This window comes from Hyalella azteca, unplaced genomic scaffold (assembly GCF_000764305.2).
Source record: "Hyalella azteca isolate HAZT.00-mixed unplaced genomic scaffold, Hazt_2.0.2 contig1382, whole genome shotgun sequence".
Taxonomy (NCBI): domain Eukaryota; kingdom Metazoa; phylum Arthropoda; class Malacostraca; order Amphipoda; family Hyalellidae; genus Hyalella; species Hyalella azteca.
Genome location: NW_025931701.1, coordinates 305,460 through 449,638, shown reverse-complemented (window position 1 = coordinate 449,638; position 144,179 = coordinate 305,460). Strand labels below are relative to the sequence as shown.

Here is a 144,179-nt window from a genome sequence, read left to right as displayed (position 1 = left end):
CCCACCCAAAAAAAGTAGCAAAGAATGTGAAAAAATCTGTTGTTATTGAATTACAAACGACGTTAATGACTATTTCATTGAATTAATTTTTAAAAACTGAATCGTATTACGATTCTTTGAAATCTTCTAGCCAGCCATTTCTTCAAATACAATAGCAGTGGTTCAAATACAGCGACTATAGCCACCAGCATGAGCAGGTGCAGTGACATGTGCGGGCAACAAACGTGTGTAAATGTGTGATAATGCACATTTTTACCGCTCTGTAAGGGCAAAATCATAGTTAAAGGATCTCCCTTTCTATGTGTAATAAATAAATTTCTCAGGACTCGAAATTTAAGTCTTCATTCATTGCACACTCATATCTAAGACATTGCATAAGCGTTTTTTCCAACTGCCTAGCTGGAGCAAGTTAGCTCTTTGAGGATATTTTTCGGGTGGAATTTGACTGAATTCCGGTTCAGTGCTATTTTTATTTTTTCATAGTCAAGACAATAGAAAGCTCCATGCACCGAATATCAATAACAGAGCCTCTAGTATCAGTTAAATTAATTTTAAAATACAGTTCAATCATAAAAGTTATTTCGTAATTTTTCGCTGTGATAACCATAAATTAATTTTTTTGTTCCTTTCAAAATAGAAGTGAACTCGTGAGTTTATTTACGATCTAAGAAAGAGGAGCGCGCATAGAGCAGCTGCGCTATCAGCGGCCGCCAGCGGCTCAGCTACTGAACAATTCGAGTCTTGATGTCGGAATCTGAACTGCCTAACCGGCCAGCTTTTTAGTGGACACCTTATCAGTACGTCTCTTACTCAATGGAATGCTAATCGAGCATTTTTTTAAACAAGCGTTTGGTTTTAAAGAATCCCTTTATTTTTTCTAACATGGTACTTCACAATAGATGAGATAAGCGAGCTAATTTAAAGAATTTTTATGTTCATTATCTCTATGGCTGACGCCGTGTGATAGAACCGCAGGAACGCGAGGGATTCGCATTTGGCAAGGAAGACAAATTACTCGCATTAAAACGACTCAAATTCTTCTCGATACTCACTAAATGGATGAGACAAATTGCCTGGATAGTTGTGCTAAAAATTCGAGTGCCACAACCTCCTGACAAATGACGCGACAAATTGGGCACCCAAAATTATGGCATTGCCCGGGATTCCAACACATTGCAAGCATTCAGGCAAATAGATTGGTCATTAAATTTGTGTCGCTTCTTGGCAGTAAGAAAAATTGGACCATTTCTCGTGTATGATGAGTGTGATTTGACGTGCTTGTCACTGAAATGAGAGGTACTCATGGGTGAACGATACGTAATATGACACGCGCAGGATAGACTGGTTCAGTAATTTTAGACACATGATAAATTTGAGAGGATGATTTGCCCTTCATCTCGTCAATTTTTCTGTCATAGTAAACAATCATTATACTTCTAGCAATTGTGGCTACAAACCCGATTTTAAAGTTAGATGAAAAATTTTATGACGTACGATGCAGTTTAAAGTTAATAAATTTACTGTAAGGCTTTCTTGGAAAATTTGTTTTGATTTATTAAGAGCATCATTCAATTAATTTGTCTGAATAGTTCAATTGCAAAAATTACCCAAAGGTGTATGAAACTGCTGTGTATTTTTAGACTGGCTTGTCTTTAAAACCAGGCATAGAAGAATGTTTTCTTCGTCCAAACTTCTATAATGTCTAATCGGAGGATATATTTCAGTCTATCAAAATTAAGGCTGCAAATATTTGCGTCTTTCGTTATAATTCAGTCGAGGGAAGCTGCATGTTTGTGCCGTTTTACTGCAAGAATAATAAGCAAATCATTAATAAGAGTAAATCAAATTTATTTGACTCCTTAAAATCAAAATGGAATGAGCTTGATCGAGTGTTTAGTATCAATTTGAGCAGCATTCGAGCAAAGAAGCTTCTGTATATGCTAATTGAAAAAACAAATCTGATGCAAACCACTTTTTCATGTAACATTCAACTCCCATTGACTCTCGTTTTGAAATTTGAAGAAACTATTTTACAACTTTTACAGTAAATGTATAAATGTCAATTGAGAAATCATGTTTCTATTTTTGGTCCAACACTCTCTAATATTTCAATGACTAAATTACGATTTTCTCACTGAAGATAACGTTTCAGGTCCAGGTAACATCGCGACATGATGAGTATCGTGGGCACGAGCCCGAACAGCCTTTATATATTTGCTGTGCAAGGCTGCAAACACACCCGCACATACAAACTGTTGACAAATATTTATCAGATTACTGGTGACGAAGCTCTGTTGCAGCGATGTTTGTTTTTTAACATTATGAACTTCATAAGCTAATCGCTAACTATACTCCTTCATGTATGAATGTTCAATTTTTAATTAAATTTTTATAAATTGCCAGTTTACATTTTCATGTTCCAAACAGCAATATGCCCATGATCGAATATATTGAATTATATTGTAGCGCTTAAAAATTATGATGAAAAGTGTGACTGCAATATCTCAGAACAATATTTATATCTACTTGAACGAGACAAGTTTGACGTTCGATTGGATAAACTGCAGGCAAGGAAATGGTGCCAATTTTGTACATACTCGTATTTGAATTTTACTTCATCAAGGAATCATTGTTTCAGAAATGGCAAACGTAATGTTTCTGCTTTCTTGTTTTGCAGCGTAATGAATAGATTCCCTGCATGCATGTTGTATCCATGGAGTTTCTCAACGCATATTTCTCGATGCTGCGTTGCATAACATGAATTTCGTATAGACTGCATTGACCTAATGACCATGCAGTAATGCTGGCACTAATTTCCATGGATGAAATGAATGCATCTTTCTGAAAGCAAAATTGTATTTTTCTGAAGATTGTTGACATTCAAATTCATGCATACTGATCGCACTCAGTGTATTTCTAAATAATAGAGTCGGCTGTATTTTAAAGCGCGATTAGAGTGACTACGACGACGGCGTTGGCTGAATCCGGGTCCAGGAGCGCCGAGCATCTCGATCGTTCCGAGTTTTATCGTATAGTCTCCTCCAGTAGTGGCTGCTGCTATCCCTCAGCATTATAATGCCCTATAAATCAGCACACAGGGATAATCCCAAGCCAAGTGCCCACGATAAGACGACGTTCTCTCTTGATTTACTCCTTCTTTCTGTCTTAGATAAACTTTTTACCCTACTTATGCCATAGAAGTCTCTAGTAGCTACATACTGTAGATTCTGGCCGCTATCTCTTCTCCTTCTCGGGGTTCGCTGCCCTAAACTCAGTATAATTACGGGACGATCATCAAAATCTAAGCAGTAGAATTAAAATTCATCTGTGCTCTTTCATTTAAGCCTATGACCTCTAAGATATGTGGACTATTATTTCACAGTGGGAAAGCTATAATGCCGAATATACACGATACCTCATGTATATCAGCCAAACTCACGAGTTTCCTAAGTTAGCTCACCAATTTGTCAGTGCATGTGTTTGGGGTCAAACAGTCCGGGTAATTATTAACACTCTCTCGCTTATCGAAACATGACCTTAACTGAACAACGAACAGTTTCAAAACAAGTTTTTGACCGCTTGCTAGTCAACGACTGTTTACTTTTTTTATGCCATATAATAAAATAAACACTTCGTTGCCCAATGAGCTTTTTCAACGTAAAAGTGATACTTGTGATAAAACTCCAATTTACATTCGTAATCTTTGTGCAAGACTTGTTCTTCACCAGTAACATATAGAATAGTTGTGTTTATACAAGCCCTGTTACAGGCATCAGAACTAACAGCATAATGTGCAGATCTACGCCAGGGAATGGATGGCAGTGCCCTAAAGTTGACCGAGCTGGCTAAGAGATCTCGTTAGCTATGTCGGTGCCGTCACCGACTCTTATCTGTAGCGTGTCTCCTAAATATCAATAGCAGGGCGAAAAACCAGCGCGACAAGTATTAAGTAGGGGCGCTAATGAATTGGCGAGATGTAATGGGCGCTACTGGACCGTGCTCGCTTTTTCGAGACTGACTTGTTCACCTCAGGTTGTCCTCGGTGTTAGTAACTTTCGTATCTGGCGCTGCGACTTATGAGTCACAATTCGCGAAATTCATTTCGTAGTAGCCGCCTCTGATGTGAACCGCATTAGTGTTGAACTGTTGATCATAAAACGTGTATTAGAGATAACTTATTAAAGACGAGAAATAATAGCATGAAGCCCTATAATAAATTTGCGAATGTTTTCTGAAAAGTCGTAGTGAACAGTAAAATAAGGATGTAAATGTTCAAGTGGAAGCTGGAACCTACTCAATTTTTAGTTCGAAACTAAGTTCACTCGAAACTATGTGAAATTTTATTATTATATGCTTGACTCAGCTAAAGAATTAAGGGGGAGGTTCACCCTAAAATTTTCGGATTTGGCATTTTCGGTTTTTAGTATCATCTTACAGCTGACGTTCTGCCCTATCCAACGGTGCCATTGCGATCCCTGTACGTGAATTTTTACTTACATGACGGCTCTTTAAAGGGGGGCAGGGGTGGAGTTCCTTCACTAAATAGATGGGAGGTAATTCACTCGCTAAGACTACAAATATAGGTGTCAAGGCTCAGTCACCCTGTTCGCTTCGTACGGAGAGGTGTACTGCAAGTCGCTACTAGCATCCTTGAGTGGATTTAAGCTACAGAAGCCTGTAGTTTGGTCTCTATGCTACATTGGGTGACTATTTCAAGGCGCTCGGAACTTTGTCGCGCTGTCCTAAAAAGTTCAACTTTTTGTCACGGAAAACCAATCTCCTCCTGGAGTTTTGACGCTACAGCAATGAGACATATACCATTCTATTCGTAAAGACCATACCTATCGAGTAACGAAGCCCTTTTTAGATTTGTGCATAGTTTGGATTCAAAATGGGGGAAGGGGTGGGGAAAATGAGAAAAATGAAAAAAAAAATTAAATGCGTAAAAAACTAAGGTAAAAATCAAAAAGCAGGCTTCGTTACTCGATTGGTATGGTCTTCACAAATAGAATGGTATATATCTCATTGCTGTAGCTTTAAAACCCTAGGAGCAGATTGACTTCTACAGTACCCCCATTTTTGTCCTTTTACTATGAATTTCACGTTTTCTATCAATTTTTCCGAAAAAATTAATCGAACAAAAATGTCTTAGAATTCTGTTTTACATATGTGTACCAAGTTTCTGAGTGATCCGTCCGTAAACAAAAATGTTTTTTCCGGAGGGTGAACCTCCCCCTTAATGAGTTACCTGAGCTTGAATTGCTTCTACATTCACTGCCCGAACTGTACTTGGCCATGGATGTTCATGTTCGGTTACCTATCTGATCTCAGCCTCCTTATTTTGTATATGCTATAACTACTTAACAGATCTGGGGCCATACTTTCAAAACTCGCCAAGTCAACGTAAGTACTTACGCTCTATTTTCTTGCCGATGATTGATGGATTTTGCTTGAAAGGCCGTCAATGATTGGCTGATGAACTTACGATCTCTTAACTTTTTTTGAAAGTATAAGCCCAGGCATACTATAGTATAGGACCCAGGGGCCATACTTTCAAAACTCGCTAAATGAACGTAAGTACTTACGCTCTATTTTCTTGTCTATGATTGGTGAATTTAGTTTGAAAGGCCGTCAATGATTGGCTGATGAACTTACGATCTCTTAACTTTTTTTGAAAGTATGGGCCCAGGCCTCGACGTCGTGTGTAGTGATATGACAGCTCTGACTTCTAATTTTCACACCATACACAATGCACACAACAGTCGACAACATGCCTCGGCTGAGTGTCTTGTGATGTGACATTTGTGACTGCTAATTTTCATACCATGCACAATAAACGTAACACTTGCCTCATGCCCCAGGTTCGCGTGTTGTGATGTGACAGCTGTGACTTTTAATACTGACATCATGCACAATGCACTCGGCCACATGCCTCGGCTTCGTGTGGTGTGACTAGTGTGACTTTAAATGCGATCAAACACTTCTTGTCAAAACACTGCCAAATGACTCAATCTAATATGGTGTTACGACTGCTGTGATTTATTCCTTACAGATAATACATTTTAACGCTCATGCACATGACTCAGCTTCGTATCTTTTGGTGTGACAGCCATGGCTAAATCTTAACTGCCGGAGTCACTGCTGCAGTTTCTAAATTAGTGAATAATTCCGTCCTCATATGTTGCGACTGCTGCAGTACATATTTCTATAGAAGATCTTCAACATCTTCTAAATTTATGCAAGGAATGACGTTTGAATTTGTTAATGTGCCTCTGAATACCCGTGAGACAAAGAAAGTGAGTAATCCCTTTTGGAAAGAACTATAGTACTGCCTAAATTACGGTCTTGATTGAAAGAATGTCACAGGCAAGGGACGGACGCTCAAGCGTCATGCAATTTGTTACGTTTTCTAGTCGTCTGACTTCAAAGTCCAAGCTAGCTAAGGAGGAAGATAGGCAGAGACGAGACTATAAGTTTGGGGAACTGTATTTGGTGGAATCTGGTATTCAACTGAGGCACAAAGGCTTGCTTGCCTTATATGACCTACTATTGACACTATAGTAGTTCTACTTGAATTTGATCCTAATACGTAAACACGTAAAGCCTGCATTAAGCAGGCTTTGGAGTGAGTTAAACTCTGAATATCAGTAATGTAAAAGTTTATACCAATTATAGCAGATAAACCGAACTGATCGAACTGCAGGTTTTTTCTATTACCATCATATCATTGGGATCTTTCCATTAATAATTGAAGCAAGTTTTCAGTGACCTCAGACAATTAAACAATGATCGTAAATAAAGAAATGCATAAAAATTATAAATTAAAACTATAATAATGAACGAAATTCTAATACAAAAGTATAAACCGTGTCTTCCTAGCCCTTGTATATTCAACCCCGATCTAGTCTTAGGTTCGGAGTTTTTCTCTGTTCTGTATCACGAAACAATTAATGACCGCTATGGAACAATGAAGTTATATCGGTGGTTACACGAGTGACAAATGACAAATTATACGAGTCTTATTGCAATCCATTACAATATTTCTAGAAATGTTCAATGTTGTCTTTCTTAACAAATTTCGAAGCATGGAGCCGTAATTTATCAATTAATTGTTAATACAATTGTACCGCCGTGTTGTTACCGGCACAGCGGTACCTTAAACTTGTCTCGTGTCTAAGCTTACTTGCGGGATAGACACCAAGCGGCGGACATTTGGCATTTTTCTGATCTACTTGCCGCCAGTACTGTCCCCTTGTACAAGCACCTTTAGCCATCGTTCCACCAATATAATAATTTTCGTCACTGATAATCAAGGCCATTACTTGACTTTCTATAGCTTTTGTCAACGTTTTACATGAAGTTTTTCTTATTTATTTTGGCACGGAATACCTGCAGCTATACTAACTCACGGCCGGATAGGAGATCTACTTTACAGTTCATATTGAACACGCGCCACTGCCGTTATTTTTGGTTTTCTTGATTTGTACGCGAGCTTTAATGCAAAGGCATTTGTGTGAAGTTCTAAAAAGTTAAAACGTTTGATGTGTAACAAGTAGAAATACCTATAGCTAAGTCACATCAAAGCAGTGCATCGCTAAAATTCTTGGATTTTAATTTTAAAATTTTTTTGCATCATTCAGTTTTGTCCAAACTGCCAGTTTAGAGGATGTGGTTTATTTTTCTTTGAATCACACTAATTATTAATTTTTCAACTCACGTAAGCTATGGAGAAACGAAGAAAATCTGAGATATGGCTAAAATCTACACCTTTTCATAAGACAATTAATTCTAAAAAAAAAGGTGATTAAAGGTCCATGAATCTCGTCTGTCCAGGAGATGTGCATTTAAAACTTCAAAGCTAGCCCTGGGCTACCGTTTCCCTATTGACATAAATAGCTCACTCAAACTGGACTAATCCTCTCTAATTAAAGTAAAGTTGTCAATGGATAATTTGTGTACATTCGAGTCCGAAATCAGAAACTCATTTAAGATTGATTTTACCACATGTTTATTATTTTATTCTTTACAAGCATCAACATTGGGCAATGGTCACGGTAGGGTTTTTAGGTATATAAAGACAAATTTCTATTATTCGTCTGTCAGGTTGATACTAAAAATTGTGAAGATGACTTTATTTTAGGAAGTGAAGCAGCATTGAGTTGTTAATGATCAAACTTTCTTTTCGGATTGCGATGCTTTACATTCTTCAATGTACCAACCATAATCTGAATATAATGAATTGTAAAAGTGGCAGCGTTAATTTGAAATTTTTCTAATCTTCGCAGGTCCTGAAGTCTGAAGAAATTTTTTATCTTCCTCTATTTCGAAATTCCCTCAGTTTCAAAGTGTCGCGTAGATTGGAAACCAATTTTAAATTACCGCGTCTATCGATAAAATGTATTATTTTCAGGTGATGGTATATTGAAAGATATCGAGTTTATGATATCCGAAAAGGAACTTTGATCCTAACCAAATAATTTATACTTCAATGAAACTTTAGCTCAGGACTTTGAAGTTTCAAGTCCTGTATAGTACAAATCCTGTATAGTCAAGTCATCCATGTATAAACTTTTCATTTTAGTACGATTTTCGTTTTGAAAAGCTGTAGGTCTCAGCTATCTCAGATATTTTTCATGTCAATATTTCAATAGTATTTTTGTGTAAAAATACAATAATTCTACAGTTGCTGTGATTAAAGAGTAAAATACATATATCACATCGAATAAACTAGCAGTTTGAAGAATACTGAATTATTCAGAGTTTCGATACCCACTATAATTTATGTGATGTATTGATTTAATTTTCCTTATATGTAGGTGGTTTTTAAATGTCCTATCAAACATTTCAACTCCATTGTACTTCACAAATACCTTCGTATTAAAGCAAATCAAGAAAATCAAATATAAGAGATGTGGCGCGTGCTCAATAAACTATAAAGTTGATATTTGATGTAGCTGTGCAAATTAGTTTCCTTCTTTTAATATCTCCTGTATAAGCTCGATCCCATTCGATGTCTTTTGAGAACCGGCTTCAGCTGAGTTCCTTTTTATCAGTCGCTGCCACTTTACTCCGTAGGTTCATTTATTGTTGAAAGTTAGTTGGAAGAGCCTGAAGTACGAAGACCAAAGAAGCGAGCAATTAGTCGTGTTGGTATGGAGGACTTGTTAGGTGCGATAGCAAAGCGATATATGTTTTGCTTTCTACAAGGCTTATCGTCGCGGCGGCCGCCATCCTGGCTCTGGTATATACCTCTTGTCTTCTGCAATCCATGTTCAGGGAGAATCTTAGTAGGCGATTAGGTGGCCACTTGTTGCACTATCAGTCTGCTACCGATAAGCAGGCTAAGATTTTCGATCGGGTTATATCCTTGCGGTGCCCGACGCTTGCTCTACGGTAGTCTGATTTACAAGCCAAGAAGAGCGTAAAAGAAAAGTATTTTTTAACATTTGAAATAATAAGTATTTAAATACAAATGCATCAAATGACTTAAGAATACAGATATATCCGTAGAAATAAGAATACCGCTGCCCATTGCTTTTATTTATATTCATAAGAAAGACAATATTTTGTATCAACATATACCGTCTTCCTCTTAAATTTATATGAAAAAAAATTCCACCTTATTTGCTCACTTTACTTTGTAATTCATTGCAAATAGCCTTTTGTTTCTTGTTGAATTTCATCTATGAAATTACTGTAGATCAATTTATTCTGGCGATTCAACATTAGTTATGTTTGGCGACAGAGATAAATGATTGTGCTGTTGTTAAGAGACAAATGATCATAAATATTAAACAGGCCACACTGATTACACCCATGCATTGCAGCGAGGTATGCTAATGATATATTGTAGCTTCTACATAAATCATTAAGCCGGTTCAAGCGCCACGAATGAGCTCTAAATGTCAGAGTGTGCATAATCTCTTATAGGATTCAATGCTACTGGAATTCGGTTCAGTTACTTTTACAGTAGACTTCGTTGAAGTGAATAAATATCATCTGTTGCGCAGCAGCAATAAAAATACAATTGATGAGATTTTTCCTAATTTGCACCGAAGGCGCTAAAGTTTTGTCGTGAAATTATTTTTAGCCAGTGGGATAATCAAAGTATTACATTATAGTTCAAAGTCAACATATATATTAACTTTACCGTAAAATCTCTTTAGTGAAACAATTCACTCGTTGCAAATTTCACTCATTTCACTTGACTTATATAGATCTAATTGACATTAGATCAATTAGTCTTAAATATAGATCAATTTAAATTTTTAAAACAATATTTGAGACTTCACAATGTTGAATGAAATTTTTATGATTGTGATTTTTTTAAGCCAACTGGAGTATGATTTTATTAAACTATTTGTCACCCTAGCCAACTGAGGGATGATGTTATTCAACTTATTGTCACCCTAGCCAACTGAGGGATGATGTTTTTCAACTTATTGTCACCCCAGCCAACTGAGGGATGATGTTATTTAACTTACTTTTCACTCCACCGATTTGCCAGAAATTCCTTATATCTGTTCATTTCTTAATAACCCTAACATGAAAATCTTTCCTGCTTCATGAATAAAATTAGGAAATAAAACAGAAAATTCTATTTACATAACATAACATAACATAGTGCTGTCGGCGCTGAAGTGTAGGCCTGATGTGGCCTGTCGCCCGGATCTTTTCCTGATGTTGACCGGATCTTTTCATGACTGACGATAGTTTGAAGTAACTACTAGACTTCCACTGGGTTACTAGACCGGTGACTAGACCACCGGTAGCTACTAGACCGGGAAAACAATTGAGAAAGTTCTTCACTAGTAAAGCATTGCTTGAAATTAAGAACCTATAGAGTGATTAATGTGTTAACCTTATGAGATTTCGACATGTATATTATGTATGTATTAAATATTTTTGGAAATATATTGCTTCCTGCGCAGCCCGAACACCATGCCTATATATACATCCTAGTAAGAAATATTAAATCGCAGAAAATGTAACTTCTCTTCATTTATTAAAATTTTCCACCTTACATGAAAACACTGAAATTAACATTGTTAAACTGAATGCCCAATCTTATTTTTTTTTATTTGCCCGAACACAAGTTTGAGTTTTCAGGCAAGCCTCACTTTGAGGTTCTGCTCGAACAAAAATAAACTCGATGCATGGAAGCAAGCTTGTCTGTGCAGGATTCTTTATGCGCTATCAGTTTTATTGGCCTGATAGCTAAGCTAATTTTTCTGTCCTGCTAATTACATGTGTGGCGATCAAAGTTCTCTCATACACGCCTTTTTAGCCTCTAGATTCATTTGATAGAATTTAAGTGTCTCTTTTGTCTTGTGTTTTGCTGAACGTCAAGTTTGATGGCCCTCGCAATCTGAGCATTATCAGTGATGTACCAGCTATTTTATCCCTAATTTGTCACCGCCATTGTTTCAGACCACAATTTCTCGTCATCGCAATCAAGATAAGGCCGAGCGTCTTGAAGGCGTTGTGGTCGTACACGTACAGGGCTTCTTGCATCGTCGCCTTCATAATGAAATTAAAACAAATCTCGGATCCAGTACTTTCCGGCCAAAATGTTCTTTTGTGCATGCAGTGAGAAATTCGTGTAAGATTAAACATGTTTCTTTGTACATGCAGTGAGAACTTCGTGTAAGATTGAACATGTTTTTTATTTAATTTCAACTCATAGACAATCTAGCTGTTGATTTGTAGATGTTAGTGCCTCAGTTATGTTGATTTTGCTCGGAATGACCATCTTGGCCCGGTGTATCTCATGGGGCGTTTCTTGGCGTTGCGTTTTTAGGTTAATCAGCTAAAAGCTGCATGTGTCTTATTCATTAAGTCCTTATCTTACAAGCCTTATAGAAGAACTCACCGAACATCACTACTCTCTCACCGGCTACTATCGATGCGATCATTAAAACTGAAGTGAACTTGCTGACGGTTTTATATGGATGAATGACCATAAATTTCTTCTGAAGTTTAACAAAAAATCTCGGCACATCCATGCTCTGGAGATGAGTGCATTGTCATGGTATCAGAGTTTTAGTGGAAGTTAGATGGTTAAAAGCGCTACTGGTCTTCCATTGCTGGTGCCGGCAGCACTCACAGGCCTGCGCGTCACCATAGCGTCGCCGGACCTCAGCCGAGACGCTTAAACTTTTGTTGCAGTCTTGTGGCGTTAGAGTCGCTCATGAGCCAATGTTGTTACCGTACCTGAGCTGACTAGTGCTTTGTGGTCAGTTAGAAACTCTTCCCTCTGACAACTACAAGTTATACTGTTCTTTAACCTCCGTGGCTCATTCGGATTTATTTTTCCTGGTGAAAATGTAGTCATAGTTTTGCTACAACTTTTTATATTATCGTAACCTGTAATTCTAACTTATATCGTAAATATTATAACACTTTCAGATATTTTCCCCGATGCAAGGTGCTTTCGATGAAGATGTCACGGACTCAATGACACTCAATATTCAATGACACCCAATGACGCGGTCTAACGTTCCTATGGCAGAAATCTTTTCCTCATCTTAAATTTCTTTATTGCTCGTTATGATTAGTTTTTCAATCCTTAATTAAACCCAAAAGTTTTATTTGATGTTATTTATCTGAAGAAAGTCATTCACCATCGAAGTCTTGACGTGTTCATCAAGTGTATATAATAACACATTTTACTGCAGTCCAGCCAAGGAATTTTCCAAGTAAGTATTCGTTACAAAGAAATTCCAGTTTCTATTTTAATTAATTGTTTCATCGTTAAAATAATTTGTCCCACTCACAATAGAATTTTCACTGTCCATTTGTCTGGTGTTTGCTTACAAATTACTGACGATACTCGCTTGAACTCCTCTTTTCTAACCACAAACGCGTTTTTAATTTTGGAAAAATTATTTCAATTTCTTTTTATGATAAAAACTAGAAACATCTTTTATTATTATTTTTGCGTAAGAATAGTCCATTGTCTACACATCGATTATTTCCTTGTCATACTTCCAATTTCGTCATTATTTTCAATGACGATTGAAGTTCCCATTAGGCCTTCAGTTTCTGAGTTATTTTGTTAGCATTTCCCTTCCAACCAAATCATTATACAGCAAAACGATTTTTATACATATACATATAATTTAATAATATATAATATTAATAAAGCATAAAATAGTTCATTTTGCCCTCATCTAAAACATCACTTGTTAGTCACTCAATAAGAAACTGGAGCAGAAAATTCCTTTTAATTAGAGAATATGATTAAATAGATTATTTTCAGTACCCATGTCGCTCGTGATCGGCAATTATTTTGAGCGCGCAAACTAGAAAGTCATCGGAATTGTGCGTGAATATTGGAATATGTTTTAATTTAGTGTTAGAATGAAATTCAATATCTTACTTTCTAAACTGGTCGTTCAAATCCACGTCAATTTTAGCTTTCAAAATCTGCAAAGTAGAGAAAACAGAAACCGTCCCCATTAAACCATCCCCACCTCGCTCTCTCATCACAACCGTGCTCTCATCACCGTTCTGCATCGCAGCCGCACTCCCACCACACTCCTACATCGCTGCCATAATATTGAACGATCCCATATCGTTGCTGTACTTCCCCTGAATACCCAAATCGCAGCAATTCTAACACGCTCATACATCGCTACCTACTGCCAGCACGCTCTTACATCGCAGCCGTACTCCCACCACACTCCCACATCGCAGCCGTACTAGAAAATTGCCCAGCGTATTTTAGTTCGTGTCTCTGCACTCCGCCAAGAGCAAGTAAATGAACTGGCATGCGCTACTGTATGTCCAGGCTCGCGTCGCAGGTCGCGATAAGCTGATTGATTTATACGTCGCTAGTGCTGCATTTAAGTAGTTTTTATCAATGGACAGGAATGCACCTCCCTGTTTGCAAGCGACTGGGTGTCCCTGTCGCTATTGCATGACCTACACCATTCAACTGTCGATGATCTGTGGTCGCCGGTTGGTTTTCAATCTTCAACATTAATCTTTCGAATCTGCCTTGTCGCGAAAATTTCGAAAATTTCACGTGTACACACTTTTTCCCTCATGAACTGAGTAACGGCTTGCGTCTCTTTTAACGCTCTCGGGACATACCAAGTTGCGTGATGCATTTATACTATTTTTCCTTTTACTGAATTTGGAAGCGCAATTTTGATACTTCACGTGCAAATGTGAGCCAGTTTCTTGGAATTTCTTCAAAGGCCTTTACTCGAAACTAAAGGCGAAACATCATAATAATGCAACGACAGCGTGAAAATTTCACCTCAGAATATTGTAGCAGAGTTCAACTAAATTTTTATTCATTTGATATATCCAAAAATCAATTTTTTAATATTTAATTCACTGGTACTGAAGGGATGATTTGCTTCCATTTGATGTGTTGTCACAAGAATGTGTGGACAAATATTTTTAAGCCTCATCTGATTGTAAGTTAACGCGTCCACCAACACATTGCCCATCGTCAGCATCAATTTGGAAATGTTTTTAGTTTTATAGCCTCACTGGCGGCCAACTGAGGCTCTTACGAACTAAGTTGCGTGCCCTCCAATTTGTCCTGCAATGCTAGCGAATAGTTGAGAAGTAATTTCAGCGGCTAATAACACTTAATCACCTACTGACTGGAATCTAATTACAGTGCCACTATCACATACTCCTTGTCTATTATAATGCTGTAGTTCCAGCTAACTGCCTCTCAAGTCGATGCTTGAGGTAATAGCAGCCGAGGACTGCTGCCAAACTCTACTACTCATGCAACATGGCACTCTACCATTTACTGGTCATTAAGGCTTTCTTATGTGTTTGTGACGACAGCTATTGCTTTTAATTCACACCTGCTCTTCTAAAGTATTCAACTTAAGTCCATAAGAGTGCCGCTACGATTATACTTTTGATCACGTTTGCTTCCAGTGTAAATTCGTCAAATCAAAAAAAATCTTATTAACGCACTACCTTCTTTGATAATTATACAATAAACTTTTTATTCAATTATCTCTACTTCATTTTCTCGACTGCATTTTCTACTGCATCTATATATACGTGCCACATGTCTCCTTTGTTTTTTGGCGGTCTGAAAGGATGTTTCAAAGGTATTAGCGTTGCCTTGGATTTTCAGTGTTTCTCTTTGTGTTTCTTCTTTGAACTATTCTTGAATTTGAGAGTAAGCATGAATTTGCCGGAAAATATTATTTATGATCTCTTCTTCCTGTCCCATTCCGATTTCAGAGTTCAATATGTTTTTCTCCAGTAGAGGGATATTGGAATCTCAAAGGGCGACCTATAGAAGAAAGCAGTATCATCAATGTTTTTTGATTAACTGCTGGCCTGTGATAAAAATGAATGTGATTCTTTTCAAATGATTGACTTCATTCGTTTTAACAAACCTAGCTGATAGCAATATTTTAATGAAAATTTGCGGTTCTCTGATTTTTTACTTGCTTGAAGTTTTTCAGTGAAAATTAATTAAACCTATTTTAATAACAGCTAATTAGAACCCTAACTGGTTATTCTGTAATTTTCCGTTAGGTTAACAGATATGGTGATCGATTCAAACTCATAGCTGTATTGTGATTTCTGTGGAGGTACGTAAAATATCCCTAGTTAACAAGAGGCACTACTTTTGTATAATGTCTATTTTTAACCCTATGTAATTGATCAAAGTTTAACCCTCTCCTCTAATTTGCTGTTTCAAAACGTAACTTATGCAGAATCAGCGCAACAGATAGTATGCATCGGTATCCTGAATCTTAGGCTTAAAACTATCCTAAAGCTATCCTTTAGGTTAAACATATAATTCAAATGTTTTAATCTGCTGCTTCTCTTAATTGAACGAGGTTGGCGTGCTCTCTCGCCCCCGGCTTTATACTCTAAAGCAAATTTGTCCTCACTAAACGTTGAGCCGTTTGCAATCGTCTGAACGTAACGAGCTTCAATTCAATCACACATTGACATTGAGTGTCCAACACTGACTCATACGTTATTTATCTGAGTCTGTGATCGAGGCATATTGCTTACAATAGCCAACAAGCATAATTTGCAATCCTCTTTAATAATTTAACCATAATTCAGTTCAACGATTGAAACGATTCAAGTCCGGCCGTAATGAGCGCCTATATACGCACGTTTTTACCTATATAGAAATTGACTAGACTGAATTAAAGTTCAGAAAGTATTCAGAGTGAAAACCTTTTCTTCATCATAAGCATTTGGTGCCTAATGTGCCTATTGCATAGAAATTACACAATTTTTAGCAACATCGACGTATGAAAATGAATGTTTCTAGAAAAAATCTGCTGAGGCGAGCCCAGCTGCCGAGGGATCTTCCATATTCACGCATCTAAACATTTACTGACGCGTAAAAATTCTGCAATCATTGAAGGTTCACGCATCTAAACATTTACTGACGCGTAAAATATCTGCAATCATTGAAGGTGCGGCAAATGCTTGAACATAATTATTTCACAATTTAGTACCCATTTAATGAGTGATTTCGATTCTTCTAAATCAATGCTATAGCTGGTAAGTGCCTGCACGCAGCAACCGTTTGCCGTAAGCTGAAGAACATCTTCTGCGTCCACGTCTGAGCGTGCAGCGCGGCAAAAAACAAGCGCTTTGATTATGGGCGTCCACTCGGTATTTTGATGGCAATTTCATGAGGATCGAGTAAATTAGACGAAGATTTGATCGCTGAAGTTAGGAATGCAGAATGTTCCGTGCGACTGCCAATAATTGCAGTTCATTAGCAGGGCATCTCAATGTTTATTGTGGCCCAGTAAGCCCATCTCGCTCTTGAGTACTTACAACTGCCCCGTACATCAGCTCGAATCTCATCTCTCCTCTTAAAAGCCAAACAATGAGAATTGATTGAAGAAAAAAGTACTTATTAAACTCTGAAGAATAAAAAATTTGCATCAACGTACGTATATCAACCTTAACTCGCAGTTTGAGTGGAGTTAATTTTGTTCAAGACCGCACCTAAATTGCAGTAGGCCATGATCATTAAAATCTGTGACCTTGTCTTTTTTCCAAACATTACTTGAATCAGAAATCTTACCACTAGCTTACTTGTTGGCTGAATTAACGGATGTTATATAGCGGTTTGTACGAAATAAAGTGGTTCCTGGATTTTGGTAATAAGCTGCCGTTTGGTACGCCTGCGTTCTTGTTCTTCTCTAAGCTTAGCGTTATTGAGTGTCATTGAACATTTAAACAATGCCACCACTCGTTATGTGACACGCAATCACTAGCATTTGAACACAGAAGGGGAATCGCTCGGTATTGCAACAATAAGAACCTTATTGCAAACGGCTTATATACCAAAGAATGGCCTTGGCATCGACGTCATCAATGTTTGTTTTCACAATCATGCGCTCCTGATAACAATTAATTTAAAATAAGTTCTTGTTGTATTTCATTGGTTTTACTTTGAATCACTTTGTTTTACTTTGCTTTGATTAACAGTTGGATCCCGGCCTGGATAATTCGAAACAATGGTAGTAACTTGCCGTAAAGTATTTGTTCCAGCGACGTAAATTTTTCGTCATTCCAATATCGATGGTGAGATAATTTATGTTAGATGCAGCCATCAAAGTAATGCTGCCAAACAGCAAGCCCCACGCTTACATTGCAGCTGTCGATAATAAGTATACTGGCAAGTCAGCCGGGCTTTGCCCGCGTTAGAACTCAGCTAGAACCTTTTTTTCCTAGCAACAAATTCTCAATGAAATATGGTTCCCTAGGTTCCCCTGGAAACAACTGTTAGAAATAAGGTTATAATATAAGCTATTTGGGAATCCCGTCATCATGAGCCGGTCACAACGAATCACGTCATACCGAATTCCGTTGCCTATTTTTAAACTATACATAGAACGTACATTAAAGACAGTCCCATTTCAACCCCCATTTTTTATGATTGAATTATTATTTATATTTTTCATTATATTTTTACGATTGAATTATTATTTATATTTTTATTATCTTTTTTACGATTTAATGAAATATTTATTATATATTACACGATTGAAGTCGATTTCTACTCCCCAAATTAAGAATATTTTTCACTTTTAATTCAGTCCCCCTTTCCCAATTTTATGATTACTTTCCTTTCAACCACTAGAATAAAAACTGCTGGACTATAGCGTTACCTCTCCACGGCCGGTGTTGTAGTGCGCACTCTAATGACCACTATAGTTTACGTTATCAGGCTTCCAACTAATAAACTCCTTCAAGCAGGTATGGATTATTACTCAAGTGGCTTCCAAGTCTCTTAAACACTGCCACGTTCATTAGGAGACTTTGAGCGCACAAGTTTGTTTTTTATGGGTCAATAATGAATGGGCTATTTGCTTATACTACAGAAATTTGCGTAAGTTCCATTTTGATCAATTAAAGTTTAGGTTAGTAGGAGACTCGATATTTCTTTAGCTATATATAATTCAAGTGTGGAATGGTTCTTTATTCATCTGTGTATCTTGTTATTAATGCTTTCCTTCACTGCAATCTCTTGATTATTTGCATTAATAAAACGCATTTTTCTAAATATTTATGCCTGTAAATGCTGTAATGACATTATAGCATGTTGCATCTTTAATTAGGGCCGGCAAAGGATGTGCCAAGTGTATATATGAACAGCTTTAAGAACATAACTTGTAAGTAGTATAGATAATAGGCCTACCGTCACACTTTCCATAAACAGCTTAAATCATAGGTCACCACAACCATTTACTCCGAATCTTGTCCAACAAAATTACCCAATTACTCCCGAATAAAACCTCCTTCAATATTATTACGAATCTTGTCCAACAAAATTGCCCAATTACTCCCGAATAAAACCTCATACGATATTATTACCCAGAATTTGCACAAACAGCATAACAGGCTACCGATCATTTACCCCGATTGAGCACTCTTTAACTGAGAATAACCTAGAGCGATTGCCTGAAAAATACTTCTGTGGAATATATAATTGATTTAAATTTTTGAAATACTGTAATTGGGTAATTTTGTTGGACAAGATTCGGAGTAAATGGTTGTGGTGACCTATGATTTAAGCTGTTTATGGAAAGTGTGACGGTAGGCCTATTATCTATACTACTCTTGTAGCTTAACGAAATCAGAGAGCACAGACTGACAGCGTCAGCCACAGCACAGCCTCTGCAGCGCCGCTGAAAACCTTTATCTGTTCGCGAGAAAATTTCGTTACCACTAGTTATGTTTCGTCACCACTCGTTATGTTCCCACTCGTTATATTTCGTTACCACTCGTTATGTTTCATTACCACACGTTATGTTATGTTACCACTCGTTATATTTCGTTACCACACATCTTTCGTTACCACTCGTTATTTTTCGTTACAACTCGTTATGTTATGTTATGTTACCACTCGTTTTGTTTCGTTACCACTCGTTATGTTATGTTACCTCTCGTTATATTTCGTTACCACACATCTTTCGTTACCACTCGTTATGCTTCGTTACCACTCGTTATGGTATGTTACCACTCGTTGTGTTTCATTACCACTCATTATGTTTCGTTACCACTCGTTATGTTATGTTACCACTCGTTATGTTTCGCTACCACTCGTTATGTTTCGTTATCACTCGTTGTGTTTCATTACCACTCGTTATGTTTCGTTACCACACGTTATCTTTCGTTACCACTCGTTATTTATCGTTACTACTCGTCATGTTTCGTTACCACTCGTTATTAGCGCATTTTCTCATTTATGGAAAAAAGCGCTATTGTGCTCGTCATGTCCGTCTGTCTGTCCGTCTGTCCGTCCGTCTGTCTGTCCGTCGGTGACTTCAAGTTTTCGTCGGCGAGAAAATGCGCTCTCTGTCACTCACTGCAGTGAGTACTGAGTTATATTTTTTTTCGTTATCACTCGTCATTTTTCGTTACCACTCGTTATGTTTTATAACCATACGTTATTTTTCGTAATCACCGAATAGTCTGAGACGATTTTTATTTTAAATGCCCAATAATATATAACAGCCGAATAATTGGTGAGTGAAGATTTGAAACTGAAGGTGAATTTCTATTTCGTTGGTATACGACCAGCCCTGTAGTCCCTTGTTGGCAACAGGGCGCCAATCACATGCTAACGATTGTTTAACAATAATTAAGGGACCTGGGCCTATACTTTAAAAAAAAGTTAAGCGATCGTAAGTTCATCAGCCAATCATTGACGGCCTTTCAAGCAAAATCCACCAATCATAGACAAGAAAATAGAGCGTAAGTACTTACGTTCACTTAGCGAGTTTTGAAAGTATGGCCCCTGAAGTTTCAAGCCTGTGCCGAACAAGCAACGTGATACTCTTCGTTTGTAGTGCGTAATTACTGTCGTGAATTAGATTATGTCACCCGAAAATAAATGAGACAGTTTTTGTCTGTATTCTCGTAATCAATTATATATTATCGGATGCACTTATGTCAGTGCATATTTTGATGAAATTTAATCTAATGATGCTGACTGTTTCACGCGTAGATTTTAATGCAATACTTTTTTATTTTATAATAATTTATTATTAAGAGGAACACTAAAAAATCAATACAACAATTACACCGTGGATATTCATCAAGCAATTTTTACAGTAATACGAGTATTACTTCATAAATTTTCGTTTGTGCGCAATGCTAAATTTGTGTGACGTTTCTAAAGATTGTGTCCACCAAATCGTCTAAGCTACCAAACCTTTTTACGTCGGCCTCTCACAAAGCTATTTTTAACTAAATTACATATAACATTGTCGTTCTCTAGTCTAAACTTTGTTGCTTAAACTTTTAACTTTTATAACTCTGAAATTTAATTTCTATTTAGCAAATCAAATCAGTCCTGTGATAATTTTCTGTAGCCGTAGCATAAGAATTCCCGTGAAAGCCGCTTTTAAAGTAGCCATCGGTGGTTGATATAAAGAAAAAGGTATTGGAATTAAAACAGCAATAATCCACCAGATCGCCAGTCAGAATAATTTTATGCATTATTTTACTGACCACAAAACTGTCACTGAATTCCGTTTGAGTGGATGGAGTAACGACTGTAAGACGTTTCCATTGATGCATTAGTTGGTAGAGATGCTATAGGATTGTTGAAGCTATTGCACTCAATTACATAGATTGACAATTAGCATTTCACCAACTGATCAAATGCTAATCGTCCAACTTCAGCCCAGAAGATGTCTAGGAATCGTTTTTAGCGCATTTTCTCATTTATGGAAAAAATGCACCATTGTGCTCGCCATGTCCGTCTGTCTGTCTGTCCGTCCGTCTGTACGTCCGTCCGTGACCTCAAGTTTTCGTCGACGAGAAAATGCGCTCTCTGTCACTCACTGCAGTGAGTACTGAGTTATATTTTTTATGTAATCCCTTAACCAAATATCTTTGTTCTCCTCTGCATTAATATTGCAAGTGCCGTAAAAGGTGCCTTTTTATATTGAGTTTCGACAGTAAGCTTTAATAAGACAATCGCGCACCACTGTTCTTCCTCCAGTAATGCTGTCAATTTCTGTGATCCGCTAGCATTTCGTATCAATGTTACAGCGGCGTTGATTTCATTTAACAGAAATTATTTTCTGTGAACATCGCTGAAGATACGGAGGAGAGTATGTTACGAGAGTAAGATTAGATAACATGTTTTCTTCGCGTAAATGGCCTTGTTAGTGTAAATTACCTGCACTATTACTGGTATAACTTCTACTACAAGTTATTTTAAGAGGTTAGACATGTTTTTTCCTGATTTGCACTTCTTTTTGCAATACTCCTATGAAATAAAGGCTTTGTGTTTGTTTCATTTAGAGCGTTTCTGCATCTGTCACATCCACCAACTATACCGCCTCGAACATTTTTGAACTTTGATCTCCATCCATCATAACGTGTAATAGCCCTTGGACTAATGGAAAACTGCAAAGAATATATTAACCGAATTGAAATTCACGGCGATATTTTCGAATTTTCATGCACTTCTAACATTGAGTAAAGTATGACATTTTAGAACATTGAGTGAAGTATGACAGAATATTAGAGGAAGAAAATTTCGATTTTCACAATTTATTTTTCGAGTGAAAACTAAAAAAAGTAAGAATGACTGGTTCTAGACGGCCATATTTAAAGAAAAAGTTCCGTTTTCCTTGAAAACTGCGCATCATTAGTCATGTTTACTTATATGATGATTCAATTAATTATAGGGATGAACTATATTTTGTATGATATTAATAAACAAACAATCTTAATCCCCTCAAAAAAAGCAAAGAAGCGAATCTCTGTTCCTCTGAAGAGAGGGATTGTAAAACAAAAATGATAATTCCATTCCTGTAAAACGAGAGCTCATTCGTGAAAAATGTTTCTTTAGGTTAGTTTAATTCGTTGGCTTTTTTACAGCAAATTAACCGTTGCACGTTCATAAAATTTGGTAAATTTGGTAAAGATTCTTCATGAAATCGTAAAGTCCGACCCGAGTAATATACGCCGAAATTACTGAATAAAATACTCAGTGATACTACTTGTCCGTGAAGTCTCAAGATTGTAAGTCAGCAATCGTCATATGAAATTTATGGACTCTGGATGCTTTGCAAAGTATCTTATGGTTGTAGATAACAAGTAAAAATTGTTTTCATTCTTTAACGTCTGGAGATTAATTAGGAAGCTGTCGACTAAATAAATCTTGTAGTGAGTAACTCTTAGAAGCATGGTATCTACGACGGCTCATTTGTTGCAAGGTTCTGCTGAGCTTAGAGGTGATTAAAGTTTTTATCTCATCGAAGCAGTCAATTATCCGCCGTCAGGCCCCTCTTTTTGTCAGCTAATTATCCTCTTAATTATGGTAAATTATGCTTGGCTTCTCGAAAATTAATTGTTTCCATCCTTTTATGGAGGCGAATCATTCCCGTCTCGTGTCTGGAATAATTCATTCGGGATGGATATGAGATGAATTCGAGTGTTAGTTTTCTCTGTTTGGTGCGTGCCTCATGTAATAAGGTTATATATTAGTCGTCAGTCGCATCTCCGGAATTTAAGTTTAAACTCTTTAAGTCTGAAAGAATTTTTTCCAGTTTCTCAGAAGCGACATCTATTCTGAAGTTGAATTTAGAAACGGGATTATTGAAATTGTGTTTTTCGTTTCGTTTCATTCATCCCTGATATTTCAATTTCCAACTTTGTTCAGTTGCATCAATCATGGAAGTTTGCAAAAAATCCTTATATTTTCTTTATCTCTTCATGATAAAAAACTGTTATTGCAAAGAAAATCTTTATTTACTGTCAAGTCAACCCAAAAAGCACAGGGAAATCTTAGTTCTCAGTCTCGTATGTGATGAGTTAGTTGTGACGGCACAGGTTCTTGAGATCTAATATGTAAGCCACTTTGCCGCCTTTATATTTTAAATATTCATTGAATATAATATTCAAGTTCAACACATAATCTAAACAGAAATGTGGTATTGAATTGAAGTTGACTATATGTTAAATTTATGTGGATTAAACATTGTTTTAAAACGCCATTTGCCGTTTGCTTCAACAAACACAGGTTATTTATGGCGGGTTGAATTAAGTACACAGTGGTCAGTTGTACTTAATCATGGATTATATGTCAATGGTGTCTATATAGATCCTATTTTTTCTAATATTTACCTTTGCCTGTTCTGGACAAGTTTGCAACTCTTTCTTTCCAAAATACTTATTTGCATATTTTCATATATCATGGTATCGTGATAATCTGTCTAACAGCAACAGTCTGATGACGGTTATATGGTAACAAATATTTTACTATAGCAAAGATTGCACGGCGCTTAAAACAGTATGCATAGAAGCCTATGGGCTAGTCCGGTTATCATTTTGTACTCAGTATGAACAATCATCAACAAGTGATTTTTTATCATCAAGATTTCAAAAATAGTTTTATTTCACTCCTGCAGCATCGAACATTGTTGTTTCTGATACTTCAAGGCATTTTGCGATACGACATGTACCACTCGCACAATTATCTTAGTTCAACTTTCTAAGAACAATTAAATTAAACGTATAGACGAATTTTGAATAATTTCAATGTGATGAATACGAAATTAATTTCGTAACATTCGATCCTTCTTGAAAGATGCTATATTTTCATACAAAATTATGGAGTTAAATTGTTCACTTCTGAAAGAATTTTTCTTATTTTGCTGTTGCTGGTGAGTTTTAACCGCCTTTTTCATCAAGTTGGTGACGTATAAATAATTAAACATGTTATATTAAGGGGCAATCATCTTGGTATGGGGAAAAAAATTTATTTACCGCCGGATCACTTCGAAACTTGGTACACATGTGTACAACAGAAATCTAAGACTTTTTTGTTCATGTAATTTTTTTCTAAAAAAATGAAAGAAAACGTTAAGATAATGGAAAACGGCATATAATGAAGAATCTGTAAAAATCTATTTCCCCCTAGGATTTTCAAGCTACAACATCGAGACGCATATCATTCGATGCGTAAAGACCATATCTAGAGATTTGTCATGGCTTTTTTCGAAATTCTCATTTTTGTGGGTGGGGGATTTTTCGTTTGTTTTTCGATTTTCCCTTCCACCCTCCCCCTTTTTGCTAAATATAATCCAAACTTTAACGAAATTGCAAAAAAAACTATGACAATTTTCTAGATTTTTTCTTTACGAATCGAATGGTATATCTCTCAATGCAGTAGCTTAAAAACCATTGGAGATTTAAGATTTTTAAGATGGCCCATTTTGGAAATTTTAATTGCTCGGTAGAGTGAAATAAGTAAAATTTATTGAAAAAAAGGATATGCCAAAAATTGCTCGATATTATAGCCCAAGCTTACCATTGCCGATTAGTTGCACTTAGGGTACCAGCACGCGTCTTCAGACTTATTCTTGTCCAGTTTAACGTGAATAATAAGTTTAATATGTGATTTTTGTGATATTTATATATAGATAAAAAATGTTCATTTTAAATTAGTTAAAAACTGAATTACGCAAAAATTATTGCATGCGCATCCGTGATATTTGCTTTCATGAAAGCTCATCGTTTGTAGCTTTCAAACGAGTGCAAACACTTTGCTATTAACGAGAATAATGATCTATAAAAACCATTTTCAAATGAAAATTATTAAATATTGTTATATAATGGTCATTTTATATAAGTTCAAAACTACCTTACGCAAAAATTATTGCATGTACATACATGGTATTAGCTTTGCTGAACGCGTCTTGTTTGTAGCTTTAAACGAGTGCAAACACTTTGCAAATAACATGAATAATGATCTATAAATACAGATTTAATGTAAATAAATCTTTGAAAATATTGTTACAAAACGTTCATTTTATACATTTTTGAAATTGCTTTACGCAAAAACTAGAGCATGCACGTACATGCGGTGTACTGCGTTAGACACACCTCTTCAGCAGCTACGAAATGAGTCAAGAAAACGGAAAGCCAAAATTTTCGATTTTGACCGGAACGCTCCCCTTAAAAAATTTGATTGTGCAATAAATCTGAAATTGCTCATCTTGATATGTTGTGTATTTCATCCAATTGACCGCTATACGTGCACTGTGACACTGACAATGAGAACTGCGCTATGCTTTTACTCACCGCGTTCCATTTTACGAATTTGTGATACCGATTTAATATGGAATATTTTATGTCTTTAACAAGAATCAATACGTGTTATTTTCAGTGTTCTAGAATGTGTCATTTTTTATCCATTTTTCATGTAACTGCGTACTCTCCGACGAGCGACATTTCATTTTCGCCTCATTTTAAATTACCTTAATTTTTTACTCCGCTGACAACCTGGTATGGGAAACTGTTAGAAGATCTCTGTAATATTAGACCAGCAACAGGCTCTGAAACTATTAGAAGACCTCTGTAATATTAGACCAACAACAGACTCAGAAACTGTTAGAAGACCTCTGTAATATTAGACCAACAACAGGCTCAGAAACTATTAGAAGACCTCTGTAATATTAGACCAGCTAAAGGCCCTAAAACTATTAAAAGACCTCTGTGATATTAGACCAGTAACATGCATATATTAACTGCACTAAGATTGTCGTCCGAATTCCAAAGCATTGACACGCAATCAAAACGAGGGCCCATTCGTTTTTCAATCAGTTTCTATATAGAATGCAAAACGCGTGCAGCAGTGGTAGAACAAATTCTCTGTAAAGTTCATTCCGAACTGCAGACACTTTTAGCCGATCGCATGATGCAAGCGTGTCATTTATAGTGACTGCACTGAAGCAAGGTGTCAATTTTAGTAATTTTAGCACTATAATTTTTTTATTTTGGACTAGTTTATTTGTTACTATCCAATTCCTTAGTCTGAAGGACGTATTTCCATTGTAGCCTTTTTTGAGGTCTTGTATATTGCTGCGTTTATCTACGAGTTTAACAAGTTATGCATCTCATGCAGGAATGGTATACGTGGATTTTAGTAATCTGGCTCTTTCGAATTTGATACATTTCAATTATTGCTTTTTTTTGTGGACACTCTCGTGCCCACAAACAAAAAAAATAGAAGTCTTTCTTTTGCAAGGTGATTCCATAACTTAGTTTACTCATATTTACAGTAAGGACTTGTCTCAGAATTATTCTGTTGTACACAACAAAACTGATGGGATCCATATGATTAGGATAACAGCAATTCATTTTACCTTGAAAGTCACTGCAGAATTGAGCTTTTAAATCGTAAACACTGGCTGCTCTTTAGCTACCCTTTGGTATTAAAGAAGGTAATATGTGAAACATAATCCTTTTCTTGCGTTTTAATAGCTGTTCTTTCAACGCATGGAAGCGACACAAATGTGCATGCAGGTTCAGCGTGCGGACAACGTAACGCTACGGGTAGAGGCGGCCGAGGCTGTCGCCGAGCCTGATGTAGTGCAGGATTTGCGTGATCTCAGGACGCTGCTGCTGGGCAGGCGCGGTTCTCAATGGTCGCATTCATGAAAAAGAATTTTGTAGTCTGAAAAATTGATTATTCTATGCTGATGTATCAGCTTTGGTTGAATCAGTTTACCATTCGAAGTTTTGGTTCTGGGAATTTGTCAATTAAGAATTTGTCAGGGTTACTTAGGAGTGTAAATTAGCTTTGTACTTTGGTTTGTTTCTGGCCATAATATTTTTAGGTTGCGACAATTACTAGTACTAAGCTACAATTACAATTCATAATCATCGCCTCGTGCTTTTCTCGGAAATTATTTCAAAATACTAAAAACCAAGTTTAGTATTATTTTGTTCAAATATTTCGTAATGTTCCTGATTAATCATTTAACTAGACGATTGGAGCATAACGGTCCTCAGGAATGATATTTGTATCCGACTTTCAGGTTGGACCTTAAAAAAATTTGTGGTTTGGTAACACCGTATTCCGGCTGGCTTCTTTTCAGATCCGTCACAAAAGAATCCTGTTAAGGACGTTCGATATAATAGTCGACTCTACACACTTTTTTATTGGTGCCTTTTTTATTGGTTCGGTCGCCTTTTATTTACAGAAATAAATGTAATAGCGATTCAACATTCTTAAAACGGACTTATATCTATTTCGCAAGGAAGCCGAATTGGTGTGAAGTTTTGATGTTCGAACGTTAAACTCTGACAATTATTCTAGTCTATTCTGCTATACTATTTAAATTTGATCACTCAGTATATTTATTTGGCAATAACCTTCGAATATTAAAGGAAGCAATTACGCGATACATTTTTTAAGTGTTGTTCTTGTTAGCTGGTCATTTGCTCGTGTTGATGCAGACTTCTTTACGGTACCTACATATATTCGTTCCATTTCAAACGAAATTTACTTCAAGTTCAGAATTCTCATCTTCATGAATTTCTGTTCAACGCATCTTATGAAACTTTGTCTTGAATTAATATTAACCCAGTTAAAATTTTGAGCCGAGACCGGCGCCGGGTTTAGCCGGGCTGGTCGCGCTTTAGCAGGATGGAGCCGCGAAACTGTAACCGGCCATCTATCCCTAAAACTGCGCTGCGCCATGGCTGATACAGAGACAAAATTTGAATTTGCTAGATTCTAAATTACGTTGCTAAAGTCAATAGGATGAGAATGTCAGTAACCAATGTCAATACAACCTGTCATTGCAAGAGAGAAGTCTAGGTGATCTCGGAGAGAGAAGGAACAAATTTTTTTAAATCGTTGTTGACTAACGGTGACGCGTAACTGCAGCGTACTCTGCCAGAGCCGCCCCAGAGCAGGCGTTGGGCAGGTTTGAGCAGGCGGTGCTCAGTAAGGGCTGCGTGACGGCAGGACAGAGCACACCTGGGCAGGTACTCAGAAGCTAATTAGCGCTGATACGCGGCTGGCAATATCGTCTCTAAAGCGGACATTTCTGCTCCATCGCTGCTCTGTCGCGTCTCTACGTCGGCTCTGCAGCCGGCGACGGCCTGCTCTATTCCCTGCTCTAAATTTTAACTGGGAAGTATCTAAATTGAATTTGTATTTCCGAGCTTGTAAAAAGCGCGATTAGCAGATGAAATTTTTATTATCGTAGGTAAAATTACAGCTGCTTAACTGATTATTTTGTGCTATTCCTATAGATTTCGAAACCTCACTAGTTTATGGAGAAGTTTTTTCTTTGGTTGTGTATTTTAAAATGCATTTATCAAAGCGCAATCAAGTCCATTTATTTGATTTCATTTCAATAATCTGATGAACGATAGTCCTTTTATCGCAATTAACAGAATAAATCAGGTCGGAGATCTCGCTTTTCCATTTTTCAAACTACCTGATTTTGTTTCATGGTTGTAAATTATGTATGGCCACTAACAGATATGGCAGACTTATCATTTCATAGTTTTAATTATTACAAATAAAAAACTTTTCATTCTCTCTGCTCTATTTTCAATTAATAAACAAAATATGCTTTATTTTGAGAACTCCTAAGAACGAATCACTGCAACGTGAGGCCGCGTGCACAGCAAAATCCATTGTTGGAATAATTAATCATTTTATCAGAATCAATTGAAATGGAAGTTTACGCATGTACATATATTCCAGGACTCAATAATTTAGCATGCGAAGCAAAGTAAAACTCTGACACTTTCTGTGATTGGTTTATGCTTCATCGAATTCAACTTATAGTCGATTTATATAGCTAGCTTTGTTGTAGGCTTATATTTCTGCGGTTTGCAGCTATTTATTATCATATGCAACCAAGTCATCGTTTCTGATGGTCCCACACGAACACATGATGTTGGTTTATTATCGTATAAACTGTGTCTCTCGGGCATTTTCTTCATCTCCCATACAACTTGGTATTTGGTTAATGCTCATTGTCGAGGCTCGATTTACTAAGAAGTCAACAATTGATTTTCTAAGCTAGATTGAAATAATACTCGCATTTACCCTAAAATTTTGCACAGGAACCGCCTAAACTTAATAAAACCGTTTACAAAAGTCTATTATCAACTATCTAATAGATGGAAGTCTGGGGAATCCTTGCTTCACGTCCGTCCGTCCGTGACGGACAGACGGACGGACGGACGGACATGACGAGCACAATAGCGCCTTTTTCCATAAATCAGAAAATGCGCTAAGAACAAGCGAAATGTTCGGACGCATCAGACACATTATATATTGATGCAAATTATGGTGAAAATACGTGCTGATCGAGAGTACCGCTCGCTGTACGCATTTTCTCTCGCATATTTTAATCTAGATCATGTTCTTTATCTCATGTATCAAAGCCTCTATCGCAGTGAAATGTTCAATATAGGCTAGAACATTGATAATATTCCATTCTCTTATCATGTAAATTTTCTCTGTAACCGGACGAAGTACAGGAACAGTAGCTGTGCATGAATTGAAGTGACAATAAGTCGTGAATTTAATGAGTTGATAACTGTACAAAGCGATGAATGCAACTTACCGTTAATTTTATCAGCATCACTTGATACACACGAGATCCCATGTTACAATTGAAGCGATAGCTACTTCGCTCAACTGCCAGAGTATTTATGAATGATTCTTCTTTGAATTCGAAAGTATGTTAAATTATTTTCTAAGACTGTTAACCTTGTAATTGGTTAGTATTGATTGTTATTACTATTCGTTGATTTTCATTCTATTAAAAAGTAAAACGCGAAATTTTAGAATAACAATGCTGTTGTCTACAAGAAGTAAACGTCCCGTAAACTGGTTGTATTGCTATGATTAAAATGGCTAGCCACATCTTCTCTGAGATTTTTATTTCTCCATGATCTGAGAATCCAAATATACAGGAATTTTTAAGAAATTCAATAATGATACCATTTTGCTTGTGGAAATTATTTATATTGTCAGAGCTCCAACTAGCGTTGCTAATAACGCCAAAGAGAGCAAGCTTAATTTTGTCTTCTCTAACAGACTTCGATATTAATAAAATTTGTGTACATTTTATACTGCAACAGTTGAACAATGCGATTTCTATATTTATTGTGGATTTGTCACAGCTTTAGACTCGTTTAACCTTATTTGGTAATACGGGGAGTTTTAATATACGCGGTCGGAGCAAATCTGTCGCCGCAAAATGCGGTATTAAGTCAAACCAAGTGATCAAAACTCGCAATTGATGATTATTTTTTATATTTTTGTAGAAATTTTTTTTCAATATATTGCCTTACGTTGTTTTTACATGTACTAAACACCCAGCAACTTCAGCCAGCAGCTTTGCTGCATTGAACCGTTAATAGCATTAAAACCAATAACATCCATAAGCCAGGCACCCCAGCCGGAAACATTTATGCGAAAACATGACAAATAATCTCTCTTTTGATCGTCCAATTTCTGAATTAAAATTTATCACCAATTTAAAGGCGCGTTTTTAATGCACAAGCTGAAATCTAAATTGACAACGGATAATTTATCGTCAGATTTGAGATAAATTTTCTCATCAGCTATTGTCATCATCACACTAATTTTGCCATGCTCTCACTCAAGTTCAAATTTATATCCAAAACATAATAAATCCAGGCAGAGACTCCAATTTCGCATGGCGCAGAAGGCAACCAGAAGCCGATTAGTTTAAACTGCAGCGTCGTCGGTTGTCGGCGTCAGCGTAGCCACGAACGCGAAAAAATTCACCGTAGCGACTAACTGCAGCGGCCGCTGCCAGAGAGAGCAGCTAGAGAAAGAAACGGAGCAACCTTCTGAACTTTCACTGGTCGCGAACACCAGCCTCGGGCACTCGGTAACAGTGCATGCCATTCCAAGCCGACGCTTTTTTACAGTGCATAGCAATCGCTGGCCTGGCATTATTACAGCTTGAACGAGGTCCTGCTAACATTTTTTATACTCTTGAGAAAATTAATAAAAATCTTTCAAGAAGATGATTATTCTGCGTATATTTGCAGAGTAGACGTTCGGTTTCTTTATTTTCCTTACTTATGTTATTATTTTTTTGTCTTTGTTATTATTTATTTTATTTTCTTTTTGTTCAATACTTTAAGCTATTCAGAAGGATATGTGATCAATTACCATACGAATATTTATTGTGGGCAATCTACGCCAAACGATCGCTTGCCCACAATGAGTGAATTAGCTCTCTTGTGTGCTATAACAAGTAATACGTTAATAGTAAATGTGTTTCTCTCTCTCTAGTTTTTATTAACCGCCTAAATCAGTGCGGTAGTAATGCGCTGTTCGGACAATTAATCTCCGCTTCTCAGTTAATCTCCCTCGAATATGTTTTGAAGCGAAGTAGCTACGTTCTAACTCTATATACAGCCAGACTCATAGAAGACTTGTTCGTATTTCAAACAAATTTCTTAATTATGGTGTTTATCTAAATTGGTTTTTGCATTATATATTTATTATTATTTTAATGTTACCTTCAGTATTGAAGTTAACCTTGTCTGTTGATAATCGACACGAACATGAGCACCAGTTTCCAGCAATAGAGAGAATGCATGCAGTAAAAGGCATTGATGACAATTGTAGATCATTGTATGCCTTTCTAAATTCTTAGTACATATTCTGTCGCGTTGCAGCGTTCCCTTTCTAAGCCATTAAGGAGACATTCGACTTTTATGTGAGTCTGGAAATCAAGCCAAATCGTGGTTTTCTGCGGGCCTTCCAATGATTATTTTACGCCAGCGAGCCACAAAAAACTGGACTCGTAGGCCCAACCATGTCATTTGACTCCTTTTGAACAGGATGGAAGAAGAATAAAATTGATGCTGCGATGCGAGGTATAGAATGGCACGCATGGATGTAGCTGTGCCGCAGAAGTGGCAGCGAGCGTAGCTGGATTACGCGCTGTAGATCCTCCTTCTATATTCATTTGCAGACTGGGCCTCTGCTAGGAAAAAATAACATCAAGCCTTGCCTTATAATGCTCCAGTTTTTACAGCGACCATTGAACAGCAAGGCAATGGCAAGGTTGCGAGAACTTCAGGCTTGGGATTTTTTTCGCATAAAAGTTAAACCCGCTTTTTATATCAAGTTTTAACATTTCGCTTGCAGACTTCCTATTGAAAATTTTGGAGAATTATGTGAGATCTTTCCGGCGGACATCACGTAAAATTGTCAAATTGCATATCTCATGCTCAAAATTTTATTAACACCACCACTTTTTGCTAAATTGTGTTGCTTCTAAATCCCGCATAATCGTTTCTGATCGTTAACAAATTTCAAGTAGATGACTAGAAAACGTTGACCTCATCAAAATGTTTTCCTGTACATTGGCCCTGGTGTCGGTTTTTTAATATAAAAAGATAAAAAAAGATATAAATGGAAAACTTGCTAGTAATTTTTAAAATTAACGCATTTAAAATAGAACCTGTAGACAATATTAAGATGCACACACAGCCATGAATGCCTTTTACTTCAGCGCGGTTTGCATGCCTTCGTATGTATGCCTTAATCTTGTTCATACTTGTATGACGAATCCTTTGTTGACCCGCCGTTCGCTCCATGTGTTGCTGGTATCATAGTCCACTAATCATACCTTCATCACTCTAATCATACCTTCATCACTCTCCTTGACATTAATCCCCTTCATCGTGTCGGCAGCCATTGTTGAGGCACTCATTCTAATGTACTTGCTCTGCTACAGCATTTGTCCGATCTTCTATTTTTTGTTTGATGTTTCTGTTCGTTTTTCTGTTCTGTATTCATTTTAGCTCCCAGATATTTTTGGGGGCAAACTCATTTTTTTAGTTCGAGATGAGCGTGCTTTTGCAAATTAAGTCACAAGTAAACGTGATTTAAATTTATAACGAATATACACGTTTATTTAAGAGTGAGCAAAGTAAGGATCTTATATTGTAGAATGGACATTAGATTCATTATTCTATTACACTCAGGAGCAAAATCTGTAAAGTCTTGATTTTAAATACTTTCTATTCTTGATGGAAGTAGATCTCATATTTTAAGCTATTCTTTTACAGGAATCTTAGCTTGTTATTTAAAATCGGTAGTTTTCGACATATACATAATATTTAAGTGATAGACGGCACAGGCTTTTTATGATTAGTCAAATTTCTGTTCATAATGCCTTTTTCGATGATTGTGTAGTACCTACTAGTCACCAACAGCCAATTAGATAGGGTTAGTAAATCATTTTAGCCTTTTAATTTGATTCTTAGTCTAAAAAACATAATAAAGTTTTATGACCAGAGTTTAAAAATCTATGTCGTCAGTTCAAAATCTTCCCGGTATCAGAACTTTCCCTTGCATTTGAAATTAAATATTTAATTATTTTGATTTGAATTGACTTCTGTGCTTCGTGGTCTTCGATATGATAATTCGTGATTTTTCTCCAACATTTTTAGCACATCCATGTAAGTAGTCATTGAGGAATGCTATGACGTGGATGTTGTGATGTTCAAACCAAAGACGCCTACCGGAGTATCCAATGGTGAAATCAGTTCTGGAATAATCTAATTATTAAGCGCGTTCATGATTCAGTTCAATTTATAGCTTGACGGTAGCCTATGCTTTGGTTCTTAGTTCCACTTGTGAGTGATCATCTACACGGTATAGGATGTCAAGATTTTAAAACTTGTGTACAAGTCACTAGATTACCTAAGCCACCACATTTACATACGAAGCTTCGTAAATGAAACTGACGGCCCCTGATATGCCATGTATCGTATGTAATGTTCATAGAAGTAGTTCGCGGGTACACTATACAGGTCAGCCCCCGAGAAGTGCATTCTCCTGGACGCACTGTTACAGACGACGCTGGAACGAGCACATGCATTAAAAAAATGCCCCGTTGTGCCCGGTCGCCACCGAGGCCGGCCTCTCCATCATCGTCTGATCGACGGTTGTCCAGAGTTACGACTCGCCAAGACCGGTGTGGCGCGCATACCTTGTCTGTAGCACCGATTGCTCCCTAGCAATTGTGTCAATTTTGCGCCCGAGCTCTTATCCGATGGAAGGGACCTCGCATGCATCAACAATGCTACACGAAACGAGACAAAACGAGTGCCTCTGCGCCTGGGTTTGAATCTGGCGCAATCTCTCTGTCATCGTTTTTTTTTTTTGGCTGAACTGAAATTTTTTTTTTTTGGCATCAACTGAATTTTTTTCAGTTGATGGAACATTGTTATGGTTGCTCAGCTGTTAATGAAATGAAATGAAAGTCAGGAAATCGATAGTTGACAACAAGTTATGTTGCAATAACCAAATGTGAACCCAGAACTAAGAATAATTAATGATGTTTACAACTCGGTATTATATAGCATTAATTGAAGCATTATATCGATGACTGTAGTATTTTTTATTACTTGCGTAGAAAAAGCTATAATTCAGTAATAAATAAAATCATTTTTTGAGGCATTTTGGTAACAACGTTTAAACTACGGTTAGGAACCAAGCAGCATTAGTTATGTGCGTGCGAGTGGCAAAATTAATTTTATTAATTTTTAATAAATTTTATTCATATATTTCTTTGATTTATGCCACAGTTATATTATTTTGCGAAAATACAATTCATTAATAGGAAATTCAACGGATTTAGAATGACTATAAAACGATTAGAATTACGATAGAATTGCGCTACGGTTAAATACCGATGAAATGCATCAAAATAAGTGTTGAATCCTGATAATGTTATAGTAGCTCTTAATTCTGCTGCGATGCTTGTAGAAATTGATGGTTTTCTGTACCATCAAATTAGCGGTCGCATGCTCACACTGTGTTCATTCGATGTCGAATTTTCTTTAAACTTCAATTGTGTTATGTTCCCTGGAAGGTCGGAGATGCTGAAATTACAGCAATTTAATCGAACTCTCCACATCGATTGGTTGGCTATGGCGAGGCAGGCTCAGAAATGTTTTCAGCATTCCTGAGTCGAATACAAGTTGCAAATCGCAGACCTCTACGTTGAGACTGAGATTGTGGCGTTCCCTGAAACTATCGGTATGTTGCATGGCATCATCTGCAACTTGACAGCTGAAAAAAATCTTACTTGGTCGTGTAGGCAGAGAGGGCGAGTCGAGAGCTGGCAAGCGTACGAGTGTTTCTAGCCAAAGAACAGTCAATTTAAGCCAAGATAGAGAGGCTCCAGTTCTTGGAATTCGTCACAAGAAACGGGTCAATGATACTCTAATGATAGATGCATTCATGTTACATGATCTTGTAGCACATGTGAGGAACTGAGAGAGTAGCCAGCGAAGGACAGGGCGTGTTTTTTGACCATATGAGCTTCGTCTGATGTAAACGTCTTCGAGAAACTGTGAGAAGTGCGTGTGGATGCCGATGATGCGGCCGAGTGTACAACCACTCTCCCAAATTACAGGTGAGCAGACGGCGAGACTAACCTGTGATTAATACGGACAATGTTTGTTTAGGAGGAGCGGGGGTGGGTTCTTGCTGATGCTGACGAAGTGATGTTCGTGATGGTAAGGGGACCAGTTACCTTTCAATGTCGATTTCTGCTCATTGCATTTTCAGTGCTATCGAGAAACGAATAATTTTGTCCAACTGGTTCCTCAAACAAAGAGCTGATGGAGTGTTGTTTTTCTCACAACCGTTAAGATATTTTCATAATCAAAATAAGACTCGTTGTTACCAAGGGTGCACACTCAATTTTTTTACGTAGTTTTACGTCCCGAAAAGTTGACGGAAAATGCAATTCCATAGTTATTTCTCGCTAATGAACGTTGTATTCATGTGACTTGAATTTTAACCATAGAATAATTAGAGACAAGCTTCAGCAATGCTTCATAAAAAATTGACCACATTGACCTGAGAAACTGAGTAAACTTGTGCGTGATTTTAATGGTATCCCGAGGTCAACAGGCCAATAACCATTGCATTAATCTTATGCTAGTAATTAATAATAAATAAAATTATTAATCGCTCACTGTGTAACGTCAACATTGAGTTATGATCTAAGATATATGAGTGCGAACAATTTTATCCATGTTGTTATGAAACGTTAAAAATTTGAATCAGAAAGGTGAGCTGATTCGTGTGACAAATCTATCGCTGAGGTGTGATCAAAGAAAACCATGAGCCAGCGAACACTACTCAATTTTAACGTTCTTTCTCTTTCTCAACCTCGTACTGAGAAAAGTGCGCGGAAAATGCCATCAATTAACAAAAATTCAATTGAGGTGTCGTCTCTCAAAATATCTTATAGATTATACAGTTTGTGGCATGGTAAACCTGCCCTAGTGCGGTCTCAGGCACATTATATACTATGAGTTTGTTCATTAAATAATGTGAGAGTAACACAGCCGATGGTGCGTGACATACACTGTGGTTGCCGACACCTCCAACAAAGCAACAAAGCTCGGCACGCTGCGCATCCCGCTTCTTCGGTTGGCTTATGTAAATCTTGACCAAATAACAGGATGTGGAACAAGACTCCCTGCCATGCCATCTGCCCCTCCGCTTCTAATGAACTGCCCTTCCAATGCTTTTCTTATTTTTATTGTTCGATGACTGTGACAAAAATTTCCAACTACTGAGATTGCGCTTATTTTTATTTCTACTTCCAATTCCTTTTCCTATTATTTCGACCGCATATTCTTCTACTTCAACAGCGGCCCTTTCTTTTTAGCGCATTTTCTCATTTATGAAAAAAATTCACTATTGTGCTCGCAATGTCCGTCTGTCCGTCCGTCCGTCCGTCTGTCTGTCCGTCTGTCTGTCCGTCCGCGGTGACTTCATGTTTTCGTAGACGAGAAAATGCGCTCTCTGTCACTCACTGCATGCAGTGTACTGAGTTATATTTTTTCTAGTTTGACTGCCACTGCCTTTTCCGTCTGCTTCAACGACTCCTTTTTCCCTACTTCGACTGTCAATCATTTCTGTTTCTACTCCTACAGTCTTTCCTTCTTCCTTTTCCTACAAGCGTGTTTCTTTTTTTCTAATTAGCTGCGACTGCTTCTACTTTGATTGCTACTCCTTTCGACTCGTAATCACAGGAGGGAGCAATCAAATCTCTAATCACTTCTGGGTTATTATTAAGATTGCCCTCCTCGTTCAAGTAATCTCTCCAAAAACCACATTTTTTGGTGGCAAGATCGTGGTGGCAAGATCGTTTTTCCACAAGTTAAACATTCATGTTAAAAAGTTAAATAAATAATTTTGATGACTATTTTCGTTATTTTGTTTACTATTTAATTTAAATGCATTTTCATATACACACCAAAATAAATACATACCATCTTTCGAAATTTGGAATTTCGAAATCTGAATGGGGCTTAAAATACTAATATTAGTAACCTATATTTCATGAGCCACAATTTCTGCTCTGTTCACCAATTTACCATTTTACCTTGCGATATGGACCATAAACTAGAAAACACGCGCGTTTCACTCAAATATAATGGAGCGATTTCGCAAGAAAATACATGCTATAATTTTTTAGCATACCTACTCTATCTTTTTCTGGACCCATGAACTGTTCAATTAAAATCAATTTCGGCGGGAAATACGCGATCTTGCAGACTTAACAATTTTTGTTGATTAAGAAACTTCAGGGTTATCTATTAAATTGACTAGTGATGTACCTAACTTTTTATATTAACGAACAGTGAAATGAGCTTTGGTTTCTTTCGGACTGAATAGTGACACAAAGAAATATTGAGGTATTGACGGCCTGGGCTTTGGGACGGCCTTATCCCACGTGGTCCTACCTCACCTCCGTAGACCGCAAGCCCAGAGCTTTGTCTCAGTCCAGGAATTCTGGGTCACCAAGCACTTCTTAAATCCAGCAGCATGAACGTCTGTTCCGCCGGAAGTTCCTTTATCACGTAAACATCTTCCATTTTTTCACAAACCCTGTGCTTTTCATGTTTTGATTGTATAGAAGACTAGTTTTATAAATGATTGTTTCATAGATGATTGTTTCATAGATGATTGTTTCATAGATGATTGTTTCAGTTCTTAGTCTGGAGAAAATCTCAGTCGGAAAAGTTTGCTAGATCTTTCCGCGTGGTTTTGTAATTTATAGGGCGTAGGAATTTATCATTTAATGACTTAAATAGATTATTATAATTCTATTTTTAATGAAATTCTATCTGAAATTAAAATCAGTCATTGATAACTAACGCTGATTTCAATAAAATGTGTTACTTGCAGCATTGTGAATAGAATTCCCGTGTCCCTAAGATAGTAAACTTATTTCGTTTTCAATTAGTTTTTAACGTGACACCGTGATTTTTTGAAGGATGAACACATACAAAATGCGATACATCAATTTTTACTCTAGCCGTGATTTTATGCGAATAAAAATTCATTTTTCGATCTAGGCCACTTGAAAAATTCCATTGGCACTTTTGCGTCAGGGCTGTTGTCGTGTTAGCAATTTTGTTTGTTCAAGAGATGCTCTAGGGACACTTTTTATACCGTATGGGTCTTTTTTTTTTCGAAAAAAGCCGCTCACTGCCTATCTGCTTACCGGCACCCAAGGCTTTTCTTGTGGCCATCTGTCAGGCAAAGGCAGGTGTTAAGCCTTTACCTTCTTGTTGATTTTCAGGCCTACGAATTTCAGTCTCACGAACGAACAACATCGTTATCGTGTTCACTATTTCATTTTTGTATCTTGCTCTACTGGTGAGCATTTAACGCGGCTTTCCATTTTACCATTTAGGATCAGACGACCACGTATCAAGCAACTTGTCCTGATAATGATTGTATCGCTAGCTACGCGTTCTAAATTCTACTGTTGTTAAATACGCTTCTGCCATAGAGGTGTAACTGATTCACTCATGTTGTGAAACGTTTGGATTAATTCATAATAAAATATCATGTGTATATAACAGGTTCTCATATATTTCTTATATTTTGTAGCTAGTTATGTTTAATAAAATATTAGTATTGCCTCATTGACGTAAAAATTTGCGCGTAAAAATTGCACGAATTATCCGTGATCAGCTGTAACGATGGTAACGTTCCTCTTGTATACCGCTACAACACCAGGCCGCTGGACCAGCGATCCTACAAACACGGGAAGATCCTCGCAGTTGTAAGACGTCCACGCCCTCATTGAATAGCAGGAGGTGGTCTAGGAATGCCTTCTTCCCGCTCCTTCTAAAGGCAGATGCTAATTCCATTCAGAGATTCTGTATGACTGGGGAAATTAGGGTACAATGGTTTAAATATAGCTTGATGGAAGCCAAGCGCATGTTTCGCTTGGCAACGACTTAGTTTTACTCATCATGGTTAGCGTATACGTGTAATTCTTTCACGAATTGCTCATTATTAGTCATTGGAATATTCACAAGGGCGTGAAATATTTGTAGACGTTTGCATTTTTGTTCATTAAAAGTTATAGTGAAACATAATCTTTCAGTGCAAATATTTTGACTATTTTTACAGCTTAATTGAATGAAATAATTTCATGAAATAATTACACTGTCTAGAATTAATCTCATCATTATGCATTCACCGTGCAGTTGCAGGGAGAACATTGCTGGATAATTTCTTTTTCGCCCATTCGGTGCTTGCCGCCGTTCTCGCGCGGTTGGCAGTCCATGTCGCCTACTGGTGCTCGTCTTCATTGTTCGTCGACATCATTTTGCGATTAACTGCTAAGGGACGCTGGTGGACTCCAACCAGAGAATAGGAATGGGAACTTGATGGAATTTTAATGCTCTGGAATGTCTTGAACTTCCTTTGAGCCGCTATTCTCTTTAAGCTCAACGTAATTAACGTTTAGCAGTGTTATATGTCCTTTAGTCCATCAGGTAGTGCATTACTGCCGCACCCGCCTCACATTTGCGACTTCAAGTCTTCCATTCAAGACTATGTTACACAATTAATAATATTTTAATAATAGTTAAAAATAAAAATGCAAGCCAGAGAAATATTCAAATAGTTGAAACCAATTTAAATGCTCGGTATTCAAGTCAGTACAACTATGATACCACTAATTTAAAACTGGAGATTTTCTAGATCAAGAAAACCCCAAAGGGTTTTATTTCATTTAAATCGGGAAAGTTTTCTGCAAATTCATAAACTGAATTTTTTGCAGGTTAACTGTTATGCTCAAATATTATTTATCGTGAGGCATTCATGCTTTGACTTTTTTGGTGTTCTTGATCATTCTAATTGTGCTTTTTTGGCATAAAATGAGATACTACCATCCCCGCACGCATTTTAACCTGTATAAATGTTTTTATTGACTAGACTCTAGAGCATTCTGAAATTTCTAAGGTGCTCTAATAAATTTGTGATTGCTGGTCGGATTCCGTTTTCTCCTATTTCGGTTCAGAATGAGCAGTTTCTTAATAAGCATAGGTTAACTCCAAATAAATGATAATCGCTTGTAAACTACCAAGCCAAAATAATCTTTTCATTATCAGGTACATTTCACTGTTTTAAAAACGCTGTGTTACCGAACTGTTGGAAAAATAACTATTGAAGGCTTCCAGTTTCTTTTATAAATCCAGTTTGCTTGGCAGACAAGATATTTTGTCCACATGATATACAGAAGCATAAAAATTAATGTACTATATATGACTAAATTTATTTTGCATTTCCCACCGCTGAAAGTTAAAAACGTGCGTTCTCTTACACTTCCAATAATTCTAGTTAGTCGATTTTTTTGGAATTTTTGAAAATAACAGACAATAATTTGGGACTCCTCATGTTCGATGAACAAGGGAAATTTTCATGGTTTGTATGCAATTTAAAAGTATTACCCGAGGTGGTATAAGGTTTTCTTCCAGATCGTGTGAACGCATATTCATATCTAATGCATTTACCGAGGAGTAATCAAACTCCACTCTGCCTTTTTAGTTTGCTTTTTCTCGTCACCACTTCAACGATTATACTTAAATTTTATCTATACAGCCATACACTCCCCTATTGAAGTGAGCGCCGACAGTACCTTTTTTATATTTCACAATGAGCTGTGTTCATTCAGGATCGGCCGCATTAAAAATTTCTTGCTTCTTGTAAGAATTTGCTTTCTTTTAATTTACTGGTCACGTCTTCAAGATTCGATATCAAAAAAAGTATCAAGTCGATAAACTGTTGCTTATATGTTATTTGTTACACACCGATAGTTCGCCCTAGCAGAATTTCCAGTCCGGTCGTTTCTCGAGTCAGCCAAAACGGCCGTCACTGGAACCTGAGTGGCCGTGTTGTGCTGGATGCCGAGATGCTTGGATAACGCAGAGCGGCCAAAGACAAGTCCGGCGCCTAAACAATACGAGAGCAGTTGTAGCTATTTGTATCAGCCGCATGTTTGTTGACTCTGGATGTCATGTTCCTGGAGCTCCTAACACAAACGGGTTGGCAGGCAACATACTCAACTCATCATAAATTATACAGTCGCCCGGTCGCCGCTTGCTTGCCTTCCATGTCTGAACAGCGAGCTCCCTTTCTTCCAATGAGTTGCTACAAGTTTCACGCACTCAAATCTGTGAGGCTAGTATAAATAAATTTATTTCAATTATATCCCAAACCAGTATCCTCTAAACCAGGCGCTGGGAATCTTTACAGCAACATTTCTTATTTCTAGATTCATTATTACTCTGGGCAAATATTTTTCTCTGACCGGTATTCGGTGGCCTTTCTTTTTGTTATCTCACAAGTTGCGTTGTTTCATTTGTTTATCGGTATTCGCGTACTCATGAACTATGCAGTGTACATTGTACATGCTTTCAACTACGTTATGCCTTTTGACCCTTTTCCAATTACCACTACACTCAGCATCAATCAGCCTAAATGCTGGTATTTCTTCATGAATTTTACTTCTTTGTGCATATTGAAGAAAAAATGAATTGTACTGGTTTAGAATTTGTACAAATCCTAGCCTAATATTTTTATCGGCTGCGGTCTCTAGCTGCATGCATACCATATAATGACTCGTATGTTGTTCCATTATGAAGGGGTAAAGAAGGAACGGTGATGTTCAAATGAGCACGCGGATAAATCATTATTTTAGAATTAAAGTAGATGATAATATTTCCTCTTTATCCATATCTCCCTTCTCCACGTTTGTACTAGATGCGCAATGCCGCATCTAGTACAAGCAGTTTAAATTTTTTTCATTTAAGTTTTCATAATTCATAGATGAATTATAGTTTATTCCATGTAAACGATAAACCTTCTAATCTGAATTGCAAATTAAGTCTTCGTAAGCCTTCCTTCAGATCGTCCAGAAATGTTTTACTTGCTTTTATGCTAATTGTGATCTGATATTTGAATATAACTTAACTGAATGTGTTCTACCTGAAAATTAGGTTTAGCTACGATCATTTGTTAATATCAGATTTGAGCTTCTGAAATTTGGAAGGGTTGACAAGCCTGCTGGCATTGCGTGAGCTCATTACCGCTCTAGTGGATGTAAATCAAATCCTCGTTTAGCCTTTTCGCGGGCAAGCTTTGATATATGCAAAAATTCTAATTTCTATATGCATCACAAGAATGTATGAACCATTCTAAGATATATTTACTCATGTGGAAATTCTGTAATTTCTGAAATTCTGCATATTGAAGGAGTAAATCGCAGATGAAGAATTTATTAAATAAGTTCACTACATCAACAAAAATAGCCTAATTTAACTCCCAGAGATGCAAATGTAGAGGGTAACTATCCCTCTACAGGCAGGTCAGCAGCTGAAGGCTGACCTGCCTTCATGGCCTTGAAGGCAGCTGAATAGTGCCATGAAGGCTTGAGAATTTTTATAACAAAATGTATGGCAAAGTTTTCCAAACATATTGAGTCTATTTAGAATAATTGCATATGTTTTTCCAAGTTCATCGTCATCGTGACCACGACCCTTGGCTGTCTTGCCCTCGTATTATTCAAAACAAACTTCCTGCAGTTGTGTACAGAACAGTCAGTTGACTAGAAACCAATGTAAACGTTTTGATATGTTGAATTCACTGCTATCCTGCCTTTAAGAATTCCATCATAGGATCGCAATTGTGGCTGTGCACTGTGCAACCAATAGAATTTTTATATATTTCGCTGTCACATGGAGGCCTATTTTGTTGTTAAGTTTTCATTACTCAATAGTGATTCATTATAATACTATGGATTGAATCATAAATAACGACGTAATTACTGAGGCAATACCCCATCAACTAGCCACCCGTTTTCGAGCGTAAAGTTTCATGCAGAACATTATTGTATCCGGCCACTAACAAATCGTTATTTACAAGAACGTAGACTGAATAATATCTGTTGAGTTTGTAAAATAATAATTAATTAATATTTGATTTGAAATAAGCAGTTCTTGAAGAATAATTACAAAACGTAGCAATATCACCCATTCAGAAAGCGTCATGAAAACGAATAATATTCGCACCCTCCTACACTCTAGATCAGGAGTTGAGGATCCTAATAGGAACTTCAAACCTCATCTCCTAAATTCTAGTCTGTCAGCTTCATTTCAACTGGTCCTTCAATGCAGATGACCTATTCTCGTTCTTCTCTAAACATAATAAAAAATTCAATCATAAATATTTCTCTCATTTGAAGCCTGCATGAGTTTGTTTGTAGCTCGTGTGTAATGTTTAGTGGCTATAAGTGTGCCTTAAGTAATTGCCAGAACCTGAAGTATATCGAGAGAAATTTTTGAAATTTTATTTACGCGGTGACGCCGGTACCACTGTCTATTTAGAAGAATCATTTTGACTAGGTTTAATGAATCTTGTTAGGTCGTAAAATAGAAACAAAATCCATGAAGCTTACTTGTTTCGTCGACTAATATAATTACTTTTTTCTCGTAAACATTAGATTAATGGTCAAGATGACGCAAGGTTTTCTCAATCAACAAAATTTTATTCGTTATTTTGTCCATGTAGCTTGAATAAAATAAATAATTTTTTACTATTGAATAACAAATTTTCAGAACTAGGTTCATAAGTGGACCGTGAGTTGTGCTATATTACTCGTGACAGAATTGGAAGCTAAATGTAAAGCATATCCTTTATTCTACAACAGGGTGCGACTCAATGAAATAGCTGTTTGAAAGCATTGTTTTCCCGAACGTCGGATGAGAAACTGATAGCACTTATTTCGAGACATTTGCAAATTTATCTGCCCTGAAAGAATGTTCCGTTGCTTCATCTACACAGATACAAACATTATGCTGGTTGTGTATGAATAAAAAAAACTCCTTCCTGCGTTAGTTTCTGGTCTTCTAATAGGCCTAGCCATTTATGATCAACTGTCCACACACCGGAAGGCCTTCTATCTGCTGTGTGTAGGCAAATATTCATGCGTATACTATGGAAATATTTATCTCGTAGTCCGGTCATGTTATTGGCTTGGCAGTGATAGTTAACTACCGGCCATGTGTCTCCTTGTTTAAGATAATTACCTCTACGACCCGCCTATAGAAAATGTGCCTAGTTTCTCAAATAAATTTTGCCGTTAACTGTGCAAAAGAATTCAATTGGCGTAGTGAAAATTTAATTTTTAATTTGTGTATTAACAGTCTCGTGACTTTGAATAACATGTAATCCAATAGAACGAGGATAGGCGAACTTCTATTTACCGGAGGTCAGATTAAAAAGCTGATTGTTGTCCGAGGGTCTTATGTATACGAAAACATCTCTTATATTACAATTACAACAAACATCAGATTAGTATAAGAATTAACTATAATAACACAGGAGAACATGATGTTAGTTGGACTGAGTTCGATGCGCCTTTTCCGGAGTTTTATTGGTGCAAAACTAACAGAAAATTTATACTAAGGTGAAGTCGTCATGTGTTTATGCATTCTGGCTGCATAGTTTACAAACCTTACACAGGCCGAGGTTTGGACACCCCCACCCCATTATTTCGCTTGTACTATTTTGCTTCTTTCGTCATTGTGATTGCCATATATAAGCCCGTGTTTACTCGTAATTTATATAATATAATAGCTTTTGCCGATTGGAGTTCTGATGAAACCGGATCACAATGATCTAGATTCTAGAATTTATCTTCCGGCTTTGCTCACGGCGGTCCCGGGCAAACGGGACGCACCGGACGGCAGGAATTCTCGACATGTTAGTCGACAAACCGATGTAGAAGAGTGAGGTTGTGCATGTGTGACGCTCCTAAGCGGAGAGTGTAGCTCATGTCCGAGGATTCGACTTGTGATTACTTTGAACTTGTGGTGTAATATAGTTTTTTCTGGTGCTTCAAAAACTTACAGTTGAGACGCTATGTTCTTCGAATGAAATAGATGCCTGCATTTTGAATGCTAAACGCAAAGTTGAAACGACCTAAGTGACTTGATGGGAAGACAGGGTCGCATACCTTCATCACGTAGGCACTTCATTTGTGCTCCTCAGATCTCATTCATTGAGCTCCTGCTATGTGGTGCCTACTATAAAACATTCCAGTATTGAGCTTCGCACGATTAGTCTTGAGATATTGCCGCTAAATGAAACTCATGTCTCATGCTGTGTCTTTTTACTCGAGTGGAGATCAGTCCCGTTATTTAGTAATTCCTGTTTTGGATGCCCCTCACTCTCAGTCGTTTTTCCCAAGAATTGTTTTAAACCTGTAGTACGGTTTATCGAAATTATTTTCGTAGATTTCTTCTGCACTTGCGAGATTCAGTAGTTTTGAGCTATACTTTTATCTGTTCACTCAAATTTAACTTTTTAAGTAGAGTTTAATCAAGTTGCAAATTAAAATATGGCTTAATTACAAGCCATTTTTCCGTAGATAATTTGATGATTTCAATGATTCATTCATGATTCGGTTCTCAATTTAATCATGAGGTCTCGAAAACTGTGAAGACCTCTGGCTCTTGGTATATTGTTTCAGAGGTCTAAATAGCATTTAATTATTTTGAGTTGTAAATAAGTTCGCAAAAACTATAAACGCCTGATTTTTGTAGGTATACCTTATGTATAGTCGTGCCTGAAAAGTTCGTCATTCATTTACACTTGATATTTCACAATTTTTCCACAATATGTAACAATTACAATTTCACAATTTTCCACAATATGTAACAATTACAATTTTCCACAATATGTAACAATTAACAGTTACAATGTCAAAATTAGAACTACCTTATTGCCAAATACTGACCAAGTCTTAGTTTGGGGATTATTGTCCAAGTTTGAATCATCGTTTACCCTAGTTGACTGATGGCATCTCGTTTAACTCTAAATGTTTTTCCAGAAAATTTGAGCTTTTTCTCGTTAAAGTCCTTCGGTCATGTGCGTCATATTTGTATCCCAGTCATCGTAAGACACTAGTCATTACAATTTAAATTGTTATTGACTGTATTATTCTTTTTATTCAGAGGTTGCTCGGTGCATTGTGAACCAGTGTTTCAGCAATAATACTCTTGTACTGTGGATGCGATTCATTACTGCTGTGATTGCAGCGAGCATTTTATCGTCGCTGAAACTAAAGTTAGGTTGTGTGTTTGAGTTGAAATGGGTCGCCTAAAGCCGTGGAACAACTTACCTCCTGTGCTGCAGTACGGCAGGTACCGTCGTCTGCTAGAGAGCGCCCGGTCCACAGCTCCACTCGCCGACTCCAGCGATGACGATGTCAGCGACGCTATACTCGATACTGAAAAAAGAGATAAGAAATCCAACAAGGCAGCTAAAAGCCACCATACTACGAGGAGGAATAAGAAGAAAGATGCAAGTCGACAGCTCATACAAGAAAGTTTCCAGGAGCTCATGTCTTATTCCTGCGGCCAGTGTGGCCACGTCCAGACCTTGCAGGTGATGCTTACTATCTTAATTTGGATTTAGTGTTGATGCGAGCATTACGTTCGTAATATCTGTGTCGAACTTTATTCTGATGTCTTGCTCAAAACTTTATTTAATCTTTCTTTTATGGTCCTCAATTAAATAAATATGTTTATGTGGTGAATTATTAATTATTACTCCAGGTGTATTAATTTCCTCTTTTCCTACGGTGAATCATGTATGTCAATGTGAACATCCCATTTCATGTCACAGAAAATTTGTGGGTTTCTTTGAAAGGAAAGGTCAATCCTGTGCTCATACACTATAAAAAAGTGCCAATGTTTATCATTAGGTAAGGTTACCGAGGGCAGAACTGCCTTATGAAGGGTTAAGCATAGATGCAAATAGCGCGCCTAGCAGCAGCTGCCCCGGCGACTGGGCGGCCTTCGCATAGCTTCATAGAGAGCCCCGCCTGCCCCATCTCTTGCGCCCAGGCTTACGCCTTGCTACTTATTCAATAATATTAAATACGACGCAATAGCGCCGCATTCAAGTGTTTATAATTTTTGTTATCTGAACATAGTAGCCAGAGTGTTTTTAATTGTTTTTTTAATTATATTCGTTATTTTCTATTCAATTTAGTTTTCTTTCGTAACGTTTAATTAAAAGTTCTGCTCCTTAAATTCTCTATTTACGTATGACCGCTTCTGGTGTTACTTATAGCGGATTGGTTAGTTTCGAAACCGCTACAATTCAAGAACTTAGAACGGGGATTATAATACGAATTTGCCGAGGATAGTGTTTTAAGTGTATTTTGTAAAGTATGGAAGTTGCACCTCAAGCATTGGCGGATCAGGCTGTTATGATCCTATGGATAACTGAATCTACGAACAAACAAAATGTCAATCTTTAAGTAGCTCGGATGGTTTGCGAAAAAATCAAATATTCTAGAAAATTAATAAAACTGATAACAGATAAATAGTGTCCCTACATACTCAAGCATGGATAACCCTTAATTAAGTGAATATCGTGAAAAGTGAAGGCATTGGACATTGGTGAGGAATGTGACACAAATTGTACATATTTACGTACATGGAGAATGAGAATATTTGAGTGATCTTTGATCTTGTGAACTTTGCAGCATCTTGTTAGCAGGTAGTTCGTTCTCCATTGCCGTGCTGGGCAACTCTAAAGGTTAAAATTGCTATCATATCTTACTCCATCTCCACCGTCTCCTCGAGTTCTGAGTTCACCTCAACGTTGTTGTCAGGTTCATTCCGAAAAAATACGAATTTATGGCTGATTGTGCTCGTGCAATTTCATAAATTCTGGAAGCCGTTAACGTGCGACAATACTCATTTGCAATTAACTTGAAGGTGCGATTTGTAATTACGATCGTGGAAACGGAGCCCGGGATATTATATGCATGATCATAGATTATTTGCTTGATTAAAATCTAGTGACAGCGGTTCCACATTTGACTACAATTGTAGCTCATTGTTGTAGGATTGACAACAGTTGGCTGCGATAGTTTCCTGGTTCACTTCATGTAAAGTTTGAGAAAAAATCACAAAGGTCCCATACACAAGACAATTTTCAGCATGCATGTGTCAAGTTGCCTACCTATGTCAGGAGCTCATGTCGAGATGCGCGGTTTCATCTACGGAAATTTCCTACCACATTTGGAGGTCGTCGTTATTGAGTAGGTATATATATACATTAGTATTCTTTCTCCGTGTACCTCGTTTTGTTAAACGAAAATTTTTTTAAATAGCTCTCGATAAGCGACGGGATAGATTTGAATTATCCTTTATTTGTTCTGGAGGTTGTTTTATGAATCAATATAATTTTACACTGCATATGTGATCCCTTACTACATTCAGGCGACATCATGGAAAGATTGACGCTTAATTTTTTTGTGATCACGAATTTGGTTTCATTCGTAATTTTTTCGGCATTTAATTTTCAGTGTTCATAAAGTGGACACTCTTCATAAAATGAACATGCTTTACATGATTTTCAAAGGTATTCCATGTCTGGCATCGTTCTCTCCGATTTTTTATCGCTCTTGTAACGACATCGCGTCATTTTCTTCTGCCGTTGTATTCTCGAAAAGCAAATTCTCTCAAAAAAATTAATGTATATCTTTTAAACGCGTATTTACTTCTATTATATGTTTCAGGAACTCATCTGTTCAAAAAGAATGTCAAGTTTGCAGTGTTTTGCATTTATATATTATCAGTGTTAATTAGTTTGTGGGCAAGTGTCGGAATCTTGTGTCTCTTGTGGCTTTGGTTTGGTTAACCGAGACCGCCGGAAGAAAAATTCTCTCTGGTCGTGGCCAAAACCGCATCTCGAGTTGCCTCTTTTCTCATTGTAGTCACACCAGCCTATTTTATTTGGAGTAATTTTCCTGGAGATTTATTTTTTGTATCGTTGCATGCGATGCTCCTTAAATGGCGTTCTGTATTAAAATATCCTTTTTCTTTGAATAATAACCGTTTTTTTATAATATCGCCTCCCTGAAGAAGCTACTTTCGAAATTCATACACGTTTGAATTTGATTGAAATACTACTGTATCTTACTGCATATTTGGTAATACTGTATACAATTCTGTATCTACAGAATTGTAGTAACTGAAATCCGAAATCAATCTGCAATACGTGCATCATGGAGGAACGCGCTCGCGAGCGCGTTCATAGCATGGCCGAGGCTTGTGAGAAGCGTCAGGCTTACCCTACACATCGACATTCTTTTCACGGCCGCTGACCTGGTGCACATTCTGCCTCCGGGACCTTCACGTGATACAACTTTTGCCTCGGCACACTCACTGCGCCCTGCATGCCGTTGAATTGTTTTCATACTTCAATAACACTACTCGATGATGTTCATCCCTGGTAATCTTTTATTGAAGCGCTGCCTAGTAACAACAGCTGAGCTGCACGACGCTGAATAAGATGGTTACCATCAAGCCAGATGGTCCGATGCAGGTAAATTTTATTGTTTAGTGAGTTAACGGGTTTGTTCCAAGGGCATTTACTTGCGTGCTCGAACACTGCTGGGATGAAACTCATCAAGAATATCAACTCTATGTTCTAATTTACGTGGGTGTATCATTTTGGGTATTACAAAATATCCATAAAATCTTTATATTTCCCCTTCATTTCATGTCTCAGCTTCTGTCTTAGATACAAAATTTATCGCTTGATTCATTTTTGATTTATTAATTTTTTTCATTTTCCCATATCAATTTTATTATCACTTTTGATTAAGATCTGTGCTCCGAAAATTGTTCTCAGTAGTGAAAACATTTCCACAATCGTGAAACTTTATTTTTTGATTTCCTAATTATGAATTTTTTAACACTTAGCATTCTTCTCAAAGAGAAACAGCTCTTGCTCCGACCTCAGCTGGTAGCCTTTTGACCTTTGCCACATAGAAGGCGTAGCGCCACATTCTCTTCTTGTATTAAACACGGGCCATCTCGCACGCAGTTCGTATTAACTATAGCATGCACACGAGCCGCAGTTCGTATCAACGCACTTCGCACGCAGGAATTAAAGTTTAAATATAATTGGAAACTATGATTTTATGTCGTTAACATTTATTACTTCTAATCATTTTAAAATCTATTTCCAAATTGAAATTCCATACACGTAGTCAAACGGTTTTGTTTTTATCCACGCTACTCTTTGTTGTTGCACAGGTTTGGTTACAGACTCACTAGTGGCAAAAATTACACCGCAATTTTGTCAAAAACATTTCGTTTATGTGAAATCTAAAGGACAGTTTTAGTTTGAGTCAAGACTTCATTCATTTCTATAATCTATAGTACAATTTGAACGCTTCCGCTGCTTTCTTAAATTGCTTCGTTATCTACCTGAGTATCCGCTGCCGCTACCGTCCCTTATCCTCGATCTTTGTCCTGCCACTCGAATGCTTGAAGGCAAGACCCTAGATCGCCCCTGCGATCTCTAGAAGAAACCTTTAGACCCGCGGGTCACCACCTTTGTTTTTCTGCCCTTCAACTTGAGCTTCCCTAACACTCGCCCCGCTTCCGCCGACTGCTTGCTGCTGACGCCGGCTGCCTGCACCTGCTAACGGATTTACTCACCCGGCGGCTCGTCTATCGTTTTAAGCCTGATTATACACTGAGTTCGTGTTGAGTTTAGTTCGTAATTCGACGTTGGTTTTGTCAAAAAAAAGTTGTATTCGAATTTATTTGTTTTAATGAGATTTGCTATAAAAATAGTTCAATCCGTTGTTGAAAAATTACACGTTCAACTGTTTTTTTTTGTGGATCCCATTACTAATTCTGGTCTTAACTCAAGAAAGTTATTCCCTTCATTACCGATCATCGGCTGCATGAATTGTATTTAACATTCAATTCCAGGAATCCGGGAACAGAATAAATAAACAATATCCAACTGCCTACCTGATATTGGACGCATATCATAGATTTTTGCCAATTCCGGCGCTAGCATCATTTGATTACGTAAAGAATAATCTCTAAATAGCGCATGCGGTGCGCTTGGCAGCGCAGTTCAGGCTACTGATGTTATGCGTGGAAGCGCACGGTTGTGGCCATGTATGGAGCCTCTCCCACGCTCTCTGGCTTCCTGTTAGCATCGTCATCATTGCAGCTCCTCCTGCATTGCTCGTTTCATTCAAATTCATCTCACACCCATTAACGTGTTTGCCAAAACTATGTATTTGGTACACCGTACGTTTGAATTTATCAACTGGTTACACGGCTGTTCAATTTATATTTCAAAGTGCAAGTTAACATTATTCAGAATATCTTTATTCAATATCAGTGTTCGTTGCCATTATTTCCAGTTTTCAGCTTATCTTGAAGCTCTGTTTCCACTGCATTCTTTCTCGCTGTAGTGCCTTTCGTTTCAATGTTCATTATTTCTCGTCTATAACTCATTTTGGCTTCTTTCCTTCAGAAAATATTTCAATAGTATGGTCTAGGAAGAAGCCTTTCATTCAAGCATGTTTCATTAAAAATAATGCCGGTTTTGTTTAAAATTTCCTTATTATTTAAATTTTAAATTATATTTTGAATTTTAAGCGAACTAATATTATTTAAGCGAGATTTTAACTTTATTTGTGTTCACTTATTCGAGTAAAGAATCACGATAAACCTTGGTGCTTTACTTGCCGCTAACATCACCTCTACGATGTGTGCCTCATGTTGTATGTAAGCGTTTAGCAGTACATTACTGAAGTAAGCATCACCTGTACAATGTGTGCCTCATGTTGTATGTAAGCGTTTGGCAGTACATTACTGAAGTAAGCATCACCTCTACAATGTGTGCCTCATGTTGTATGTAAGCGTTTGGCAGTACATTACTGAAGTCAGCATCACCTCTACAATGTGCGCCTCATGTTGTATGTAAGCGTTTAGCACCGAGCTGCCTGAGCGAGCGAGTGTATGGTCGTAGAGCAGACATCCCTGCCAACCCTATATACACGCTACCCGGACTCGCTCATTAGGGCAAAATTTGCATCTAAATTGGATGGCAGGAATGTATTTTGGTGGTGGAGTTATTTACCTCAGTGTTCATTGCGTGGCATACCTGCTAATTACCCACTAAACGCTCTTAATGCTCCGCCGGCCATGCGTTAAGTGGCTTCTATTAATAGAGCGCGCGTCGAGAATTTTCCCCTTCTCCTGAGTTCCAGAAATTCCCCCCTGACCAGCACCGCTTAGTACGGTCATAACAACAGATTGCCGCTCTTTGCTTCGCTTAACAATTTCGTCGATTTATTATTTCCTTCATGATAAATTACTTGGCCTCTAATTGTCTATAGACATCACGAGAGCTGAAGGTTTCGCTTTATTTTTTGAAAAATCTTCATTTTATTTCGGAGTTTTGTGCTTCTAATTTGATGCAGTACAAGTGTTAGCGATCTCGTTAGAAGCAATCTTCGATCTACGTAAAGGACAGCTTTTCCTGTGCAGTCTGCAGTTTTATATGCTTACCAATCAACTACATAATAAAGTGATGGTTTTCAGCAACGCATGCATTATTTCCTCCATTGTGTTTTAGTGCGAGAAGATCGAAAGGTCGAAATTGTCTCGTGCTCAGGCCATGTATTTATGTTGATGAAGCATATTGTCCTGTCATTCATTTCTGACATTTCTATCGTTCCAGCTCTTTTAACCTTCTTGTAACTATTTGTGTCAATTGTGGATGTGGTCGCGATAAATGTACAATTTTTATTTGCTTTCAGAAATCACTTACCGATGTAAGATGAAATTTTTAGCTTCTTGTCCGTTGAATACATTTTTAATTTTTTTTATTCAATAATGTTTACGATGCCGATATTCAGCAGAAAGAGTCCGATTTTTCATGCAGTGTATTTGTAGTCTTGGTAGTTGGTGTAGTTTTGGTTCACTACTAATTTATTATTTCAATTTAATCGAATTATTTGTTAATAGCATGCTCTAAGAATGCATTGACTTCAATTTCAATAAAAATTACTATCAATTTTTGAATAGTTGTGCATGCCAGTCATTTTTTATGTTTTTTGGTCAACCGGTTTAACAGTTGTCCGAGTAGTTTTTGCAACGCGTTTTTTTTTTTGCATTGATAACGGTGAACAGCATAGATGGTTGCAGCTATTTTTTACGCATATCTTTCGAACACAAACTTCATCATTCGTTCCCGTGTTCATCGTTCTTAGGAAAACTATATTGCTACGCAAACACAAAAAAAAATGCTAACTTCTGCTTTTTTGTCAGGTGTTCTTATTCTTTGAGTTTTATCATGCATTTTGTCAATAACTTCGAAACCACTATTTTTACGAAGTTATTGTTACGTTAAAATAACAATCTTAGTTGTTTACTTCGCATTTACTTGAGAATATGTGCTAAATGATCTGCGAGTTACAGCCCTTCAGAACTGTCTCCTGCATTGTTGCCTATACTTCTTCCTTTTCTTTCTTTTCAATTGACCAACAAATATGACGGTTTATCTATTTTTCGTCTAAAGTGGAATTGACGCGCAGAATTGCAGCACAACTTCAGCAGTTTGTGGTGGCCGCATTGTTGGTTTACTCATTCACTGAATGCCAACATTGCGTTCTAGATTTTCAATGCACGAATTTTTATGCAACATCTAATACCCATTACTCGAATGGACCCATTGGCCTCTCCAAACACGCGCGTCCTCATTCCTGGACGCTCAAACTCTTACGAAATTACTACGGCTGCCCTGGAGCATTGTGATTTGAAGGCTCGAGCTCGTCTATCTTTTTGTTCATTTTAATCTGTGATCTGGTGCTGGTCACTAGCAATAATATTCAATTATGAATTTTAAATGTTATTCACAAATAAGAAATAGATGAGCCCATTTTTTGTCAATAGGCTACGAGGCTATAAATGATTAATTGACAAATAATCTCAATAAAAATTTTCCTTAAAAATAGCCTCGTCCTGATTCGTATGAGACCTATAGTTGCTAAAAGAGTGCATGCTGTTATTACCGTAAGTAATCAAATCGGCGCGTCGTGTGGTCACAAAATGGACGTGTGGCGGGATATGTCCGACTACATCTTTGTTATTCACAGCCTTGCCTGATGGAGAATTGTCAACCATTGGGTGAAATGGTTGGTGTTTGACTCACGGCTACGCATCCGCATGTATCCGCTCGGTACCAATTATTATTTCGGTAGCAGATCAGTGAAGTTTTTGTTTCGATACGTTCTGCGATTTTGTTGTCCACGATCATTACGAAATGGTTCTTTGAGTGATGATTGAAGAAATATTGGTCGCGTTGTTATATAATTTTTTCTTACTCTGTGAAATTTCTTCTGCGCTCTTGTAAAATACGTCAATGATACTCTCGTTGCTCAATAATGGCTCACTTCGCTCTGGTACAAAAGTGACCGGATTGTTTTGTTTTTTTGGGAGAAGGAATGCTGACCGTGCCTTCAAATCGCCCAATATTTGTGAGTCGAGTATGTGCGTCGAATTGACTGAAGTGGAGTTCGTCACGCTCCACAGTGGGATGGTTCAACTCTCTTGAAGCTTGAGATTTTTTGTTTTGTGTAGCCTTGTTCATGATGACGATTTATGTTAGGTAATGGCACTTGGCTTTGCCATGGTAAGAGGCGGTCGTGAAATTTGACCATGCTTTATTCATCTTACTTCGAATTGGGACCTCTTTCCGCTTTTTACACTATTGTCTTTCTTCATTACAACATTTTTGGCTCATTGCGCTATGAGAGTTTGTTCATGATTGACGGTTTGGAAACTTTTAAGTCAGATTTTGAAGTCATCTTTGAACCCGTAATACCTCTCGAAGGCGAATTTGAGTGTAAAAAGTGCGATCTCCTTCGAGCATGGCAATGCTCTTTTGGGTGTTGTCACCATTGAGCATCCTGTCGCCTGATGAAGAATGGTAATGCATCCGGTCAACTTTTGATGGACACCTGCATTCCATAGAATTACTCTTGAATTATTATATTTATCTATATAACTACAAAATCTTGGACACGTAACTGCAATGTATATCCTACAGCAGGAATAAAATTGTCAGCATATACACAACAATTATTATTATTATTTTTTTGCAATGTCTTAACTGACTTTAGTTGCGAGCGATTCGTATCGTACTTTTCGTTACTATGGAATTTCAATATATACAGAGTTCTGAAGACTCTTTCTCACACACTGTTTTGCATGCACTTTCAATATCCACGAAGCTTGTCGACACCGTTCGTTGCACGATTGAGTTGGTCGCTGGCCAATAGGATCGTAGGTCACATTCCTGTCCGGAACTGAAGCAGAACTGTTGAGCGGTACAACGATATACTAAGTTGCTCATCCTGATTTCTTACATTCATATGTGCGTTCGCTTCTGTATTGACTAGTAATGGCTTTTCATAATTTTACATCTGTTCCCTGAACCTCTTTGGAGCGCAAGTAATAGCGCTTGCAAGCTGCAACAATAGAATCGCGTGTAAAAGCAATCACTTTCTATAGAAACTTGCATGAATTGACTACTTATTAGAGTACCTGTCAACCACACTTGAGTAAAATATTTGTTGTGATACTATTTGTTCAAATTCAAATATCCCTCTACATATCAATCATAGAAAAATATTAGTATAGGATCTGCGTCATTTGAATTATCTTTCTAGACTTACCGAACAATTTACGAAATTGTGATGAATGCCAATGTTAGCGAAATGGAACGTCGTGCAATGCGCTTCTTTCTAAAACTATATAGGTATTGTATTATTTGTTAAACTAGTTTTTCGTAAAAACTGTGTACAAGGTCTTCCTTGCAATGACATTTTTTTCATCATCTCGGCGAAAATCATGCTCGGCGCATTAAATCGCTGTTGAATAAAATATTCCGTAACAATAATGCTTCCTTCGACATTATGAAAGGTAAATTAGTTTGACAAGTTTATTACGTTCCCTCTGCAATTGGAGTGAAGTCCTTGCATGAGAACGGTAAATTCATATGGAATGGGACCAGCTTTGTTAAAGTTTTTGAGTTGCTTGTTTTGATAATTTCTACTATCCTATTTTCGCTTTATGGTAATGGATTATGATTATCTCGTTCAACAATTCCCCTTTGCTCAGTTGTTGCGTGCACTGATGATAAACTATAAATCTTGCATACAAACTATACTGCACATTTTGACGACGGAAATCTGTACATGCATCTTTTGACCATTGAGAGTCCATTATTTATACCATTGAGAGTTCATTTATACCATTGAGAGTCCATTATTTAGGCCATTGAGAGCCCATTATTTAGACCATTGAGAGCGGTTATTTAGACCATTGAGAGTCCATTTATACCATTGAGAGTCCATTATTTATGCCATTCAGAGTCTACTATTACCATTGAGTCCATTATTCACACCATTGAGAGTCCATTTATACCATTGAGAGTCTATTTATGCCATTGAGAGTCCATTATTTATACCATTGAGTCCATTTATACCACTGAGAGCATATAATTATGTATGGGCGAGCGCAGTGCGTAAGGAGTGCATGCCGGGCAGCGAGAGTTGACCTTGACCGCTGACAGTAATGGCGCTACGTGGACACGCTGGCCTGCCTCTGCCAACTGCCACAATGTGGCTGTAGCCACCGCGGTCATCTCGACACCCAGTCTATTATATATTCCCTATTGATTATTTTCCACACGCAGTCTATTATATATTATATTCCCTATTGATTATTTTCCACACGCAGTCTATTATATATTATATTCCCTATTGATTATTTTCTACACCCAGTCTAAATATATATTATATTCCCTATTGATTATTTTCCTTACTGCTGCGTCATAAACATTTATTTGCTGCGCCATATACATTCGAGTCGTAAAACTGTTCGGCTTGTATTAATGCGAAACAATTTGGCAAATATGAAACATTCTCATGCAAATATGGAATATTAAACTATTATGTTTGCCTTCTGAGCTTTCTCTATTTTTTATAATTACGGTAAGTGATCGAAGAAAAAATTTCAGTTCTAAAACTGAAAATGAACGTGTTCATATCTCTTCACAGTCAAAACAATTCATCAGTGTTACGGTACGCTATCATGCTCAAATTATTTTGCGAATGAAATTAATGTTTCCAGAAAAATAACTAAATAAAACTGCCTTATAAGGTCTTGATAAGGGTCACAGTAGACTGCGACCTATTAATCGTAATAGTTATTTTTTTCTAATGTAGCATATGTACACCGAACGCCGTACAAACAACACCGAGGCCACCGTGTCGCTTTCTACAACCCTTGCCCGCACAGACCTCAGTGCAACACATGCATGTCTCCCTCTGACCTCCACGCAACACCTGTCCCCTCCCTGCAGCACATGTCGTTCCCTGACATACGCAACATTTACCTTCCCTGCTGCACATCCGCACACTGACATCATTACGTAATTTCTCCTACCCTCCAATCCAATGACCACCACGCAACAGCTACAACAGCTGCCCCTCCTCCTACACTGACCACTATATGCGAGGCCTAAACCTTCCCCACCCATTGACCCCTGCACAGGACCCGCCGTCCCCACTAACCCGTACGCTACACCTGCCTCACTAACCCCTACGCTTCACCTGCCTCACTAACCCCTACGCTACACCTGCCTCACTAACCCCTACGCTACACCTGCCTCACTTGCTACACCTGCCCCACTAACCCCTACGCTACACCTGCCTCACTAACCCCTACGCTACACCTGCCCCACCAACCCCTACGCTACACCTGCCTCACTAACCCGTACGCTACACCTGCCTCACTAACCCGTACGCTACACATGCCTCACAGTCACTAACCCTACGCTACATCTGCCCCACTAACCCCTACGCTACACCTGCCTCACTAACCCCTACGCTACACCTGCCTCACTAACCCCTACGCAACATTCGCCTCCCCATCGGTTCCAACGCAACAGCTGGTCGCGACTACAGTCATCGGTGCTGTCATTATCTCATTGTTCGTAGTTGATATCTTAGTTAGTTGAGCAACCCTTACGTCAACTCAACCGTAACCGTAGTTGAGTAACCGTTACGTCAACTCAACCGTAACCGTAGTTGAGTAACCGTTACGTCAACTCAACCGTAACCGTAGCTGAGTAACCGTTACGTCAACTCAACTTCATTAGAATTGATCGTTATTAATAGAGTGTGAAAAGAATGTTCCGTCTGTTCGTTTCGCATCATCCACACATGTGGCTACCAACGTGTCAACCTCTTACAAGATGAGGACTTTCCTCGTCTTGTTGTTTGGAGACCTTGTTGTCAAAATGCTTGACTGTTACGGGACTGCAGGAAACGTAACGTTCCTGAAATTATTTTAAAATTTGCTATTCAGAATTTGCAGTTGCATTCTTTTTTAAATGCATTTCTACGCGGCTCCTTTCTGGTCCAGGCCTCTGAATGTTGTCAATAATCAGATTTTTGTAGAGAAGCGATGCTTAATTCATTCCCTCGTTCGTTTAATTCTATTGTGGGATTGAAATTTCTAGCGTTTTGAATAAAATTGGCGGATCTTTACGAATCTTGACGAATCTACGGCGTTCTGAATAGAATTTACCGTCATTCTTCAATCTCCGCATTTTAATAAAAACCACTTCTTGAGCAGCATTAGCGTTGAGCTGCTGTAGTAACTATTCATAGTCTAAGCACGACCTCGCTGAAGTAAAAATGAGCAGTCGCCAGTCTGCACGCGTGCCGCGAAATTGTGTGCATTTAGTGCAGCCCTGCGCGCCATGTATGGATGCGTTATGCCTTGACATGCCAGAGTTTTTTGTCGAGCCTATTGCATCCTTTCCCCTCGCCGCCGCGTTCGTCGGACCTGCAGACGTGCTCCTCCCCCGCAGACGTGCTCCACGTACCTATACCAACCTTCCTCTCCTTCGATGCCGCGCTTCTCGTACCTACCGTCGGTACCTAGGGTACCTGTTCCACCTCTGCGAACGCGCTCTACCTTGCGGCATATTCCTTTCCCTCTCCCGCGTTCCACGTACCCGCCAACCTGCTGCTCCTTTCCCTCTCCGGCGCTCCACGTACCCGCCAACCTGCTGCTCTTTTCCCTCTATGTTATAATTTATGTAATGTAAGAATCATTTAAGATCTTATTCAAGAAACTGCCCATGTACATTTGGATTTAGATAAATTTTGCAGTAAAAATAAATTGTTCACGAATGAGTTCGTGGCAACAATGTTAATTAAATTTCGAAATCAACTTGAGTATTTTGCTTCGTTGCTTATATTTGTATATTTATTTAGTTGAGTTCTAAAGTCTGAAGGTTAGCTGAAGGTTACATTAGTATAAATTACGTTCTGATCGTTTTAATATTCGTCTCTCACCTTGTCTGTACCACGACTATTCAATCATAAGAGACAATATAGTACTTTTTATCTAATTCTTCCGAGCTCAAGATGCGCTCCATCACGTAGCTTACTGCTCGGTGATAACAATCATTTAGGCTGTAAATCATTGCACATATTTATGCTTTGCGATGGCTGCATGCATGTAGAGTCCAGTTTTTTGTCAGAGTGATAATGACATAAAATATCTGACTTAGAAGGCGTGTTGATCTAACTGTGCCGAATGAAATTCATATTGCTCTAGACGCTTGTCAGCAGCTAGCAGAGAGAAAACAATATGAATCGAAACTGAAAAAAGTATCTTGTAAGCTTTTATTTTTAATGTCGTGTTGATGTCTGGCTAGACTAATCCATTCCTTGCCTACGGTCTATAACAATCTTACATTTGCTGACGCTGCCTGACTTGATTTGAAAATGCCAGTCTCATGAAGACTGTCTGAGTAAAACAATTCAATAATTTAAGTGCAATATTGATGTATTTAATAGCATACTCAGCATGAGATTTTAGCGACCCAATGCATACGTGCTCCAGAGACAGAATTGCTATAAGCGTTCCCAGCCTGTCTGTTACTCTCGTTTCCTTATCATTGCTCTAAATTTTAACCGTGAATTTATCTCTTAAAGTATCAGAGATTGTAATTCATCTCCTTGCCGAACAGGAAAAACAACCTATATACGAAGAACATCACAAGAGGAACCTTCTTAATTCGTAGGTTTAGTAAATACATGCTTCACTCGTCAGTGTAGCAATAATTTTCTTATCGCTACCAGAAAACGGAAAGAAATTTTCAAAACATGAACAGACACAGATAAATTTATTTCCTGTTTTATGTTAAATATTTTTGCAGCACCCGAACGTTGTTTGGAAGATAGGACCAAGGATATTCACGTTATAATTGTCACTTGACGACGTCAAGATTAATACGCAATAAAATTACGTTAAAATAACTGATTTGTAATTTTTCTCACTAAAACTTGCATCGATGTAAAGATACGGAAACTTGGAGGCCCACTGAGAAAAATTATAAAATTAGGAAAGGAGGTACCCGAGAGTGGCAGGTGTTATCGTTTTTTACATTGCTATTATTGCTAAATAAATCCTTGTTCATGTTCGCGGTAGCATTGCAGCTCATCATAATCAAACTCGTACTGGGATACACTCGCACACAATCGTATAGAAACATCAGCTTCATCAATGATCGGTGCAATTTACAATGATGCAAAACTTTGCTTCAGTATCTGACCTCCAAGCATTGCAAAATATCCTGAATCAGTTGCCAACGTCGGAAGTCTTTGCGCTATTAGAGCAGAGCTGCTTCATGTACCAAGTGCATTGATATGAATGAACTTCATTCGTTGGAACAAATTATGTTTAGGCCATTTAAGTAGTCTCTTGACATAGTAATCAACAGTAAATTATTAGTCAATGTGAATACAAAATTAAGCCTAAATGTTAGGCTAAATGGATAATAGTAAAATTGATCAAAATTTTGATCCAAGATATCATGATCAATTTTATGATCTGGGATATATTAGCTTTAATAAATCATTCGAAATCTAAGCAGTAGTGAGTTTGGCAGTTAGGCTGATATGTTAGGTGAGTTCGGGCAGTTGAGTGATGTGTACCTATTAGTCACAAAAAACATCAAAATTTAATCATCATAAGACGATGATAATAAGAGATGATGTACATTTAAAAAATGAAAGACCTCCTTCAGATATAGCTGTACGATTGAATACCTCGCAAATCGGCTAAGATTTGCTTCCTTATGAAATTCAATGAAATTGTTATTCTGCAAGTTCATACGAACGTTTTAATTTCGGTGCTCTTGAAATTTGTTCTTAAATGAGTCATGGGGGGACCGATGAATTTGAATACGATGATGTATTTTTACTGCGCAACAATTACAATTTTATAACACGTATTAAAGTTCTAATCCAGACACACAGAAGTTTTATCCGATTTTCCGTGCCTCTTAAACGCTCGAGTCCAGTGTTTATGAAGTACTTCATTTTGTTCAAACTCACCGCGTTTTATAGCGAATTCGCTGAGTCGTGCATCGCCTCAATGCGCATCGAGTCTATGGAGGCTCGTGGCTTTGTCCTTAGCGAGGCGAGTCTAAGACGGCGAGACTGATATTTTGTTGTGGTATTTGACTCACAGAACAAAATTATTGTGCAGACAAATCGGTATCAAACTTTTGACAATGGAAAGTAATGTATTTTATTCATCCAAAACTTTTTTGACGAATTTTATAATTTGTCGTTCAAAAATAAAAAGTAACGTGCAAAATATAAAATGTAGTGTGGAGAAGCTTTTTAGATACTCCACGTTGTTGATTTTACAATCGTTGTTAAAAAATTATTATTTTAATCAATCATTTCATATTTAGGGAGAAATTATTCTTCTAATAAAAAAGTAATCGTTTTCACTCACAGTTAAGAGTTACCGTACATATTTTTAGTCCTTATCGGAAGTTAAAATACCTATTGCATATAAGTCAACGATGACCATGCACTGGAAACTAGATCAAGGAAACTCCATCAAATCCTGAAACTAATTACTAAATTGTTTATTTTTTCCTCTTCCTATTCTTTCCTGTTGTAATATACGACGTGCAATGAAAGTTTGTATTTAATAGGAGGCCATTGGAATGAGAAAGTTCATTTGGAGTGCGGTCTCCCGGCGCTTGCGTGGTGACGGTGACGAAGAGGGTGATGTTACGTAAGGCGAGAATGAAGCAGCAGCGGCTTGTGAAGCCCGGTAGCGCATTCCTCTTTGGTCACACCCGCGCTTGTGTAAACAAACTTGTGCGCTGATGACGCGCGCACATGGAGCGGCTGCCATACGTATATATAATCACGGACACACTGGGATATTCGATTAATCTTAATTGCTTCGTTAACTTTTGATGTATTGTCGGTCTCTGAAACTTTCTTTAGTTTTGTGCACTCATTTGCGTTTTTCTTACTTTGAGTTGAGTAATTAGAGTACATCTTGTGAATTATACGAGGAAGATATCATTTTGCTTTTGAAACCGTGCTGGTACTGTCATACGATGTTGCCTGTTCTGTTGCGATTTTTAAGTTCATAGCAAACTGAAATTTTCCTTTAACCATTACCGTTTCAGCATTTCGTTCCGGTTACGTTCTCTCTTCTGTCGAGAATGTTCTGCACATCTTTTAAGTATCTAGAAAGGAAACATACAGTACTTCGTACAATTCATTTGCATTATCAGTTATTGAAATACGGCAGCTTAACGAATCTGCTAAATATTTATTACATCATAAAGTGAATTGATCATTTCATGGCCTTCTGAAATTTCCAGAATTCAGTTTTCACTCAGTCTACGTGTTATTAACGAGCAGAAGTAAATCGTTATATAATTACTATGGCATCTTAACAACTCAATTCCTGGTAATTCCTTTGTTATTCCATTCAAGTGCCTCTCACATCTATGTATGTTTTCCGTCTCAAATGATTGAGGCTTTATCTCAATATAACGACTAGATGGACAGCTGCTTCGAGAACCGTGATGATCGAATGTTTTTTTTTTTGTCGGGTAAGAACGCTATTATTGCCTTAACTCCAAAATTATAGCTTCGAAATGTATTTAATTTGGACAATTTTCGTCGCATTATTTCTACTCGTCTATAACTTAAGGAATGAACTTGATGTCCTTATAGTAGAAACGTTTTCGACTTGCGCTTATATGTAATTTATTCTGTTCTGATATCACCGCAAAAAGCTTTTATTAGATTCTTCTCGCGCCATGCCTATCCATTCGACAACATATCATTTGTTTTATGAAACATCTGCCAGCGGACGCATGAAGAAGTTGCATTCTTGCGGGATCAGAGAACGCTTAGTTTTTGTTCGAGGTTCTGGAGCTCTCACTCCCTGCTCTTCTTTCTCTCCTTCCACACAGCAGCTGCATGGTGCCGCTATGTGGTGGGTGACTTGGCCACACAGCGGCTGGTGCCGCTATGTGGTGGGTGACTTGGCCACACAGCGGCTGGTGCCGCTATGTGGTGGGTGACTTGTCCACACAGCAGCTGGTGCCGCTATGTGGTGGGTGACTTGGCCACACAGCGGCTGGTGCCGCTATGTGGTGGGTGACTTGGCCACACAGCGGCTGGTGCCGCTATGTGGTGGGTGACTTGTCCACACAGCAGCTGGTGCCGCTATGTGGTGGGTGACTTGTCCACACAGCGGCTGGTGCCGCTATGTGGTGGGTGACTTGTACACGTCATCAGCTGATGTGGCACCGGCTTCTTGTGCCGTCAACTCTTCCAAATGCAGCGAAATCAATTCATTCCATTTTGTTGTTGCATTCATAATAATACCAGTTCAATCTGACGATTGGCTCCATTATAAAAATACCAGTTTATTATGATGATCGAAAGACTATAATTATTCGTATGAGTTCTTTTATTTTATTTGGGCATTTAAATTTAGTTCTTCCACTCTTCGCGTTCGATTATAAGTTAAGTCAAGTTCTGCATCGCGTGAAAGAATATCACGCATACGGATTAGCGGCTGCTCAACAATTTAAGCCTTATTTTGCCTCTTCGATTGTCTTCATTTGCCAACTAGCATTCATTGTAACCTTCATGTTCATGTTAGCTTGCTGCTCTACCATTTCTAATACAGTTAAGATGAAAAATCCTCTTATTGTATTTTCTTGTACCTTAGATTTCTGTACTTTTTAATATTAAATACTTACCGTCTCGTTTTTAATCAGTGCCTAACTCCAACCATGCATTCATGTATTTTTCCAACTGATAAATATAATAGCCATTTAATAATTTTAATGTATAGATCAACATTCGCTTCAAGTAAACAATATACTGAGTATACACATTTTCATAGAACTACCCCTATCTCAGAAGCTACTGTTGGGTTGTCCGCCATTAACTTCAATTGTTTGTGTAATTTGACGTGTCACTCGTAGATTCTTCCCTTCTTGCAACGCTTTCTTAGAAAGTTCTTTGTAATTGAGGCTCGACATTCTAGCGTCTCATGATGGCGTCATTTGACCGCTGATCTTCATGCGGGCTTGAAGTTCATCACAGCCACGCGAATCGATATTCTCGGATTCCTAGATAAACTGATTCATCGTTAGTATGCTTGATAATAAAAATAGGCCCAGCTTTAATTTTTTATGTGAATTATAAAGTTTTCACCTTCGTCATAGGTACTGTTCAGGACCTTTTGACGATGATGAATTCAATATAATACCTTTTCTGTTTCGTTTAGTTAGCTCTTCTTTCGTGAAAATAATTTTATAATTCGAGTAATAGAAACAAATTTGCTAGATCATCGCATGAAATTCTAATCTTTGGAACATTTAACCAACTAGCTCAAGTTAAAATTTATGCCTAGATTCTCAAATGTTCTAGTACATTGTTGCAAATAAACATTGTGTTTGCTTTAAAACTTTTCTTTCGATCATTTTTTAATCTATAAGTGAAGAGTTCCTCAATTTCATGCGTACTCCTGTTATCTGTTAACATATATTAAAATAACTTCCCCTTACTCACCAAGACTCCTAATGATAATATGCTGACATGTTCTTTGGCTGGGATGCATGTGTTGCGTCTAAATTATCTCTCTTTTATTTTATTATCTTTTTTTCATTTTAGCGTGGGTGATCTCGTGATTAACAAACTTTACGTGTCACGTAGTTACTTCAGTTTAACACAATTTTTGATCATCTACAGAACAAAAACAATATGGAATTTGCATATTTACATACACGTTGAATATATGGCATTTGATTCGATGGTATAAGATTTCGTCAATTCGCTATTTTTATCTCCCGAACCATTATTAATAATCAGTTATTAATTTACCAAATACTGGAAACGTCACGTAATGTTCCTCATCTATTCGGTATGTGTTACATTGTTGCCTAAAATGAATCTCAGCGTGATGTTTGTAACTCACTTCCGTGGTTCAGGTTTTATTCCAAAAGAACGACCACGAAAGTCCTGGCATAAAATCGACGCGGTCGTGTCAATTTACATGTACATCCGCAGCGCTGTGAAGCATCTAAACGATACTCGACTCTTTCCTGTCTACGTCTGCGCTCTGCGGGTCGGCCTCTTATGGAGTACCTCCAACGGTCTGGTTTCAGTACCTTCAATGAGTACCTCCAAAGGTCTTGTTTCAGCTCTGTTCTGTCGCTACTAATTAGCCTTTTCCCGGGACATTTTGTTTGCTTCTGAGTTTTTGAGAGAGCTTCTCTGAATTTTGAGAAGCTCAAGTCAGCATCCTTTTTAGGGTGCACGCAGAAGCTTCTATTGGAGCTCGCTAATTAGCCGCTAGCCCATGTCTTCCTATGTCTATCTGAAGTTGTTAAGCTATCTCGTGACATGATTCTCGAGGTGGCATATTTGTATACTTCTTTTCATTCAATAATTTCAGCTTTCCTTACAAACAAGCTAAGAAATGCGATGTCAGCACCTAAAATATACAAGTCATTCGTTGGTCCCGAAAATTATGAAACGGAATTGATATAAATACCCAGATTAGGCCGTGGATATTAGGAAGAGATATGTTCGGTATCGAGCAGAATTTGAATCGTGCTTCAGGTCTCAAGATATCAAGTAACTAATCACTTTTTCAAGCCGCAGTTAGGCATCTCCTGGAAAGGATATCTGGCGCTAGGGAAGCACTATAAGGCTCATTCCACCCACGGTCTTGTGACACAGGATGTGGCGGCAGCCACTCCATTCGTTCTTATTTCTAAGGCCTGTTGATTTCTCTACTTGTATACCATGCTTAGCCTCTCACTAAACAATTATTTTACTCTTGCTATGAATAACTTATCAATAGAATCACCCGTTGCTGTATTCAAATAGCGCAGTAACGGCATTCGAGTTTTTTTAACTGCTGATTTTTTATATAATCGAACGACTATTTGAATTCCAAATTAATCATTAATAATACTTTTCTATTTGTCTCACATGAGGATCAGAAAGTTTTTGAGTGACTCTACATAGGAACCATTCTAATTGATTTTAGAACATAGGTGACCTCGACTGTTCAGTTTGTCGTACGTGTCACCCAACACCACAGTTGAGGGTGTACCCCTACATCCCCTTGCTCTAAAATACTGAAGTAGAATAACAAATAACTTCTCTACATTTATGTTCCTATACGGCTGGTTGTTAGTATCGATCGATGCAAAATTATAAACTAACGAAATGAAAATGCATGCAAGATGATCATAATTATTGCAATTAACGCGAAAGGTTTCATCATACATGCCGTTTGCTCGATATGAAATTTTTCTTAATTATACGCTTGTGGTATTATTTTTAGTTTATATTGTAGTTGATATGACTCATACATTAATTATTGTCCTTTCATGAGAATTTAATGTTTTTATGGTTGATGTTGGTATTTGTGAGTTAACCTGGGCAGAAGTGCGGTCTTTGGTGAGCACAAAATGGGGCGTGGGTGAAGACAGAGAAAGCCTCGAGCGTCTCTTGCTTGCGGCTTTCTATCTCAGGTCATAAAAAATCTCGTCTCTCTTGTTCTGCTCGTCGTATCACGTCCCAAGATTCTAGGAGCGTGTTGCCCATGTTAAATGCAATTAATTATTTCTAAGTTCATTTAGATTCCCTAATAAGAACGGTGTTAAATTCAATCGATCAATATTTACAGATCAAGCTTCAATTACTTGTTAAATTTCTCACGCGACGGCTTGACGGATCATTGCTTCAAATTTCACGCTGTACATCAGTAGATTGCTCTTTCGCCCGCTTAGCACCACGATTTTCCCAAAGAATAACTTTCAAATTAGATTCCTATTTAATGGTTGAGCACCTGAGAGAATCGACTAAAAAATATTATTGCGCTATGCCAGTGGAACTGTTTTGCGTTCCAAGAACTCGAAGGCATTCGTAACGGCGACAAAAGTCGTGTATAGTTAAGACGAGATGACTTCCTGTTCGTTGACGGTCCCCCATAGAATCTTTCTCTCGTTAAAACTACCCCAATTTGTTGACTAATGAGGTGCTTGGCGGAAGTGGGCATCCATTTTATTAGGTCGAACTCTTTGCTGCACTGAATCTATTTATTACTTGTTTCTCTACAGTCAATTGTATCCTCTGAAGAACTTGGCAGCAATATCTGTGCCAGATTCTGAGATGCGAGTGAACAATGAGAGACGGGTATAATTGTGTGCACTGTTACGGCACCTGCATTTGGCGCTGCAATTTATAAGTCTCCAGTTGGCTAGCAGGGTCTCAGCTTGACGTCTCATCTCGCCGCACTAATTGGCATGCCCTGGATTCTAAGAACCGATCGACCACGCAGTATAGAGCTACACTTCTCACTTTTTTACCCTACTCAGTACTCACTTCTCGATTTCTTACTCGTATAACCCACCCGGTACATCCCCCTGTTCCTTATGAATTTGTGTCCCTGACAGATATGTTTCAAAACTAGAAATTGTGATTATTCTGCGTTGCCAGCAACTGCTCGGATCTAAATCTGTTATAAGTATTTTATCGAAATGCTACGTATCCACAACAGTAATTACGTAATTATTTAAAATTACGAATAAGCTGTTCAAATCGTTCCTGTTATTGTATCGTCATGATTATAATGTCAGCACTTCTTGTGAGACGTTTTAGACTATTCACTCAAACTTTTCTGTGGCTAATTGAGGTATCAAAGCATAATTTTCTTGAATTGAGATTATACGCATTATGATTATATTATAGAGTCCTGGAAAAATTCATTAATGGTTCAATAATACTCGATGATGACTCAACGTTTCATACTACTAATAATTTGTGAACTCGACTAACTTCATTCAACAACTCATTCATCAAATTTTTCATCCTCTGTGTTTTTCTCAGTTGAAGTCATTTGATTTTTAGCCCATTTAATTAATTCATATTACGTTGTCAAGCTATAAGTGTGCATTTACTCGGGCAACGAACTCTGAAAATTTAATTGTTTCTCACATAGAATCGGAGCTTTGAGTAATTTTTTTCGATCTCCAACATCATAAAACAAGTCGAAATGTGTCGATCTGGAGGGTTATATTAGCAAATGTGCTTCTAAATTCAATGGAAAAGTAAAGTAACGCGTCTCGCGCAGCGTGCGGTAAGGAGTTCAAGCGAGACGAGCAGCTAGCGAACGCACTTCCTGTGAGTGTAACTGAATGCGTGAGTGGGGGCCACTCTAGGAGGAACCTTCTGCTTGCCTTTCTTGCCTGTCTGCCTGCCTTTCTTGCCTGTCTGCTTGCCTTTCTTGCCTGTCTGCCTGCCTTTCTTGCCTGTCTGCCTGCCTTTCTTGCCTGTCTGCTTGCCTTTCTTGCCTGTCTGCTTACCTTTTTCTTGCTTATTTGGCTGTCTGATTTCCTTTCTTGTCTGTCCTCTTGCCTTTTCTATCTGGTTGTCTCGTTACCTGCCTTTCTTGCCTGCTTGTTTTCTTATATATCTTGCCTGTCTATTTGCCATCTTTGACTGCGTACTTGCCTTCATTTGAAACGCTGTGTATTCATTCGTATCGTGCATTTGAATGAATCGTGCATTTGAAACGCTGTGTATTCATTCGTACAGGATTCAAGGGAATCTATACGCGATGAAAATTTTGTTTTTTAAGCAATAAAAACATTGAGAACATTTCTTCTGTTTATATAACATAGTAACATAACATAGTGATCTCGGCGCTGCAGTGTAGGCCTGATGTGGCCTGTCGCCGATTCTTTTCCTTTTCGTGCCTTGTTCACAGAAGATCTAAAATCGTGTCATTTATTGGTTTAAAATTTTAAGTAGTTTCATCTATGTACTAAGGGAGATAAATAATTTTTAAAAATTTTCTAACTTTACCCGACGTTCATTGTGCAAATTTGCTGATACTATCCGTGTAAATTGTCTCTTTACGAGCACTGCATTTGCTTCACTAGAAGAAAAAACACGCGCTCTCATCATTTCACTTAGCTTGTCATGGCCTCTAAGTTTATCTTGTTGCTGGAATTACCTCTTGAGTTCGCATAACGATTCATACACTCTGGTGAACTCACGTTCTGATCGTACAATCTTTGTGGCTGTTATTAACTTATTTATAATATTATCAGATATCGTAATTCAAATGAGATGTCTCATTATTTTCTTTCTTGAACCACTTTTCAAACAAACAATAGCTTTACATATACTAATGAAACGTTCATGCTTGCTCGCATTACACGAGGCGTAGTCCAGTAAAATGAATTGGATTCTTTCTTGTTGCCGTGGAAGGCATTGTCTGTGCGCTTCATTGAGGCCGGGGATGTTGGCTTGATTTTTGCTTCGGGCGTCGCCGGCGGCTCGGAAGTTCTACCCTGAGGCAGCAAACGTCTTGGGAGCTACGCGCCTCGGGCTCCCTTCCGTTCCCAGTGATAGCTTTCTTCCTCTGCTCTCTCTCTGTATTATTTCTGTCGCTTCAAGCCTGCTTATTGCTCAATGCCTGTTGTACCTCAATACTTAATGCTTCAATGTATAGCTCTATGCGTGCTTATAGCTCAATGCCCTGAAAGACTGCATTGTCGGGTGTCAGAGCGACTTATACGATACATTTTTTCGTACAATTTAGTGTTTGTCGATGCATGGCTGTGCTGGCCTGTTTTATGACTAAAAATTCATAATGCCATGTTTTGCGCGAGTTAGATTGTCCTATCAACTAACTGACACATTCAGGTTAATTCAGCTCGATGCATTTCAATGTTCCGTTTATTAAATGTTTGCTCATAAAAGTGGTAATTCTTTCACAAAGATAGCTGCTCATTTGAATGCCTCTCTTCCTGAAGATGCCATTAGCTAATTAGTAATTTCCCGTGAGCACTGTTGTTTTTCCTTGCGTGTCCCCATGAAATCATGCCGTGTTCCTTAGAATTCAAGTGAAGTGCTAATTGTAAGCCAGTACCGCGTGGTTGAATAAGTGGCGGGAAAGAGAATGGAAAGGAAGTCTCATCGAAGACAAGGGACTAAAAAACTGCTCAATTATTACTGACGCTTCCTGCATAGCTGCTTAGAGCTCTGCTCATCGCTGATATAATTGTTGATACGCTACTGTGCGCTGGTGTCGCTTGCGCCAACGGCTGCCTTTCTGCCTGGTATTGTGTAAATTGTAAAATAAATGTGTAGTGGAAATGGAGGTGGAAAAGGTTCATTCAACATAATTTACGCGCGTCTTTTATTCTGATTTTACGAATTTCAATGATAGATGTAGCAACGAATTAGTTCATTCGCCTGTTAAGACAACTGTTGATTCTCCAAAGTGTCGAAAATTCTGTGCATCGTAGAAATATTGCATAGCATCGACTTCAACTGTGTTCATAATTACATTGGATGTGCATTCAATTACAGGGATTTGAAAACCATTGGTAGGGACAACATTTTTTTTGTGGGCAACTGCATGTGGCATTCGTAGAACAACCATGTTCAAGTATTACAGTACATCTAATTGGTAAATGAGCCCTATTAATCCGAAACTCTACTTACCACCCCGACTTGAAGCAGTATTGGGATTGGGAATCTCGTTAGGCGATGTAATTAATGTTGTGAGATTGACGGCAATTTTTCTGTTTTAATCGACAACTTGTAAGCGGGAATGCATTTTCTTATTATCGATCAGGGTAAGGCGTATAAAAGCCTAACGTTCGTCCAAGCATTATGGAACTCACGAATTATTTAAAAGGCGAAAGAGTTATGCTTTTGGCAACTTTTTCTTTTGCCACTTACATCGTGCCATCATTTGTTGAATTTAATGTGTAACTCATTCCATTTTATGTCATCATTTATTTTTAGTTTCAGTCGCCCAAAAGCATAAGTTTTTATTCGCGCATTGGTAGGTGTTTCTTCTTATGCTGTTAGAGTTGAGTGTATCGAAAAAGTAACATTTGGTTTCGTACGTCGTAATAAATGCCGTTATTTTCTCAATTTTATTAATATTGTTATTTAGGCCCCCAATTAAGTTTTTACATGATGCCTCTCAATTTAAAGCTTGTAATCAAATTTACGTATCGAACGACTATCAAGGAAAACGGCAATTTCAATTTTTTCGGACGAGTCTCTACATTATCTTTTGAAATAAATGTTCAAGACTATTCTTGATGCTGCTTGCTAAATTTGAAAACGTGGAAACATGAATTTGAAAACAGTCTCGAGTGTTATTCCGTGATCACTCCATGGCATGATGTTTCTATTTTACCACACAAGTATTGAATTACAAGTTCGATTCAAAGTATTTGCGGGCTATCTCTAATTACTTGAAAGATTTCATTTTCTTTATTTATGTGCAGGCTGAGGAGCTGAAGTCAATACTGGGACACGCCTTCCGTCTTGCGTACGCAGCTCACCTCCAGAAGGCGGCTGGACTACACGACTACCCAGGCTCCACTCCACCACCCTCACCACCTCCACTAAACACCAACACAACCACCAATACTCCAGGCTCCTCTCATCCTCTTCACCAGCATTCATCATCTCATCATCACCTCTCCGGGGGGTCATGGTCCAGCCGAAGACAGATGACCGCGAGTCACAGCTCGTCATCCCCAAGCTCGTCACAGCGACTGCAGCAACTGACTTCGTCCTCTTCTACTTCGTCTAGTCTTAAAGACAACGGTGGATACTCCACAAGCAACAATAACGCTATCAACAACACTAATAACCTCAGCGGCCTCAACAACAACAGCGAGAAATTGTCTTCGCGCTTGTTCCCGCACGACGCACTCACTCACACACACATCGACCAGCGGCCTTGCGACCACGCGTGTCTAGTGAGTGTTCTTTTTTTTCTGTCATTTGTATCCTCTATTGATTTTGCCTCATGCTTAACTAGTATTTTTCTGTATTGATGATTTATTGTTATTTCTAGAAGAACTTGAAGTTTATGCCCTTGTTCAACGCCTTCATTCCGACTGTTGGTCAGACTGTTTGCCTCGTTGCCTTCATGATCAGACTGTTGGCTAGATAATTCAGATTGCTATTGCGTGTGCAGGCGAGTAATTGCTTGGAAGGACGAGAGCAGAGCCACATCAGCATGCGCACTCCGGCGCCGCTGCCTGCACTGGCGGGCTTGTGCCACGCGCTCGACTCCCCAGACTCAGACACCAGCAACAGGCGAGTGCCACGCTACATTAATTTCCATCTCATTTGTAAATTTGTCGCCTTTGTAAGTATTATTTACCCATACGTTTCAATGAATATGTGAGATCTTCATTGAAGCAATGAAAAATAGAGATTTATTCGTCATTATGAATTCGTTTTGATCAAGAATTCTAAAAAACGTTAAGCTTATACAAAGACTAAAAAAATCGTGGTTATTGATCTTATGAACAAAATAGTAAAACGACTATGCAATGAACAATTAATCGCTTGAAAACTTTAAAACCAATTAATCACATTAACGATGATCACACTAACTTTGATTTATAATATAAGATTATAAAAGATTTCTAATTTTTGATGTATCTTATGCAGCCCAACGGACCACAACAGCACGCACAGATTACTCGACAAGCCGCCCCTGCTGAAGCAGTTCTCCGTGCCTCCATCAGAAGACGCCCCTCCACCGCCATCATCCTCTCCCCCTTCTCATCTAGTCCACTCTTCTCCCCACTCATCACCTTCTCATTTAGTTGCCTTCTCCCCGCACTCATCCAATAACAACATAACCAATAACCTCAACTCGGGAGGAGGCGGACAAGGCTATGTTAACGAAGCGTCTAAAGACAGAGGACGAAATTCTTCAGAGAGGTGCGACTTTATTTACATTCATGAATCGTTGTTATTTAATTTATATCTTATGGGGAGCGTACAGTACAATATAAATCATTTAATATTGCCACCACTGACTTGAATTATTGAATAAGCCACCACTGCTTGCATATGGCAGGTATTTTGGCAGGTGGTATTTCTAACCAATTTCGATCTGTAGAGTAAAAACACCAAAATTTGAGCAATGAGTGCTGGGTTCGATCTCGGCTTGCAATAAACAAATTTTGACCAAAACCGGTGAAGCGAACCGGGTGGTTAGACAAGAGGAGTGAGTGGCTGGTGCAGAGCCTCGGAAAGCTGTAAAAATTCGGCAGTGTCCCGAACCGGCGCCTGGGATTTCTGCCTTATCATCGCCGTCGGAATATTTGCTAATACTAAATGATCCATGTGCTTCAAAAACGTTTTTTCCAATTTTAAAATGGTTGAGTTGTAGGTCGACATTATTCATGTTTGCGTAATTCCTATAGCACGGAATTGCACGCGAATGAGCAAAAAAAGAATATTGGATTTATTCTCATACACCGCTTACATAACATCCAACTTTTCTAAATTTAATAATAAAGGCATATTTTAATTTTCCACACTTGAGTACATGAGTTATTAAGTAAACGTAGAACTGCAATGCTATGGGTCTTTGATCATTGAAATATTTTGTTATTGTGTAAATAATCTGAAATATTTTCTCTGTGACCGCTTTGCTACTTTTTGTTTAACTTTCATCTCTCATGTTTTCAGTTCTCTTTGTCATCATATACCTAGGTAATATTTATAAGATGTTAAATCTTTCAGTACGGGTCCTCAGACACCTAAAAATGATCTTGATACTTGAAACAATCTTCAGCCTGAAATATTAATTATCGAATCAGATATCATGATTGCATCCAACGATCCCCGTTGAATGCAGATATCCTCCGACACCACCCTGTCGGTGGTGCTCCTACTTGAGCGAGAGGGTCTCTTGTGAACCACAACTACAACAACAATTATCCCCGCTGAAGTTTCTAAAGTGTATATTTGTGCAGCTGTATAAACCAAATGTGTATATGTGTGCAGCTGTATAAACCAAATGTGTATATGTGTGCAGCTGTATGAACCACTGCAGCGGCAGCAGCAGTTCGAGCTTCGTACACAACATCGCTCCCAGTGAGACCGACGGATGCTCCTCCACCTCACATTCTCTAGACCAGTCAATGAACTCTCCTCTTCACGCCATAATTCATTCTTCACATTCACCCTTGCATTCTGTTCATTCTTCACATTCACCTTTCCATGCCACATTATCTCAATCTAACGCACCTTCTCCATTAGCCTCTAATTCCCCTCTCAATTCACACTCGCCATTCCACTCAAACTCGCCCCTCCACTCCAACTTTTCGCACCACTCCAGCAGCTGCCCCAGTCCACCTCCTCTGCCCGAGCGCTGCGACTCCCTCACGGCGCCCGACGAACCGCACCTACGAGCCGCTGCCTGGTTCCAGGCCGGCATCCCAAGGTACGTTCCAGGCCGGCATCCCAAGGTGCGTTCCAGGCCGGCATCCCTAGGTGCGTTCCAGGCCGGCATCCCTAGGTGCGTTCCAGGCCGGCATCCCTAGGTGCGTTCCAGGCCGGCATCCCAAGGTGCGTTCAAGGCAGGCACCCCAAGGTGCGTTCCAGGCCGGCATCCCAAGGTGCGTTCCAGGCCGGCATGCATCCCAAGGTGCGTTCCAGGCAGGCATCCCAAGGTGCGTTCCAGGCCGGCATCCCAAGGTGCGTTCCAGGCAGGCATCCCAAGGTGCGTTCCAGGCCGGCATCCCAAGGTGCTTGTCGCAAACGAGCCCCGAGTACAAGTCGTAGATTAACTATAAAATAAAAAACTCGAAAAAAAAACATTCCTGATGAAATTCTTGTTTGCATTATTGGTTATGTAATGGGATCTTGTCGCTGGTCGTGGGCTCTAATACATTGTTCTTGCGGCCTGCAGCATTAAGCTGTTGTCATATTTTATCCCTATAGTTTCTTCAATAAAAGCGTTCAACATCAGTATTTCTGTTGAGGAGCTTAACACCTCTGTCTACTGTTCAATTCTGATCATATTCGAACTATTATTTTCTCATCTCTTGTTTGGTCTTCCGAAGTATTCCTTATTCAAACATTTGTTTAGCCAGTAATTAATGTCAATTTATATCTGAGTTACGGTACCTGGTTAGTTCGCTTCCCCTCTAATGAAATAAAATAATAAGCTCATCAAGATAAGGCATCCGTGTGGTGTTACAAGTTAACATTTCGTTCACAGGGAGATAGCGCTAGAAGTGCTCGGTCAAGAGCCTCTGGGAGCATTTCTGGTCCGTGAATCAAGTAGCAAGCCTGGCTGCTACGCCCTCAGCCTGAGGGTGCCCACTGACTTCGCGTCTACTGGCATAGCGCACTACCTCATCGTCAAAACATCAAGAGGCTACAGGATAAAGGTAACCGCCGCTCTGCACCTGCAGGGTTACGTCATGATATGATCGATTGAGAGAGTCACTCTTCAATCTAGAATTGACTGCTCATCACACGCTACATCATTATAGATTAAAAAATTGGTTTTTCATTATATAGGCATCGCTATACAGTATACACTTACGAAGTAACAACGTTCTCCATTTAGGTGAGCAACCTTCAATATAGAGATGGCCTCTTACCTCTCACTCACTGTGATCTTTCTAGATCTAGGAAGTCATACTGCAATATATAGGTGGCCGCTAACAGTGGCACAGATCTAGTTTGCTGTGAAATTGCTTCAAGAATTTACAGTATAAAGTTGTTTGCGATATTTTAGATATAACAATTATTGTAATTGTATTACCGTTGCAGCTACAGTGTAGAGTGACAATATTAGTTATGCAAATAGTGAAACTAGCATTGCCTTTACAACCACGAGTATAGTTGCCACAATCAATTAAATGAAGAATTGCGTGAAAAACATTAAAATTATTAATTTTCATTACATTTTTCAACATCTACCGTAATTCCGCTATTCAATTTCAACGTAATTTTTACCTTGTACTATTGTTATTGTCTCTGAATGTTGCTCGAAGCATGGATTCGCTTCGAAAATTGCTGGTGGTTTAAGACCTAACGTTTTTTTCCACCCTATGATTCATTTGAAGATCTTGTTCTACATTAAGTTTCAGCTCATTCTTAGTTACTCTGATGACTCACGTCCGAACATGTTTTCAGTCAGTCAGCAGAGTACCGCAATGATGAGTCGTGCTTGTAGATCATTCCGCTCATTGTACGGTTTTGTCCATTTCTTACTTTCAATATTGAGCGGAATTCTTCTACAAATGATTTTCATGGGCAATGCACAACCTATATTGAAAATTCAAAGTTGTTAGCTTTTGAGATTCTGCCTTAGTATGAACTACGGGATTTATAAATTTTATTCTATATTAAACTAATTTTTCTGTGTAATTTTACGTCATTTCGAAGTATGAGCTACGTTTGGTTCAAATTACTTTTACTCACTGACCGCCCAGCATGACGGCGTAAGAGAACAGACAACCTGGAACTAAATCGGCTTTTGTAAACAAGCAATTCGAATTTTAGGCACGAGTCCTTCCTGAATTCCAAATATTCATCGTTCAGATTATTGTATAATATCCTTGTATTACAGGGCTTCACGAAATATTCATCGTTCAGTTTATCGTATAATATCTTTGTATTACAGGGCTTCTCGAAATATTCATTGTTCAGTTTATCGTATAATATCCTTGTATTACAGGGCTTCTCGAAATATTCATTGTTCAGTTTATCGTATAATATCATTGTATTACAGGGCTTCTCGAAATATTCATCGTTCAGTTTATCGTATAATATCATTGTATTACAGGGCTTCACGAAATATTCATTGTTCAGTTTATCGTATGATATCCTTGTGTTACAGGGCTTCACGAAAGAGTTCCCTACACTGCGGACTCTGATCACACATCATTCCGTGATGCCGGAACTCCTGCCTGTACCGCTGCTACTCACGAGACACAATCCTGCATACAACCAAAACGGCGACTCGAATAGCGACTGCCAGCAAGAAGACCAAGATTACAGCACCCTAGCTGACTTCAGAAAAATGATGGCTGATCTTAACATTTAATAATCTCTAGACACTTTAGTATTTTTCTTGGGTTTATCCATCAAGTCGAATCACTTGTTTAAGGAAATTATTGATGTGCTAGGAACTTTTTGACTTCCCGTGAGAAGTAGCGAGTCTCAATTTGATAGATAAAAAGGAGGAATTGTTGAAGGCTTAGCTCATGCTACGAGCAAACGAGTGAATCACATGCATTGTATTCCTATTCATATTTCCTAATGTTTATTTGGCATGTTCAGTCGATTTTGTCTTTACCTATGACATCAAAGGCGTCTCTCAATGTTTATCTTGCGTCAATATTATTTATTTTAATGCAAATTTTCCCCCCACATCGACCTTACGTTTCCTAGACCGTTCTGTTCTGTTCATTCATCTTTTTGTAAGCGTATGAGAGAAAAAATTTTAGTAATTTTTTTACTGATATTACTGATTATTTTCATGCTCGCTTGCATCACACACGCTGTGTTGCGCTCAGAAGAAAACAGCGCAGGATTCAAAATTGCGAGCGCTGCAGACTGGCAATCATTACACCGCACCTGACACGCAACAGCGACCAATATGTCCACTGCTCAGTACACGTTGCTGTACTGAGACTCGTGCCGGAGATTGTCTGAATATTAGCATGTATTTATTTAATTATTCCATAATGAGCAGAAACTGACCAAAAGACATTACCATGCTACTACTGCACTATTTTTACCACAGGCATACAATGCTGCTCGGAATCTGCGTCCTCGTATCATGATCTGCTCTGTGGTATTACTAGTCCCCGTATTTTTCTTCGTCATCAATTGAGTTGCCTAGCAGGTTGACTCTACACACCAGCTACACGATCTCCTTCCTTAGATGTGAAGAGTTTCGGTGTAGGTTGTAGGGGGCCGGGCTGTCGGTATTCCACCTACCAGAGAAAGAGCGAAGAGGTAGCCTGGCTCAGCGCATTATCTCGGCTATCTTTGCAATTTTTCCTCTCGGACGGAAATGGGACTGAGCTCGACTTGATTGACGGATTTTCGGAAGAACAATTTTTTTAAAGTTGGCGTGCGATTACTTGCAATAGTTGCATTAATACCTTTTGTAATATACTAGGAACTTCCATTTTAACCTAATTTAATAACTTTGCGGTTTATATTGTTTTATTGGAACGCTAGCGGCGTCTGTTTTTACGTGTGTTCATAACGTGTAAATTGAAGCATGCGTGCTTAGACTGGCGTGATAATAGCGAGTCGTTGTTGTTTTTCTCACTGGCCTCGTGTTGTTACTGTAGCCTTGGTCATCTTCCTGGAGAACCCAATAGTCAACGTCAGGGAGATGAATTTCTTGTTGAAGACAGTTTGCACACGACATTGTTCTCTCTTTACTCGTTTCTCTTGCAATCTTCTATGAGAATTTTCTTCTAGATTTCTAACCTCACACTGCGGTGAGGATTTTCTATGATGACCAACGTGTGTCTGACGCGAGAATCTGTCCGTCGTTTGTAGCATGCTGACCATGACGTACTTTAAACTATCTGGATCAGTAAATTTGTTAGATAGTATCGGCACTACCTGAAAAATTTTCGTAGCCCTTTTTTAAACGACCGTAAACGTTGACCCCCACGCAGATCGTTTATTGTAATCAATTTTCAATGTGTTTGAAGTATGCTCAATTTTATTTTCCTTCTAGCATCATTTGTGTGCATCTCTGAGGATATTCGTGTAACTTGTTTAATTCCTCATGTTTTAGTGGTCATATTGACTTACGTAAAAATTGTCTTAGCTTATCTGAACGGATGTTTCTCAAGCTTCGTTCTTATAACAGATATGTTATGCTAATTCTTATTTTGCTACAGATGAGTTTCGATATGCTAAATCTTCTCTATTCTGATGACAAAAATACTATTATCTATTTTTCTCGTATTCCATTGTTCTCATTCATTTGATTATCATTTATAATTAAAAAGAAATTGAACATTAAGCAGGTTGTAATGGAAGAAGCCTATAAGGGTATTGACCCGCAGTAGCAATGTTAAGATAATAAGATCCACTAACAGAGTACCTCGTTGCTGCTAAATCGTTTCGCGGCTGCTGATTTTTGGCTTCGTTACAGTCCAGACATTCTCAAGATTTTTGACAGATTCTTGCCAGTGTTACCTTGACTCGATTGTTCGACTGTATCAAGATAAACAGATTCGACCGCAGTGAGGACTTAATATTTGTAAATGTTGTACAATATCGTGTGTAATTATTATTCACTGCTATCTATTCTGAAGTATATCTCTCTGTACTTATTTGATTTTCATTACTCATTACGTACCAGTGTTGTTAGTTCAAGGCGCTTATACCTGTATTTCTTATCAACGGATCAGGATTTAAAATTTTTATGATTCCATTCTTGACAGCCCAAGACCACAATTTATGAGGTCCCTGCTAAAATTTCTTGTCTTAACAGTGGCGAAGATAAAGGGCATTAAACTGGAAGTATTTCTGAACCAAAATTTTGCGATAACTGTTATACAAAGTCTTCTTTTCCTAACGTCATAAAAGTTGCTTCCGTAGCCAATTGATGCGATATGCGATGGTTTCGATAGGCGATGGAAATGTGTCGCACAAGTGTAATGTTTATTGTTTCTTAACTACGCCAGGTAAGAATTATCTTACGCCATCCTTGGATGAACCGGTCTTAGTTACTAACTAGAAAAGTTAGTACTAGTCTCCATATAGTACAATCGTTACTTTACATAGACACTACCATCATATTTAAAACGTCCCTGCCAGAAGAAGAGAGAAATTACCGCACTGCACTCTAATAGTTCATACATCATAAATTAGAAATAATTCCGAATCTGGAGGAAAATAATATGAAACGCATGTAAACGCTTATTATGATAAAAAGTTTTCGCTCCATATCGAACGATTTATTGTGATGATGGAAATATATCTGAAATTTCAATAACAACTCATATTTTTACCCTAGTCCGGGAAAAGGCAGAAATAGAAATTGGTTGACAAAAAGTTGATGGGATCGAGACCCTCGCTTAAAACAAACTATACTCAAATTCATTACCAAAAAAAAAGGAAGAAATTAGAATAGAGTTTTCTTCATTTCAAAATTTCATTTCAAAAATTTGTACATATAAATACATACAAATTTATTCATGGTATTCAAAATATGGCGTAGGAACTTGCGTTTGTTTTTAGTAAGTTAGCACATAAGCTGTACGCAATTTTTACGACAGAGAGCACATAAGCTGTACGCAATTTTTACGACAGAGAGCACATAAGCTGTACGCAATTTTTACGACAGAGAGCACATAAGCTGTACGCAATTTTTACGACAGAGAGCACATAAGCTGTACGCAATTTTTACGACAGATTCTGACTTGTGAGATAAAAGTAATTACCTAGGCGCTCATACTAAACCAATACAGTAACTGTACGTCCTACTACCGGAGTCTCCGAAGAAACTCGTGTTCCTAAGAACTTTTGTTCGATATAACTTCTCAAAAGAAGGTGTATTTCTTTCATTAGTTTCTTCTTTTGAGCGTTACGTCGTCTTCAATAAGTGTCGTGCCTGTTCCGTCATCTGCCGCAAATTCTTACCAAATCATGAGAGATTAAAATTGCATGAGATTAAACACGTTAGGCATTAATATCAATGCGTCGCTATAAGCTTTTTTTATTTTTTACTCTGCTTCGTGTTTGATTAGCACGAAATTTTAAAGTTTTGCGTTAGGTTATTTTGATGTCGTGATAACAAATAGCCTTACCTAAACTATCAAGTGCGTGATCTATCATATAAAAAAAGTTTATTTTCATCGGAAACGAATCCGACTACAGAAATTGTAACTATGCTTACCGCAGCACATTCCTATTAATTAGAAATTTGTTTAATTTTATCCGAATAAGTTCAGAATTGAAGGAGTTTTGCCGTGTACCACTAGCCTTGAACGTTTGTGTCAGAAATTGAAAATAGAATATTTTCCGAAAAATTTCCAGGAAATTTTCAGAGAAATAAGAAGATTCCAAAATAAAATTTTTTTATTCATCTTAACCTTTATTTTAGAAATTCATCTCCTAAATATCCCCTAACTTCAGATTTAGCGTAAAATTTTCGATCTTTCTTATATACGCTAGCATGGCTTCAGCTTCATCTGGTGATAATTCAGAAAATTACAAGCTTATATTACCGCCTATACTTCTTTAGAAACATCAAGTACTCATGTCCCACAAGTGATATATAAGTGCTATATTTACTACACAGAATAGTGTATAAAGAATTAACTTTGCTGAGAATAAGCTCTAACCTTATTTTTTAGAGTTAATAGTAGTAATTATAATTGATCAATATTATTATTAGTGACAATAATTAGATAATTATTAAGGAAATAGAGAAGATAAGAGTTTATACAATGCAGGCGCGATTTTTTGGTGTACCCTGAGGAAATCCTCAACATTTTGATGATGACGTCAGTAAATGGGGAAACCTTATCTTGAACCCGATAATATGCTCCCATTATTGGAGCACTCTCAGCAACTGCTTGTTTTGCTGCTTCACTCGATGTCTTGGTCTTGGCGCCTTAATCTTGTTTAGAGGAACGATCACTCAGACTACTGTTTGCTGCAAGATAGTCAGCAGAAATTAAGTACAATTTGTAGCATATCAAGTTTCCTGTATTCCTGTAGTTAGCCACTAAGAAGAAGCACGTTTTAGAAGTCGTTCTCCGTAAGCCTTCGTTCTTGTTTCATGTTCATTATGTTGGTTCCAATAAAGCCTGTTCCGTGCTGCCGCGTTCTTCCCACCCTTCACGCGCGTAATTTAATACATTACACTAACTAATGTACGTCAAATATTATCACAGCTTTGTAGAAGATTAGTGCGACAACGAGCAAGAAGGCGACAACGCTCTGTGAGGAAGGCTAGTGACAAAATTCTGAAGTTGACCGAATGCTCTCCATAATATAGTTGCATATTGTGTAGATTGTATTTACTCAGGTCAAAGACTTTTATAATACGATTCTAGCATACAAGACTTGGCACAAACATCTATAACAGTGATATGTTAGCACAGTGAGAGCATAACAATTTATTTCAAAGTGGACCGGTACGAGTTTCCTATCCTCGTCCTCTTGACTAAACTGTGGGCTTTATTCAGTCGAAAATCTAACCGATATTTCATCCCGGCCCTCTTCCTCTGAATTAACTGCATTTTTGTTAAATTTTTCCGCATTGCATATATTATCATAATTTTGCCCTCAATTAGTTTCAACCTATCGTAGGTTAAGTGACAATTGCTTATAATTTTGTTGCATCTTATTTACAATGTTTGTAATGAAATAAATGGTCATATTCAGTTGCGGCAGACATTTTTAGATTATACACATTATTGAAACGCGGATGATGGATTGATGTGGTCTAACTCAAAATTATCCTCTGTTCTGACCAATCCTTGTAAAATGATCACGCCGCAGTCGACGCTCTTTGTAAACTTAGTTCCATGATCCGTTGCTTTGAATGCTCGATTCAGTTGCGCACTTTTATCCTGAGCATTGAGCTCCTTTAGCCTTCAAGTTTAATCAGGAGCGGAACTTCGGTTAGACGCTGATACAAGGATAAGCTGATACAAGGTACGCGTATTACTGCGATAGAAGCTGCAGCATTAATGTTATTTTTTAACCGAGCAAGGAAAGATGGTTCAGCGGCTGTCAGGAAATTACTCGTAGCCGAAATACACGAAATGGTCTGGGTACTGAAAACCAGAAAGGCATTTCATCAAAATTTCCGGTGCATTTTCTCTCGTGTATTTTTAGAAGTCGTTTTGTCCTTACTTTTTCTATAGGACAAATGAGACCCGAAAATAATTTCTTAACGTCTAGCAAGGCCGATATATTAAAAATTTTAGACCGAGTGATAAGAATATCAAATTTTGGGTCAACAATTTTCAGTGTATAAATTCTAGTGAATTGCTTGACTTAATTACACTGAATTATATCGTCTGCTGATTTCATGCCCACTCAATATAAATATGGTCTCATGACGTTCCGGTAACCGGTGAGTAAACTGAAAATAGAATTGAATGCAAGTTCTTCCCTTGGTACGATATTAATCTCGCATTTTCTTATAATTTTGATCGTCTGAAATATTAGCGGATGTGTCTGTCAGCCACGCCTGGTTAGCAAAAATATTGCAATGTGATTTCGTGTGGCTCTGCTCGTCGTGAGCAGCACTTTGATCGTGTGTGTTCTTCATCCCTCAGATATTGGTGTTCTGTTAGCAATAATCCAAAGTGTGTCGACCACATTCAAACTTTGACTTCTTCCGTCTTTCAAAAATCGCTGCATCAATATTACACATGATGATACATGTCAGGATATATTTTTTAAAATAAAAATTTCCATGCTCTAAAGTTTAAACTTACTCCGTTGAGGGCATAGCTTAAATAAATTAGTTATTTTATGTTTGAAACTACGCAAGCTACGACATTAGTTAATGAAGTTGATATGAGGGCAACGAAAGATTTTCTGCGAAAATGGGGATAAATAAAATTGATGCATCAATAATTATTATTCACAGCTGTCTAACCGTTCACGGGTCTAGCAATAATTAGAAGATGTCATTTCAAACTGTTCGAATCTAACTTCACGTAAATGTAACATGAAAGCTCAAAAAAGTTGACAATGGAAACTAATAGTTTTTAAGCATTCCTGCATGGGATGCAGAGTTGACCGAGTTGGGAGCTTGAAATTGGAAATCATTAGTTTCGTTTGAGAAAAAAATCACTCCGCTTACCTCATTGCTACTTTGCCCCACAACAGCAATCGCTGTTTTCTTTTCATAGTGCATCGTATATCTCACTCTTTTCTAAACACAACGGGCACATTTTCAGTTTGGGGATCGGGTGATCCATGGTTGAACTAATATATTATGAGTTCAACCATCGATCACCCGGATCCCTAAACTGAAAATGTGCCCGTTGTGTTTAGAAAATAGTGAGATACGATGATAGTGAGATACGTTGAACTAATATATTATGAGTTCAACCATGGGGTGATCTACGATAAAATAATCCTTCCTTTGGTCTCCCTGCGGCCACGGCCTTCAGGCTTGCCATTTAATGTAAATTAGAAAAATGTTTCGCTTTTCAAGTCGCAAATTTTCCAAGTTATGGTTCACTCCTTACACACCATTCAGTCAGCTTTCAATTTTTTTGTGTGAATTTGGCTTTAAAAATGTTTCCTATAAATAAAATTAAATAAAGCATATCATTCAACTTGTGTATCAATCGTATGTTATAATTTTGCATGATAATTACTTTTAACATATGATCCTCTTCTCGATAGATCTTCTTGAATGCGCAGTTATTTCTTGCTTCTATATTAGTACTTCACGGGGTTTTTAATTGAGCTCTCCTTTGCAGTTATTTAAACGATATATCACTGGAGCAATGAACCGAAACGTAGGAACAAGTTATCAAGCATAGTGGTGAAAATTCAATAAAAACATTGTTATAGTAACGAAGTCGAAACGCGTTGCGATCGTAAGCTCGCCACGCCGGAAAGGAAACCCGCCACTCTAATTATAATCAAAAACATTAGCCGCCTCTACGTATTATTCACCGGAAACTGGCGATTTACCGGAGCGCAATAGAGGTCAAGCACGCACAGGCACAGCGTTATATGACGCTCTCGGACCACGCATGTACGCAATTTTTTTAATAAGTTGCTCGGGTATTAGCGTACTTTGCACTTTTTTGGATATTCTAAAAGAAACTTGGTTCTCTAACGAGAAACACTCTTCATACATTAAAATGAAAGCCAGAATTGACAATATTCCTTTCTTAAATAAGTTTAGTCTTTCGAAGTTCGTCCTAAAGTATAATTCTTGTTTGTTATTTGTTATAATGAAAATACATCGGTGTACATCGAGTTGGCGACAATTCCTTAAATGTGATCAAGTGGTATTCTTCGTATTTCAACCAAATCTACATTTTCATAACCAAGCCATCCCCTAAATCTCTACTTAATTGTACTTTCTCATACTTACCAGTACTCTAATGTTGTATAAAGCGTTTTACTGAGTATGCACTTTAACGTATTCTGGGATTTGAAACAGTACGACTACACACTATTAAGTACGATATTCAATTGGTTAAAAATGCTTATTTATATTTGTTTTGCAGCGCAAAATTTTTCTCTTACTATCAATTGTCGTTGAAGGCGAGAAAGAATTATTTTTAAAGTCAGATTAGTTTATGAGTTGTTCTATAAATGATTTTATGAGCATTAATATGAATGAAACATCAATAGATCAATATCGTTGCATTCGATACATGCATCTCATCGTTCAGGAAAACTCAATTTGAGTTGCAGCTTGAGATAATTTTCGAATATTTGAATTTGAGAGATTTTACAAAGGATGTTGAATGAGTTCTTGTCCTCTCGTTTTGTGTGTTATCTTGCTCAAGTCAAATGATCCAGACCAGACTTCTTTTTGACTAGTAGCTACTTTTATAATACCGTATGTATTTGTGCGAGTTCACATTTTGATGAAATGCTCTAAGAACAGATTGCCGCTGACCCGCCCAGCAGTTCGAACGCAAATGCGTAACTAAGATTCTTTCCTGCAAAATCTTTTATTTATATACCAGAAAGAATTTAGTGCATGACACTATCGGTGGCAATGGCAATAGCAGTACGAGTCTGTTGTACAATTCAGTCGTACCAGTCAGTAGTTGTAAGAGTCAATTGCACGAGGCAGTTGAACAATTAATTTAGTTTTACTAGTATATGGTGCGAGTCTGTTGTACGAGTCAATGGTACAGATAAATTGTACAAATCAGTTGTACAATTCAGCTCTACGAGTCTATTTTGCAAGTCTGTTGGACGAGTCAGTTGTACAATTCAGTTCTACGAGTCTATTTTGCAAGTCTGTTGGACGAGTCTGTTGTACAATTAGTTCTGTGAGTCTATTGTGCGAGTCTGTTGTACGAGTCGATGGTTCACTGTTAGAAAATCACCGTTAAATGGTATTACCGGTGTTGCAGTGGCCGGTCGGCAGACGAAAACCATACGACACCTGAAAAAAACGGCGAAACGGTTTTTTTTACTGGGCGGCATACCACTAATCCATCAGAGGGACCGTTTTTTCACCGTTTTTTCTAACAGTGTTGTAAAAGTCAGTTGTACGAGTCGGTTGTACGAGTGCATATCTGTGAGTCAGTTGTACGAGTTGATGGTTGGGTGAGTTGTACGAGTCTATACGTGGAATCCTTCACGACTTGAATGGTTCTTATTTGACGCAATTTCAATTTCAATTAGTTGTTTAGAAACTAATAAAAATTGTTTATTTATACTAGTGTCTTTGAAATCCCGGCCATCTCAGTAATAATTTTAGCTATGCAAATGCCTTGTCACGTAAACATAAGCTTATAACATCATTGAATTTCTTGAAGGAATCGAATTTGACATTTCGTGAAACCACTGAGTGAATAACTGTCAGCTCGTATAAATATATATTAGAATTTTTTATAGTTGTATGATGCCAGGCAGCTCGTATAAACAGCTATTATATTTCTCCCCTAGATGGTCTGAGGCGCCAAGTGATATGAATGATATTTTATCTGCTTATATTCTGCAAAAATCTGAGGCAATAAAATGTTCCAGCTACTTATACAGTGTCAAGCCCCGAAACGCTATTTTATTTCCTGTACTATTAACTCTTTTTCTAATAATATCAAAACGAAATGCAAACCCGAAAGCGAATATTGTCGGTCTTGTGGATGTAAAAATATTAATTCTAAACAGTGTCAAGCACAAAAATGCAATTTGGTTCACTGGACTATTCCATTCTCTTAAAATATAAATATGAAATTCAAGCCCAAACTCAAATAATGTTGATATTGTGAGTGTAAAATTACATATGTCTAATTTTCAGGAGAATAGTCAATCTGGTCCAATTAAAAAATTTTGGTCATAAGAAAAAAGTTGCAATGACTGCTAAAAGTATGGATACAATGCTGCTATTTCTTATTTCATATTCAGCTCAACCAGTGACTATGATTAATTAAAGATTATTGGCGTACATTCTCGAATCATATAAGGATAATTAGGGAAAAAATTAAGGAATAAAGCCTGCAGATATTCACTTGAAAGTAGCTGAAATGTTGTAAAATAATTAAAAGAAAGTATGCTTAACGTGAAATATTCAGCACGGTAAATGGATTAGTGTTAAATGAGGAAAATCGTATGGATCTCAGTAATGTCCCGAGCGTATTTAGTCGAGATGATTACAAGCAATCATCATTATTCAAGTTCAAATTATAATCCAAGATTTGTGGATAAGTTGATCCGACTCAGCTATTCAGATCGAAGAGTCGTTAATTTAACTCATCTCATAGTTTTCACATCGGAATAGCTGTTAAAGATAGTTAAGGGAATATATTTCCTGTCGAATCTGTTCAACTTGGTTCAATAGCAGCAAATACGACGTAAATAATAACAGCAAATGCAGTTCAAAGAAGCCTTGACTCAACAAAATGTATACTCCTCTACTTATGCTGCACTGAAGCGCAAACGGCTGTTCCTTCCCTATACCTTCTACCAAATGCGGACGACGGCCTCAATAACTATGGTATGCTTATTAACTGCGCAAACATATGATGCCAAGAGTTGCAGGAGTGTAAACTACTTAAATTCTTAGACTGTTACATTATTTCAACTCTCTTTCCAAACACCAGCGTTTAGGCCTGAAAATTTAACGAATGACCTTTAGGAGTCACTGTATACAATAGAAGAGATAGCAACCAGCAACCAACATCGCTCTCAACTAGCTGTTATATTTTTCTAGTGATGATCGTTGCATGTTATTCTCCTCGCATTCATTTGTAATTTTTTCATGTTATAAGATGCGAATTCTGTGACTACTTGTATGAATATCTCTGTGACTACTTGTATCTCAGTCATATCTACTACTTCTGTATGAATATCTCAGTAAAAATGAGTTACATATCTATTTTTCATTATATTAGACTTGATTTCTATTAAAACTTGGTAGAGCATTAATGTAATCAACTTGCTAACAATTTAACGAATAAAGAGGCCCTGAAAGCAATGGAAAATTATAAACTCGAGTTAGTGAGATCGTGTTCGATGATTATTTTCTATTTATTTGCTGTAAAAGAATGTTATAGAATAATTACGTAAGGCCTCCCATTGTTATTTGTTAACTGGCATGATATCCTAGAGTATAAAATGATTAACGTGTTCTCTACAAATTTAATCCCGAAAATGTCATTGAAATATGTTCTTGTTTTTTTCAGCGTTTACTACTTGCATGGTGCCACGTAACCGCACTCATTCATTGTTAGCCTTGTGGAAATTATACGATAATTATTAGAGAAAAATACATACAAGAAAAAATCTCTTGGGACTATTCAAGTTTGACGTTTTTATAACAAAACAATCTATGCGTAAATGAATAGATGAAATCGTTGCAAGACCTATTATTCGAGACATACAGATTTAAATTACACTCAATACCTTTTATTTAGACGCTCAGTTGATTTTTTTAAAGCGGGCACAAAAACACGACCAAAGTTCCACGGACCAAATACTAGAACTCGTGCTCGAGGCGGAGCGTGTAGAGGTGACTTGCGTAGCATCGTCACGCAGGTCTCTCTTATACGACCAAGCGTCCTGCTAGCGTCCACGACGCCAGACGCTTGCTTCAATGTCAACAGGCATTCAATGGGACCACGCATTTTATAAATAAGAATAATATTGGTAAACAGGTGCAGCGCCTGTATGTCGAAGACCACAAAAAACAACGCTGAACTGTACGCCCCATTCAAACCGTTGACTTCCTGGGCAGTTTGCGGGTTGCCGCAGGCGTAGAGGCGAGCCGCCGCGTCGCATACCGAACATTCGCGGCCATTCTACAGAGATATTTTTTGTATCCTCTGCCGCAGATGCAGTGGTTGGCTCCTAGTCGTAATCCCTGGTGGACTTATTTCTCGCTAGTAAGACAAAGCAATTATTTAATTGATGATCACCAGCACTTTTATTTGAGGATAAGTTAAGAATGTGACCCAAGCGTTGGCAACAGCGCATGCCCGCCCAGCTTACTACTCTGCTTCCAGGCATCACATAAAACTCGCGCGGGAAAAAAATGTGCGTCTCTCAGGCTTTGAGACGAAGATCTCTAGACCAGAGAGCATCCATCCAAACTGGAATTTTGTCCTTGGTTGCGTTTTCGTTGAGCCTCGAAATTTGTTTTAAAGTTTTGACGAGCTTGGACACCTGAATCGATCGAGCTGTGATGTTCCCGATCTCGACCCTCGCAACATGCTAGATAATTTTTCGATGTTCTGAAACATGATTTTACCGATGGTTTCAAAATCTGACTCGAATGTTTTTGAATGATTTCGTTATTATTTTAGGGTAGAAATCTTTACTTATTAATTCCCTATTCAAACAGCGACTCTAAAACGTTGTTCTTCGCGCTGAGATTCTTCGTGATAGGTTAGTTGTTTTTACCATTTCTGCGTTAACAAACATGATTGGCTAAAATTTTGAAGCCATAAGAATAAAATAATCAGATTTCGTTTCCTCTTCTCATTCTAAAATTTAACCTCCTCTATGATGATATTTACCCAGTTGAGGTCATGCATTCTTTCGCAAACGCTTTCCTGTTTAAAAATATTTTCTCGCGAATGAATTCGATAATTTATTTTGGGGACAGTAAAATTATTTCATCAAAATTTAATCGTTACATTTGTCGTTCTTTGTTGCACACTCCCAGGGTGTATTTCTGTATCACACTCTTGCTCTCGCTCTCTCTTTCTCTCTTAGTAACTCCCTCGACCGCTCTCGCTCTCTCTATCTATGTCTCTCTAGTTGGCTCTCTCTCGCTCCAGTGAGAGGTTGAATTCTTCATGTAGCGATACGTCTCACGGACGGCCTAGATTAATCTATCAATCAACGAGCACTTGCACAACACCTGTGAGCAACACTCCACGTACCTTATTTTTATTCGAGATGCGTCTCGTCATTGAATTTTTTTATTCTCCAGCCCAAGACCAACCCAAAAACCCTTTCATTAAAATCTTGTATAATGTGTAAATGAAGCCTATTTTATGTAACTGCCTTTTACTAAGCTCAAGAAGCCATATGATGATCAGAATATTTTTTAATAACGGCTCCATAGATCTATTGCATGAGTCAATGGTTCAATTGATCCCACACTGCACTTCTACATTGCACTGATATTAAATTTTTGCTCCAAAAGACGAATTCAGCGCTCAGCATTAAATCGTTGCATCAACCAACTCGATCCTTTGCATTGGAGCATACATTATACTGCATCGAATCAGTTCATCCATCAAACTGCATCGTATCAGTTCATTCATCAGACTGCATCGTATCAGTTCATTCATTATACTGCATCGTATCAGTTCATTCATTATACTGCATCGTATCAGTTCATTCATTAGACTGCATCGTATCAGTTCATTCATTATACTGCATCGTATCAGTTCATTCATTATACTGCATCGTATCAGTTCATTTATCAGACTGCATCGATCGTCTCAGTGTCTAAGTAAAATAAATGTATATGCTCGTGTTTATGTAATGTTCAAAAATATCTATTATGAGCAATGAAATCACCTGCATTCAACTATGATCTAGAAAATGCGAAAGTGACTAAAAATTTTTTCATTTACGAATTCAAGTTTTTTCTGTTAATTCTATTGGATGTTCAGTTTTCATTATTAGATCTTTTAAATACGTCAGAAAAAATATTCTTCGAAGGAAGGCCCGATAGATTATTTAACGCAAAACAAAGTCCACGAATCTCCTTCACGACGTTCGTGAAGGAGAATTTCGTATCCCTGGCGCAGCGTCGACATCCTTCACTACTCGTATAGCGTCCCTCGCTGACGGTGTAGGAGTTCGTGGGAAAGGGTCCCGGCTCGTCCATAGCCTGGGGTCACAAATTACGAGCTTTGGGTTTACCTCCGTAGTAACCCAGGTTCAAGGCTACGGTGAGACGTAGTAAATAGTATGCAGCTCTTCGTTCTTTGGCCGCCATTTTAAATGAAATCATGGATAATAATTCATACTATTCGCGTTCATTACCAACGTGGCGTGAATGTTTTATCTGAGCTGGCGTAGATCTTTACGGGATTTACAAACAGAGAATATAAATTAAATTATTCTAATGATATCGATCATGTAAGATTTTTTCGAGAATTCATGATTTTATTCAGATTTAATGGGAGTAATCGAGATCGCATGAGAGCAAATTAGTTACTGAATGGTATTACTATGTGTGGGACTTGTGACAAGGTGTCGGAGAAATCATCTTAAAATGCGCTTTAGGCTTTTCAGAACATGATATCCTCACTAATATGTATGAATCTTTCACTACATATAGAAAAGTTCTAGTAACACAGTAAGAATTACGCGTGTCTGATTAGGAAAAATTTTCAATCCATAAAACTTTAGTTCACTTCAATTTCAAAGTTTCGTATTATATTCGTTCGAAAATTCCATCAAAGTTGTCCGCTGCTGTGTTAGAGAAAAAAGCTATAAATCATCCATGCATAATGTAATTTTTTTAAGTTTTATTTAGCGTCTTGCAAGTCTTATGTCGAGTATGGGTACATTGCAGGTATGTTTTTCTAACTTGATCAATTATTGCTCTTCGAAGGAATAATTTTCACACGTGATACGATAGAAAATAATTTGTGAGCGTGATAAGAAACACAAGCCATGTTAAATGATTACATTCTAGAGACAGCCAGGAAGAAGCGCAGAGACCAAGCTAGCAAGCAGCTGCGAGAAGAGCGCAAACGTAAGTCGGAGGAGAGCAGCCGTGAGCTCCTCTCAATTGCAGCTATAAACGTGGAGGCCAGAACGAGAACGACTTGTATAGAGCGTACATAAGGAGAGATAAACTCCTGTAATAATACAATTTCATTTAATTCAATTTTATCACATAACAGATGATTTTATATCATGGATCAGATGCATGTTTTCATTTAATTCAATTTTATCACATAAAAGATGTAATTATACCATGGATCAGATGATTGTGGTGCAATGTATTAATCTGCCTGTCAGTAAAATGAGCTCTGGAGCAAAAGACTATGTGAAATACGAGAAAAGGTGACCGTTAATTTTCACTTAAACTTCTCAAATTTATCAGTTGCTGACCTGCATTTTCAGTGCAGGTCATTTAGTGTGTTTGAATTACTTAATCTTTTGAATTAATGGCATTTACCGGTTAATATTCGATTCAAATTATTTTTTATTTGGCAAAAATAAAGCAATAAGATATTCACATTCAGATTCAACGACTTTAGAAACATGATTCGATAAGTCCGAAATACCCTGAACAAGATAAAATGGAATACGATGCTTTATGACCACAAATGGTATTTAAATTATCACTTAATTTATAAATTAATCATGTCTAAACGATTTTCTTAATAAATAATTAGAATCACATTCCACGTTGCTTCTTTTTGTTTAAATAAGATATTATTTAAGATTGCAGAATGCTAAATTTTTGCTCATAACGAATTGAATTCGTACGTTGATTCTTGCGAAAACTTCATCATTTTCATCGTATTGAGCTAAAGTGATTTGGGCAAATTATGAACGAGCTTGCATATTTAAACGGATATTCTATATTCCGCTATTAATTTTGACGAGAAGTTAATTGCCTTAGTAGTTTGAATCGCGAGAATAATGAATGGTTTGCTTAGCTAGGGTCGGCACTTGTGTAATTTCACCGAAAAATTAATTCGAAAACTTGTGACGATATAAGTTCCTTCGGGGGAGACGACGAAGATGAGAATACGTGATGCAGCTCTCGATGTGTTCAGGAAATGATAAATTATTTCTGTAAATGATAATATTATTTGTGGATACTTCCTGCAGCCCTGCCCCCCTTTCCCTCACCTTACATAGCTCTCTCTCTCTCCCTCTCTCTTTCTCTCCCTCTCTCTTTCTCTCCCTCTCTCTTACTGCTGTAGAGGTGCTCTGAAGGGTAGAACGGAGGGGCCCTCGCAAGGGACCGCACTAGACGAACTCAGCCCCCCACATCGCGTGAAGTGCCCCCCGCGCTCCCCTCTGCCTTCCTGCTAACCTTTTTCTAGAGCTTAATGATCAGTTTGACGCATGCAATTTGATCCCGAATAAGCCGCGACCGCAGCTGAGCTGTGCAGGGTTAGCGTGGTGCATGTGCAGCATAAACTGCACGACGTCTTGAATTTGTGCCGTGGCTAGCGTGAATGGAAGCGCTCGACGGCAGTGGCGTGAATATCTTTAAAGCCGCATGACCGACTGAATGCATTCAAGGACACACCTTATACACCTGCTTGGTCTTATTTCAACTCGTGATGATCCTACTACAACTTCCGGCTCATGGATTTTAGATCCGTTAACAAGACAACAATCAGTATGACTTCAAAATGACCATTCACTTGCACGAAAATACGAAAATAATACCAAATAAGAAAAAAAAGGACTAATGTACATTTTCCCAAGTTTATTGGATTTGATTTGATTTTAGGAATTCAATAACTCATCTGTGATGTAGATTTGCTATTAGTTTTTGTCAAGTTAATGATCGATCACCTTCTTACAATCCATACATCGGGAGCTTTTAATATATTCCCTGTATCGGATTTCTCAGCCTTATTGTCAGACATTTAATAGCGTTTAATAAACAATAATAATAATAATAGAGACGAGCACGTTTGGCGCTTGGGCACGAGTCATTACGCAAGATACACACAGATTTTAATCGCAAATTTCTACTAAATAATTTATTATTTGGAAATGATCAAATTTCGATTTGGCACATTCTCTGAAAATGTGAGGATTCATTGCATTGTATAAAGTTCGATGAACTTATTTTCCGTTCGGGTTGGCATTGCTTATTTGATTTGCGGGCTCCGCTAAATTGCATGTCATTGTTTGCTATTATGCTTCTGCATGTGACTCAGGCTTATCAATTTTATTTTTGAATCTGAAATTTAAGGGAAAAGAGCAAAATTATATTGTTTTCCAAGACTTACTCTAATATTATGGTCAATTTTTTAACATAAACGTATTCCCATAATTATGCAACATTGCGAACTTCAAGACTATAATGACCTAATTCAACCAGCTTGTAAGAATTCTAATGGAAACAGCCTTGAATTATAAGCACTATATAGGATATCAATGCTTGCCTAAAAAAGAGGCTTCTGCGTGTTGCGATAAGTTTCTTGCGTAATCAGAATGTACATTTTATTAGTTCCGGCTTACTTACCACTTAATTATCAGAGCTTGTCTGACGTGACTGTGGCAACGGAGCTTCATGAAAATACGAAATTAAGAATTATAAAAAGATTAGAAATATGTCTAAAACTTTGGACCGAAACTGTGGAGTTGATAACGAGTTTAGTGTTTGCAAATATTCTATTGGCTCACCTGGATCGGTGATTCTTCATATGGAGCGTCTCAAATGAGTGCGTCTAGCAAATGGTGCAAAGGCAAAGTTCCGATAAGTTAATAGCGACAAGGTTCATTAGTGGCAATAACCGTGTTTCATGTTCAAACGAGGTCATGTCCAGCAGAAGCAAGTTTAGTGCAACACTTATTAACATGTATATAGGCAGTAGTGTGCTCTGACCAGGCTATAAGTTCTCGAGTCTGAAGCGCTCCTATGGTTTACGGCACTTTAGCTTAGCGGCCTGCTACTCTTTGTCTGGCAATTTAGTTTGAAGACATGGGTAATTACTGCAGTTCATCACATCCAGAAATTGGAAGAGGTCGTAGTTGCGGGGTCGCGAATCATCGATTTTGATCACAAGGCCCAAGCTGATGTATTGGATGATAGACATAGGTAAAAATTATATGCTCTGTGAAACCAAAATAACATTGCTCAAAGCCTGTTTCATTTACAATACAATTATTTGCGTCTATGTGCATTAAAAGTGAGTTGGGTGCATGAGCGCTAAAAAGTGTGGTGCTTAAGTGACTTCAATATTCTCCGGTATTGATTGTAAAGAGCTTGGCATGCATGCTCGGTGTTTTCAAGCAGTAATTACGAAGCCAGAGGTCACGCAGCTTTGAACGAGCTAGACTGCTGCTGTTCCTTATCTTGGAATGTACTTTATATTACCGTCTCTACGTGAAGTTCGCAGCTCATCAGCACATGGCACACTATGCGACACTGAGCTTCCATTTTAATGACTGAAGTTCGTTACTCTCTGTAGTTTTACTTTGTTAAATAATTTTTCAATCTCAGTCCAACCTATACAACTGATATACCGTTTCTTCCTATTCAAAATAATCTTGATGATTTGTAATTAGTGCCATTGAATGTTTGGTGTGGCCATGTTGAAACTTGTTTGTTCCTAATGTTGAATTTTCAACAATATTCAAAATAATCAACCGTTCCATATGTCACCGGTAGTCAGATTAAGCAGGTTAGACGGTGTTTCTTATGCCATATAAATTTTTACTCGCAAAACAAAACGCAGGTCAATGAACGCCCATGCAGATATGCTGAAGTGAACGCCTAAAAGTGACTCTTAAAAAGTTGAATTTCAGGCAACGTGATGTCGCTTGTTCCAAGAATTCAATTAGTTCACTGAAAAGAGCCAATTATGCTCGGCGATAATTGTTTTGCCAGTTTTTTGCGATGCATAACTCTTATTCACTGAAAATTCTGACTTGAGGTAATGTTTTCGTCATGCAGTAACTATCACCTTCAGTGATAGTTTGCTTGTTTAATACCAGCTGATATTTTCGCATATTGTGGGCGCTCATATGTATTCAAAGCTTTTATACATTTTGCAGCAACAATAATTTGTACGTAAATAGAGATAACGATGAAATGTCCGTACGTACGTTCATTGGCCATAAATTTTTAATAAGTCCAGTCTATTAAATTCATGGACAATATTTCTCAAGGCAATTCAAGACAATACTAGTTAACATTCTATCAATGCATAATTTAAAGGAGTTATGAACTTAACCCGGATTTTCTTAGTTCAGGAGCTACTTGTTTAAATATTTCAGAGCAAATTTAAAACCACCAAGCCTATTAACTTTGAAAGCGATTGAAAAAACTCATATGATAGAAAATTATTAAATTAACCAAGACTGATGTTAAAAATTTACGTTTTTCTCGCCTGATGCGTGCGCCGTGGTGCTCTAGAATCAGCGTGGTTTGCGTGACAAATGCTGCCAGACTTGCCAGCCGCATTACACTTTTTCACTAATATTTTTCTCACATTATCTGCTGAAACTTTACTGAATACGCCATAATATTCTCCTTGCGCTATTATTGATAATTAGTTTTTAGTGCATGACTGTATATCTACGTTTGTGTGAGTAAAGATAAAGCTAATGGTTTTGTTCTTAGTGCAATTTATAAGCGAGTTAGAGAAGGTTGTGATTCTGAACTCATTTTCTAGAATCATCTATTATTTTGCCTCAACACTGTGTCTACGAACTCAGTCTAATTTTATTTAAATATTTGTACAGCCGAGCATTTAGATGACGAATATTGTAGTCCTGATACGAGTCAAACTAAGGTATGAGTTATATTAAGATATTATCTCTGAATTTAGTTACGGTATAACTTGACATAACGCCCTTTAAATGTTATTCGTACATTTGTCATATTATAGGTAGAAAATCATTAGCTTACTGTATCATTTAAAAAATCTATATCGCCCTTAAAGTTCACATTAGACTCATTAGAATAAATCTGATGGCCTCGGCATGACGCTCGCTCCAGAACGATGCCTTCACTTCAATCATGTCTGGATATTTTAAAAGTTCATTAACAATATGAGGGCTAACCAAAATTATAAGCAGATGAAATAAAAATGAATGTCCCTCGACCCATCATTGTGTCATTGTTGAGTTTTTGATGTAGGTTTAGCAACCCATCCACCTAGTGTTCCTAGATTTATAAAAAACTTATTGTCAAAAATATTGTACATAACAATATCACGACAACAGAGGTCACAAATATGTGGTCACGACAGAGTTTGTGGTCACAACAGAGTTTGTGGTCACGACAGAGTTTGTGGTCACGACAGAGTTTGTGGTCACAACAGAGTTTGTGGTCACGACAGAGTTTGTGGTCACAACAGAGTTTGTGGTCACGACAGAGTCTGTGGTCACGACGGAGTTTGTGGTCACGACAGAGTTTGTGGGCACAACAGAGTTTGTGGTCACGACAGAGTTTGTGGTCACGACAAAGTTTGTGGTCACGACAGAGTTTGTGGTCACGACAGAGTTTGTGGTCACAACAGAGTTTGTGGTAACGACAGAGTTTGTGGTCACGACAGAGTTTGTGGTCACAACAGAGTTTGTGGTAACGACAGAGTTTGTGGTCACAACAGAGTTTGTGGTCTGATAGAACATTATTATCTTATCAAATGAACGGACAATCTCGCACTCTGAAAATTGAGGAAAGCGTGATGAACGCGTGAAGGACCCTAGAAGAAGCGCTCGAGACATATACCCACGGCACCCGGGATGTCGCATGAATTATCATTGTCTTCTCTCGTCTATATCAGGCCATCAGCATTATCTCCGAAGTTTGAATTGAGCAACGGCTTCATCCCACCTTCATGCCTATACATTTCGCATAAATCGATTCTTTATGGTCAGAAGTAATTCGTAGTTTAAGAAAGCTGATGAGCCGAGGTTTGAAAATCATATCGTCTCGCTGCCACTATTCGCCCCCATGCTGGAGGTAAACATACCCAACACTTGATACCCTGAACGTTGTCTGGCAGTCACCACCCGCAAGGTCCCCCCTCCCTCTGAACTCCAGGGGTTCTGTATGGGTGCAACAACTGTTCGTTACTCTTCCGGTGCAGGAGTAAGGAGAAGATGCTAATTTATTCGTACCCGAAAAAGCGATGAGTGGCTCAAAAATCTACGATGTGATAACATTTAATGCAGATTAAAGAAAAAAATAGTTATGCAACCACATCATGATTGTGCTTCGCAATAATATTAGATTTCGGTGATGATGTGCAAAATTATATTTCTTCATACTAACAGATCTATAAAGTTTACATGCCTTGTCTTAACGAGTCAGCTTGCAAATATTTTACCTAGTTTGCATGGAAAAACGCAATAGAGTCTCTGGTAAAATTTTCGAGTTACGTTGAATGATCGAAAAAGACCAATTGTTTGCTGGCCAAATCAGCTTCGCTCCTGAATTTGTGTGTATTCTTGGATTATAACGTTTTCGATCAAAACTTTCACGATAACGAGCTAATATGTACAATGAATACAAATGTTTGCCTTGGGCCGTAAAGATGTAACAAGTTCGTTACTCCGTCAGCAAATATATGAAGATTTTGCAAGAAAAACTCGGCAATCACAGACGAAGAATTAGTCGCTTCGTACAGGCACTTGAGCGAGTTTTTGATGATACGGCTCATGCTTGACTGTACGTTTACATATATGTTTGAATGTGTGGTGGCAAGTGATGTGTGCTGTGGCAAGTGACGTGTGCTGTGGCAAGTGACGTGTGCTGTGGCAAGTGATGTGTGCTGTGGCAAGTGACGTGTGCTGTGGCAAGTGACGAGTGCTGTGGCAAGTGATGTGCGTCGTGGCAAGTGATGTGGATGGTGGCAGGTTATGTGTGGTGGCAAGTGATGCGTGGTGGTGTTGGAAATTTCCTCATTTCTTGTATAGTAAAATACGTCCACGTACATCTGGCAAGTGATGGACACATCGTTCTCGTACATCTGGCAAGTGATGGCAAGATGTGCCAGTTGCCCGCTGTTGTGACCGCTGCAAAGGATGCGCAACTTTCGAGCGGTGGTTCTCAAAATATACTAATGTTCCGTTCCATAATTATCAATCTCATATTCTGCCCGAGGCTGCGACGTGTTCATTGTTTGCTCGACCTTTGCTAATTTTGAAGGTCCTATCATAGATTTAATGTCCGAAGTTTTCTGGTAATGTCGTCATGAACAATCACCCCTTCATTAGCAACATTTGAACTCTGAAAATAACTGGTTCCAATAATCGCAATTCGTTTCCGATATTCCGAATTTCTTCCTCAATGTTAATAATAAGAAGCATATAAATCAAATTTATAATATATTTGTCTGGAAATATTATATGTGCATTACCCATGTATTCTTCCTCTAAGGTAGGCACCAGGCAACTCTACGAGTCTACGAGTATATATATTCTCTGAAGAGCTGCCTTCTTCGTTCTGATGATATTCCTACAAAATACAAATACGGTCGATTCAATTGTGCTCTTTGTTATTGTTGAAGCGAGCCGAGAAGAGTCGTCGTGGGATCTCTCTTCCTAGAGAGCCGAGCCTGCCCACAATACAATCAAATACAAGCTTCTCCCACCGCCGCAGCCACATAGCTTACAACCTCCTAGTCACCCCCACTCCGTCCCCTGGGCCAACATCCCTCCATTCACCCCTGTCACCCCCGCTACTCCCTCCTTCAACGCACGAACTTCTGCCCTCGCCATTTTTGAGGTGATTTACCGTGGAATGTAAACCAGAATAGATTGAAATTCCTTTATTTACAGTCATTTTATTACTGTATACGACAAATATATAAATTTTGTTACATAATTTTCTCCCACCTGAATATCCAAAAGGTTGTTTATAGGTACCAGGCATAGTAATGATTGCGACGGTGCCAAATGTAGCAAATTGCCTGGGAACCCAAGCATTTCTCAGTGAGTGTACATCTCACATTCATTGAATATTTTTTACTTTTATCACTCATATTTCTTAGAAAATGTCTGGAAAGACATCAAAAATATTTAAATAGTCTCCTAACATCCAGTTATTTTAACATAAACTTTCCTATCAACATGCTTTATTCATTAATTTCGACTTGTCTCGAAATAATATGATATTGTGGAGTTAATATGTATATTATCAAAAATGACTAACAAATAGGAAGCAATTTGAAAATGATAAGAAACTGAATTTTGGAGTATTTAGTAAAATGAGTCCAGCTTAGACTAAATAACTATTGATTTTTACGGTGTTGAGGTAAAGGTTTTCCCCTACGGTGGTAGAGTCAACTTTAAATGTCCTCCCCTACAATGGGCGAGTCCACCACTACAGCTGGCGGTACTCGCAGCAGTGAGTGAATGAGGCGCCAGTTGTAGTAAGGATGCCAGTCAAGGAACACATGCGCAGTCGATGCAATATCCGCCATATTTGATGCTTTGTGCAACTTAACATGCTATGTTCATTTAAAAATAATCATCTTCTGAAATAAAATATTAAGAAATGATAGTCTAATAAGTTAGTATTCTCTTTTTAAACTCTAAAAACAGTATTAAGAATCAATGACTAGCGTAAGAAATCATCTGCTATATTTTGTGCGGAAAACGACGAAGGAAACCGTGATCTCTTATGTGATGAACTGAACTATGATTAACCCTCTTGACTACGTCTCTAAAAAGCTAAAATATCAAACGCTTGAAGAACAATCAAGACCTCCGGTGGGAAACCAAAAGGTGAGCATAAACTGAATTTTCTCTGTTATTACTACCCTGCAATTTCTGTGTCAGCCATGTTGAATGCGCGATGCTGAGCGCGATAGTAAGTGATACACGAGGTGCTTCTCACATTCTTTACCTTCGAAAAGATAACTGTTGTACCGCATGAACTGCTCGAGTGCAATCATATTTAAAGAATTATTTCAATTTATTCATATGTTGTATAATTGTGCATAAGTATTTATGCAATTCTGTGGAGCTGGTCTGTGCTGGAGTGTTGGACATGGTCATGTAATTATTGTAGCAACAGTAGCATGGTATTGTACTTAGTAGATGAAGTTTTCATTACATGGGTCCCAGATAAATGAGTCTATCTGAATTTGCATTTAGTTACATGATATCTTACCAAGTGATAGTAGGCTATGCATGTTTGTTTGCCTCCAAAATTGTGTTGGGCTAATTTCAGAGTAGATTGCACAGGGTCTTTGAGCTGATAAAAGCATTTTGCAAACAATAGAGTGAAATTGATTGATTTGAGTTGCTCTCTTCATTCCTGAAGCAAGGAGTTTAACTGTGTTCTAATGTAATAGAAATTTTTTAAATTATTGTCCAAAATACCTATAAATTTTCATTGATTACTCTACCAAAGCTTATTTTATAATATGTTGAGTCTTTTGTCTGATATTTGAAGTGTACAATTGAAAATTTTTTTGTCATCTGCTATTTTTATGCAAGAAAGGAAATTTCTTAATAAATACTGAAATCTCTTAGCTACAAAGTAACATTGTTTTTGATAACTTGTGAATGTCACAGCTTGATCATGCAACTAGGTTAACAATTAAATATGAAATAATTTATCTAGTGAGAATCTCACATCATCAAAAATGGCACTAAGAGTCTAAGGCTCTAACTATGGCTCAGAAAGTAGATATATTCATGCCTATTTACATGCATTTGCCATCAAATTATATTGAATTATTGGAGTGTGTCTGGCTGCTCTGACAACACCCCCCTTGTGCTATGCTCTGCTCTGAGACTCTGAGTGTCTTACATGTGATCTTTATAAGGAATAAATGCAGAGTATCAACAAAATAGAAAATAATTAGCAAATGTTCATAATTGCTAACATTGATTAGCATTGAAGCTAAAGCAAAATGCAGACCTTCACTTATCATGGTAATGAAAATATTGCTCAACAAGGCTAATAATGACCAAATTTGAAAAAAAAATTTAAAATAAGAAAACCAGAAAATTAATTCATGAAAGATGCATTAACATGACCTGAAACTGTAAGTGATGTGACAAATGATCAATGACAAAACTCATTGTTTAATTTAATCAATTTAACTTGAAGGTAGGTAACAGTCAGCATGATAAGTAATTAGTGGAGGTAGATAACAGGCAACATAAGCAACTAGTGGAGGTAGATAGCTCACAACCTAAGTAACTAGTGGAGGTAGATAGCACCAACATATGAAACTAGTGGATGTAGATAGCAGACAACATAAGTAACTAGTGGAGGTAGATAGCAGGTAACATAAATAACAAGTGGAAGTAGAAAGCAGGCAACATGATGAGTAACTAGTGGAGGTAGATAGCAGGTAACATAAATAACTATGGAAGTAGAAAGCAGGCAACATGATAAGTAACTAGTGGAAGTAGAAAGCAGGCAACATGATAAGTAACTAGTGGAGGTAGATAGCAGGCAACATGATAAGTAACTAGTGGAGGTAGATAGCAGGCAACATGATAAGTAACTAGTGGAGGTAGATAGCAGGCAACATAAGCAACTAGTGGAGGTACAAAGCAGGTAATATCTACCTATACCTAACCAGCACAGTTAGGTTTATATACATTTTAGTTTGTTTAGATCCCGTCAATTTTTAGGTTTCCACTGTAACTGGCGATATTTAGTTACTGACTGATAAGTCAAATAAATGTAATGATTGGTTTGATCATGAAGTAACTACCTTCAAATATGCAGTATAGTTCTCCGGAAATTAAAACTAGTGTGCTATTTTTTCCACTTCTAATTTAGTGAAAAATAGTCTATAACATCAAAATGAAGCTGGTTATCAGCAATCATGGATTAATGAAGCCAGTCAGACTTTGGACTTGTAGTTACATTTGGTAGAGCAACATGAGGTTTTAAAACAGTACCTGCATAAGAACTCTGATGAATGCTGATCCCGCAAAAATGTTTAATATTTTTATGATTTGCATTAGGATTTTTACAAATGTGTATTTAATAAATTAATTATTCTGTTGTTACATATCTCTACTCAGAAAAATTATGAATTTTCATCAATATATATACTACTACATTTTTTCTTTTAATCATTCTACCGTAATATGAAAACTGTATTGAAATCTTGAACATATTTGTTTGTTTGACGTTCTATTGTGAATTTCAATTTTTTGATAATTTTTCTTAGCTTTTCAAAGGAGCTCAAAAATCCCCTTGAATATTTGTCATAACAATTGTGAATTGTTGCCAAGTGTTGAGACAAACCTAGTTGAGACAAACTCATTGTTAGTTTTAGTTGTAGATAGGCAACAACATGTTGGGGATAGGTTGAAAACTTGAATTGTTTTTTCACAAGTGCTGAGAAAATAAAGTGCTTGATATATGGTAGTGTTTAGTAGTGATTTAGTGCTTTATTGTATATATGTTGCTTCTTAATGCAAGAGCATAATGCAAAGGAGCAGTGATGCTCATGTTACTAAAGTTTAAATAAGGATACCATTAAAATTATGTAGCAGAAAGGCTGAAAAACAATCTAGAACCTTATTTGTTGGTAGTTGTGCCAGACTCCTGACTTGTGCCAAGACTCTATGCCATACAAAATGCCTTAATGCAATTTTATTAATAACTTGTATAAACATTATGAGCAAACTCAAGTCACACTGAACACAAAAAATTGACAGTTGTAATAAATGAAGCTAAATAAATGGAATGAAATTGCAATCAACATTTAAATTATGTAGGTAACTAAAGCTCCCTGTTCTCATAGGTAACTTGTAATGCCACTAATTAGGTGTTAAAATGAAGATATGCTATGAACCATTACTCACTGCCTCTTGTAGGATGATCTGCCAAAAGTCCCAGGCAGGTGCAAGTATTAGCTATGTCAATTAGAAGCAACCAATTTGAATACCGGTATGTTTTTCTCATTATTCAAAATAGACCCCATTATTTTATTAATAGGTCTGGACCACAGCAAAAAAAATTAATAATAACTCCTGTAGAGAAAGTTTAATATAATTATTACAACTGTTTCAATGTTGCTGACTTACTCATCCTATTTATAGTGCTATTGTTTGAACATTACAGTACTACTCCAATGATGAACCTGTTTTCCCATGTAAGATTTACTTAACTTCGATCCAAGTTGTTATTATTATTTGGAACTTATGCTACTGCTACTTATTATTTGGAAGAAGAAAACCGTTCAACATTCATGCTTCAGATGATAAAGATAAGAAAATAACTCTGTAAAAGTTACTGTTTTTTAGTGAGGAGGTAGATAACTTTCATTCACCTCTCCCTAATAACTGCCATCTGCTATTTGATGAAATGGCTCCTGTTTTGCACGACTGAGAACTTGAGAAGAAGCATTATATATATTAAAATACTACAATTGATCTCTTGTCGGTTGTAGCTACTTCCATGGCTATATTAGGGCTTAGTATCATGTTATAATTGGGCATAGGTCTTCTAAAAGTCTTCTTATGAGTGAAATTATATGTGATACAAGATCCATTTGTGACGTTTTTATTGTAAATTTTTAGTGAATTTGTACATGGGCTAAAATTCAACCAATTGCAAACAAGATTTCACTGTAAGTTTTTGGGATAGCATTACTAAAAATTGTTAATAATAATTATGCCAAAGCGTAGCTTGAGATAATGAAGTCAAAGCCTACTTTTTTCAAATCACCGAGGCTACAGTACTTCTAGGAGATGAATTATTATATACTGGTAGTAGGTATCTAAAATTTAATAATGCTTATCCAATGTCTGTTACATTTCTGTTTTTTAAATACTCATTTATTTTTTTTAGCAAGGAAATAAATTTTTTAAAATTGTATATATATATATAGGTATATATATAATTATATATAATTTGTAAGAAGTTTTTCTTCATATTTTTACAGAGCTTTTAACAGCATTAATTTAATTGCCATCAAAAACTTGAAATATTCTAACGCACACTCTCGCGGAGAAGTCAAGTTCCAGTTCTTAACCAAGGATAGCTATGAAACTGAAGGACATGTTACGTGGTGCTTTAGAGACGAACGAAGTCCTCCTGATCCTAGCGCCTTTAGAGCAGCAGCTCATCCTGAACGATTTTACTTCTTGGACTTTGCTTGAGGTTGATGGAAACTAGATTGATCCTTATGATCAGCTGTGAAAATCCATTTCTTGACCATGAGTCTGCGTTCCTTTAAAATATCGGGCATCACTAAGTTTTTTATCAGATGTACATTGTTCTTTACTAACTTGCGAAAATACGATGGAAATACCATTTCTGTTATCCAGTCATTTTATCGAGAATGTGTCATCGCGTCAATCGTCTTCCCACGTAAGCAACTGTCTTAATTTTGTAACTTATTGATGTTTACTATTGGTTTGTTGGAAAAATCATGTGAATCTAATGATTAGCTCAGAAGATGATGAAACAATATTTGCTTTTATGAAAAATACTCAGAAAACTCGTGATTACGGAACTACATTTTTAACAGAAGATGAGGTGTCGAACTGTGCCTATAGGTTTTTGGGAGTTTGACGAAGCTCTGCCTGTGGTACGCTGGCTGACCAAAAGCGGGAACCGACGAGGGACGGTTCGCCCGTGAACCACCATTAAAGACTAGAAGCAGGCCTTACTGAAGACGCTTAGCAATTTTTGTGATCCATTCTCGGCGTGGATAATTTTGAATAGCTTCGATAGTCGTCACTAGATGGAGCATTCATGAGGAGACATTGGCCGATGCTCATGGTCGAGATGCATCTAAGCTGCATCTCTAACTCGAGATAAAAAAAAATTCATTTGCATTCACTTGTCCATTGTTGGGTATTACGCTGCGTCTGGCTGAGTCACGGACCACTTATTTCTTGTATACGATTTGAGTCGTATATAAATTTGAATATGTGAAAGTATTGCTCATGTTTTACTCGATTCCTCTTTATCAAGGTAGATTTTAATATTTATTCCATATTGCTGCTTGTCTGCGGCGGGATAACGGATTTTGCATTGTTATATACAGCTTTCAAATTGTCAGACCGTAGCAGCAGCTTAGCTTGGAATCTGGAGGAATTACTTGATTTGTGAATTCTATCCCAAAATTACTGGTTAGAATATGATTTGAACTTCTAGCGTCGGAGAATCTTGAAGCGGCTTGCACGCTGACTGGCTTAAGTTTATCGCAGCTTTACCCATCCACGCAGATTTGATTACGACGAAGCTTGCTTCTTTGGCGTAAAAATTTGTCTTTTGTATTAGCGCACGAATATTCCCATAGCAATTTTCTGATGAGGAACGTAAAATTATTGGTCATCAACGTGAGCTATCGGTCTAAGCAGAAGTGTCATGGTTGTTTGTGAGCGTTAATCGTTGATAGTTCTGGGTATAGTTGTGATTTCAGTCGCTACATGATAGCGAATTACTCGATATCTTGACGGCCGCTTACCACAGCCGCATCTTGTTATCAGCCAAAGGAACGAGGCCATGCCACCTAATAATTTATTTCGATAAGTTTCCCTGAAGCGCGTGCGCGGATCTGGGAAACACCCATCCATGAGCTCACGCTAAAGATTAACTACAGTCTTTTTTGCATCTCGCTGGCACGGCAGCGCAGTGACGATTTATAAGGTTCATTAAATATCACAGGAGTCCTTAATATGGCGATTGCATTACTCTGCACGTTTCCCATACCTACACTTAAATGCAGCCAGCGGCCCGTTGTTCCCGTACGTTTCGTGTACGAGTGCTTATTATATTGCCCATTTGCTGCGATCATTATAACGTTAACGGCTTTGCTGTACACTACATGCAAAACTCGCGGAGTGCTTTCGTCGTTGACACTCCACAACAATAGTCCAAGTGATATAATTCAGTTAAAATCGCGTTCACAGTTACTGGTTTAAGAAAATGACGATTTCGTCCACGATTTTCTGTCTGCTAAATTTTGGGGTGCATAGTATTAAGTTAATTTTAATTCTTGTCATGACAGTGTCGTAATTAGAAAATAGGACTGATTTATTGTTGGATGTCAAGTTGCAAACAATGCAGCCGACATTTTGATATTGTGGTATGTCTAAATATACTTAACTAGCGACAGACTGCCTTCTTCGTGCTAATTTATCGCACGGGATTCCGTTCCTGAACGCGAACTTTTTCTATTCTGTGTAGTAAAACTAATTGACACCGTGGAATTGCCAACATGTTACGTATCAACGTATCCAAATTACAGGACGCAGCTATTTTTCTGCGTTCTCGGTTCGTTATGCACTCGACGTAAAAACTGCGTGACGCGCTCAGGAGGCGGACGGATAATTGCCGTGAGTCGATACGAAGCGTGTGCGTGAGCATGATCGAGTGCACGATGGTCTTAGTTCACTGAACTCTTCATGTCTACAGCTACAGTAGTGAAGGCAAACTCCGATGTTGTCGGGACTTGCATTTTCTTCAGAGGTTTGACGGACGTTAAAAGTTAGTTGATTTCAGCCTGCCTCTTGTAGCGGGTTTCAGATGTGGACTGGGCGGTGACCCACCAATTATGGCCTCCTCATCCAACTGTAGGATTACGGCTTAATTTAGCAACGACCTCCTGCTGTTACGATCCTGCGTCCGTTGCACGCTGCTAAAAATTTTGGCCGCTCAGCAATAACCGCCACTATTGTGATCATTGTTTGATTATGTGCATCTGATGCATATGTTTGATGCATCAGTGTGTCTTAAACAATGTCCAGTGAGACATCTACGAGTGCGACTTGTGATGTGAGGTACTCGCAACCTATTTCTAGTCAACTTGATAGCAACGCCTAAACATCTAGCGCTTTGTCTACATCATCGGAGAAAGTTAATTTTCAACTTTCTTCAAACTTAGGTCTATCATTTCAACAGCTTAAATGCTGTTGTTGAATAGCAGTTATTTAGATGTACGAACGTGTTTTGGCGTACTTTGATAAGCTTAAATCGTGGCAGCGCAACCTTTCCCTACACAGGATGTGGAGTCTTAGTTTTATCTACATTCTTCACCAGCAGCATCCATCTCCGTTCTGCATCCACTGCACGCCTCATCACCTCTGGGTGCTGTGGGCATCTACTGCACTGCTAACCTCTGGGTGCTGTGCCACCAGCAGTGCACATGAGTAGTGTTGCCACCAGCAGTGCACATGAGCAGTGTTGCCACCAGCAGTGCACATGAGCAGTGTTGCCACTCTTCCCACTAATCACCACTCACTTCCTTCTCACTCACCACCTCTCCCTTCCTTCCCACTCGTCACCTCTCCCATCCTTCCCACTCGCCACCACTCACTTCCTTCCCACTCACCACCTCTCCCTTCCTTCCCACTCGCCACCTCTCCCTTCCTTCCCTTTCACCACCTCTCCTTTCCTTCCCTTTCACCACCTCTCCTTCCCACTCGCCACCTCTCCCTTTCTTCCCACTCGACACCTCTCCCTTCCTTCCCACTCGACACCTCTCCCTTCCTTCCCACTCGACACCTCTCCCTTCTCATTTGGGATAAAAGGAGTAGTGGGAGGGGAAAAAATGCATTCACATGGGGCTCATTCGTTTTAATCACGTAGCTTCTCTGTCTTTACTCTTCACTGTAGTTCGCTCATTGCGATATAATATCATGACTGTACAATTACGCAAAGATCTTCCGTGTACCTACGTTGGCATGTGCACAACCTACCTGCAAGTCGCGGTGCAAGCTGCCTGCAAGCTCTAGGATGTATTCGTCGTATAAGTGCCGTCTGCGCTCACGTGGCAAGTCACAGGGTTCACCCACCCATAATGTCGCCACTAAGTCCCTGTGCTAAATGTGCATTGCCGCCGCTATCTTGGTGAACACGAGTCATCATGGGCTTGTGATCTCATCTTAGGAATGTTCTAGATGGCAAAAAAACTTAACTTGATTACCAAAGTGCTATTGCTTGATTATTCGCTTACGACATAATTTAACATGAGAATCTTCGAGATGTTCTAGTTGTCTCAGCGCAGTTAACTCAGAGCACGACTCGCCTTTGTCTATGGGCAATCGTAATAGCGCGACCGAATTACCTTCGTCTGTTTGGTGCTTAGAAGTGCGTGACCGAAGCACCTTCGTCTTGTTAGGTGCTTGGAAACGCTCGATGGAATCACCCTAGTCTTGTAGGTGCTTGGAAGTGCACCACCGAATCACCCTAGTCTTGTAGGTGCTTGGAATCGCGCGATGGAATCACTTTCGTCTTGTGGGTGCTTGGAAACGCGCGACTGAATCACCCTAGTCTCGTAGGTGCTTGGAAGTGCGCAACCGAATCACCCTAGTCGTGTGGGAAACGCGCGATGGAATCACCCTAGTCTGGTAGATGATTGGAAACGCGCGACTGAATCACCCTAGTCTGGTAGATGATTGGAAACGCGCGACTGAATCATCCTAGTCTTGTGGGTGCTAGGGAACGCGCAATGGAATCACCCTAGTCGTGTAGGTGCTAGGAAACGCGCTATGGAATCACCCTAGTCGTGCAGGTGCTAGGAAACGCGCTATGGAATCACCCTAGTCGTGCAGGTGCTAGGAAACGCGCCATGGAATCACCCTAGTCGTGCAGGTGCTAGGAAACGCGCTATGGAATCACCCTAGTCGTCTAGGTGCTAGGAAACGCACTATGGAATCACCCTAGTCGTGTAGGTGCTAGGAAGTGCGCGACCAAAGCAGCTTAGATGGCTGCGTTTGGCGGCATGAGCAGAGGACGCTGCTACACCACGTGTGTACGACGCACACAGTTGTGCGTGTTTGTGACCGTGAACTGCCGGTGTGTAGTATCGCCGGTGTATAGTATTGTAGGTTGTTTAACACTGGTGCCTTCTTCTGGACTCCCATTGGCTGCAGCACCTTCCCAGCCCCAACCACACTCCCTCCTCATCGGCCTGCTCGCCTCGCACGGCTGGAACTTTAACACTTGAGGCCACTCGCTCTGTCTTGCGATGGACGTCATGTTCAGTTCTGCCAAATGCCAGTAGTCGCTGTAGCTGCTCACGTGTTGCACGAACGCTTCTATTTTTGCTGCGCTGACGACAAGATGTTCATCAGTCGAAGACGCTGGATTGCACCGTTGATAGGCTCTATAAGGAAAACAAGCGTTATGTTTGTATAATGCGATGAGGCCCGTTTATTATGCTGATAGATCACACCTACAATTGTTTCACAGACGTTAATGCGAATGATACGCCAAGGGAATCGCATTTGAGTGAATTATCATGCAATTTGTCTCGATGCCATTTTACCGACCTGATCATTCTGAAATATTTGCATAGCCCCCGAAAAAAATGGTAAATTAAACGTTCTACAACGACTGGGCTGGTACGAAATGTCGATATATCTGAGAGTTGAATCTACAAATTTCGCCGTTGTCATCTCGTAAATTTGCACAGAGGAATAACTCGTAAAAATTTTGCATTATGACATCTTTAATGTATGGTAATTTATGTCATTGTTGCCCGCTACTATCACTAAATAATAGGTTGAGTGCTGTAACTTGTTCTAAACTGTCAGAGCTCCATCTTGCAAACGTCTTGCTGCAGATTCTTGCAGCGCCAAAGCGAAAAAAATGTACACGCAAACAGAAATATTTTGGTGGATTGTCGTTCCATTGAAGCAACAGCCAGTTTTTTCTATATTGAATGTCTAGTTGAAGGATGCAGAGTGGATAGGCTATTGTAGGCTTAAGATAGAAATAAATATACTTTATTTTAAGAGTCGTCAATTAACGCGAGAAGTCTTGAATTATTTGTAGTAAAGTGTTCAAACGCAAGCTCGAGCCATTTTTATAGTGATAGAAAGTAATATAAAGTAAAACCAGTTATAGAAATTTCATAGTACTATTTAATTGTCGTTACAAATACAGCAAGTTAGTGCGTTGTGAAATAGTTACTCATTTTTCGCCCGTACGACTATTATGTACGACTAATATCGAACACTTGGGGCAGACTGAGCTCCAAATTCTCTGATTCGAAAGCAAAATGGGAATAATAAGTTTTAATACGGAATTCACGCATGCAGTCCAGAATAGAACGATAAACTATATTTGGATTGAGCTCGTGGTTATACGATGAAAAGATCTGAAGCTGATTTATTTAAATTGTTGAATAATGGTGTTGCAGAGCGATATAAATACCATTTACTGACTAGTAGATATAACCTTCGTTGTTTTAAAAATTGTTATGCTTTGGAATTAAGTGTATTATCAATGACTTGATATTGGAGAATCCGCTCAATTTGCTTTCGTTTAGGCTTTGAAAGTCAACGGTCCAAGATGATTATTGACAATTGAAATGCAAATCGCGACTCAATTTGCGATATAAATAGCCTCTAAACTACCCACTGTAAAACTCGAATCCCAAGATGCGAATGGAAAGCGTGCTTAGTCACGCGATATCCAATTCCTGAGAACATGAAAATTGTTTTGTATAAAGCGGATTTTATTCAGACATCGCTGTCGAAAACTCTAGTTCGCTTGAAGGCGCATCACGAGTTGATCAATTTCTTGTTTGCATGTTTGGAATGACAATCCATACATACCATGCAGCCACCCCTCACCGCCAATAATGTGTTCGAGACTCAAACTCCTGTGTTTATTGATGAAAAGTCTCCGCCTAAATGCCAACGACGAAGCTGACGTGACCAAATGACGCTTCTCGTACTCGATTATTGAAACTCGTGTGCTAAAGATTACGGCTTGTGACGCCGGTCATGGTTGTCGAGGTTCTTCATGTTTGCAGCAAATCGTAGCTGCATTCCCAGCGTCTGAGTTTGTCTCCCGGCTTACTTTTCTGAATTGTGCCTCGTAATGCTAGTGTTGGGACTGACTGCAGAGCGAATATTGATTCAGATTATGCTGCTTAAATAGCATAGTAGGCTGATTAAAACAGAATGCCTCGATATTTGAGGCCTTCTTTCACATTTGAATAAAAAATATTAGTGTGGTTTCCTTCGCCATTCAGTCCTAGCTTCGTTACTTGAGCGTTGCGCGATGCCGATAGGAAAGTTTATTTTCTGTAGTGTCGGAAACGGAAGCATCATATTGTAGGCCTTTCGACGTGATGCATAGCCAGTGTGTAGTATTTTGCAGTTGCAATCTTTGATTATCGATCCGAACATTATTTGATTGCCAATTTGAGCGAGGTTCACTGTATTTATCTCGTGTTTCCTTGGTATCCTGGAGTTGAGGCTTATTTTCTCGATCTTCAAGTCCAAAATTATTGTACGTCCTCCGCCCATTGATTCTGGTATGCTTCGTACTGCTGCTTGCCACCCTGCCCTATCCTGCTGCTGCTTGCCACCCTGCCTTATCCTGCTGCTGCTTGCCACTCTGCCTTATCTGCTGCTGCTTGCCACCCTGCCTATCCTTCTGCTGCTTGCCACCCTGCCTTACCCTGCTGCTGCTTGCCACCCTGCCTTACCCTGCTGCTGCTTGCCACTCTGCCTATCCTTCTGCTGCTTGCCACCCTGCCTTACCCTGCAGCTGCTTGCCACCCTGCCTTACCCTGCTGCTGCTGCTGCTCCCTGCTGCTGCTTGCCACCCTGCCTTACCCTGCTGCTGCTTGCCACCCTGCCTTATCCTGCTGCTGCTGCTGCTTGCCACTCTGCCTTATCCTGCTGCTGCTTGCCACTCTGCCTTACCCTGCTGCTGCTTGCCACCCTGCCTTACCCTGCTGCTGCTTGCCACTCTGTTTTATCCTGCTGCTGCTTGCCACCCTGCCTCACCCTGCTGCTGCTTGCCACCCTTCCTTACCCTGCTGCTGCTGCTTGCCACCCTGCCTTAACCTGCTGCTGCTTGCCACCCTGCCTTACCCTGCTGCTGCTTGCCACCCTGCCTTACCCTGCTGCTGCTTGCCACCCTGCCTTATCCTGATGCTGCTAGCAAGCATGTCTATTATACTCAGCGCGTTTGGTTGTTGGCCAGAAGACGAAGCTATCGCTCAGCTTTAGTCTGAGCTCCAGCAGTTGCTCCAAGACCTGTCATTTTCGGCTTGCTTGCGCCCATTGCGGCCACTGACGATCCACTTAGTCGCCTTCATTCTTATTTTCTTGTTCGGTGCGTCCGTGCTTTATTGTGCATGAAAGCCTGCGTGCGGTGCTGCGGGCGAGGTGTTAATATTTGTAGTTGCTATCACCTCTGTGCCATTTTTTTATCCAGTGATCGGTTTTTATACTCGTTCGCTGGATATTTTTCTACGTGGCTATTAACTTCTGGCTTTTTTCATAACGTCGTCTATGACTTGGCGTTTGTTGTGAGAATCTGCTGTTGCAGTCTGTCGTGTTATCTTCTCTCAAAACTTGCTTGCGTTATTCATGGCAATTAAAGAGAAAACGAATTTTCAAATTGATTATTCGAACATCTTAAGTTTGTACATCTGTTTAATCATTTGTACCTCTGTTTAATCAATATTCTTGTTCTAGTCTACAAATTCTTGATTTCACTTATTGAAGTTCTTTCAAGCTTGTGCTTGTCAATTTCTTTCACGCTTGTGCGCGCGTCTTAGTGTACATGGAGTTGAGTTAGTGTATTGAAACTCGTGTGCTAAAGACTGAATATTGACTAAAAATTAAATATAAAAACTTTAGAACTAAATATAGAACTAAAAAACTTTAAACGCCGCAAAGCGGCGTTTAAAGCTTCTCATTAGCTAATAATCTTGTTGCAACTTCCGCTCGTCGCGTACAGCTCCAGTAGCGAGTCGACTTGGGGCGAGGAAATCTTGTAACGGAGCCAATTTAGAGGATAGCAACGGCTTACAGTGCTCTGATTAAAAATTTTTGCGAGGCGTCCAAATATAATTAGAGCGTTCTTTGCTCGTCGCTTCCATGACTGAAATTAGTTTACGATCGAGTCCTCTTGTGTGGAGTGATTGGTTCGTTCGTTTCGTGGTCATCCGTATCTATAATGAACTTTCTTACTCGGCGCGCTGCAGAGTATTTTTTTGATCTGGCTTGCTTCATTCATCAGAATTGTCAGTGTTGTTTGATTTTCAACGGATCTGCAAATTTCTAAAATTTGCGGGCCACTAAAGAGTTAACTGGATTAACTGTAACTGTTAATCAAAGATTTATGAAGTATTGAATTTCCCACCTCCAACTGTCACACCTTTCGTGTAATCGCTCCTGAGGCCAAGTATCGATTTGAAGACTTCGTTGTTGATTGTGTTGACTAGTAGATTGTCTAGGGAACAAATCCAATTTCGTAGTTCACTGACGTTTCTTAGCACAATGGATGATAATTTTTCGCCATTTTCGATGAATGAGTGTTAGGCAGGGTAAAAGAGGTGCCGGTATAGGCTGTTGGCTGGAACCTGTTCAAAATTCGTGTCTGGGACTGATGGAAGAATATCTTATTGAAGGCTCCTTGTGAATGAATGCAACTAAGTACTACAATATTCGGAATTCTCGGTTGGATGAATTGACAATTCTATGCATTACAGTTCTATCCAATTCTCGTTGCTGATGAAGTCTCTAATTAATGCAAGGTATAGCTTGCCAGGATCGATCGTGTAGCATGCATTAGGCTTGAATTAACCGAGGCGGACGATAATGAACTTGAAGCATGAAAAGTGACAGTTGCCATCAATTCATTTTTCCTGTTTTGTCTTCCTGTCTTGTGTCATTTTGTTTTCCTGCTCTCTTGTTATTGTCCTGCAACTATCCTGCCTTTTATAGCGTCCAATACTTGTTTGTGCATGAATCAAGGAATAACTTCTGAAAAAATGATGTCAATTGAGGTTAATTTCATAAACATAAGCACTCTAAGCAGTTGGCTTCGCACAGCAGTTGCTCGAATTTTCACCGTGAAAGGCACAGAAAAACTCAGATTTGACTATCCAGTCAATACTGACAACCATACAGTCAATACTGACAACCATACAGTCAATACTGGCAACCATCCAGTCAATAACTGACGTACGTCTATTTCAAGCCGAGTACTTATTTTACCTTAAGAAATCATTAAACATTTCCAAGAGTAAAATAAGGTAGACGCTATCAACTGTTAATGGATAATTTTGTCTTAATTAGAGGCTAGCTGAACCTAAGCCACCAAACTTGCACGACATAGCCCGCAAATTGAGACGATGTCGTCACATTGCGAGCGGGTATCAGGGGTTTAATGTGCAGTGTTCTTTGTAAGCCATGAGTACTCGCGATACGAAATTGCCCTGCAAACTAATTCCGTATTCGCATTCCGAGTGTTTGTAAATGTTTGGTGCTTGGTCCCTCGTTTTGCATTCCTATATCGCTCATGCAAATTATTCTACTGCTGGAAATGATGTGTTGAGATATATTGCTCCATGAAATAAGTGCAAATTTTAAAACATTCTTCGGCCATGCTTGCATTATTATGCATGCTTGTGACCTGTTAACATCGTGAGAGCGGGAATCTTGGTTCTAATTATTTGCAAGTATCTCCAAAGACTCGCTTAGTTTTTCCCGTATCCATTATAGCAATTCATATTGACTTCATTTTAGGATAAGTTTTTCCATTGGGTTTGACGAGTATTTAAACAGGTTAATTTTTATACGTACATTTATGCAATCGAATATTGACATGTACCACTTCGAGCCATAATTATACAGCTCATATCTTCGTTTAATACACGCTAGGGTATATATCGTGGAAAAAAATACTCCTTATTTAGTATAGTCTTTTTATTCTAATACCTGTGTATAAATCTTTTGCACGTTTAACTCTTTCCATTAAACGCGATGGAATTTTTTCCATTCCAGACAGCGGTTTACGATGCATGTTGATGAAAACATCAATTATTTGCGTCTGCTACATTATTTTTGAGGTTTTATTAAAGATGTTGTGTTTGCCAGTTCAGATAGATCATCTAGTTACGAGCTGACTGGTATCAACTTCATCCTAACGAGTACACCACTGCAAGTTGACTTATCTGTCTCATAGCATGTCTAGTCGTATATACCAAGTATATACGAGTCTAGTCGTATATACTGACCAAGTCGATGAACGCTATAATTCTTGTAGGTGTTGTGCATCATATAGCGCTTTTTCGCCCCCTGAGATCTAGAATTTTTCCTTCTTCACGGTTGTTTTGCGTTATTATTGAGTGTGTCTTGAGTTTCATTTCACGTGCACTGGCTTTAGCTTGAATAGCTTTGTTATAACCTCCTTATATCGGTATCAATTCAGGTCAAAATTGCTTTTAAAAGAATCTAAGATCTGATAGCAGTATATTTAATGTCGAGAAACTTTTTCCATTTGAATATTGTTTGAATTATTGCCTTTGTATACAAAATTATTGGTCAAATAAAGATGGTAGTTGCTAGTTGGCATACATTTCGTTACTGCCACAGCTGCAAAGCTTCTTTTAGCCCAACACACGTTCTCCGACAACACATCGTGAAAAAACGGCTCCACCGATTTAATTTGACCGCTAGTCACCGTGATTTTTCCCGATGCCATTTTGGATCACATGCTCAACGTTCATTGTACTGTTGATGCAAATATCGTTATATTTTCCCGCTCTACGTTCTACTATTTTGATTGTTAAGTTTGTCTCAGTGTCAGGTGACAATGTTGATACCATTCGTCCCTGTTCGGGCGCCAAATGTACGATGTTGAGTTTCGTACGTACGCCGTGCTTCTCTATGCACGTTTTAGGCGTATCTAATTAGTTATTAATTTCCTGAGGCAGGTTCTGGTGCCTTGACTTAAATGAGGATAAACGAAGCACGAGTTAAGTACAGATTAGATACTTATACCTACTTAGTGAGAATATATCGGCTTAAAGTTTAGGATAACCAGATTATAAGTTGGAGCTTTAACACTGATGTCTTCTGTCATAACATCTCAAAGCCGGTCATAACATCTCGAATTTTGCTATTTTGATAATAGAATCATGGAATTTCGAATTTTATCTTCAATCTTTTCAAGTCTTGGCAGTCCAGCATAATAATCATTTGAGGTGGCGGGCGCCTTTTTTAGCGGAATTGCAACAAATAATTAATTAAATATTAGTAACAATAGTCTGCAGTTTGCTTCCATCTTATTCTGAACTTACTATTCATGTATGTAGCATACGAGGAAAAATGTATTCGCCTCCACATCTTTCCACCTCGTTAGACAATTACTGAGTTTCTATACTTAGCACATCAGCAGGTATATAGCACGCGTTTCCCTGCTCATTGATTTTTGTTGTCTCGTTGCAGCAAATGTACAATCATTCAATATTTTGATTGTTTTCTATTTTGTCATTGTATTGCAGCAAATTTCCCCTCGCAATTTTGGCAACTTATTATACTCTCTCAATACAAGTTTCGTGCATGGGCAGACTTCAAAGCTGCACTAGTTGTGATGTTGAGGTGGAAGCTATAATGGGCGAGCTAGCAGGACGAGAACTCAGATATTATGCATACTGATACCGACCGAGTTAAAGTCGCTCGCTCAACGGCTCAACTAGAGTTTCAGTCCACCTCTCTGTTCTTCTCCACGTCCCGCCGACAGTGGAAACAAAGATCAGATTTGCATCTTTGACCGACGCTCGTGCGCTGCTTGGTGCATTCGTGTGTTTTTGTCGTGTCCGATTTGTTGGGTTTTAAACTAAACATTTTACCCTTAGGAGACTAGAGATGTGATTTTTTTGTGAGTAGACTGTCTATTTTGGGACAATTGGATCCCAACGCCTTGAAAATTTTAACTCGTATTGCTTGAAGCTGATGGTTCGTTTTTATATGGTCGACCAGCATATACTGCCAAGCATGAAATAATTTATATAGTGAATCCTTCACATGTCGTCAGCTAATTTCTCACCCAGAGAACGTATCAAGTACATTATTTTGAGTAAAAAAAACTTTCGACACTTAGTCAGAATTGCTTGTAATGTTTTGACTTGATTGCCATGCATGCGTCACGACCAGAAGGCTTGCTAAGCTATGGTATTCGGGCACGAGTTGTTTGCCAAGCGTCGAGCTTGATTTTCCTTCTTTCTCTGTGACCTTGCAAGCTGCTCTTCGTTGCTCTATGCGCTTTCTTGTTCGTGTATGAACTCACAGGAAGAAGTTTCTCATGTAGTTTGTCTCCGTCATATTGTGAGCTTCTCGCGGCTAACCAACTTCCTCAGTCGATGATAAACTCCAACCGTGCCTCTTACAATGTTCGTATTTTGCTTAGTATTTTGCGGTGAGGCTTGTGAGTGGTAGCGACGGCGCTGACTTGTGTGCGTGCACAAGTATTGCTCTGGCGCATTAGTGCAAGTGCCATTAAAGTCGCTCGTTATGTTGCCCTGTGCGGCCAGGTTCTCTGTTGAGCAGTTCCAGCGTTCTGCTCTGTCGCTCCTCATCAGTTCGCATTGCGCGTTTCATGTTATTAAAAACATCGCAAATCTCTTGAACTGTTTGCATAGCCTTATCGGAATCGGTGTGAAAAGCAAGCCTAGACAAACGGCTATGTCTGTACAATGCAAGCGCGTGTGAATATTTCTTCACATGGATGATGGATGTCGAGAAGTTGTGTGAGGCGCACGTTCACACTGTGCACTCAGTGTGAACGTGGTTTGCACTTACAGAGCCACTCGTTGCATGAGTTCGTCTTCGTCGCTACTGGAAATCTATACAGCCACAAGATCTCTTTACTCGTTTTTGCAGGGCTTTCAAAACGAACGACGTACCTAGACTTGGAATAACACTCGCTTTTCCCTTTGTTTTCTTGTCTTCGTTTCCTCGGTAAACTCGCCGTAGACACAACCAAAAGATGTCCTCCGCTCTCGACGCTCTTGACTTGTTTTTATAGTGCTCTCCTCGGACCCTCTGTGCTTCTTCTAATCTGATGCTTATCATCGCTTGGCCCATCAAGATATTCTCTTCTTTTGTTATATGAAGAGCCCGTGCAAGTACCTCTAGTCCTTAGAACTTTTTATAATGAAGTGCTACTATGTCTTCGCGTGTGCTACACTGACATAAACGACTTTGATGGTCCGTGTGGAAATGGTCTTTGGTGGGCCGTGTCAGTGACAAGCCGTCATTTCACTTTTTTTCGAGTCTGCGTTTAAGACAAGACGACAATAATCATTATTCAGTGCATAAATCTACACGACTAGCAATGCACAATGGTACAAGTATTCATTGCAGTATCTTTGCCACTTGATAGCACTGTCACTTAACTGTGACAGCCATAGAATTCATGCATGTCCGTGCTGTGCAAGCATCCATACCTCCGTCCGTGCTGTGCATGCAGTCCTACCTCCGTCCGTGCTGTGCATGCAGTCTCCATACCTCCGTCCGTGCTGTGCATGCAGCCATACCTCCGTCCGTGCTGTGCATGCATCCATACTTGGCTGCTACTGCCTGATTGGCTCTGCATTCATGACTGCCAACATACGGCACGAGTAACGTTGCTGAAGCACAGCTTACTAATTCATCCCTTTCCTATTTTTGTCTTGAGTTCTAATGACCAATGCAGTCTTCATGATAGCCATCTTGGACAAGGACTGGTGGCTATTATCAAATTTTCATAGTTTAATTATATTCCAGTGCTTACACTGGCACCATTGCTGCCACTCTGAGCAGCTTCTGGCACCGCTATTTTAGTCGGCACGTAAACCCTCACGCTGCCCAGCTGTTAAAGCTGATGCCCACCCCTGCACCATAGCTTAATTAAGCTCTGCAACATAGTATCATTGAGCTCTGCACCATAGTATCAATGAGCGCTGCACCATCGCATCATTGAGCTCTGCAACATAGTATCAATGTGCTCTGCACCATAGTATCAATGAGCTCTGCACCATCGCATCATTGAGCTCTGCACCATCGCATCATTGAGCTCTGCACCATCGCCTCATTGAGCTCTGCACCATCGCCTCATTGAGCTCTGCACCATAGTATCAATGAGCTCTGTAACACCGGCTCGGCATGCATAACAAAGTTAGCATAATTGTCTTAAGAGTTTGATTATTTTCATTTGATAGTACAATGATATATTGTTCAGTGATGAATCAATTTTCTTTATATCGACTCATTGAAGACTTTTTTTCTGATGGGTGTTTTTCATTAATTTATTTCGGGTGCATTCTTACTGTCCTTTTTTATAAAGTTACAATATTTAGCCTTGAACGCTCTTCAGTTCGCATGGCCAATAATGAATTACATCGACAAAAACTTGACGCATTATTAGTGCAACCGTTCGTGGCGAGGTTCATTTGCCACCGAAGCTCGTGGCTGTGCGTGCCAGAGCAGTGCTGATGACTTCAGTCAGTCGTTGACTGTCGTGTAGTGCCTGCCAGAGCTGTGCTGATGACTTCAGTCAGTCGTTGACTGTCGTGCAGTGCCTGCCAGAGCAGTGCTGATGACTTCAGTCAGTCGTTGACTGTCGTGCAGTGCCTGCCAGAGCTGTGCTGATGAGTGATGACTTCAGTCAGTCGTTGACTGTCGTGCAGTGCCTGCCAGAGATGTGCTGATGACTTCAGTCAGTCGTTGACTGTCGTGTAGTGCCTGTCAGAGCTGTGCTGATGACTTCAGTCAGTCGACTGTCGTGTAGTGCCTGCCAGAGATGTGCTGATGATCGTTGATTGTTGTGTGGTGACCAGACATGTCATCACCGGAGACATTTCATTGACGTATTTCATCATTGACATATTTCATCATTATTACAATTCATCGTTGACTTATTTCATCGCTTTAACATTTCATCCTTAAGTTTGGTTCAAGGCAGGAACAAGTTTAGCTGGTGACCAAAAAAAGTTTAGGTTAGGTAGGTTTTGTTTAAGTTAGGTTAGGTTACACCTTTTTGTACTTATGTACTTACAAAATGCACTTTACGCAATGATGAAATGTTATTGTGAAGAGATGTGTGAATGATGAAGTGTTATTGTGATGAGATGTGTGAATGATGAAGTGTTATTGTGATGAGATGTGTGACTGATGAAGTGCGTCTATCATGAAATACGTCAATGATGAACTGGCTCTTGAGATGAAATGTCAGGGAATCCTGTCATGCGAAGCTGGTGCTGTGCTGCTGTCCCCTGGCAGTCGTTAAGTCATGCAGTGCGTGACCGTAGACGCCACCGCCGTGATATACGCACAGCACATGCGTGACGTGCCTGTTCCGTGCACATCACGGCGCTGGTCGCACAGATTCCACTGGCGCGCGTAAATGGAACTCGCAAGGCTGCGACGCGGGACGCCGAGCCGCCGCCTGGCACTTGTTAGTCAAAGTATTTGTCGCTCGATGCTCCATGGTACTCGACTACTCGTAGTCCGGCACAATCTCTGCGTCAGCGCAGAGGTGGTGGCTTCTAAGGTCGCTCTCATGCCATTCACTGGGCGTGTTGTTCATGAGTGAACCGAAGAAGGAGAGAATGGAGGAGCTTTGTGTGTAAGACGGCGCGCAGACTAGCAACCGCTGCATGTACTGAACTTCTTGTTTCAAACAAGTCATCGTCGGCGTGGTGCCAAGGGTATATTTTTACATTCGCTGCTGGATTCGTTTTTATTTAGTTATGCAAAACAGTAATTGCAGTCATTAAATAACATTTATGAGCAGTAATTTTAATTCATTCGTGCGTTGATGTCATTTTCTCTTCTCTTGAAGAATAGATTATTGTCTTGTGGCTACGATTCGTCATGAATAATATCTCTAAAGGTTGCCATTAGATCAAAGACCACATCGGCTGAAACGCTCCTATCTACAGCTGCCTCACTGTACGCATTTATCCGATACAGAGTGGCCGCGAAGAGCAGAATGAGCGACGTAGTAAATAGGCGTTGTGGCGTGAAGCCGCTGCTCAGGAAAGAAGCAGCGGGAAGGCGAACCGGCTCCTCGGTGCTGGCAAAATTCCCGCGCTTTGGTTGTTGCCACGTTCACGCGACCCCCAATGTTCGTCGGGTGCGCGGTTACGAAGGCGCTGCAAGTGCGATTACCAGGACAGCTAGGAGCGCATGACGTTTCTGCTGGAGTTGTGTCCATACGTTTCTTACGCTTATGCCTTCAGTCTGAGTTCATTTCTGAAGGAGGCAGCGTAGTGCTGCGTTGTGAACGCGTGGTGGTTAGTGAGCCGTGCAGCAGCGAGAGGCGGACGAGGGATCACCCCCTGCTGCTCCCCCGTTGCCTCCCCACCCCATCCCGTCGTGTCGACCGATAGCACTCAGGCCAACGCCGGGCCATAAAAAGAATACTATGACGGAGAAGCGCAGGAAATGGTGGTGATGGTGGAGGTACTACCGCGCGTATGTAGGTGGAGTGTGTGTGTGTTGTGGGGGTGTGGCTTGGGGGGAACTTGACTGCGCGCACAACACTCGTATAGAGGAGGTGATGGGTGAACACAGCGGGGATGGTGCTTCAACTACCTAAGACGCGAGGTGCCTCCTGGTGGGCCTGAGAGTTTCCTGTAATTTTAGTTCTCTTGATTTGAGGAAGTCATTTATCCAGCCATGAACGTAGCGCTGGCAACTGAATACGATTCATTTCACGCAAAGAAGTCGTTTCCTAGCTGTGTTCACTGGCAACTGAATATGATTTCACCTGAGTGTCTGAATAATTAATTCAACTTTACTACGTTTGCGCAATGGTGTGATGACTGCTGAAGACTTAGTTATGTCGAACAGAGAATCCTCCGTGTAGCGCTGAACGTTTGGTTATAGTTATGCCTTTACTCCATGGCGTAAGAGAAGAATCGCCATCCATTATCTCAACAAATTGAAACCATCACCGACAAAAAGCTTACCTTCTCATTCGATCGTGAAATGTTTGCAAGACTCTCCGAACTCATGTACTTCGAAAAATTTCAATAACAAGTTTATAAAGATGCTGAAGTACACGTTGAATCTTTACGTCCAAAATTTCTCGTGTTCGTGTTGTAGATTATTTGTGAAGCGTGTGCAGGGCTTTTGAATAATATATCTCTGTGCATCCGTAGATTGTGCTCTAATGTATTGGTGGTGTGATGATCTTTGCGGACTCCATGATTTGTCCAGCATTTGGATTTTTTTTTTGTCGTCAGAAATCTGGCGCCTTCACCACGCCAGCCCAAATACATCAATGTTCTGATGTTCGTACAAAAATCCTGCATGCAGAAGGTTGTGGAAATGAATCGACTTATTCCATCTCCTGTGATCGATCAGTCATTCGTAATAACCATAGTTTTTCATAAGTTGAATATCCTTCATTATTTCGATCTCTCTGACGTTCTCGGACAAATGAGAACTCCTTATTATTGTAACTTTTAGCCGTGTTGTAAGTTAACATCGGTGAGACTCGTAGTAGGTAGTCTGTGTCGTATGGCGTTGTGATCATCTGAATTTTTATTAGAATTTTTATTCGCGAATACTTCTAAAGAGTAATTGCGATGCTTTTTTATGTGTCGAATCAAGATTTAAGATTAATTGCATGCAATTCATAATTTTGTTGGATTAACCCTAGCACCTTGTGTGGGTAGTAAAAGAAACTAGTGCGTTTGCGCTCTTTCCCTAAACTCTGCTTTGGCGCCGCGACTAACTTATCGATCTCACGATGGAACGAATTGTGCATTCAGATCACGCTGAGTCTGGGACAAAAGTTTTACTCAAAATTGTACAGCAATGTGTGCCCCAGTATTGAATCAAAGTTTACAATAGCCCAAGTATCAGTGTAGTTAGGTAGAGGTTTTTCATTTATACAGATTTAATTAAAGACCAGATCACGCTTATAGTTAACATTTTCTTGTTGTTTTTTTTTTGTATCAACATTTTCATTAAAAAGCATGATCTGGTCTTTGATAAACCTGCATAAATAGCCCTAGTATTGCACAAAAGTGTGCTGCCATGTATCACACAAAATTGTACAGTAATGTATATTTCAGTATTGCTCTAAATTTTACAGCAATGCATGCCGGTGCTGCTCACGAGCAATGTATGCTTGTGCTGTAAAAACATGTACAGCAATGTACGGTATGTCCAATTGCTGTTCCAGTGAATGAATAAAGCGACGCTTCAGATCCTGGCCAAGAAATGCATGCCCAGCTGTCTCTTCACTGCCATCGCTGGGCTTGGCAAATGTTCCGTACAGTTACATTTTGCACGCTACATTTAGCTTGTTACAGTTGGCACGTTACAGATAGAGCGTTACAGCCAGCACGTTACAACCAGCACGTAACCATTTCACGCAGCATTTTCCGCTACACGCCCCGACGTTCCACACTCCACGTCCCTTAGCGCCGTATTCCGCCACTGCAGGAATCGATGCCGTGGATTTTCGCTCTGATGACCAACTGAGCCGCGGGCGAAGAGCGAGACGTTGCTTGTTGGCAACCGCTGCTTGTTTGGGTGGTGATGCTGGTGCCTGGTGGTGATGGTGATGGTGGTGTTGCTGGTGGTGATGGTGCCACTAGAATGTGGTACTGCTGCCCTCAGTTGATAATGTGGCTGTGGTGTTGGCGCAACCATGGCGTTTGTGTTGATGTGGTGTTGACGCCGCTATGGTGTTGGCGCTGCTGTGGTGTTGGCGCTGCTGTGGTGTTGGCGCTGCTGTGGTGTTGGCGCTGTTGTGGTGTTGGCGCTGCTGTGGTGTTGGCGATGCTGTATTGTAGCTGCTAACGCAATGTTTGTTCAGTGCTTTTTCTCTTTTTCGTATGATTGTCTTCTCCTTCGTTCCATCACCAATAAAATCATTACTATTAATGTAAAATTGATATTTAATAAAGACCTATGCATGGTAGGACATAGGATTTATATGAGGCCCTATTATGGTGATTAATAACATGTGAATTAAAATGCTCCTACCTGATGTTGTGCGAGTATGTGATGAAATGCTTGTAACTGTAGTGCATTAGTTGATGGGTATGATGGCTTCCAGGTGTCAGCGTGGGATGCAAACGACGACTGCGATTCAGGAACGGAGTCTGACAATGATAACAGCCAGGAGGAGGCGGAACAGGGTGAGTCCCATAGCTTTTTTTGTTGTTGATATTTCTACTGCAATGCACATTTTGGCAAATTACTCCCATCCTTATCTTCACAACGCGCTCTTGTTAATTTTTTATTCGTCTTGGCTGGAATGAACGCACGATCGATGTCACCAGCATTGTATAGGATTGATACCAGTCTTCTCTCCATGCGCGTTGAGAAACAACCCTGTTATTCTGATAGATTGCGTACACTCGTAGGAATCCTGGTGTATGCAAGTACGCACGCTCCATGTCCCGTACTTCTTGTTTAATTTTGTGTCTGCTTCGCTCCTATCAAGTATGAATTTATCCTACTCGGTCAGAGCTCCCCGCGTACGCCCTCGGTATTCAGTCCTTCAGTGATATGCTGCATGAACTGTTGAAATAATCTCGATGTTTTAGTAGCTGTGTCTGCAATGATTATATGCCTCTGTCAGATTTGATCATTAGTTAGACCATCTCATCCTCTCGATCATTTCCATTCCAGTAATTCATTGGAAGGTTTCCCTATACGCGGTTTTCTATTGTTTAGTTTGGACTATTAATTAAAGTGTTCTTTAATTTGATAAAAAATTTTTTAATTTCTTAAATTTTATTTAGTTCATGAAACCGACGTTGTGTATCGAATTTTTCCATTCTTGATCAAGTAACATTCTTGTTAGCAACTACGTTCGGCTTGTTGAACCCTTCCGACTAGTCTGACGCATAATGATACTAAATTTCAAACCATAGGAAAACTGTCACGATATATTTTTAGTTTACTTAGATCAGACGTTTTGCTCTGATATCTATCTGCAACAGATATCTTGGTCCAAGTTGTCGAGCCAGTTTTGTTTATTGAAATCCCAAAATTTTCTGAAAACAATGAAGTCGATATCACCTCACCTGAGTTGACACGGTCGCAGGTGTCCAATCAAACGTTCATTGAAAGATTACAATGAATTCCCTGTGGCCATCTGTTTTTGCTCGAGAAATGTTATACGCTGGCCAGTCTACGTTGTGCGGTTTCAATCTACGTATTTTAAATTCATCGTTTTGAAATGAGAACACGATATGAAGATTAAAATGTGCTATCTTTAATTTTTTTTAATTGCATTAACATAACAACTCGATTTTTAACAGTTTTTAACGATTTTTTATGCATTTTTCGATGTTACCCTTTTCTTATTATAATTAAGGGATATTGTTTTTATTTTAATGTACAGAAGTTTGTGTAGCGAAATGATATTTTGCGAGAAAAATCCAAAAGTATCTCGTAATGACCAAGAATACGTGGTGTAATTCACCTAATGGGTTCATAAATATATATCAAATGAACAAACAATGAATATCTCGAATGAACGAACGAATTTTCTATCGAAACTTTAATGGGTAAATAACAGTGTTTCTTTAATGAGATAACAGGCAGCATTGATATTTGTTCGTTGCATTACATGCGACTTCGATCCATTGCTTCTATACTCTCGTTATAGGAAGGTGGGTATTCATCCAAATGTTTTGAAATAAAGTTATTAAAGCCCATCAGTCCGATACGAAAGATCTATATTTTGCGAATGTCTTCTATATGCGAATGTCTTCTATACCAGAAATAGCCTATAGTTGGCTTCGATCATCCACTTCATACTTTTACGAATCTGGTATGAAAGTTTAATTGAGTATTTTCTCGGGGGCTCTGAATGAAATTATTCCTGATCGAGAACACAATACGAATTTGAATGAGCTTTTAGCAAGCATTGCCTTTGTGCATTTAGATGTCAGGCTGTATCAGCCGCTTTTTGGTCGGCCCTAGTAGGAAATATTGAGCTCTGCGTATGAAAACTTTTCCTAATAGATACACTAATTCTCCAAGATCAGTGACTTTTTCGCTCCTTAAGCTGAAACGACGGTACAAATAAGCTATTTATTTCATACATCTACTTCTTATTGCAGCGTAACTGTTTCATCTTCTGCTTCTCATCATAAATTTTTAAACCTCTTCATGATTTAGGCTTCGCTGCGGTGAGTGCAACTGCAAATCTGGCATGATAATCTGGCCACACGCTTCACATCCGCCTTCGTTACTACCGAGCTTTTGATCGATCATCAATCGTGCATTTCTCTTTTTGAACAATAACGGCTTAGTAATATCAGGTTCAACTCGAACATTTCTATCACTGCTCAACATCATTGGAACGCTGCACATGCGGGCACGTGTCACTGAACTGCTTTACACTGGATACATGATCGATCTACAGCTGCGCTGGCTGCGACCATAGATATAATTAGCTTATGAAGCCTTCTGTTTCATGAGGTGAACTGTCCTGTTCAACCGAACAGGAATAATTTTATTTAGACGACAATACATGTTAATATAAAAAATAAATTGTATTTGCATTCCAATTAGTATCATGGTACGGAAATTAGTTATACTGGAGGTATCTTATTGAATAATAATAATAATAATAATAATAATAATAATAACGCCATCTCTGTTGACTTCTATACATTTCGACGTGTCGCGCTAAAGAAGACGGCATAGATTTTTTCTTAAGTCTTCTTGGTCACAGGAGTTGATGCCGTGTTGGGACTAGAGTCTTTGGGGGAAGGTAAAACACATCTCATTTGTTCGCGGAGTTTTGAACGGGGGTTGAAATTTAGAAAAATTATTGAGGTTCTTGAAACGGACATATGATGTTATTATGCGCGTCTGATAACATCAAACAGAAATATTCTAATGCTAACCAAGGTGAGCTAGAAGAGCCCTTTCGTCTAGATTCTAGAAGATGCCTCCAATGATCAACTTAGATCCTTGACCTTCAGGATTGGCTGACGCTGCTTGTGTCGGTTGCCACGGGTGCAATCAAGCACTCCGTTACTATGCACGCGGTCACCAATCTTCATAACAATGCCTTCGTTTAGCCTTGGTATCTTTGCGTATGTATATTCTTAACCCTCGATGGTACCGTCTCTAAACCGGGACAATTTAATTTATGGCATTTGCGAAAGTAATTTGTGATGCTAATTGAGTCGTTACATGGACTTGTAGTTGTACTGATAAATAGATTGTGGCGGCCATGGATAGCTATGCGTGTAGTGATAGAAAAAAAATGTTCCCTGGAGATGAAGCCGCCATTCAAGGGCGATGGAGGCCATGTCCCGCCGCTCCTGCATCGCTGCAAAATATGACACTCGTGCATGGCAGCTCCCTATGCAGACACCCCTGCATGACTTCACCGTCTGCAAACACTTCAAGGCGGCTCGTTGAGTGTCATTCCTTCATTAAGTGAGACATTCGCTTGGCGCGTAGTCTTCCTTGACTTTAGGCAACCCCTGAAACAAATGTTCCGTTGATCCTTACTAATGCATGACGTGGCACTCCCTAAATCTTCGGCAACCATAAGCAGTAAACATATGCTGTAACAATCATGTACAGATTAAACGTAGGTTATGACGCATGTTATTTGAAACGGTACGGACTTGCATAAAATAAAAAGGTTCTGCGACGTACTCAAGTTTAATGTAACAGAATGAGCAGTTCTCGCCCGTAATGTAACGTGTAAGCACATGGGGAAGAACTTTAAGATTTTGATATGCTCAGATAGCATATATGAAGATGGTAGTGCGATGTTTGGGTCTTTCTGAGAGTAGAAATCAAGTTTCGAGTGAACGCTTGTTACTAATGAAAGGATTTTGGAAGAATAAATATGCTATGAAACCATTTCATCCTATTACGAGTATAATAGTGCCTCTCGTTGCTACTTCTCGACTAGTTAATTTGTTCAAGGCACAATACGAAGGAGATTTTGAGAAAAATCGATCGAGATTACGTGTGGCGATATTTCTTAGTTCTATCCGCCGGCGACTGGGCTAATTCATGGATTCCTGATTTGTCCTTGAGTAAAGCTATAATGTCTGTGATAGATGCTTATCTTGATGAGTCAGCTTATTCTGTTAAACTCTTTCCTGTTACTCGTTTATGTTATGCGCCAAGGAATGTCTGACCGAATTGCTAGTGCTTTATAGATTTCCTTCAAAACATTATAATTCAAGGGAAATTACAATGAAATTTCATGCATTGTTCTGAGTTTCTTTTGACTCACACCCCTAAGGAATGAGAACACGTCTCTGTGCAAAACTTGCAAACTGTATTGATTCCTCCATCTGCTTTTGTGGCCTAGAGCCCGCCTAGAGTCGTCACGAAGTACCATGTGCACGTGAGATTCCGTTAGACTTGAATGCACTGTTTTAGACTCATTGCGACCAGAAACTCCAATCGAAAACAAAACTAATTATGAACGCAGGTTTATTCATTTCGGCTCTGACAAAAAAGAACAATTAAATATTAAGTATTCACACATACTAAATAGCATTATTTTTCTATGTGTATGGCAAGCCATTTGGTTTTATAATTTACCTATTCTACTTGTTTAAATTAAAGGGAATTTCCGATCAATCTCATTCGTGAAAATTTTATGCGTGTTTTTTTTAAATGCGTTTTAGTTTGTGCGTCTTTTTATTATTTTTTTTTGTTTTGGTTGGTCCATCTTGTATTTGCGTATATGTGACATTAGTTTACCGAAGTTACGTTGCGCACCATGTGACTAAGAACGGACACTCCCTATACTCAACGGGTACTACTTTGTCGTTCACCGTGAGATTCATATGCTTTATTGGCCTTGTGTAAAAATTCTATGGCCTTTTTACCGGAGTGGAGGCTTCTGCTTCTGTTCGATGCACAGCTTTTCGGATAATGGCTAAAACTTTGCCGTCAATTTTTTTTCCCAGCGACATTAGTGTTTTAAAATTCAATGCGATAATGTTTTCGCCTAGTCATACAACATTCATACAAGTAAATGTTATACGACTAGAAATGCAATCTTTAGCTTCTAAATATACCTACCCTTGAATTAAAATCGGGCTGCATTTCACACAAGGAAAGATTTAATTTTTACTAAATGTTTAGTTTTTTAGATTATTGTGAACTATCACACTAAAAGGCAATTTGATTTTATCATAATAGTGTTCAATTATTATCAGAATTCTCTTTCCTCCGAGAACAAAAATTCATTTCGTGTTTTTAATGGTTAGGTTTGATTTCGTGCGTTCATTCATTCAGTATCTCAAGTATTCCCCGTTGCTCATCTACATGCGCATTTCAACCATCCACAAGAAATTATTCCATCTCTTTGCTAACTTTTAATTACTATAATTAATGTATTTATCATCCGACATTGTTTTTAGTTTGTTGCAATTTTTACTTACAGCTGCAAAGCTCCCGATGTACGTTTTGCTGCTCCCTTGAACGATCTCATGTCGCCAGTAGGAGACCCGAATCGTTCCATTTTATTGAAATCATTCCATCATTATAGCTTTGCTTCTTTGCACTATTATTAGCGGTTATAGATAATCGGGTGCCTAGCATCGTCATCTCTATAAGACCTCACCTGTGGTTTTAAATACTGTAGATCCCATAGCATCATCGCAATGAACGCTTCTATAGTTTGATTTATTCCTTTATTGTTCACGAACTGATGCCTTTTGTTTGCTCTATTATTTCTACAGTTATGACGCTGTAGCGATGAATGCTTGTGTGTAGCGAGAAACGCGGCTTTCCACGCCTACCCTTACAGTAAGTATAATATTATATACATATTATACAGTAAGTATAATATGTAGCTCCTCTTGCACGCTCGACACAGTGGCATACGAGAGCCTTGCGTTCTCCAGCTTCATTCTCTTTACGCCTTCTCATTCGCACTTAAGTGACTGCTTTGGTTCCTCAGCTCGGAAACCTTGCTTTCTGTTATTAAATTTATCAGAGTCTCTGAGTAGCTCAGATATAAAAAAGGTCAGCGTGAGATATCTTGTTAGCCACTGTGACGCATACGCAGCTTTACACCATTCCTTTAAAAAAATATGACTTTTTTTTAAACCTGGTTACCAGTCTTCATTCTGCTGCCTTGTGCTGCTCCTCATTTTGTGCTACTACCTTTCATATCATTGTTGTTTACAATTATCTGTTTGCTTGCTTATTATAATTTTAGAACTTTTTCAAACTAATTTGCTACAATGCTTATATGTATGTATTATGTTTGTATGAATATATTAATGGATATATCATTGTGATGCTATCTGAAATGTTTTTCAGTACTTTTGAGTCGTAAACTATCTTTGCCTGGTTATTTAACTTGTAACTTTTCTAACGTGTTGAGACAACCAATGCGTTTACAGGTTGTCTTCTTTGAGCTGTTTTGTTTCGGATATTTGTCGAGTTTTATTTTAATTGGGTAAAGCTTATTATGTTGGTAAATCTTGGAATAATAGAACTCCATGCAGAATGCAAGAAAAGAAGTGCGAACAAGAAAATCCCATTCCCACTTTTGAAACGACAATTCTTCTCAAACGTCACTAAGATCCATTTAACACACTCTAAAACAATTATTCAACTACAGTCTAGAAATTCAAAGGATTTTTTATCATGCAAAAATGATCTACAGTAAATTGTAGATTTAATTGCAAGTCTGTAATAATTGTTACATTGAGGTCCTCGTAATATTGCGACAGGATTGATATTGAGGATTTCGCTCCAATTAATAAGCTCCAATGATTTTCTGGTGCCACGCTTCTAATTATCCCGACAATCATGAACAAATTAAAAAAAGCAAGTTATGAATTGTATGAATTTTGTTAGTGTGTTCATTGGGTTCGTGCTCCAGGCTGGGCTGGGAGCAAAACCAATTTATAGTCAGATTCATTAATATAGTTTATATATACTTCAATTTTACCTATTGAAAAATCAAAAGCCTCCTTCGAATTAAAAATGTGAGTTGATTGGGGGGAATACATTGGAATATGTGGGTTCAAACGATTATTGTTTTTATAGAGTTACTCTGGTTTGAAAATTAACAGACTTCTCAAATCTCAGAGATTGTATAATGTATATCCTGGAAATCGTCTCGTAGAGCTCATATCAACTATTGTTATTGAACATATTTTCGGTAGTCTGGCGCAGTAAATGTTTATAAAAATCAAGAATATAAATGGTTGTATTACATTTTTACTTTTTTGTTCATGGAGATACGCTCGACAAATAATTTAATGAATACTCTACGCTTTGTCTGAGATCAACAGTGGCATCCTTGTACTTCCTTACTCACGGTATAGTGGCTCTGAATGCAACTCGGACACCCTATCCACTCTACCAAGCACAGTCACTTATTCACAAACCACCGTATATACATGCGACTTGGATCATTCCTGCGATCAATTTTGCAGGCAGTGTTATGTCCTGAGTGTCTAACTGACGGCTCTGTATATCTCAAGACCAAGACTATCGGGGCGTGTCACTTTTGATCAACAAATTTCAACATTCGAGAAACCTTGTAATATTAGGCCAAGTAACAATATTTTAATATAATTTTAGAGTTGAATATGAACATTCAAAGCAATCTTGAACTGCAAGAATGGAGTTTATCAGAGCGTACGAGTAGAAATAAGTAAGCTAAGTAGTGATCCATGTTACAGCTCTTCAAATCGCATATAGTTCTATTAAATGGCAGAAAAATGTATTTTTTTTTTGTTCGTAAAACTAGAGACTTAGGCTATACCGTCTTTTCTCATTTGAATAATTACTGGGGGAATTTATATTTCAAGTGACATATTAAAGCGGAATTCTCACTATCACTTCTATCATAGTGTTAAATATTTTTTCTTACATTATTAGTCTAGCCTAACCATTTGCTTATGCAATTAGCTTCAGGTAGGCCTTTATAGAGCTATTCTAGAGGGTACAGCATCTATAACATCTAGCCACCACAACCGCCGTAGCGAAATTCCCCATTTCTTGGATATACTAAGGTTTATGTAGCTCTCAAATAACTATGATTTGTTGGCAATTAGTTGATTTATAACTATAACTATGATTTATGACAATGAGTTGTCATAAACTGAAACTTGCATTTGTAAGGTAAAAATTTTAACACAGGGAGCGAGCCGTGGAGTGAAGAGGTACCAAGTGAGCCTTCGTCCGGGTGCAGCGTGAGGAGCAGACCAGGCAGCCATACAAGCACCGACACCCTAACGTGTCTTGACCTTCCTGTCCAGCCCGTACAACCCGTATCCTGCTACCCTAACCTCCTACTCCACCCACAAAAGAATCCCATCCCCCTAACCTCACTCTCAGGATCCTACCCTCCACACGACCCCTGCTACGTATTAGCAACCGCGCGCCCGTCCTCTTACAGTCCTCATTTTCCTTACGACGACGACCATCGCTTCACTCGCCCTAAGCCTCTTCTGATTGGGTGTCAACCCTCTTCGTCTTCCAGCAGCCTATGTGCTTCTAGACGAAGTTTCGCCGTGCCACCACGTTTGCCTCATCCCTCGTCCAGCGAAATCATAAGACACCCTCTGGCAGCCGTGCCCCACACACCGGGTTTATTGTCGCCGGTCAAAGGCTTGCGTCACGAGAACAGCTTGCCGAATTTTCCGCAACCCTTCCCGTCTACCGCAGCGTCGTCGCGGCACATGCGGCCTGGCCGTTTGCACTCGGCCCACAAACTCGCTAAGTGTCACCACCCTCTGCCACTTTTCTCTTCACATTCCACTTTAAGTCACTCTTCCAATAAGACTTCAGAATCTAGATCGATAAGCGCTACAACATTAGATGTTACAGCGTTGCATTCATCTTTGAATTTAACGTCCTTTCCAGACTCCTGCACATCTACTTCTACTGGTATAAGTTGCATAAGCAATATTCAAAAACGTCCAAACATTTTTAATCTATTGGAATCTAAAAAGTGTGCGGATTCGCCTATAACCGCAAGTGAATCTGCTAAATCAAAACCTGTTGATTTTATAAGCGGGGATAACAGTTCTTCAATAATTCAATTCCATAGATTCACTCCTACACCCGCTTCGTCAAGTAACGTTTTTGGTGTAGTTGAAACAAACTCTGTGCGTGTTCTAAACCTTGGTGATTTGGAAGATTCCCTACCTGGTTTACAAACACCAGGTCTTTCTGAGTCATTTTCTCCTGACGCGGACTTTTTTCTGCCGCCTGAGCAGCAACTCCCCAATTTCAACTGCGGTGTCCCTGATCCCTGCTTCGGAAACGGTGACTCCGGGTCGCTAAGCCAATTTTTTCAATCTCCAAATACAATTGTACCGAAAAGTGAACGTTTAGTTGACCTTTGCTTCCACAACAACGTGAAATTTTCCAGTCTTCAGACATCAAATCTTGGTGAAAGCAGTTCGTTTCCCAATAGCGAGCCCTGCCAAAGTTACACGTCTCCAGTCCCTTGCTTGAACACTCGCGATATTTCCGTTGCTCAGGCCATGTCAAACACTGCGAATTCATCGCACTTGGCCACTCGCAGAATGCGTTCTCTCAGAAGCCACCACCATGCCAACAGACCTACGTTGTCTGAAGGAGATGATGTCGCTCCAAGTGACGCCGACATCGATCAACGTAACCGTGATAGATCTGAGTCGCCTATTGTTCGCGCAACTATGACTCGTCACCATCATCATCATAGACATCATCATCACAATAGTCTTAGAACTTCCGCAGAAAATTCTGAACTTTCAAGTGCTGCTGGTGGAACGGATGAAAATTTGGAAAATCTTCCGAGTGACTGCGAAGACTGCGATGATTGCGATAATTTGGGCGCCTGTGGTGGAGGCTGCGATGAATGCGACCTCATCGAGCATCATTCGTCCGAGGAGGAACTTGAAACGCTCACTGGGTCCTGGCAGCGAGACGTCAACGGCCCTCCTGAGAAGAGAAAATGGTCACAAGTTGCGCGTCTTTCACTCACAGATTCCGGTACGTACATTTTATTGTGAACTTACCTTGCACATTTCATCATTTGCCTCATCGAACTTCAGTAAGCATTTGAGCTGTCACGAATCACAGGATGTCCTTATGGGGATAGACAAACGTGCCAGCTTTGATTGCTTTCCAGAAGTATTGAGTGCTAATGATCATTGAACTATTATGATCATTTATCATAACATCTATTAGCTTCTCATATTATTCATTATCCATCAGCTTCTCATAATCGTTGTTCTATTATGACACTTTTGAATAGGTATATTTCTCTAGTACCATTTTTAGCGCATTTTCTCATTTATGAAAAAAATGCACTATTGTGCTCGCCATGTCCGTCCGTCCGTCTGTCCGTCCGTGACTTCATGTTTTCGTCGATGAGAAAATGCGCTCTGTCACTCACTGCAGTGAGTACTGAATTATACTTTTTAATTGATATGATTTGATGATTCGCAGCTTCGACATTTTGCTGCTCACGTGGTTATCGTTCATTCAACATTATGGCTCTTCTTTAACTTGTTGTACTTGGAACTGATTTCCAAGAGGTTTACCAGGGGAATACAACAAAATTCGGCGGTTTTCCTGTATTGTCAGCTTTAGTTTTTCATGACGTTTTCCACCGAGTGTTTGCATTTATATAATTTCAAGCAATAAATAATATGTTCAATCCAATATGTTCAATCCTAGCAATAAATCCATGTTCCAAATTTATAATGGCATCAATTTCTAAAACCCGGAAGCATTTATTTTCTATGTCCTAAGCGCTTCTCAGTACCCTGAACCTTTAGCAACAGGAAATAACCACTCGTTGTACCCTTGATGCCTTAAATAATACTAAATGCCACAGGTTCGCAATTGTACAGCTATGATAGGCCTCACTGACCATCCTAACTACCAACAGGCAGCAGCGACGACGAAGTGTGCGTGTTGACCACCAACGAGCGTCCTCCCGTACAGTTCAGGTCCACGCCCCCTCTGGAGGTGCACAAGCCCTTGCGCACCGTATCGCCCCCCAGCAAGATGCTGGGCTTGGGCTCACCGCCCACCGCCCACTGCTGCAAGACGCCCTGCCAGAGCGACAGCTGCCGTAACATCAGCGCCGGCGAGGCCAGGCTTGCGAGAACTGCGGCTGCTGCAGCCGTCGCTGCTGGGGGCGCTGGTGAGTTGTCTGTCCGAGTGAACAGGCGTGAACAATATTATCGGCATGAGAGACATGACAAGCCTCATTATCATCATGCACCACATGACCAACATGCACCACATGGCCAGCATGGGCCACGTGACAAGCCTGCACCACATGACCAGCATGCACCACATGACCAACATGGACCACAACCAGTCAGTGACCATCAGTCACCACCACCGTGACCATCAGTGACTGATATCGTGACCCTTGCAGGTGGTGGCCCCGAGGTGGCGGTGGGCGGGACGCTGCGCGCGGGGCTGACGGTGGGCGACGCGGCGGGCGGGGCGGCGGGGCGCGCGGCGTCGCCACGCAAGCGCCACCGCCACACGGCGCGGCAGCTCAACAGACCTTCGCTGGACTTCGAGAAGATGCAGCAGGTGCGTGTGGGTGTTGCATCGTGAACTTCATGGGGTAGGTTTTGGACCGTGGGCTTCATGGGGTGGGTTTTGGACCGTGGGCTTCATGGGGTTGGTTTTGGACCGTGGGCTTCATGGAGTGGGTGATGGACCGCGGGCTTCATGGAGTGGGTGTTGGACCGTGGGCTTCATGGAGTGTAGTCAGATGGGGTAAGACAGGACCGAAATCACTAACAAGCCTGTAGCATCTATACCATCAATAACTAAAAAACCCTAAACCTATCACAAGGTGTAGTATGCAATGGGCTTCTAAGCTACAACTCAGACGTTTTGCATCTAACATAGTTTTCTGTACAGATTAAAAAAAGTGAACTGGTCCCATCTTACCCCATTGGGGTAAGATGGGACCAGGCTGGGGTGAGAAAGGACCAACTGGTAATTCTTATGTTACAAGGTTTTTAATAAAAGTACAAATCTGATATTCAATATTATCCATCTAGAAACACATTATTTGATTAAACAACCACTTGTTACTGTTTTGTGTTGCTGGAAGTCAACTCTAATATCACATTGGAGTTTTTTGTCTCCAGAAAACTTTGTTAAGCATAATAATAGTGGGTTGGCTTTGGTTCATTGTAGAGCACTGCTAAACGCTTCATGTATATTCCATTAGTGTCATTGTCTGAAAATTTTATCAAAGTTTTAATAAAACCAGTGGATAATAACTTAAGTGTCAGACGTCATGTGTTTTCTTGCTAACTTCATTTGTGGTGCACTTCTTCAAACATAGCTCATGCCCTCTCACAGAGTTGTGATCATAATTATTTTTCATGTTTCACAAAATGATTTTTCCCCCAGCCAATCTTGCACATAGTTCTGCTGCTCACTAATGGGAATAAACATCCCTATTTTCTATATATATACCTTTGATGCAATTTAAAATAGTGCACTAAATTTCTCTAATTAAAAAAGCTAACAAGTTATAATGAAGTTTGAGCAAAAGATAAAAATTTTAACCAAATAATCCATGTACTGCACAATAATATAGGAATTCATTTAAAAACTATTTTTGATAAACTGTAGGGTAATAGAGGACCATTTGTGGGGTAAGATAGGATCGCTTGTGGGGGTAAAACAGGATCATTTAGTGGTCCGGTCTTACCCCATGTCCAGTCCTTTGTTACCCCATTTTAGAATACATGTCAGGCAGTGATGGTAGCAGGTAGGAATGCCTAGTATGTCTCAAAAGTTGCCTATTACTTGAGGTTACCTGCCTACATCCACAAACCTGGCCAAAAATTTTTTTGTCATTAGACAGAGCTTATTTCCCAAACAGGGTTAACTATTTTGTGACCCTTTTTTACATAGGTTTTCTTTAAAAATTTTAATTTGGCTGTCGTTATTTGGTCGAGTTTCAGTTGATGCCCAATAATATTAGCTAGAAAAATTTCTCTTGAATTTGTCTGGTATTGACGGTACAGTGGACGAATTTGCCAGTATCCGCTGAGTGCTGCACCTTCTTTTCTGCCCTACCTTCTGACATCCTGATATTAAAATAATGCTATTGTGATGGTGTCATTGTGATGTAAGGAGCCAAAAGCCTGAATTTTTTCTGTTTTTTGGCTCATGATTTCCTTCTTGGCCTAAGGTATAAATTATCAATTTGGTTTCCATTTAGTAAATAGAAGGAATTTGATTTAAAGATTCTTCAGTACAGCCTAATGTCTTCTGCATACATGTACTCTAGTTTTGTAATGATCGTTTGATTCAATATGGAATTGTTTTGAGCAGATCAAGAACAACGCCGTGACGCAGTGGAGAAACAGCGGTGAGCTCTCGCTCTCCTTTTGCTAGTGGCATCCACCTCTGCTACGTGACATCTTCAGGCTTCAATTCAGCCTCGTAGATGACAACTTACATCGTTTTTAAACTCTCGGATGATCGCTTCAGTCCTTCTGCTTGTTACTTGTTTTTTTATTGACTGAATTCAGCGCATAAATTTTCAAGCAGGTTCTTATCCCTTCGAGCTGCAGCACTAAAAATGAATCTCAAAGCCACGTATACCCTTGATTTTTAAATAAAAATTGACATTAACCTCGATCTCAGGTCAGACTTCTATATATGTCCTACTCTGTTTGCAAACTGAAGGCGTCTTGCAACTGTTTGCTACGTAAAGGATCTAGTGGCAGAATTTAGATTATTATTCTTTTTTATGCCTGAGTTATTCGATATTGCACTTTCGTTTGTCATCTCAACGAACTCTGTCACGTCGTGCCCTCGGCTCTTGCGCTCACCTGTCAAATTTACTCCTCGACTACATGTCCAATTCTTCCTTTTTGACAGCGGATTGATGTTTACTAATTTAATTATAAGTTACCGGGTGGTCATGGAAATCGGTTATAATATATGCGTCGTTGGATGAAAAGCATAGCAATGTTAACACATATCGTCACTCGTGATTTCTTCGTCCGGCGAAGTTCCAATATGAACTCCAGAAGTGCATCAACTGGGCTGACCAAGCAAAGACGTCTGTTCTTATTCTCATCATTACTGTTCCTTCTCGTCTTCGCATGCACGGATCCAGAAATCCTTCTGTTCACAATCCCTCGGATTGTAGAAGTTTCATTTGTCTTCTATAAACTGGTTGAAATTGAGTCACACACCTCGCTGTTTCGGTACCGATATAACCAAGGGAGAACAGAAGCTAGCGTACTATCGTGCAATTGAATTGGTGCGTTCTTAACTTTTACAGGCAGTGATGAGGGAAGCGTTGTGTTCCTATCTCATGGCCTTGTGCTGTACCTTCTGAATTTTAATGATCTTCCTAAATTAACGCCATAAGCCTAGTTATCCATAAACTATGTCAAGCAACCTCAGCATACTTATTATTGATTCATGACACAAAAGTTATTGTTTGACACCTACTGTGGCAATTAGTAGTTTGTCCTAACCGTGAATGCTTGTTTAGTTGTGTGCACCCGTCTAATTTTGCATGGCAACGACAAGTAGAGCGCCATGTTGCCTGTTCCGTCGTCAGTACAATTTCCTTCTAGTCTTCTGTTGGAGTTGCTTCGTCTCAGGGAGAACGCCTTACGAGCCTCAGTAGCTCCATGCGTGCGCCCACAAATTACCTCGCTGATTTCTTCACTTTCAGTTCGAAGTCGATCTTAAACTCTCGAGTGGATCAATTTCTCGTATGTTTTTGGCATTTAGCCAATTAGTCTTGAAACTTGAGATTGTTTCTCTAACGATGTGCTCGTAAATTTTGATGGCTCATGCATTCTCTAATCTGTTTTAGATCTGTTGAAACATATTTTTTCCTTCTTTGAACTTTGTGACCACACAATTTTCACGCGAGTATCATGTTCGTTACAGTGAGAGATTAAATATTATCTCTCAATCAAGTTAACGAGGCTTAAATTCTGCAGTTAAACATTGTCTTTCTTGCTATGTTCATTTACGAAATAAGTCTTCAGACTATGACATTTTTACGGGTTCCATTACTGGAAATTCAAGACAATGTTGGCCGAGTAGCTTTGGCCCCAATATAGCTTGTCTACTTATGGCTACTTTCATTTGCTGTGTACAGCTGCCCGGAACTCGATTAAAAAATCTGAATTAAAAATACTTTTTTAATGCGGATAGTACGTTGGGTTAAATAATCTTATTGGCTTGAAGCGTTTATATAATGGAGTCATTATTTATACTTAAAAAGATTAAATTAATAAACTCATAAAGAGTTGAATCCAATGATTGAAATCATCACCTGGCTGACTGTGGGCTGAATTTAGCACGTTTATTGATATTCGAAATATTCTAGACTAAAATCCAGAAACATAATTCCATTACATAGAATGTGGAACTGATCTTAAATATCTCCGATTGTAAAAATTCGTTATATGTCATCATTTCAGTACAAATAATGAGCTCATGTCACGTGATTTCCGATAAAGTGCTTCGTTTGAAGGTAAATTTTTAGTTAACATATTCTCTGCTTAGACCTGCTAAGGTGGCACGATATTCTTGGATTATGTTTAAATTATGAGCTTGAATGTAACATTGGCGTCCTGTGTTGGTGTTATTCGTCATTATTTACTCTGTAATTAGTGCGACTCGAGTGCGTTATCGTTGTTATAAATAAAAACATTCGTGTAAACATTTGTAGTCCTGCCACTGAAGTTGTGTTGCGATCGCTGAGTCAGCGATCGGTGTCTTGAGTACGACTGAAATGCCTTAGCTATTGACCCATTCGACAATTGTTTTGTAGCAGCGAGGGACTCGTATTAGAACACAAAAATGATATTACATACGTAAATTGGCTCGTATTTTTATACTGAAAATTTGTTTCATATGAATGTTAGTCTTAACATTACGAATGTATAACGTTATATAGCTTACTACGTGCATATAAATATATTTTAGAGTGTGCTTCGGTGTATTTAATGTACATAGCCGTGGTTTGGGTTGTAAAATCTACCATGATTGATATCGTAAGTTTAAGCAAGATTCGAAACTGTCGTCCCAATGCGAAACTCCGAAGATGTTGCTGATGTGTGCATGCTTCATCTTTAAACTACGTGAATTTTTTGTACTCATTACCTCGTTTATTAATGGAGTTTCTGTGCTATGGCTTTTTTTCGATGAGTTGGGTGGAGTCTTGAAGAAATAAGCTTTCTTATCCAAATTTGGAATTTATTCAAATATGCTGAATAAATTGATCGCACAAATAACACAGCCTCCATTGAGATAAACTCTTTACACATTATTTTTCCTGAGCTTGTGTTCCTACGGAACTCGCTTTCAAATATCATTTTATGCTATTGTTTATTTTCCTGCATAATCAGACCATAGATGGAATGTGGCGTTGGTTTTAATTCTACATTTAACGTCATTGCCTGTAGATTGGCATTGAATCGATGTCTTTCATATTGAATTTTTGTTGTTGTATTTGTGCAAGATTTTGTTCCGTACACATTTTCATTCATCCGATGGGCACGGAATGGACAATCCTACGATGCTTATTCTGCTGCTTCCATTGTTAATTCCAGTTGCAACAACGCCATTTCTCAAGAAACCCGAACTACTTTCGCTTTCCTCGCCTCTTCGTCACGTCTGTTATATCTTCGTACAAGTGAGTCTGTCACTCCCTTTGTAGTCTCATTCCGTCGCAAGCAACTATAAACATTCAACCTCGCAAAGCTGCTGGTGTAACTCAATCATCAATCTTTTCCATTTAAGCTACCCAATGGTGTATTCATCGCAATCATTTGTTGCGTCATTCATTCGATGCAGTTTTTATTTCTATTCCATTGCTGGGAAATGGACGTATAGTCCCGTACTTCTTAATTTGACTTGCTGCTTACAGGTTACAGTTGTCTTGAGCCACGACCACTAGCAGCATGCGGGTTACCTGCTTGGTTACCGGTCATTGATAAGAACTTGTGTTGATTAAAAACATTTTGTTATGAGTAATATTCCAACTGTTATCTGGTTTAATTGTGTTTATGTAGTTGAATGTGTATATTAATAGTTTATTCATATGTTGAAGCGTTTTTCCTTGCTAGACAAAGAGTTAAGCTTGAGAGTACTACGAACTATGATCACCATTGAAAATGGACGGTGAAATAGCCTGAACATTACTGACTTAAATGTGCATGTGACGACTAGATATTTAGACTTCAGAACTTAATTAACATTGATTCAAAAATTAAACAAATTTATCCAGAACATAGCGGCGTCGCGATGTTCTGGATAAATTTCTGGCACTGCAATAGTGAATGTGCGAGGGCGTTGCAACCTTCTTTTGAATCAAAGGTTTGCTTCTTCTCTAACTTACTAATGCCTTTGCAGCTATTATTCACTCGAATGACTATATTGCTGGATACGGTTGAAATGAGTGGAGTTTCTTGAACACATTCAACTTTGTGAACAATCCGCTGTGTGCGAAAGATGTTCTAATGAACTTACTGATCGTAAAACTGTGAACTATGGCAATTAATGTAGACTAGTGATGGTCAGTCGTACTGACCGTACAGTTAGAAGTGACACATGCACTACAAATGTCTCGTACAAAGCTATTAATGTAATTGGTAATATTAATCGTACGATATCGATAAAGGTACTGTATTATTACTGGCTGCGAATTACTGAAGGAATCACCCATGTTCGTTCGTACACGTGTAAAATAGTGCTTGTATTACTATCATAATTATTACTAATAATATTACAAATAATATCAACCCTCTGATTTACGTTATCCATCAAGAAATGCTCGCAAGAACCATGAATTATTTTTTGCCCATAACTTTCAGAGCGCTGTTAATCCTGCGCTGGTGCTGAAGTAATCGCATAACAAAGAAAAACTGTTTCATTAATGTTGACAGGAAGCTTGGTTGTATGCGGGGATGTGACTTGATACAGGAGCCAGTCCATCTTATTCGGTCTTGTACATACTTGATAAAGAATTACATCCCTCAATTACTAGAGATATGACTGACAGATTTGGTGTCGTGGGAGGCTTATCTCAAATTTATCTGTGAACTGTTGGGCGATCTATGATAACATCACTAATGTGACGGAAATGTTATGCGGACGGCTTCGTTCACTAACTTATTGATAAGGAAATGATTAGAGTGAATATTGTGTTAGAACTTGTGCGTGCTTTAGTGCTGCCGCTCTCTGCATCACCGACGTGCGTTGGTCTCGTGAGACTCGTCGTATCGCGTCTCGCCTAACACGATTTGTTTACATGTCGTAAAATTACGTTTCTCGCCGAAAACGATGGTAAAATCAAGAAACTTGTAAAATCAAGGAAGTATTTGTGGCTTAAGTTTTATGGTCTAATTGTGCAACTGAAGTTTTAGTCGATTGGTCGAGTGATTGATGGAAATTATAATTTTTTGAACTGGTTGGATCGTACTTCAATGAAAATAATTTGTAGATCGTTAACAATTCATCAAAAATTGTAACAATCTTTGTTTTGTTAAAAATAAGTGATCATAAAATCCAAATGGGTAAAAAAACACTTATCCATTCTACCGTTAGTAAGAGAAATATTCACTATTTTACAAGCCCCCTTGCGTTTATTGATGCTGGAGCAGAGATAGTGCATGGAACCAGTGTAAAATAAACTACAAATGTTCCAGTCAGTTACTTCCTGAGATCTTTAACTCTATTGAGGCTTATTCTTCTGATAAACTTAGATATACGCTTCTAATTTTACTTTAAGCATTAAATCTCAGCTTGCAACTCTGATGACGAGTAGAGAATTTGTCGACGGGAAGTGAGCGGAAGCAAAGCATTCAAATTTTCACTCGCGCTCGGTTTTAATTTCGGTTAACTATTTTATACATCCTAGCGAAAAAGTAT

The 144,179-nt window shown here is 38.7% G+C and overlaps 2 protein-coding genes across 2 annotated transcripts; both read left to right on the top strand.

Moving 5' to 3' along the window:
* The first annotated feature begins 46,530 nt into the window (after positions 1–46,530).
* LOC108670916 (ras guanine nucleotide exchange factor Y) lies at positions 46,531–80,095 on the top strand. The gene is made up of 7 exons (XM_018158413.1): positions 46,531–47,089; positions 72,242–72,721; positions 72,943–73,064; positions 73,425–73,700; positions 74,806–75,213; positions 75,994–76,165; positions 77,626–80,095. The coding sequence occupies exons 1-7, from the start codon at positions 46,793–46,795 to the stop codon at positions 77,830–77,832; spliced, it is 1,962 nt and encodes a 653-aa protein (XP_018013902.1). The 5' UTR covers positions 46,531–46,792; the 3' UTR covers positions 77,833–80,095.
* Positions 80,096–100,990: 20,895 nt separating this feature from the next.
* Positions 100,991–141,595, top strand: LOC108670907. Its single transcript, XM_047882510.1, has 6 exons — positions 100,991–101,345; positions 125,371–125,452; positions 133,425–135,266; positions 136,171–136,428; positions 136,669–136,832; positions 138,603–141,595. Exons 1-6 carry the CDS (start codon positions 101,259–101,261, stop codon positions 138,663–138,665), a joined length of 2,496 nt encoding a protein of 831 aa, XP_047738466.1. The 5' UTR covers positions 100,991–101,258; the 3' UTR covers positions 138,666–141,595.
* The last annotated feature ends 2,584 nt before the right edge of the window (positions 141,596–144,179 follow it).

Bases quoted from the DNA above. Each gene is read 5' to 3' on its own strand.
- LOC108670916 (XM_018158413.1), top strand. From the start codon at position 46,793: ATGGGTCGCCTAAAGCCGTGGAACAACTTACCTCCTGTGCTGCAGTAC. The intron at 47,090-72,241 runs GTGATGCTTACT...ATTTATGTGCAG, and splicing joins GCCACGTCCAGACCTTGCAG to GCTGAGGAGCTGAAGTCAAT. The intron at 75,214-75,993 runs GTACGTTCCAGG...TTTCGTTCACAG, and splicing joins TTCCAGGCCGGCATCCCAAG to GGAGATAGCGCTAGAAGTGC.
- LOC108670907 (XM_047882510.1), top strand. From the start codon at position 101,259: ATGATTAACCCTCTTGACTACGTCTCTAAAAAGCTAAAATATCAAACG. The intron at 136,429-136,668 runs GTGAGTTGTCTG...TGACCCTTGCAG, and splicing joins CGTCGCTGCTGGGGGCGCTG to GTGGTGGCCCCGAGGTGGCG. The intron at 136,833-138,602 runs GTGCGTGTGGGT...TGTTTTGAGCAG, and splicing joins ACTTCGAGAAGATGCAGCAG to ATCAAGAACAACGCCGTGAC.